This window comes from Cetorhinus maximus, chromosome 17, assembly GCF_964194155.1.
Source record: "Cetorhinus maximus chromosome 17, sCetMax3.hap1.1, whole genome shotgun sequence".
Taxonomy (NCBI): Eukaryota; Metazoa; Chordata; class Chondrichthyes; order Lamniformes; family Cetorhinidae; genus Cetorhinus; species Cetorhinus maximus.
In genome coordinates this window covers 18,237,865-18,382,043 of record NC_135895.1, presented here as the reverse complement: position 1 = coordinate 18,382,043, position 144,179 = coordinate 18,237,865, and the positions used below count along the sequence as shown (strand labels likewise).

At 42.1% G+C, this 144,179-nt stretch overlaps 1 protein-coding gene and 1 long non-coding RNA gene across 2 annotated transcripts; both read right to left on the bottom strand.

Moving 5' to 3' along the window:
* Positions 1-41,295: 41,295 nt before the first annotated feature.
* gfi1ab (growth factor independent 1A transcription repressor b) lies at positions 41,296-52,748 on the bottom strand. Its single transcript, XM_078560788.1, has 6 exons — positions 52,555-52,748; positions 51,543-51,740; positions 50,506-50,873; positions 46,608-46,745; positions 44,453-44,618; positions 41,296-41,604 (listed from the first exon to the last, which is right to left on the bottom strand). The coding sequence occupies exons 1-6, from the start codon at positions 52,667-52,669 to the stop codon at positions 41,426-41,428; spliced, it is 1,164 nt and encodes a 387-aa protein (XP_078416914.1). The 5' UTR covers positions 52,670-52,748; the 3' UTR covers positions 41,296-41,425.
* A 29,063-nt stretch (positions 52,749-81,811) lies between these two features.
* Positions 81,812-131,318, bottom strand: LOC144692211 (uncharacterized). The gene is made up of 2 exons (XR_013579285.1): positions 131,189-131,318; positions 81,812-83,449 (listed from the first exon to the last, which is right to left on the bottom strand). It is a non-coding gene; the product is annotated as an uncharacterized LOC144692211 (long non-coding RNA).
* Positions 131,319-144,179: the final 12,861 nt, after the last annotated feature.

The following is a 144,179-nucleotide window of genomic DNA, read 5'->3' as shown; positions in this document are numbered from 1 at the left end:
AGCAGGACCGGACGATCCTGGTGACAGGCAGGGCCAGAAAATCCTGCCCAATGCCTTTTCTGAAAGGCATTCAAAGGGGTAATTTAAATGGAATGGGGTCATGGCTGTCTCAAAAGCTTTCAATGTGTGAAAGGCTAAAACTCAGGATGTGAAAAAAAACCACCACCTTTTTTTTGGAAGAAGGACTTTAGACTCGTAATTAGTCCCATGATTAAGGCAGCCATGTTTGTTACTTGTTCTTTTAAAAAATAACAGCAGTAGCTGTTCAGGTCAGAAACATCAGAAACACCGTGACAGATACCATCTGAAATACAATCTGAAAAGCCATCGAACCAGCTGCAAGACAACCATGCAGCACAGGTAAAACAACTATACATGTTCCATCTTGAAGTTCACCTGAGAACCATTCTCCTGGCAATTTACCTACAAGAAACCTCACAGCTTACTGAGAACCCTCTGTGTTACAAGACCTCCACTCCAGCGAAATTATTAATTCACCTAAGAAGCTACAGGCCTGCCACAGATATAATTACTACTTGTAATCATTTTGCTTTTTTCATCTATGTCTAATCTTTGTGAGTATGGTAGTGTGTGAGATGTCACACTTAAACCTCTGGGGCAAGTGTGTGCTAATAAATAATCTATAATTTTAAATTCACAAAAGTTTGCTGCTGGAAATTATTTAAGTTAGGACAAACCACTGTAGAAAACACTAACTTCACACACACAAATACTTTAATCATGGTATTAAAGTAAGAAAACACTTAAACTCTGTAACACAATGTAACAACTCCAGAGTTCCACTTCTTTTATTTTTTAATTCTGTTTGAAAGCCTGATTAATGGTGAAGTTTAATAGTCTGTAGCAGTATAAAAAGCACAAATCATATTTTAGTTTCTAATTATTAGACTGCATGAGTTGCAAAGCTGTCTGACAGAAAGCAATGAGAACACCAGTCCAGGCCCATCAAGTTAACTGAATTTAGTTTCAGGTGCCCTTTAATTTTGTTCATTTTGAACTCTGCCATAGTCTCAGAATAATCTCTTCATAAGGACTTAAAGAAACATGAAGTGAGAAAAAGCCAATCAGCCCTAGTCTTCCCACGAGCCACATACAATCTACTCTTATTTGGACTCTTCCCAACCAATGTAATTTCCTGAGGAATGTTCCCCTGTCCCCTGAAAGTAAATTGAGCAATACCCCAAAATACCAATGTAAATCTTACATCACTGACTAGCTGCCCTCCTTGACATGATAATTCCCTCACATCAGTACCTTACAAATTGGTAATTCTTATTAGGACACATTCAACAATTTTTAATTCCAGAGCTCTTTTGTAATTCTCCAAATACAAAAGTTTTGATTACACTTAAGTGTTCTGCTTTCCCAATTTTGGATCCATTTGGTTAAAAGAATTCTGCTTTCTAGATTTTATTTTGCATTTGCTTACCTTTGGCACATTCAATCATTGTTTGCCTTGGTTAAGTTATCTCTAGGGAAGGTAATCATTAAACATCAGATCCATTTAAATATCTATTACTGTAACAGGATCAACTTGCAGCATGATGGCATGGTATATTAACATCTCAATATACCAAATCACAGAGATGTAAAATACATTTTTGCAGTTCCCTGTATGGCAAGTTCACAATCTCCACTGTAATGTCAGAGGACTTGCCAAAAAACAGCCAGACTCTTGCCCTCATGGATCACTATGGCCAGTTTCATCCAAACTCCTTACATGACATTTCAAGAGATCTAGCAGAGTCCTGGATATGCTCTTTCTTAAATAACAGAGGAAAAATGTAAGATTGATTTTTTTTTAAAACTGCTGGAAATCAGAAATAAAACAGAAAGCATTGGAAAGTATGTTGATAAGGGAAGATTGAAGATAGATAGAAGACCTTCACCAGAAACTTTAGCTATCCCTTTGTACAAGTTAATGTGTCTAATTTATGTTATGCTGCCTCCTATGTTTTGGTCAGTCCTACAATGTTATTTTCCGAGTCAAAATTAACAGATTTAGACTTTATTACTTTGAGAGGAATGTCTAGGATTGTTTAAAATACAAAACTGTGCGGTAATTCAAGTAGTTTGGAACATTAAAATCAGAGAAGTTGCAATATCAAAGGAGCTATCTATTCTAATTCATTTGAATACGCATTTGAGTTCCCAGTATGGGAAGTTCACAATCTCCACTGTCAAGCAACAACTACATGGATCATTGTGGCCAGTTTCTTCCAACCGTCCTTACTTGACATTTATGAGGTCTTGCAGATTTCTGCATGTAATACAGGTACAGACACCCTTAATTAAGTAACAGAGGAAGGAAAGTAGGGTTGTTTTAAGCCTCACTTCAGGGACGAGCACAAAAATCTAGGCTAACATTCCAGTGTAGTTATAAGGAAGTGCTGCACTGTCAGAGGTGCCATCTCTTGGCTGAGGACATTGAACCAACGCCTGCCCTTTCAGGTGGATGGACAAGATACCAAGGCACTATTTTAAAGAAGAGCAGGGGAGTTCTCTCCAGTGTCATGGCCAAAATTTATCCTTCAATTAACATCACAAAAACAGATTATCTGGCCATTATCATAATGCTGTTTGTGGGAGCTTGCTGTGTGGAATGACTGCTGCACTTCCTTCTCTACGACAGTGGCTAGACTTCATAAGTACTTCATTGGTTCTAAAGTGCTCTGGAACAAGCTGAGGTCATGAAAGACAGTGTATAAATTTAGTTTTTTCCTTTTTCTCATGCCCTTTTATCTTCTTCCCTATTGGCTATTCAGTTTACATGGAGCAAACAAATTTTGAAATTAAATCAATTCCCTTGCTTAAGCAAGTAGCAATAGTAAGTGGTATTTTATGTTGATAAGAGTTGCGCAAAAGGAGTCTGGCAGACAACATGGAAATAAAGAATACGTAGCTGACTACAACATGGCTCACCTCTAAGCCTGATAGTTGTGGATTCAAGCTCCACTCTAGGATTTGAACAATAAATCTAGGCTGATGCTTTAGTATCATACTCCATTAGAGGTCCTCTCCTTTGGACGAGGTCCTGTTCAGGTGGGTGTTAAAGATCTCATGGGTCTCTACAAGTAAGTTATTTTACTATTCCAACCAACATTAATGTTAGTAGGCCCTTGCTATGTGCAGAAGAACTGATGTATTTGTCAACTAGAAACTGTAATTCACTGTATGTGAAGTATTTTGGGATATCCTGAGTGATATGTTCACAGTCAATATAAATAGAAGTTGTAATTTTCCAAGAAGCATTTGGGAGTAATAACTAACAGTACATTGTAAATTGTAGAATGACACTTAAAAAGTTATGAAGCATAAATGCATATTTTAAAATTCATTTTGGATGGAAAATGGAACAATTTGGTCTCAAGGCAACTTAACAAAATTAATTAGCTAAGGAAATAGGTATGTGGAACAGGCTACTCTATAAAGAGATCCTGTCTGACCTCTCAGGTGGATGTAAAAGATCCCATGGCACTATTTCGAAGAACAGGGGAGCTATCCCAGGCATCCTGACCAATATTTACCCTTTAATCAGCATCACAAAAACAGAGTAACTGATGATTGTGTTGCTGATAGTGAGAGTTTGCTGTGCGCCCATTGGCTGCTGTGTTTCCTATATTACAGCAGAGACGACACTTCAAAGGGCTGCATTGGCTTTAAAGCATTTTGGGATATCTGGTGGTTGTGAAAGACAAGATAGAAATGCAAGTAGTGCAAGTCTTTTTGTTTTAATATATAATTTTTTAAAAGAAAAATAAGTTTGAATTTTGAGGAAAAAGCAAGGATTATATTTTATTTCCTTACACATTTATCCGAAATGCATCTTAAAGAGGATGTGCATGTCTCAGCCGAACCCAAACTAAACAAACCTAACCAGTGAAATACAATTGTTGGATGAATATAAAATGTCATTTGTGTACATCAATCTGAGGTATAGAATCAGTCTGCAAATCAGGAATTCAGCTATGAGCTGAATTACCATTACATGATGTATGTAATAGCCAACATCATTGTCTTCCACAACAACAGAAAATGCTGGAAAAACTCAGCAGGTCTGACAGTTCTTCAGAGCTCTGAAGAAGGGTCATATGGACTCAAAACGTTAACTTTGTTTTTCTCTCTCCACTGGTTAGACCTGCTGAGTTTTTCCTGCATTTTCTGTTTTTGTTTCAGATTTCCAGCATCCACAGTATTTTGCTTTTATCATTGTCTTCCACGTCACCGGCCCTATCCTTTATAAACTATTATTGTCATTATTATTTTGATTGTTGCTCCCATATGCAATTTCTGCATCCTTCGGTTAAACTCAGCAGCTTTAGATATGCGTAATTGTCATCGTGAGAAGTTGAAATTATACTGTAGTACATAGTGGTCCCATGAAAGGACTAGAATCTTGGAAGTGCCAACTGTGTTTCTGGTGTTTCCAATGGGCCATATTTGAATCTTAATTTGTACTACTGGTGGGTTTTGATGTTTTTCTTCAAATATTTGCAGCTTCCTCTCCTTTTATCTTTAGTCGCATTTCCTTTCACCCTTGTTCCAGATGTCATCTGCATTCATCCAAGCCCCCCCCCACCCTCATTTTCATCATGCTCCAGATGTACCTTGCAGTCTCCTCCTTCAGACAGTCCTGCAGTCCACTCAGCCCAATTTCAGAAGTACCCTAGAGTCACCCATTAACCCAAAAAACTAGCATAATTTAAGCAGCAGCTGTAAAAAAAAACATTTTATGGTTCAGAAACCATCCTGAATAAGGGCCTTGCAAAACAAAAACAAGAAATTAGTGAAGTGAATTGAAACAATTGCTTGTCATAACTTAAGTTGCTGGTACATCCAGCATTCAATCATTTAAATCTAACAAAGAATCTAAAGAACTCAAAAGTTTAGTGTGTTGCATTTGGAAAATAGTAAAAGGAATACGAGTATGCAAGTTGCAAGATATAGGATATCACGGTAACAAGGAGTATCTTCCCCAAGTTATGTTATCATTTAACTAGCTACTGAGCAGTAACGGTACACCCCTGATAATAGTAGATGCAAGGTCCACTTAAAAGAGTCACTTGTGGCACTGAACCTGAGGGAATATCTCCTACAGACCTGTGACATTTGTAGCAGCTGTCATAAAGCCTACCTATTGGCAGCCAAGTCCCAGGCATTGTTGTCAGCAATATCCTTGTGACAGAGCCTTAGCCTGACCATTCAAATTTGGCAGCCGTTCTTCAGTGCAAGGTCATCAACTTGGCAAAAACAGCTAGGAGCTACCCTCTGAATGAAGAAGATAACTGGCAAGTAGTCTGACGTTTCGCAGGCACCTGATTGATGAACTGAGGAAAAGAAGTAGCGCACCCCTTCTGGTGGGACTTGAGTTACCTTTGAAGCTGCATGCCTGATGTATTCCAATCATCCGTAAGGAGCGATGGGCAGTCAGCCAGTGAGATTAGGATGTTCTTGTAACCTAGTGATTGTAGTCCTGGGAATCGAATCCATAGCAATTTGATTGATTGAAAGCTTGCTGTTGTCTGCTTTTGGATAAGCTCTTCCAAAGCTGATATAATGTTACATGGAGCAGGATTGTTAAAATGGGACACGCATTATTACTCACTTTATGAAATTAAAATTAATTATGAATGAGCAGTGACATAAATCCAGACTCACGCACACCTCTTGTGTCCCTGTGTATGCCATCTTGATAAGAAAAGAATGGATCTTACATGTTAAGTTAAAATTGCAGGAAATATAAAGCTGAGGTGTGGTGCTTTTAACAATAAAATTTAATGACTATTTAGTGACATTTTGTCATTGCCCTCTACTAGATGGTGTGTCATGCCATAATAATTCTTGTGTGGTTTTAAAGAAGTAGAAGAAACCACTTTTTAAAACTTATTCTTTCCTAAGAATTGACTTAACACATATTACAATGTTAAATGTTTGAAAAGAATCAAGTTTACCTGTTCTTGTTTTTTTTTTGGGCAGGGGTGGCTATAATCTAAAACTCATAAGGAATCCAGTGACATGATTAGGACTAATTATCCAAGTATATACCTTAACATTAGGGAGGGGACAAGGAAACACACAACAGATGGCTATCGAGTGAAATGCGAGTCACAGCCTAGTCAACAACTGGCAAAGGGAGCTTGTTTTGGCTTTCACGTGATGTTAACTTATGTGTGCCCTTCACATAAACACAGCAGTGTTTCAGAATAGCCTAATTTTAGTCACTCCTTTATGTCAAGAATTTAACTGATTGAACTTCAGACTAAAACTAAAACTCAACCTCATAGTTGAAATTAAAGCCGTGTAGAAGAGAGAAGATATGAAGCTTTTATCTTCCAGTTCTTCGTGCTGCAGAGCAAATTGTTCAAGAAACATTCATGGTTATTATAATGGAGCGTTATTCCCTTGCAAGTACAGCTCTGTATGCATTTAGACTGCAACTTTAGCAGCCGCAATAATGTTGCAATATGGATCAACTGATGGGAGTGAGGAGAGTAGCAGTTCCAGACCGCTGGAGGAGGCAATCTCCCACCACCTGCCTCCAGTTTAAAAAACTTCAAGGAGTCCACTAATCATCCTGAATGTATTTTAAAACCTACCTAGAATTGATTTAAATGCTTAGAGAGTGGGGACTCTCTCACCTATACTCTCTAAACATTTCAACTCTAACCACTGGATGAAGAGCGCTGCATAAATGTGTAATGATCTCCACAGCTCTCTCCTGGAGAGACAATGGCAGTTTCAGACAGGCAGTGCAAATAGGGGAACGCCTGCCTGGAAATGATTCTGCAGTCACTGGTCTCAAGACTGTCAATTGCAGCACAAATGCCCCACAATTGCTCTGCAAAGGGTTGGTGTGTGTTTTGATATAAATTGTGAAAAAAAACACTTACATAGCAACCTCAAACCAGGGTTTTATACTCTGCAATGAAATCATATCCTATATATATTGTTTTACATATGGGAAAGCATCTTCCCTTGTCAACTAGTTAGTACCTCTGATTGTTATGCTCCTGGCTGAAAGAGATGGAGGCCAGAAACTTGAAGGCCTCTGATCCCCGCTTATATACAGGGGTCCTTCCACCAGTGAGCTCCACCCTGGTTGAAGGGAGGTCTCACAATTTAAAACTCCAGAAGGCACCTGTAGCCCAACAAATATATCTCCAGTGTCACTTGCCTCAGGACACACTCACAGCACAGTGTGCTTGGTCTGTGGGGGAGGGACTGAACGGCCTAAAATAAAAGAATCCTTTGGCCAACTTTACGTGGATAATCATTCTTTCTTTCAAGGATAGCCCACATTTCGGGCTTGGGCCTCTACCCCAATGCAAAGACCAGACAAAGCATATCCATTCTTGGACTTCCTTCCAGCCCTTCCATCATACACTGCAGATCCCCATTAAGTCCCTAAAAATGGCTTCCTTGGGAAATACAGAGGGTAAGTACACATGATCACATTTAGAGTAGTTTCCATTGTTGCTTACTGACATTTATTGAAAAAGACTGAATAATAATGAATTGCTGACAGCATTGTTCATGGCAAATTGGAGGATACACTAATTTATAAAGCAAGCATCCCTCCTTCTTAAAGAAAAGGTAGAGATGTCATGCAACAAGAAATCTGTCTGTCTCTCTCTTTCTTCCTCATCACCACTAAATAGGATCTCTCTCTCTCTACACCACTTTTCAACAGGATCTTTCCTCTTGCACAGAGAATCTCAATTCCCATCATCTTCCACAATGGTCTATCTATCCCTCTCCATTTTTCACTCCTCATTGTTCACTTAAACATATGAAAAGAACAAGAAGCGGACATGAGACCCATAGAGCATGCCCCATCCATGTAATAAGCACAACCTTGTGCATTGGTTACCCACCCCATAAGAACACTATCCCCTGGGAAAGATATATAAAAGGAGGAACAAGCTAGTGGCCATTTTAGGAACTCCTTCCTGACCCCTTCATGTATCAGTGATCTCTTCAAGAAGTCAACCACTCTACCATAATAAATGCATCCTGAGCTATAATTAAACCCCTTGTTATTCCTATCCATCAAATCATCATTTTCAAAACTTCAATCTTACCCTTTCCAAAATGTTTCTCCTAAATAAGTAACTGTTGGAGCCTATCTTCAGAACTAAGATTTGTTCATCCTTTTCTGTCATCTTTGACACAGTTGCTGCACTCTTGCCTCTTGGTAAGAATGTTTGAGCGTTACTACAGACTTGAGTACATAGTCTAAGGTGACTTCAGTGTAGTACCACATTGTTATCTTTTGAAGGCCCCTGTCCTCTTATTAGGATGGATGCAAAAGATCCCAAAGTTCTTTTAAGAGAAAAGTAGTGAGTTGCCTTAGTGTCCTTACCTGCATTTCTGTCTCAACCAACACCACCAAGAACAGACCCTCTGGCCATTTATTCACTATGTGGGATCTTGCTGTGCATAGATTGGCTGCCCGGTTTTCCCACACAATAGCAATACAAGCACTTCAAAATAACAACTGGTTGTAAAGCACATGCGGACATCCTAAGGGTGTGACAAAGTGCTATTCAACAGCAAGATCTTTTTGTTTTTTACTCAGGTTCAAGCAATACCAAAATTCTAATTGCTTTCCTTATTGCCATATCACAATGCTTGTACACTCTGATCAGCTGTTATCATCAAGTCTTTTTCTTGATCATTCCTGAGTGGTATAAACATTTCTGGAGTTTCCTAACCCCAAAAAGACGATACTGAATTTATCTGAATTAAATTTTATATGCCACTTGTGCGTCCTACATTTTCACCAAACTCAGCCCTTCCCCATCATCCCCAAGCACATTTTTATGACATGTAGGGTGGGAAAAACTGTCCCCCCACCCCACATATGACATATATTTCATGACTTTCATTTCCCTCCCTGACTCCCTACATTCTGATTTCAGGATGTTCAAAGACTGTCAAAAATATAGAACTGCAATGAAAGGAGTAGAGAATTGTTGACTTTATTTCATGGTTTTTTTATTCTTTCATGGAATGTGGATGTCGCTGGCAAAACCAGCATTTGTTGCCCACCCCTAATTGCCCTTGAATTGTGTGTCTTGCAAGGCCATTTCAGAGGGTGGTTAAGAATCAATCACATTGCTGTAGGCCAGACCAGGTAAGGACAGCAGATTTCCTTCCCTAAAGGACATTAATGAACCAGATGAATCTTTCCAGCAATTGATGACAGTTGTCATGGTCCTGAGAGTAGCTTTATATTTCAATTTTTTTATTATTAATTGAATTTAACTTCCACCAACTGCCATGGTAGGATTTGAATCCTTGTCCCCAGGACATTAGCCAGGGCCTCTGGATTACTATCTCCCCCAAAATAATTTATGATTATTTGTAAATGATTTTCCTTCTGATTTGTTTTATATAATCATATTTAGACAGCACCTTCCAAACCCACAGCTGCTACCATCTAGAAGGACAAGGGGAGCAGATGCATGGGAACACCACCATCACCAAGCTCCTCTCCAAGTCGTACACCATCCTGACTTGGAAATATATCGCTGTTCCTTCACTGCCGCTGGGTCAAAATCCTGGAATTCCCTCCCTAACACTGTAGGTGTACCCACACCACAGGGACTGCAGCGATTCAAGAAGGCAGCTCACCATCACCTTCTCAAGGGAAATTAGGGATGGGCAATAAATGCTGGTCCAGTCAGCGAAGCCTACATCCCATGATTGAATTTTTAAAAAATTGTCATGATAGTTGAACCTCAGAGAATGTATTTTCATTGAAACGTGATCACTAGAATATGAAAGGTAGATTTTTTTGGTGGCGGAATGTGATATAAAGAAAAAATTGAAAATGATTAATAAAAAGATTTATACAATATATTTGTTCCAACTTCTCTTTCCACTTCAGAGTCCTTGAATGTGTTGTTACATCCAAAATCTGTGCTCACCTTTTCTGCAGCTCCATGTTTGAATCCCTCCAACATTAGATGTGATTCCACGATAGGACAACATTTGCTAAATAATCCTCAGTGTGCTAAGATTTACACTGACAACCAATTTAAAATTGTCAGTTGGGCTCGCAGTATGGCGCATTTGTGTACACTGGAAGCTACATATATTAATACATAGGGCCCTGTTTTTTGTATACAGAAAGAACTGTACACAGGTGCCTGTTTCAGCTAAACAAAATAAGTGACAGCCATTCACTGGTTCATTCCTCAGGGCAATGCCTTGACCAATCAAAGTCAAGCTGCCTGGCTTAAATTTCAAATGATGTTTGACATTTAACTGTCAGTCACCATCCACCGGTGAATTCTCCATGGCAACACCTCTGCCAATCAAGAGTCTACTTGCCAACCAATCAGCACTCTCTTATCATACAGTATAAATTGTTGTTTCCTTTACATTTGGTATTCTTGTGAATTGTCCTGATGAGTGCAAGAAAATCTCTTTTCAGTAATACTCATGTTTTGTGCTACCAAATGACTTTTGAATGGTCTTCTTTATCCAATAATTATCTTGTGATCTTGTAACCAGCTTGGAGGAGAATCTCTGTTCCAGTGGCTGAGAATGGGCAACAGTTCTCCAGTTGGTCTTTTTAGCTGGGCAAGAGACAGTGACACAGGGAGATTTTTAGGGAGAAAATAAATAGCAAAAACAAATAAAACATTATTTTTTTTAAAAATTATGGATCAAACCTGCCTGTCTGTGCATGAAAATTTGCAACCACTGCAATGATAGGATGTTTCTCAGTGCCCTGTCAAGAGGTCTTGTGGCTCAGTAGGTATCGCAATTGCCTCTGAGCCAGAACCTCCAAGTTTAAGTCCCACTGCAGTACTTGTTAGCCATGGAAGGAGCGTTCATGCTGCAGTTCAAACAGGTTGATAATCAGCCTGTTAATCCTTTCAATACTCTCCCACTGTTCCCCAAAAGGGCAAAAAGCCCTTTGTGTGAAGACATGAAACACCCAGTCTCCCTCCAGAAACAATGGAGGAGTGCACATCTGAGTGCACAATGTCCAATTCAGATCACAAAGGAATCCTATTATTCCCACCTGGGTTACACTGGGCATTAGGTAATACAGGAATAATCCTGATCATAAGAAAATCAGACTGTTCATATAAGGAGTTAATACACCTGTGTCGAAGAGAATTTCCAAGGCAGCTCCTAAACTTGTAATATTGACATTCAATTACCATGCATTTCAGAGAGGCTACAATAACTGTGGAGGTGAAACTTACTCTTGCACTATTTTTTAGTGCATGAATTAACGTTTCACACAATCTTAACAGCACAGAAGGAGGCCATGATGGGCTGAATGGCCTCCTTCCGCATTGTAACAATCCTGTGATTCTGTGAAGTTGACACTGACAAACATAAAGCGGATTCAGCTAGATTCTGGCCCAAATATGAAGGACTAAGAGATCTGGTACTTCACAATGCCATGGTGCATAGTACTCCTGTCTAAATATTAAAGATCTCTCACTGACCTGATTTTTAATGCTTTGTACATTGAATGAAGTTAACCCCCTGCCAAATTTTACATAAGCACATTCCAATAATTGTTATCACCAAAAGTGAATGTTTATACAATTTTTTTCATTTATTTTTGGATTAAGTTACTGAATGAACGATTAAATCAGATGAGATGCAACGAGCTACAAACTAGCTGTTTTTTGAAGCGTTTGTAGAAACATTAATTCAAGCCAGATATTTATTGGCAAATTACAGTAGTTGAATGTACGTTGAGATTAAGCTATTCCTTTCTCAGTCATGTGTTCAATGTCATATAATACTTGTAACTTGCACTCATTGACCTTTTGGCACTAAAAATAAAAACAGGTAAATCATCTCAAACTCACTGTATGCCCCCAGTAAATAGAAATACAAATTCTGTAAAAGATAGTAACATCTTCTCTGATTCCAGCAATCTAATTCAAAGCTCCATTTTTGTGGTTTGCGGCATCAATTGTACAAGTGCCTTGGACTCACTTTTAGCTATCCGTTACTAAACCTTCAGTGAAACTCTTCTCATGTTTTAGTCACGTAAATTATAAACTTTCCTACATTGTTAATTTCAGACTGGCCTAGCACATTGATTTCCGAAATACTGATTCAATTTGGAAATCTGAATGGTGCAGCAGTTTTAAGGGAACTGCATGCACCTTGTTGACTTTGGGAATGCTACTACTGTACTAGACTGCCTCCTTCTCTCTGGATTGCCACCTTGACATGGGGAAGAACCTTGTGCATTCTCCTTTGAACCATGCTGTTGAGAGGTTCTTGCACCTGGTAGGGCCACTCATGGCAGCTAGGTCTGGGGAAGGTGCCCAAAGAGAAGAATTCCATGTGTAGCACACAGCCCATTGGAAAATCTTCACACATCCAACTCAATTCCAGAACAGTGAGATCAAATAAAGTCAAATAATGTCCAGACCATTGAGTTCACGCATCCTCGTCACCAGGCCTAGTTTGACAAAAATGATGCTCAAATGTACGACCTCCTGATACAAAAATGAGCGACCTTCATTGTCTGGCAGAAGAACCCAAGGTCACAAATCAAGAAGGCAGCATTCCAAGAACTGAAGACTGATGCCCAAAGAAAATATCCAGAAGATAAAGGACATGTGGTGGGAAGAGAAAGCCAGAGAGATCCAACAATATGCTGATCATCATGAGACACCAAACATTTTTGAAGTCACCAGGGCCATCTATAGACCAAGGTCAAATGGAGAAAATCCCCTTTGTTCTCTGGATGGTGTTTCTTTTCTTAAGGATGACAACCCCATCTGTTAACACTGGAAAGAACATTTTGAACAACTCTTCAACCATGAATTCACTGTGGCAGCTTATAATCTCCAGGCTATCCCATAGTGCCCCGTGGTAGAATCCATGGGTTATCTACAATTGATGGAAGAACTACGACAGAGTCCAACAGATGAAAAAAAAAACAAAGCCTGTGGCTCCAATGGTATTCCAGCTGAGGCCTTCAAAGCTAACAGACTTTTGCTCACATCAAGACTCCATGCACTCATCCTACTAATTTGGGAGGAAAATTCCCCACCTCACTCCCGACTTCAGGAATGTGACAATTGTAACTATCTTTAAAATGGGAGGTAATCATGCTGTGAAAACTATCGAGGTATTTCCCTCTTGTTCATAGCAGGGAAAGTCCTGACATGCATTCTCCAGAATCACCTACTTCCTGTGGCTGAGGAAAGCCTCCAGAGACAAAGTGTGGCTTTCGACCTCCCAGAGGAACTTCCAACATGGTCGTTGTTGCCAGATAAATCCAAGAAAAATGTCAAGAACAACATCAGGAACTCTTCATTGTATTCATCAACCTGACCAAGGTATTTGACTCAGTAAATTGGGAGGATCTGTGGATTGTACTTCTAAGATTTGGATGCCCAAGAAACCTCATCACAATCCTGCAATTGCTTCATGATGATATGACTGTCTGGGGTGGGAGATCTGAAACAGCTACCTTCAAAATCCAGACCAGAGTCAAGTAAGGCTGTGTGATAGCCCCCTTACTATTTACACAAACAGTGGCTATTCACCTCATTAAAGATCAACTGCCCTCTGGCATCAGAATTACATACCATCTAAATGAAAAACTCTTTAACATTAGTCACTTCCATGCCAAAACTAAATTCCATAGACATACATGATCTACAGTTTGTGGATGACTGCTGTGTTGTTCCCCACAATGCAACAGATTTGCAAACCACTCTCGATCTCTTCAATTCTGCATACAAGAAACTCAGCCTGTCCTTGAATGTTGCCAAAACAAAGCTCATATCAACCCACACCTGGTCAGCCAAATGTTCCACCTCCCATATAAGAGAGACTCTGGAATATGTTGAGCACTTCCCTTACCTCAGCAGCCACCTCCCTCAAAAGGCCCCATTGACGAGGTAATCCAACACCTGATCGGTTGCGCCAGCTCAGCCTTCCACAAACTACAGCAGTGCATGTTTGACAACAAAGACTTCCACAAGTCAACAAAAGCCCATGGTGCACAAGGCAGTTCTTGTCGCCACGTTCCTGTAATGCAGTGAGACCTGGACTGTGCATCAGCGATAGATAAGAGCATTAAAGAAATTCCATTAGGAATGCCTCAGTTGCATCCTCCAGTTCCAATGGGAAGATTGTTGAACAGAAGCTAGTGTTCTTCTTGAAGCCAGCTCCACAAGCATTCAGGCAAAACTCCTGTAAAATCAACTTCAGTGGACTGGGCACTGTATCCAGTTGGCCGAAAATCGTCTCCCCACCAGAACTCTCAAATGGCCAACGTTCCAGGGGAGGACAAAGAAAACATTTCAAAGACTCTGAAACTCTCCTTGAAGTGCGGCAGCACTGACCTTAATAACTGGAGGAAGTTTGCTACCAATTGTTCAGAATGGCGACAACATGTCCATCAAGCTACATCACACTTTGAGTCCCAGCGCCTTAATGATGAGGCAGGGTGGCAGCAGAGAAGGAAATAAAAGGAAGCAAGTCCTGCACTCTGGATCCCACTACCTCACGGGACATCCTGCCTCCTGTGCCCAAAGACCAGTGGGTTGAGAATCGGCCTGGTCAGTCCCATGAAGATACATGGCAGAAATTTGCGACCTTGAGCAGACATTATCCTTGAATTGAAGGACAGTTGGTGATTGTACTAGATTGTCACATAGTTTTGCTTCATTGGATGTAAAACTAGGAACTTATTGTCAAACAGCACACATATAAGAATTATATTCCTCAAAAAATTAGATTACATTTTTAGAAATTAGATCATGTTAAGATCAAAAAAGAGGAGGTGTTAGGTGTCTTGAAGAATATTAAGGTGGATAAGTCCCCAAGGCCGGATGGGATCTACCCCAGGGTACTGAGGGAGGCAAGGGAGGAGATTGCTGGGGCCTTGACAGAAATCTTTGTATCCTCACTGGCTATGGGTGAGGTCCCAAAGGACTGGAGAATGGCCAATGTTGTTCCATTATTTAAGAAGGGTAGCAGGGATAATCCAGGAAATTACAGGCCAGTGAGCCTTACATCAGTGGTAGAGAAATTATTGGAGAAGATTCTTTGTGACAGGATTTACTACCATTTGGAAGCAAATGGGCGTATTAGTGAGAGGCAGCATGGTTTTGTGAAGGGGAGGTCGTGTGTCACTAACTTGATCGAGTTTTTTGAGGAAGTGACAAAGATGATCGACGATGGAAGGGCAGTGGATGTTATATACATGGATTTCAGCAAGGCCTTTGACAAGGTCCCACATGGCAGACTGATACAGAAGGTAAAGTCGCACGGGATCAGAGGTGAGTTGGCAAGATGGATACAGAGATAAAAATAAAAAGCTACTGCAGATGCTGGAAATCCAAAACAAAAACAGAAAACAGATAATTCTGTTTTTGTTTAAGATGGATACAGAATTGGCTTGGTCATAGAAGACAGAGGGTAGCAGTGGAAGGGTGCTTTTCTGAATGGAGAGCTGTGACTAGTGGAGTTCCACAGGGATCAGTGCTGGGACCTTTGCTTTTTGTAGTATACATAAATGATTTGGAGGAAAATGTAACTGGGCTAATTAGTAAGTTTGCAGACGACACTAAGGTTGGAGGAGTTGCAGATAGTGAAGAGGACTGTCAAAGGATACAACGGGATATAGATCGGTTGGAGACTTGGGTGGAGAAATGGCAGATGGAGTTTAATCCGGACAAATGCGAGGTAATGCATTTTGGAAGGTCTAACACAAGCAGGAATTATACAGTAAATGGCAGAACCCTTAAGTGCATTGACGGGCAGAGGGATCTGGGTGTACAGGTCCACAGGTCACGAAAGTGGCAACGCAGGTGGATAAGGTAGTCAGGAAGGCATATGGCATGCTTTCCTTCTTTGGCAGGGGTATTGAGTATAAAAGCTGGGAAGTCATCCTTAGTTAGGCCACACTTGGAATATTGCATGCAATTCTGGTCGCCACATTACCAGAAGGCTATGGAGGCGTTGGAGAGGGTGCAGAGGAGGTTTACCAGGATGCTGCCTGGTCTGGAGGTTATTAGCTATGAAACTCGGATTGTTCTCACTACAGCGACAGAGATTGAGGGGCGACTTGATAGAAGTTTACAAAATTATGAGTGGCATGGACAGAGTAGATAGTCAGAAGCTTTTTCCCAGGGTGGAAGAGTCAATTACTAGGGGACATAGAGTTCAGGTTAGAGGAGAAAACTATAGAGGAGATGTGCGGGGCAAGTTTTTTACGCAGAGGGTAGTGAGTGTCTGGAATTCGCTGCCAGAGGAGGTGGTGGAAGCAGGTACGATAGTGGTGTTTAAGAGGCAGCTTGACAAATACATGAATAGGATGGGAATAGAGGGATACGGACCCCGGAAGTGCAAAATGTTTTAGTTGACGGGCAATATGATCGGCGCAGGCTTGGAGGGCCGAAGGGCCTGTTCCTGTGCTGTACTTTTCTTTGTTCTTTGTTCTTCTTTGTTCTATATTGATCAGTGAAGGTAGGCTTGCGGTAGACCATGGTAGAGAACTGCCGGCAGATTTCTCAACTAATGCGTCAAGGAAAAGGAGTTAATTTGACTGCTCCATTTCAAAGGTTAATTTGAGCGCAGGATGGAGCCCATTAAAACATGAAAGGAAATTATTACATGCTGCTACAGATCTAAATATAGCAAACATATCATCCACATATCCGAAATATGAAAGAGGCAGGAGGTTAGGTGTCATTCCATCAAAGAGACGTTTCTCATGGAACCCAACGAGGATGTTTGCAAGAGCTGGGCCTATAGGGGATCCCATGGTAATGCTATTAGCATGTTACTTAAACAGCCACCTGAGCTTACATTATGGCAGCAGAAAGTGTGTACTCTTTAGGAGCTGGAAATGTGTCGCCTACTAGAATAGTAAAGATAAAATGTATACATCCTGGGTATGTTCCTGAAACAGGCCCAATGCCTTTTGGAGTGAAAATTGAGTGCCTTGAACACACGCTGCCCTTAAAGCTGCCACCAAAAAGTTGCACCTTTGTAAAATACTTAAGTGAATGTAAAGCCGGGAGATATAGCACTGCTTCTCCAGGCTCTACTGCAGTACCGCAGACCTTTGCTGACACTGGGTGACCATCCACCCTCCAAACGCCCATCTCCAAATCATCTAACCTCCCCATCACTGTCCTTTCCGATCACTTTCCCTTCCCTGTAGCTTTCCTTCCACCGTCAGCACTTGCCTGAGGCCTAAATAAATAAATAAACAAGTTTCTTCATTCAGGAGCTGCCTGGAGAGGCTGAGGGGATGTCTGCCGCTCACTGTTCTAGTTTAAATGAGGCCTCAGGCCCAATATTGGGTGCTCCTCAGACCTACCTGTTCAGGCAGAGGGATCTTCCCCTGAACTCACTTTTTAAAGATAAATGATACGGATGAAGTGTTATGCAGTATTTAGAGGGCCCATGTCAGAAAATGCAAGTTTTCCATTTTCTTCCGTTTTTTGGATTTCCCATTTTTGGTCAGTCAGGTTTTCCTTTTACAAATCTGGCATGCTTTGCTATTTCTTTATTTCTTAGGAAGCAGTCAAATATTGTAATATTCAAAACACAATTTTTTCATTCAGGGTTGCACTGTGATTTATTGGGGTTAAAATAGTGGCGCAAGTCCTGCCAGTCATCTCCCACCATGTCTCTGGCAGAACCATCAGCCAAGAAGGATCTCCATGCTTTTCGACATTTTTCTCCCACCCCTTAGAATGCAAATGATGAACAAAGACAGGGCTGGGGCTGGGGATTCATAAGTTGGGAGTTCTTTTCCTAGACGTGGAAAATGGATCTGGCTCGGTAGTGATGGCCAGGTGAGCAGAGATGTACCTGCCTCCACAAGGAAAGGCCCCACTGGTGGGGTCCAAGCAACCTGGATACCTGAAAGTGATTGTTGATTGGCCCCTATGCCAAGGGGCTAGTAGGGCATGGCCAGGGTTGGCAGGAGGCACATAAATTTTGAGCATGCAATTTCAAGTGGCCATTGGAGATTGACCTACAGTGGGACTGTAGGGCACTGTTGGCTGAATCACAGGGTTACTGCAGGGATTATGGCCCAGAAAATGTTAGGGCTGTAGCCTGCAATATTTGTTCACAGTGTTATCAGCAAAAACAGGTTTATAGGAAGTGGTGAGCACCACTTCAGAATAATTCACTATCTCTTTCCCTGAGATAAACAGAAGGCAGACAGCAAAGAGGGAGTGGGGGTAGCAGTGTTATACTTTTTGTTTACTGTATTTATTGCTGAAAGTATTATTCTTCTCTTGTCTTTCTTAACCTGATCTATATTTATAATCTTCATAGTAATATAAAACCACTATAAAAATCGAAAAAAAAACCTAAGTCTAAAGAAAGTTTATAAATATTGAAAGAACAGCAAACAATTAGAAACCAACTGTTCACAGTTCTAGCTTCCAATACTCCCACAGTGATTGCAGGTGCTTTCAATATGGGCACAAACTTATTTCAAATTTCTTGCTTATTCTTCGTTATACTGTTATTTACTGGTATTTGTTACTCACTCCCCATCCATCCTCACTCAGACAGAAAGAAAAAAGAGTTTGCATTTATGTTGTATCCTCACATCCTCATCATACCTCAAAGTACCTCACAACAAAGTAATTATTTTTCAAGTTAACTTACTGTTGCTATGTAGGCAAATACAGCTCATTTTCACAGCGAGGTTCCATGAACACAAATTGAGACAAAAACACAGTTAATCTGTTACAATTGAGAAGGTCAAGGGATGAATTTTGGTCAGGGCACCTGGAAAACTCTCTCATCTTCTAGTGTCATGAGAACTTTTAACATCCACCTCACACTCCTCTATCTTGACCCTATTAGCTTTTCTGTATTTTCCACACTTCAGTTCTCTTGATCACCAGACCCTCCGATTCCCTCTTTGTGTCTCTTTGTCTTTCTGTTTCTCTCTCGCTGTGGTTTCCAACAACAGCCGTGTTCTACAGCACTAAGATAAAATCAAAATACTGCAGATGCTGGAAATCTGAAACAAAAACAGAAAATGCTGGAAAAACTCAGCAGGTCTGACAGCATCTGTGGAGAGAGAAACAGAGTTAATGTTTCGATTCCGTACGACTCTTCTTCAGAGCTGAAGAGAAGTGGAAATATGATGAAATGTGATGAAAACAGTATAAACTGCATCACATTTCCACTTCTCTTCAGCTCTGAAGAAGGGTCATACGGACTCAAAACGTTAACTCTGTTTCTCTCTCCGCAGATGCTGCTAGACCTGCTGAGTTTTTCCAGCATTTTCTGTTTATGTTCTACAGCACATTTGGCAACAAAACATAATGGAAACTGGAACAGAAGATCAATTTTAAGGAGAGGTGGACATGGAGCTGGGAAACAACAACGCATTAAATGCTTAAGAAAGGTTAGAGATTAGGTGATATCTGGAGAAGACAGATGAGTTCAGAGTGAGTCTTCTTCTGTCTCCCCCCTCCAGCACCCAATCATTTGTTTCTCTCTATGTATATCTATCTCCCAACTCCCTAATTCCTTGTGTCTCTCCACATTCAGATTTACTCAGTATATATGACCCAATGTGTTGATTTTCTCTATTTCTTTATCCAGCTGATCTCCTTCTTCTCCTTTTCTCTGTTTTTGGTCTTTTTAAACAGCTTTTTAAAAACAATGCCTATATTTTACAATGAGCCACAGCATGCTGGCTTTCTGAGTTTCAGTGAGGACAGTGATGTTGTGGCAACTTTAGAAGTGAGTATGGTTGTGGGGGTGAGATTTTGGGTGGCCATGCCCCTCCTTTGGTTTTGGCCATTCACTTAATCAGAATGTACTTCATTTTTAGTGGCATTTGTAAAAGTGGAAATTTTGCAAAATTCATTAAATTTTGCACAGCTTGAGGGCTGGAGAGAAAAATTGTTTGCATAGAAGTGAACTGAATTTCGTCTTTATTTGCACCTGCAACACCAATTCTTGAGTGCAAGACTCTCAAATGAATGACCCGTGAGTGATCCAAAAGGAGGCAATCCCTTCTCCCTTTTGGTCCTACTAGCTTCGAATGCAACAATTCCAAGAAGGTTTGCTGCTGTTTACCACAGTTGAAAAATGGGCATGTGCTTCTGTATTGAAATTAGAAGTGGATGTAAGAAATATATGAATATTTTGACATATATCTCCAACTATAAAGTGATTGCTGTTAACTTTATGGCAGTTTCTATCCTGAGGAGGAGCAGTACACAACTAGGAAAGGAATACAAAGCATGAAGGAAGCTTCTCCATTATGTCAGTGTAAGGAACAGATATGTGCAGGCAGAGCTGCCCTCATCCAGTTTCTTATAAGTTTCTCTTTATTCTTTCATGGGATTTGGGTGTTGCTGGCAAGGCCAGCAGTTTTTGTCCATCCCTAATTGCCCTTGAACTAAATGGCTTGCTGCACTATTTCAGAGGGCAGTTAAGAGTCAAGCACATTACTCTGGGTCTGGAGTCAACATGTAGGCCAGACCAGGTAAGGACAACAGATTTCCTTTCCTTAAAGGACTTTTTTTTTTTAAACAGGTATAAAAACACTTTCTACTTTTCAAGCTCTGGCACTTCAACATTAGTATCCAGGGCAAATATCAGATCATCAATAAACAGTAACTATAGGTTGATAAACTGACAGCAAGATCCCTGTTTCAATCAGGCTGGAGCATACAGCACCTTGGCTTCCTCCTCATCCTGCCCAGCACCATCCTCAGATTAAATCAGTAACTCTGAAGACACTTCAGTGAACAGATGATCCCAACTCCAAGCATTCATCCTCCTCTCTGACCTCCTGCTCCACTGATAACACACAACTCAGGAGTTTCAGATCAATATCTCCATCCAAGGATCTGGAAAACAAAGGACATTAGTGAACCACATGGATTGTCAACAGATGGACAATTGACAATGCTTTCATGGCCACCATTACTGAGACTAGATTTTCAATTCCAGATTTATTAATTGAATTTAAATTCTGCCAGCTGCCATGGTGGGATTTGAACCCTTGACCCCAGAACATTAGCCTGGATGTCTGGATTACCAGTCCAGTGACATCACCACTATGCCACTGTCTTCCCAGACAAGTGCCACCTGTCTGCTGCTGTAACTTTGGCAAAAAACCAAAGAAACCTATTGGAGAACAGCAGAAACTTGGTTGTACTAGTCTCCAGGGATGGGGCCTCCCAGTTTCCTGGTTCAGTGTATCTCTGGAGGCTGGTACGCTAAGTAATATGGATGAAAACGGGGACCCCCCCAAAGCCAGGGTCCTAATTAAGGGTCAGCAAATGACATTGTGCAGAACCCCAAAGCCTCCTTTAAATGATCCTGTGGCACAAAAAGCTGAGTGAAGATGTGGCCATCACATCCACAAGCAAAACTGTCAAGGTAGAAGACCATGATCACACTCATCGATGTGCACCTACCCTAATCTGTCTTTGGTGAAGTGCACCCTTCTAACAGCCCTCCACGAGGAACTGTACTAGACCATTAGGGCAGAGTCTGGCAATATTGAGTGGATTTTGAGTCCGAACTTTGTTGAAACTGTTTGGTACCTGGAGCTGGAAAAGAGCTTTACAAGTGCTTCTCTGAGACAGCACTGTATTTGCCTCTCCCTGCCTGTGGGATAATGAGACCCCAATGATTGTTTATTAATGAGGAGGCCAGAGGAGCAGGCATGGGATTCCCTTTGGACATTTTTTTGTTCTTTATTATGGAAAGGAAGGACTTGATGAAGGAAAGAAGGGTAAAAACATATGGCCTTTCTAAGAGTGCACCCTTCAAGATATTTACCCTCTCCTCCCAAAATAATTTACACCTGATTCTGACAACCAGCAGGGCTTTAAAAACTTGTTGAAGTGACGCCTAGCGTATTGTAAACGCAACTTCTGGAAATTCACTGCACTGACGCCACTGCCTCTCAAATGCTAATGACTCTATGGAGACTCTTTGGCAGTTCACAGGAAGGCCCAAAATCTAATCAGGAATTTGAACGCACGCATCGTGGATTGGAAGACCACTGGGAATTGCTCCTGCCCCAATTTTCAGGCCGATACCTTCAGTTGCCCTGGTTTTGCAATCCAAAAAATGCTGAAAATGGTTGAACAATTTTGGCACCATAATTATCAAATTTTGGATTTTAAACAAATAAAACCACTTTCTTAATTAGCTTGTGTTGACTTTCTGTTGAAATATAAAGGAAAATAAACGGGAGTTGTCTGTCAACACAGCTTCCGGCAACATCCATATGATTGAACAATCAATAATAGAAATAACATGGAATCTTACTCTAATCCTGCACAGTGCTAGAGGCCCTTGAGTACACTGCTCCTGGCAGACTGCTTATTCTGTAGCCTGTTTTGGCCCAGATTTCCATTAATATAGCCATGGGCAAAAAAGGCCCTTTATAGAACAAGTACATTAGTTCTGAGTTTATGATAACCTGTTCTTGGTGCTCTTAATCATGGTTCTGTTTGTCTGCAGAGACACCTAAAACCACATGGTGGGGGGAGAGCAGAGACCTGAGTAGTTTTACACAAAACAGTTACTTTTAATGTTAATTTCTCTTTTTACAGTTACCAGTTTGAGTGATAACGAACTTTGCGGTATAACAGAGAACACTGTAAATGTTTCCCAATTAGAATGTAGTAACCATGTTTCAAAACTCATGCTATAAATGAGATCCAGCAATTGTAAAATTCCTGCACTGAACCTCAGCTATACTTTGATCCTGACATTTGAGGAACTGATCAGAACTTCCCTTTTGTTATAACATCTCATCACAAAGATAATGTGTCCTTACCTCTTCATTTCTCCCCACTCCTCTTCTCTTAAATCTGTTGACCTTCCGTAAGCGACAGTTCACCCTCCCCCCTCCACATTAGTTCACTCAAATACCATTGTGTAGACGTGAGTCTTGACAGTGAACATGAGATAGCTGTTTAGCTGTAGACAACATCACATTCACAGTCAGGACGAATCCTGCCCGCCTTACCCAATACCAACACACGTACATTTCCAGCAGGGATTCATGGATAAAGTTGAGGAATGGAAACGCTGGGAAATTTCCCCTTCCCAATCCAAGTCAGTGCAGTTGTCATTTGCTGACTATGGTTAGTTCACTCAACACAGACTGGGAGCAAACTTGAGGTTTATTGCTCATTCCTTTTTAGTTTTTGTGTTGATCAGCGTAAAGGATATTAGTGCAAAGGAATGGATTCCTGTTTGGGGCATCTGATGTCAGCATCAAGCACTCTGGGGCTAGGTATAGAATAGCCAGAGGCAGAGCTAAGCTCTTTCTGTTCTCGCCCAACAATGTGCATCAGCCTCAGTTACTGCACCAACAACAAGAAGTTGCATTAATATAGTGCCTTTAACATAGCAAAAATGCCCCAAAGTGCTTCAAAGGAGAGCTAGGAGACAAAATCAGACATGTGGGATGTTATTTTCCATTTCCCACACCAGCCACCTTATGAGCTATTTGAGTGACACTGCCAATTAATGCTTGAATTAAGGATCTTCCCAATAGGGAAATTGGGAACACAGTAAGACGACCAAACTCATCTCACAATCAACCTGTAAATTGAACCTCCAGCATGGAGCTGTGGGGCAGGGAGACAATATCCAAAATAACAGTTTCAGAGACTAGAGGCTAAAGCACCATTGGAGACTCTTCAATGACAGTCAAAACCATGGAGGGATTTGAAAACATTTACAATGTTTTTGAAATCAACCTGTTGTGGCACAGGGAGTTGATTAAGAACAGGAAAGATGGATGTGTGGTACTTTGAGTTTGAGAGGACTCAAATCACTCAAAATTTGTGCTAAGGAAGGCAATCAAACCTTAAAATAACAATACAAAAGCAAAATAGTGCAGATGTTGGAATTTGAAATAAAAATGCTGGAAATACTGTGCAGACCTGGCAGCATCTATGGAGAGAGAAGCAGAGTTAACATTTCAGGTCTGTGGCTTTACATCAGAACCAGTGAGATACATGTGAAAGTTGATTCCATGCTTGCAGATGCTATCACTGAAGATGATGAATAGGAGGGGTCCATAGATGGAGCCAAAGGGCACACAACAGGTAGATATAGAAGGAGAAACTGTTTGGGAAGATACAGTCAATCTGTTTGGACAGGTAGGAATGGAACCACAAGAGAGTTGTACCATAGAAGTGCACCATGGATGTTCAATGGTATGAAAGGAAGCGGGAAAATAGTGGACCATGGTTACAGCCACTGGTGACTTTGAACAGGTGAGTGGTATCCCTGCTTTGGGTTCTTTGGAAACTAGAGCACCTTGCAGGAATATTAGATCGCCAAGGTGAACCTTCAGCTTTGCGCCTCTCCCCCACCCCCACAAGTAACTTTCAAAAATTAATATTGTTATTGTGTTGTGTTTATAATTACAGATTTATTTTACATGAAAAAGGAGAATATTATGATACTGATTGTACATTCTCATTGTTCCACACTTTTCATGGATGCGTACTGGAAGAAATGCACATTATAATATCTAATGTGGCTCACATTAAGTCACAAATGTTACTAGATAATTTCATGCACAATTTACACAATCAATAGTCATTATGATGGAGTGGACTAGGTGAAATTCTGTTCTTTGATATTACACAGTTTTGGAATAGTCATGTAAATGCACAAATTTGTAAAACTGGTGCATAAACAGAAAGAGGAATATAATATGAAATTTGGGAAAGACTGCGCTGTAAATATGCGGAAATCTGTATGTATGTCAGTATATGTGGATGTATACCAGTAAATCTAGACCTTTCATTTCAACCACTGAAGCCTGTGTGTTTACTGATGTAGTTTGATGGAATAGTTCATTCAGTTTTTTGCTGCTCCCCAAATTTTGCCCCCCCGGGCGACTGCCTAGTTTGCCTAGTACTTGCATCGGCCCTGTCGGAAACTGTATTGAAGGGATTATGAACATGAATGGTGAAAAAAGTGAACCCAAAGTTGTGTGACAGACATAAGACTTGAACCTTCCCAAAACATATGGCTCAGACATGTTACCTTTATCACAACCCATCAAGTTTCTCTTAATAATTAACAATGATTTTCTTGATAAGTAACACACCTTAACAATTAAAATGTTAATACTCAGTGTGTTACAAAAGTGATTTTATGGAAACAAAGACTTGCAAAAATATAATGTCTTCACAACTGCCAGGATGATATAATAATTTTCATACTGTTATTGGAATTTATTGCAAAGTAGAGTAACAGTGGGGTCTGTGTATATGTCTCTGTGTTATGGACTTCATTGAATTAAAGGCAGCTGGTCTGAAGGCTTTGATGTATCAGAAGATAAGCTAAGTTTGCAATGTTTCTGCTAGCCAGGAGAAGTTAAGAAATGGTGTATTTATTTTCCCAAAGATTACTGGTAAAATTGGTATTATGAAAGATTTTTATTATTAGAGAGGGAAAGCCCAAAGACATAGTGAAACAATGAGAATTTTGCATTCAAAGGGGAAAATATGGATAACGGAGAAAAGGCTGTGTGCGAGGGAAGCAATTCTGAGATCTAACAAGTGTGAAAAGCCTCCAGCGTCTGAGCCTCAATCTGCTGTCTACAAAGAACTGAAGTTAAGAAAACTCACCTTGAATTGGATTGTTCAGGGTATTGTGCGTTACTTTGCTTGGATCTTTTAAAATCTATGTGTCTCACTGTTGCCTTAACAAAAGTGGAACTGGGGGCTTAGTTAACTAGGGCATTTAGAAGTTATCGTAGTAGTAATTTGTAGATCTATGTATGCACTTAAAATAATTTCTTCTATTAATAAAGGTTTAATTTAGTTTTGTAAGAAACCTATAAGACTCAGCGGTCTTATTGCTACTGAATTCAAGGCACCATCTCGAAATATATACAAATTGCAAAACAGTTGTGGCAGTTGTTTCAAGTTTCCCTCTGGGACTTGAGCAGCTCAGTATTTACCATCACCTGTGCCATAACTTGACCACTAAACATCTCAAGGGGCTTTACAGCAAATGAAGTACTTTTGAAGCATAGTCACTGTTATAATTTTTTTAATTCTTTCACAGGATGTGGAAATTGCTGGCAAGGCCAGCATTTATTGCCCATCCCTAATTGCCCCTGAGAAGGTGATGATGAGTTGCCTTTATGAACCACTGCAGTTCATGTGGTGTAGGTACACTCACAGTGCTGTAGAGGGAGGGTTCTAGGATTTTGACCCAGCGACAGTGAAGGAGCGGTGATATATTTCCAAATCAGGATGGTATGTGGATTGGAGGGGAACTTCTAGGTGGTGGCGTTACCATGTATTTGCTGCCTTTGTCCTTTTAGGTGGTAGAGGTTGCAGGTTTGGAAGGTGCTGTTGAAGGAGGCTTGGTGAGTTGCTGTAGTGCATCTCGTAGATGGTGGACACTGCTGCTCTGTGCATCGGTGGTGGAGGGAGTTGAGGTTGAAGGTGGTGGATGGGGTGCCAATCAAGCGGGCTGCTCTGTCCTGGATGGTGTTCTTGAGTGTTATTACATCTGCACTCATCTAGGCAAATGGAGAGTATTCCATCACACTCCTGACTTGTGCCTTGTAGATGATGAACAGGCTTTGGGGAGTCAGGAGATGAGTTACTCTCTGCAGAATTCCCAGCCTCTGACCTGCTCTTGGAGCAACAGCATTTATATAGCTGGTCCAATTCAGTTTCTGGTCAATGGTAACCCCCAGGGCGTTGATAGTTGGGGATTCAGTGATGGCAATGCCATTGAATATCAAGGGGTGTAGTTGGATTCTCTCTTGTTGGAGATGGTCATTGTCTGGCACTTGTGTGGTGTGAATGTTACTTGCCAATTATCAGCCTAAGCCTGAATGTTTTTCCAGGTCTTGCTGTTAATAGACACTGACTGCTTCAGTATCTGAGGAGTTGCAAATGGTGTTGAGCATTGTGCAATCATCAGCGAGCATCCCCACTTCTGGCCTTATAATGGAGGGAAGGTCATTGATGAAGCAGCTGAATGTAGTTGGGCCTAGGACACTATCCTGAGGAACTTCTGCAGTGATGTCTTGGGACTGAGATGATTGACCTCCAACAACCACAACCACCTTCCTTTGTGCTAGGTATGACTCCAACCAGCAGAGAGTTTTCCTCCTGATTCCCAGTGACTCCAGTTTTGCTAGGACTCCTTGATGCCACACTCAGTCAAATGCTGCCTTGATGTCAATGACAGTCACTTTCACATCACCTCTGGAGTTCAGCTCATTTGTCCATGTTTGAACCAAGGCTGCAATGAGCTCTGGAGCTGAGTGGTCCTGATGGAGCCCAAACTGTGCGTCAGTGAGCAGGTTATTGCTAAGCAAGGAACTGCACCTAGAGGAGAGTGTGAGTGGAGGACCCTGGGACAGGCAGTCAGCAGCACCTAGAGGAGAGTGTGAGAGGAGGACCCTGGGACAGGCAGTCAGCAGCACCTAGAGGAGAGTGTGAGAGGAGGACCCTGGGACAGGCAGTCAGCAGCACTGAGAGGGGAGAAGAAGAGCTTTAAAAACAGCATGAGCAGCAGTGAGAGTTTGAGAGCAGAGGTGACTGAGGGAGTTCGGTGAGGAGGGAGGAGGTACTCCTTTCCTTTCCTACCTTTCCTCAGAAAGAAGAACGGCAGCCTTGCTAAGTTGGATTTGGTGAGTAAATTAGAAAAGTGTAATATTTTTAAACAAGCTGCTGCACTTGGATTTAACTGAGAAGCACCAGGAGTAAGGGAAATTTAAGGCCAATATAGTAAAGTAAGATAAATAATCCAAAGTAGAATAAAGTTAACATAAAGGAAGTAGAGTTAAGACATGGCAGGGCAGCTCAGTCGAGTGGAATGCGCGTCCTGTAATATGTGCAAAGTCATGGACGCTACCGGTGTCCTAAACAACCACATGTGCAAGAAGTCCTGCCAGCTGTAGAAACTTGAGCTCCGGGTTTCGGAACTCAAGCGGCGGCTGGAGTCACTGTGACACATCCACGAGGCTGAGAGCTACGTGGATAGCCTGTTCAGAGAGGTGGTCACACCACAGCTTAAGGGCCTGGAGACAGAGAGGAAATGGGTGACCACCGGGCTGTCCAAGAGAAGGAGGCAGGTAGTGCAGGAGTCCCCTGGGGTCCCGCTCACAAATCGTTTTCCGTTTTGGAAGCTGGTTATTCAGAGGAGTGCAGTCAGAGCCAAGTTTGTGGCACCAAGAGTGGCTCAGCTGTGCAGGTGGGAGGAAGAAGAAAGAAAAGCAATAGTGATAGAGGGTTCATTGATTAGGGGAGCCGACAGGCATTTCTGTGGCTGTAGACATGACTTCAAGATGGTATGTTGCCTCCCTGGTGCCAGGGTCAAGGATTTGACAGAGCGGCTGCAGGACATTCTTCTGGTGGAGGATGAACAGCCAGAGGCCATGGTCCACATTGGTACCAATGACTTAGGTAAGAAGGGGGATGTGATTCTGCAATCAGAATTTAGAGACCTCAAAAGCAGTAATCTCCAGATTACTCCCAGTGCAACATGCCAGTGAGTACAGAAATAGGAGGATAAGGCAGATGAATGCGTGGCTGGAAAGATGGTGCAGGAGGGAGAGTTTTAGATTCCTGGGACACTGGGACTGGCTCTCGGGGAGCCTGTACAAGCCAGACGGGTTGCACCTGAACAGAGCTGGGACTGAGTTGCTTGTGGGACGTTCTGCTAGTGCTGTTGGGAGGGCTTTAAACTAACTCAATGGGGTATGGGAACCAAGAGAAAATGTTAGAGAGGGATACCAGGGTTCACAAAATACTGGGAGGGACAGATAGCACTAGTATAGAGAATAGTAAGTTAATAGGTGAAGTCAGGGTGAAGGAGAAAGTAACAAAACCTAAATCAGGGTTACTATGCATGTATGTGAATGCACGGAGTATAGTAAATAAGATTCGGGAGTTACAGACGCAGATTGCCATGTGGAAATATGATGTTGTGGCGATAACAGAGACCTGGCTCAAGGAAGGGCAGAACTGGGTATTGAATATTCCCGGGTACAATATGTTCAGAAAAGATAGGAAAGGAGGAGGGGTGGCAGTATTGGTTAAGGAGAGCATTGCAGTGCTGGAGAAAGAGGATGTCCCAGAGGGTTCAAGGACAGAATCAATTTGGCTAGAGCTAAGGCACAAAATAAGTGCAATTACATTGCTCGGTGTAGTCTATAGACTGCCAAATAGTGAGAAGGATGAAGAAGAACAAACCTGCAGGGAAATTACAGAGAAATGCAAGCTTTATAGAATAGTTATAATGGGTCACTTTAATTACCCGAATGCAGACTGCGGCAGTGGTAGTGTAAAGGGTGGAGAGGGGCAAAAGTTTTGTTCAGGAAAATTTTCTACAGCAGTATGTGTCTAATCCTAAAAGAAAAGACACATACTGCTGTAGAAAATTTTCCTGAACAAAACTTTTGCCCCTCTCCACCCTTTACACTACCACTGCCCCAGTCTGCATTCGGGCAATTAAAGTGACCCATTATAACTATCCTATAAAGCTTGCATTTCTCTGTAATTTCCCTGCAGGTTTGTTCTTCTTCATCCTTCTCACTATTTGGCAGTCTATAGACTACACCGAGCAATGTAATTGCACTTATTTTGTGCCTTAGCTCTAGCCAAATTGATTCTGTCCTTGAACCCTCTGGGACATCCTCTTTCTCCAGCACTGCAGGAGGTTGGACCTGGTTTTTAGAAATGAGGTAGGCCAAGTAAATTAAGTGTCAGTGGGGGAACATTTAGGAGATAGTGATCATTGTATTGTACATTTTAGGATGATGATAGAAAAGGAGAATAAGCAATCCAGGGTAAGAATAACTAATTGGATGAGAGCCAACTTTGGTGGGACAAGAACGGAGCTGGGCCAGTTAGACTGGAATGAAAGATTGGCAGAAAAAACTAGCTGAACAATGAGCTCCCTTCAAAAAAGAATTGGTTCGGGCACAGTCAAGGTATATTCCATCGAAAGGGAAAGATTGGGCAAACAAATCCAGAGCTCCCTGGATCAAAAAGGAGATTGAAATTAAGATAAAAAAGAAAATGTGTGCTTATGGCAGATGTCAGCTAGAAAATACAATTGAAAACCAAGAGGAATACTGAAGGTTCAGAGGGGAGGTGAAAAAGCATATTAGAGAAGTGAAGAGGGATTATGAGAAAAGACTGGCAGCCAACATAAAGGGGAATCCCAAAGTCTTCTATGGGCACATAAATATTAAAAGAGTGGTAAAAGGAGGTGTAGGGCCGATTAGGGACCTAAAAGGAAATTTACATATGGACAAAGGGGCCGAGGCTGAGGGATTAAATGAATACTTTACATCCGTCTTTACCAAGGAGGTAGATGCTACCCGGGCCATGGTGACAGACAGGAAACTCTATCATTGGAAGGGTTCAAAATTGATAAGGAGGAAGTGTTGAATAGACTGTTGGTACTTAACAAAAATAAAAATACCTGGAAAAACTCAGCAGGTCTGGCAGCATCTGCGGAGAGGAACACAGTTAACGTTTCGAGTCCGTATGGATCTTCAACAGAACTAAGTAAAAATAGAAAAGAGGTGAAATATAAGCTGGTTTAAGGTTGGGGGGTGGAGAGACAGGTAGAGCTGGATAGAGGGTCAGTGATAGGTGGAGATAGTCAAAAGATGTCTTAGACAAAAAGACAAAGAGGTGTTGAAGGTGGTGATATTATCTAAGGAATGTGCTAATTAAGGGTAGAAGGCAGAACAAGCAAGGTACAGATAGCCCTAGTGGGGGTGGGGTGAAGGGAAGGGAATGAAGTAGGCTAAAAGGTAGAGATAAAACAATGGATGGAAATACATTTAAAAATAATGGAAATAGGTGGGAAAAGAAAAATCTATATAAATTATTGGAAAAAAAGGGGGGATCGGAAAGGGGGTGGGGATGGAGGAGAGAGTTCGTGATCTAAAATTGTTGAACTCAATATTCAGTCCGGAAGGCTGTAAAGTGCCTAGTCGGAAGATGAGGTGCTGTTCCTCCAGTTTGCGTTGAGCTTCACTGGAACAATGCAGCAGGCCAAGGATGGACATGTGAACAGGGTGGTATGTTGAAATGGCAAGCGACAGGGAGGTCTGGGTCATGCTTGCGGACAGACCGAAGGTGTTCCGCAAAGAGGTCACCCAGTCTGCGTTTGGTCCCTCCAATGTAGAGGAAACCGCATTGGAAGCAACGAATGCAGTAGACTAAATTGAGGGAAGTGCAAATGAAATGCTGCTTCACTTGAAAGGAGTGTTTGGGCCTTTGGACAGTAAGGAGAGGGGAAGTAAAGAGGCAGGTGTTGCACCTTCTGCGGTTGCATGGGAAGGTGCCGTGGGAGGGGGTTGAGGTGTAGGGGGTGATGGAGGAGTGGACCAGGGTGTCCCAGAGGGAACGATCCCTACGGAATGCCGCCAGGGGCGTTGAAGGGGAGATGTGTTTGGTGGTGGCATCATGCTGGAGTTGGCGGAAATGGCAGAGGATGATCCTTTGAATGTGGAGGCTGGTGGGGTGATTAGTGAGGACAAGGGGGACCCTATCATGGTTCTGGGAGGGAGAGGAAGGTGTGAGGGCAGATGCGCGGGAGATGGGCCGGACATGGTTGAGGGCCCTGTCAACCACTGTGGGTGGAAAACCTCGGTTAAGGAAGAAGGAACACATGTCAGAGGAACTGTTTTTGAAAGTGGCATCATCAGAACAGATGCGACGGAGGCAAAGGAACTGAGAGAATGGGATGGAGTCCTTACAGGAAGCAAGGTGTGAGGAGCTGAAATCGAAGTAGCTGTGGGAGTCGGTAGGCTTGTAATGAATATTGGTGCACAGTCTATCACCAGAAATCGAGACAGAGAGGTCAAGGAAGGGAAGGGAAGTGTCAGAGATGGACCATGTGAAAATGATGGAGGGGTGGAGATTGGAAGCAAAATTAATAAATTTTTCCAGGTCCAGATGAGAGCATGAAGCAGCACTGAAGCAATCATTGATGTACTGGAGAAAGAGTTGTGGGAGGGGGCCGGGGTAGTACTGGAACAAGGAATGTTCCACATACCCCATAAAGAGACAGGCATAACTGGGGCCCATGGAGGAAGTGAGAGGAGTTTAAGGAGAAATTGTTCAGTGTGAGAATAAGTTCAGCCAGACGGAGGAGAGTAGTGGTGGATGGGGATTGTTCGGGCCTCTGTTCGAGGAAGAAGCGGAGAACCATCAGACCATCCCGGTGGGGGATGGAGGTGTAGAGGGATTGGACGTCCATGGTGAAGAGGAGGCGGTAGGGGCCAGGGAACTGGAAATTGTTGATATGATGTAAGGTGTCAGAGGAATCACGGATGTAGGTGGGAAGGGACTGGACAAGGGGAGAGAGAATGGAGTCAAGATAGCGAGAAATGAGTTCCGTGGGGCAGGAACAGGCTGACACGATCAGTCTGCCGGGACAGTCCTGTTTGTGGATTTTGGGTAGGAGGTAGAAGCAGGCCGTCCGAGGATGGGAGACTATGAGGTTGGAAGCTGTGGAAGGAAGATCTCCAGAGGAGATGAGGTCAGTAACAGTCCTGGAAACAATGGCTTGATGTTCAGTGGTGGGATCATGGTCCAGGGGGAGGTAGGAGGAAGTGTCTGTGAGTTGACGCTCAGCCTCTGCGAGGTAGAGGTCAGTGCGCCAGACAACAACAGCACCACCCTTGTCAGCAGGTTTGATGACAATGTCAGGGTTGGACTTGAGAGAACAGAGTGCAGCAAGTTCAGAGAGAGACAGGTTAGAGTGGGTGAGAGGATCAGAGAAATTGAGACGACTAATGTCACGCCGACAGTTCTCAATGAAAAGATCAAGAGAAGGTAAGAATCCAGAGGGAGGGATCCAGGTGGAGGGAGAATATTGGAGGTGGGTAAAAGGATCCGTTGAACGGGGAGAGGACTCCTGCCCAAAGAAGTGAGCATGGAGATGAAGGCGGCGGAAGAAGAGTTCAGCATCATGCCGAGCCCGAAATTCATTGAGATGAGGGCGCAAGGATATGAAACTAAGTCCTTTGCTGAGCACTGAACGTTCAGCATCGGAGAGGGGAAGGTCAGGGGGTATGGTGAATACACGGCCGGGGCTGGGATTGGGAGACGGGATGGGGACAGAGGGACAGGCAGGGGTGGAGGGTCCTGGATGGGTGTTGGTGTCGATGAGTTGTTGGAGCTTGCGTTCCCTTGCACCTGAAAGAAAGAGACAAAGCTTCTTGTTGAGGCGTCGGATGAGACAAAGAATAAAATGAAACTGAGGGCACGGGCAACTTAGAAATAGGGTGCGGCGGTGCTGCTGGAGGGAGAGGTCGAGTGTGTTTATATGGCGGCGCATGGCACTGAGTTTGGATCTCAGAATGCGAACTTAAAGTTGACAAGGCTGCGGGACCAGACGAGGTACAGCCAAGGATATTGAAGGAGGTGAGAGTAGAAATTGCCAGTGGGCCATAATTTTTCAATCTTCCCTACACTCAGGAGAGGTGCCAGAGGACTGGAGAAGTGCAAACATTACACCCTTGTTCAAAAAAGGTTGTAAGGATAAGCCCAGCAATTACAGGTCAGTCAGTTTAACTTCAGTGGGTGGGCAGGATTCTAGAAACAATTATTCGGGATACAATTAGTAGTCACATGGAAAAATATGGGTTGATAAGGAAGAGCCAGCATGGATTTCTAAAGGGAAATCATGTTTAACTAACTTTCTGGAGTTTTTTGAAGAGATAACAGAAAAGGTCAATGAAGGTAATGCTATTGCTGTGGTGTACATAGACTTTCAAAAGGCATTTGATACAGGGCCACACAACAGACTTGTGAGAAAAGTTATTGCTTATGGAATAAAAGAGACAGTAGCAATGTGGATACAAAATTGGCTGAAACATGGGAAGCAGTAATGGTTAATGGATATTTTTTGGGCTGGGGGAAGGTTTGTAGTGGAGATCCCCAGGGGTCAATTTTGGGGCCCTTGCTTTTCCTGATATATATTAATGATCTAGTTCTTGGTGTGCAGACAATTTCAAAGTTTGCGGATGATACGAAGCTTGGGACTGTTGTAAACTGCAAGGAGCTCAGTGTAGAACTTCAAGAGGACACAGACAAGTTGGTGGAGTGGGCAGATAGGTGGCAGATGAAGTTCAAAGTGGAGAAGTGTGAAGTAATGCATTTTGGTGGGAAGAACATTTACAGACAATATAAAATAAGAGGTGAAATTTTGAAGGGGGTGCAGGAGCAGAAAGACCTGGGTGTATATGTACATAGATCATTGAAGGTGGCAGGACGGGGATGGGGGGGAGCAGTTAATAAAGTATATAGTATCCTGGGCTTTATTAATAGGGGCATAGAGTACAAGAACAAAGAGGTTATGCTGCATTTATATAAGGCACTTGTTAGACCTCAGCTGGAGTATTGTGTACAGTTCTGGGAGTCACAGTATAGGAAGGATGTGAACACATTGGAGAGAGTGCAGAAGAGATTGACAAGAATGGTCCCAGGTATGAGAAACTTCAGTTACGAAGATACTTTGGAGAGGTTGGGACTGTTCTCCTTGGAGAGAAGAAGGCTAAGAGGAGATTTGATAGAGACATTCAAAATCGTGAGGGGGCTGGCTGGACAGTGTAGATAGGGAGAAACTGTTCCCGCTTGCAAAAGGATCGAGGACAAGGGGGCACAGATTTAAAATGTTTTGCAAAAGAAGCAAATGTGACGTGAGAAAAACCTTTTCACACAACGAGTAGCTCGGGTCTGGAATGCACTGCCTGGAAGCATGGTGTAGGCAGATTCAATCAAGGCATTTAAGAGGGCACTAGATGATTATTTGAATAGAAACAATGTGCAGGGCTACAGGGAAAAGGCAGGGCAATGGTACTAGGCAATAATGCTCATTTGGAGAGATGGTGCAGACATGATGCGCCAAATGGCCTCCTTCTGTGCTGTTAAAATTCTGTGAAGTGCCACTTGATAGCACTGTCAACGACACTTTCCATCACTTTGTTGATGATCGAGAATAGACTGATGGGGCAGTAATTTGCCAGGTTGGATTTGTCCTGCTTTTTGTGTACAGGCCATACTTGGCCAATTTTCCACATTGCTGGGTAGATGGCAGTGTGTAGCTGTACTGGAGTAGCTTGACTAAAGGCACAGTTAGTTCTGGAGCCCAAGTCTTCACCACTATTGCTGAAATGTTGTCAGGGCCCATAGCCTTTACAGTATCCAGTGTCTTCAGCAGTTTCTTGATATCACGTGGAGTAAATTGAATTGGCTGAAGACTGGCATCTGTGTTGGTGGGAACCTCAGGAGGAGGCAGAGATGGATCATCCGCTTGGCACTTCTGGTTGAAGATACCCACAAATGCTTCAGCCTTTTGCACTGATATACTGGGCTCCCCCAGTTATGGCCAATATTGAGGATGGGAATATTTGTGGAGTCTCCTCTTCCTGTTAGTTGCTCAGTTGTCCACCAGCATTCACGATTGGATGTGGCAGGACTGCATAGTTTTGACCTGATTCATTGGTTGTGGGATTGCTTAGCTCTGTCTATCGCATGCTGCTTTTGCTGTTTGGCATACAAGTAGTCCTGTGTTGTAGCTTCACTAGGTTGTCGTCTCATTTTAGGTATGCCTGGTGCTGCTCCTGGCATGCCCTCCTGTACTCTTCATTGAACCAGGGTTGATCCCCTGGCTTGATGGTAATGGTAGAGTGGGGGATATGCCAGGCCATGAGGTTACATATTGTGGTTGTATACAACTCTGTGGCTGCTGATTGCCCACAGCAGCTCATGGATGCCCAGTTTTGAATTGCTAAATGTGTTCAAGCTATCCCATCTCGAATGGTGGTAGTGCCACACATGATGGAGAAATATTCTGAATGTGAAGGTGGGATGTCGTCTCCACAAGGACTGTACGGTGGTCACTGCTACCACCACTGTAAAGGACAGGTAGATTGGAGAGAAAGAGGTCAAGTATGTTTTCTGACTTGTTGGTTCCCTCAGCACCTGCTGCAGACCCAGTCTAGCAGCTATGTCCTTTAGGACTTGGCCAGCACTGGTGCCACCAAGCCAATCTTGGTGATGGACATTGAAGTCCCCCATCCAGAGTACATTCTGTGCCCTTGCCACCCTCAGTGCTTCCTCCAAGTCGTGTTCAACATGGAGGAGCACTGACTCATCTGCTGAGGGTGCGTTATGTGGTAATCAGCAGAAGGTTTCCTTGCCCCTGTTTCTCCTAATGCCATGAGACATCATGGGGACTGGATGTTGAAGACACACAGGGCAACTCCCTTCCAAGTGTATGTGCCGCCACCTCTGAAGGACATATCCAGGGATGGTGATGGTGGAGCCTGGGACATTGTCTGTAAGGTATAATTCTGTGAGTATGACTATGCTTGATTAATCTGTGGGACAGCTTTCCCAATTTTGACACAAGCACAAGAGTTAGTAAGGAGAACATTGCAGGGTTGACAGTGCTACGCTTGCCATTGTCATTTCCAGTACCAACTTGGTCAGTAGCAGTGATCCATCTGGTGGCTTGCTAGGCCATTTCAGAGGGCAGTTAAAAGTCAATCACATTGCTGTGGAGTCACATGAAGGACAGATCAGGTAAGGATGACAATTGTCATGAGATTAGTTTTTTAATTCCAGATTTATTAACTGGCATGGTGGGATTTGAACCCATGTCCCCAGAGCAATAGTCCGGCAACGTTACTGCTATGCCACCACCTCCCCCAGGGAATGGAGGAATGTGTAGATTTGTACACAGCAAGTTCCCAGAAATAGCAATGTGATAATGACCAGATAATTTGTCTTTGTGATGTTGATTGAGGGATGAATATTGACCAGGACACCAGTGGGAACTCCCCTGCTCTTCTTCAAAGAAGTGCCACGGGATATTTTACAACTACCTCTGAAGGCAGTCAAGGCCTTTGTTTGACATCGCATGCAAAAGACAGCATCTCCAACAATGCAGCACTGATACTCAAGTCCTGGGATGTTACTTAAACCTGCAATCTTCTAGCTCAAACACAAGAGTGCTACAAACTGAGCCATAGCTAACACACACTTGACAACAGCTGTACAGCAATGATTGTGTTTGAAGTCCACAAGTCTGAAAAGATCACAAAGCCTACACAAGTAATTCGATGGAGAGGCACATTTGCTTTGAGCTAGGAGGTATATTTTAATGTGTAATCTTTTATCATATAATAATTTAATTTAAAATCACTTATAAGATGTACTATTTGTTCTGTTTTCTCTCTAAAATCTAACCATAATCTCACCAAGATTTTTGCTATGGATTAGAAATTTAACTTGTTCTTTTATCAGTTTGTCTCTGTTGTATAGAATTTCATTTTCAGTGTATTAGCTTTGGCCCTAGATAGATTGTAATCCTAATCGGGTGGTTTTCTTTCATAGTACCTGTAGTCACAGACTCAGGATAATCTGATACCACATTCTTATAGAAGCCAATGAAAACTGAAGTAACCCCTGTTATGTTCAGACAGAAAACAAAGACGCAAAACTAACATCTCCAATCTCATGGCCTTTCCAGCTGCTGGTATAGTTTTCAGTTTACAACATTTAATTTTGTCACTCAATTTTAATAAAAATAGGAACTCAAATGAAATGTGCAAACAGATGCTGTAATTTTATAATTCTTTCAAAACCAGGAGAAATGTATTGCATTATCCAACAGGCTGCACTAAATTAAACTGTTTAACTGTTAGATTGTCAAAAAAAAAACCCATTTCATTTCAAAACACAACAGCATATAGAAATTAACATATATCTTATTCTTTGAATTATTTTGTCTACATTACAAAAGTCACTACAAGAACACAAGAATTAGGCCTTTCGGCCCCTCGAGCCTGCTCTGCCATTTGACAAGATCGGTGGCTGATCTGATGGTGGCCTCAGCTCCAATTTCCTGTCGGCCCCCAAAACCCCTTGACTCCTTTGTTGATCAAAAATCTATTTAACTCAGCCCTGAATACATTCAATGACCCAGCCTCCACTGCTCTCTGGGGAAAAGAATTCCACAGGCTAATGACCCTCTGAGAGAAAAAAATGTCTCCTTATCTCAGTATTAAATGAGAAACCCATCATTTTTTAAACTGTGTCCCCTGGTTCTAGACTCCCCACAAGGTGAAACATCCTCCTGGTATTCACCCTATTAAGTCCCCTCATGATCTCATGTGTTTCAATAAGATCGCCTCTCATTCTCCTAAACTCCAGTGTGAATAAACCAAAATCTGTTCAACCTTTCCTCATAAAATAATCTCTTCATCCCAGGGATCAGTCCAGCGAACCTTCTGTGAACTGCTTCTAATGCAATGATATCCTTTCTTAAGGAGACCAAAACTGTACACATTCCCCCAGATGTGGTCTCTCCAAGGCTCTGTACAACTGCAGCAACACTTCCCTACTTTTATATTCCATTCCCCTTGTGATAAAAGACAACATTCCACTTGCCTTCCTCATCACTTGCTGCACCTGCATGCTAACTTTTTGTGATTCATGCACCAGGACACCCAGATCCCTCCGTACCACTGAGTTCTGCAATCTCTCTCCATTCGAATGATATACTGCTTTTCCATTCTCCCTGCCAAAGCGGACAAGTTCACCTTTTCCCACCTGACACTCCATGATAATACACTTCAAAGCAACTCTTTGTATGTGTAGCCCATCGACCTGTTTCTGAGTGAGCCCATAAACTATTCAAATGCAAGCATTTATTTGCAATGAAATATACATCAATATTGAAATGAAAGCGGGCGTGGCCTGCTCGGGTTTAATGTCCCTTCTGCAGTTCTTTGGGTAAACATTTGTTTTGCAGAATAACCGATTTAAAATATTTGGTTTGGGCCAGATGTGGCGCGTGTAGCGCTTGAAAACCTTGCACGGAGGAGGGATTTAAGAGCAGCAAAATCCACATAGGGCGTCGTTGTTTGGTTACCGCAATCTCGTTATTCAACCGCTTGACACATACGTGTCAGGCAGCTTGATTTGATTTGGGAGGCTCCGTTCTGCGGGGCTGTTTAATTAAAAAGGGTTGTTACTTTGGACCTCAAAAGTTGCACAAAGATTTAGCTATCACTGAATGAAATAGCTCGAGGAATAGAAACACTCCTCTCTCGGCTTTACCTTTACATCAGTGTTTTTCTTCGCTTAAGAAATCGATCAAACGAAATTCACTTTGTCTGAATCTTGATATCTGTGCACACTTGATATGTAATTTGATCACCACTGAAGTGTATGAAGACAAACTAAAAGTATCTCTCAAGCGCTTGAAAGGTTCGTCTTTCCATAAGAGAGTCCTGGGTTTCCACTTTTGTGCATTGAGGTTGTGACTCACCAAATGGCTAGCTGGAGGTGTTATTAAAAATTTAAAAATCGCAACAAAGGTGTGCTCAGCATCTCCGCTTACACAGTGTACTCTTACCCCAACATACAAAAGGTGCGACCTCTACCTCATGAATAATGTGATATGTAATATGCATAATAAATTTTTAATAGGGCTCCAGTAACCGCGTTAAGAAATATATTTATAATCTTCGAATTTAGCAAAGCGATCAGCATCCCTATTCTGTCCCATCCCCCCCTGCTCATTGTTTTATTTTGCCTCTTCCGAGAATTTTGAAAAGTGTTCACATTTTTGGAAATTGCACTGTATGTAGCGGTGACCTCATTCATTTGGTTCATTTTCTGGGCGTCGCTTTGACTGTAAAGCAAATTGTTTCTAATTTACCCCCCATCCCGCCAAGAAATAACCCATGCACGAACTCCTGAATATTCCCGAGGTTGCCTCCCCGGCAAATCGTCCGGGGGTTTGATTCGAAAGGTTTGAATGGTTTGAACCAGGTCTGCAAGGCAACGGTTAGAAATTGAAAACCAAAAGTTTTACTAAATTTCTCAATTTATTTCATACTTTGGTCTTGTGAATAAATAACGCAGAATAGATAATAATCTCACACATTAAAGTTTGAACAGAAAAATACAAATATTGAAATATGGTTTAATAGTCTGCCGATTTAATACACGCACTCAGATGTAACCAAATCATTCCAGCCATGAGTTATCTTTAGCATCTTTTCCTTTGTTTCCAGTTCACTTAGTGGGGAAAATGGCAAAAACGGACGCGGATCTTTGGCTATAAATGCATCCAAATACCCGTCCAAACAACTGCTAACTTTTAATATCGCACACGGTCTGCTCTCTGCAGGCAACCTGGTCCCCAACGACAGCACGGTTTCTATTATTCAACGATTTTCGCCTGAAGTAATATTTTAAGTTTTTTTTTAAAGTCATGGTTGTGATCCTCCTGGCTTGTCATTTAACTGCGGACACTAGGCGGAGGGCTCGATTTTAACTCTGTGCGAATGCATGGCTTTTGAATATGTTAAAATCTGGCCTCAAATCTTACCGCCTCTCTGCATCACAAGTTGGAACCCGCCATTGCAATAGTTTCCAACCCCACCCCACCCCCGTCTGCCGCAAGACACAAAAATATATTCTTGAGGGGAGGGAATGAGTGATTGATTTAATAATTTATTAATTCCTTTTGCCCCCTCGAACATCTATTAAGTTGATTCCTATGCTGAGTGCGTTTAACTGTCATCTCTTGGGAAACAAGAGTAAATATTTAGGGGATAACAGTAAATATTGGATCAAACTATTTACAAAAATACATTTCGCCCGTTATGTTCAGTTGCATTGACATTTTCAATGCTCTTCATTCAGACCCTCAGAGACCCGGTGGCTGGGGGGTGATAACGTGAAGTTCTCAGTCTCATGACTGAGATTCAAACTGTGGGAACCTTCCTGGTTTACTGGGTGGAAGTTTGAAAGCGATTTTTACCATCCTCAGCAAACACTTGTCGGAAAACTCGCCCATTTGTGTGGCCAGTTTAAATACACATGCAAATGCAGAAAGTTAACCGAACCGGAGTTTACTCTGCCACGGGTTCAAAGGGATTTCTAATATATAATCAACTTTTCTCTCTCTATTTTTGAAAAGCAAATGCGGGGTTTGAACAATTAAACTTTCTACTTGACAAGTGATTCCAAACGTTTCACCTTTTAACACTGTAAGAAAGTCAGACAGCTTATTTTTAAAGTAAAAGTTGTAAATGGGATTAAGTAAAATTTACCGAGGCAGAATATTGCATTTAACTGCAGTGTTTATAGAAAGGCACATTTCTACACATGTAAAACTCCCCTGGTCCTCAGTTTGCCTCTGATACTGTCTCAGTGGTACATGGAGGCACCCGAGGCCACACATGTGCTATATAGTCACTGGTGGGGCTTTTCACGTGCGGTTCCAGTCGCACAACTGGACATCCCGGTGGGGGTTAAAAAGCTGGGTCCTGCTACCCAGCTGTCGAGGCTATTTGCTTTCCCGCGTAGTGCCTTTCACTCACGGTCTATTTTAAATCGTGCTGTGTCTCACGGTGCCTTCGGAGATCCACTTTCCTCTGGAATCCTTTCCCACACAGGTCACAGCCGAACGGCTTAAAGCCAGTGTGCTTGCGACTGTGTGTGATCAAATTCGAGCTCTGGCTGAAAGCTTTGCCACATACCTGGCACTTGTGAGGCTTTTCACCTGGAAAACAACAGGACAGTAAATCATTACTTAAGAATCGCACCTCTTTATCCAACATACGTGGATAGTAAATTAATCTTTATCCTTTTATTGTATATAGTTAAGCATGATGATACAATTCACATCATTTTCGGAACATGTAGCCACATATATATGTATTTTTATTGACTCTTGGGATGTGGGCGTCGCTGGCTACCATTTATTGCCCATCCCTAATTGCCCTTGTTCAGAGGGCATTTTCAAGAGTCAACCACGGCAATGTCACATGTAGGCCAGACCAGGTAAGGATGGCAGATTCCCTTTCAGTGAACCGGATGGATTTTTACAACAATCAGCAATGGTTTCTATGGTCAACATTAGACTTTTAATTCCAGGTTTTTAGTGAATTCAAATTCCACCATCTACTGAGGCAGGATTTGAACCCGGGTCCCCAGAGCAATACCCTGGGTCTCTGGCATATCAGTCCAGTGACAATACCGCCTGTGCCCCTTATATGTCAACATATATTTAATTAACCGTGAGAAAAAATAAATACCTCCTTTCATGGCGTAAAACCTTTGCGTTGTGAAATCAAAAATAGTTTCGTACGGAATATGCTTACGATTCCCCCTCACACATTGTGCATTTAGGGAACCCCTCCCCGCCCAATGCATCCCGCCTTGTTTGAGTTTTACCGCCTGTTGTTGGCTTTAAGAAAGAAAACCGACTGCACGATCAGGAGCTGAAAATGTGTTCAATTGAATGCCGTGATAATAAATATAAGGGGGGGAGTGAAGTGTCAATTTCAATGCTTAAACGAAAAAAGAGAGGACGTGAACAGCCTAACCTGGAAACCATTAAACACGTTTTCTTCCCCCTCCCCCCTCCAAAAAAAAATCGTTCTGATGCTATCGAATGTTGCAAAGCCTGTGGTCCAATTAAACCCGATGGTGCCAAAGGCAAGGGGCTAATTCCTCTTGTAAAAAGACTGTATTCTAATGAGGTTAAAAAAAAACTCCTGAAACTTTAATAAGATCCCCTGCATAATCTGAAAGTGGTGGTATTCTGATTTAATTAGCACAAAAATAATGTAAATATAGCGCCGGTAATGCGAGATCACTTTCGCTGCAGTTTGTCTGGTCAAACCCATTAGCTTTGAGCTTGTTCTCAGGACTAAGTTTCAGCCAAATTAGGAGATGCAGCTACGCTGGGTAGCTGGTACTTATATAACTCGGCGGCCCTGCGTCTGTTTTGAATGTGGTGCTGATTTTTATTCTCGGGCGGGATGGATGAACAGGCTGACAATTCTTACCCTGGGTTTATTCCAATATTAGTCGCATATTTACCGGAGCAATGAGGTTGCTATATAAACAGTGACCCGCTCTTTACTCTTGGTTGAAGTCCCCATGGTGCAAGTTATTATATTCTGCTTTCTCCTGAATTGTACTCGCACTCCAACATTTTAAACCCTTTCAATATTGATCTGCCGTCTGTAAAAAGTAAATTCGTTACGATTTCGTTGGCACTGCTGTGTTTATTTTCGTTAATGCGAACTGGTAACATTCTTCCTTCACTGAGTTAATTGTGAGACTGTCCTCGCCCGTCACTTTTTCACAGTTTTATTCTTAGTGAAGCGACGTTCAGACTAGAAATAGATCCTTCAACTAACCCAGATTCATCAAATTACACCGATCTAAACCGCCTCCATTTTTCTGAATTAAAAAGGGGAAATTTACAAGTGACAAAATCTTAAACCAAATCAAAACAAACTGCTGGAACTTCGCAGTCAATCCGCAAACAATTGGAAAGGGAGCAGACGGATGTATTAAGATATACAAAGATGTATTAACGATGGATGTATTAAGAGGCATTAAAGATGCTGACAGATATGCTGTGTTTCTCTAATCTTAGTTTCACGTTCTATCCTTTTTTTTTTAAACAGTTTGTGTGGATAACACTAGCCCACATCTAATCGGATGGACTGTGAAACATTAGTGTCGATGCACTAGGTTGAAGGACCCTGACAGACCTCACCGTATTTTCAACAATGTTGCTGTTTAATGTGAAATCAGATCTTCGGCTCGGCCGCCCTGCTTATGTAAAGTCTGCTATTGTCATCTCAGTCTACACACGGCAGGCGATTCGAGCATCTAGTTCACCCCACCACTTTCAAGAGTGATTCACCTGTCATTTTCTCTGGCCGCTAAATCAAGGCCAGGCTAATAATACCAGGTAATCATCTTACAGCGGAGCCGCTCTGTATAAACAGCGGGCGGATCATATTAAGCTACACTGATTGGATTGCCACGATTCAATTATTAAACAGATGCCATTAATGAAATCATTGCCAAACGCCGTTTCTTTCGTCAGTCAATTGTTCACAAAGAGATGTAATATTGTACCGGCATTGAGTTACAGTGCAAACTGTGGAGAATGAAACGCACACAAAACCCAAACGGGAAATTGGGCTTTTGTGAATGCTGGTTGAAAAAAAAAATAAAGGGACAAGACACGCACAGGGCAGTGGAAATCTGTAATAAAAACAGAAAATGCTGGAAATACTCGACAGGATCTTGTGGAGAGTTAACGTTTCGGGTTGTGACCTTTCATCTGAACTGATGTGGGACGTTTCATTTTACATATTATATATATATATGTATGTATGTATATCGTGTTCACCAGAGTGCCAAGTGAGAATTATTCTGAAAAACTTGAACATTAATTGAATGTCTCGCCCTCCCCGGACTGATCAGAAAGTTTACTGGCTCCCTTCCTATTCAGGTTCAGATCACTGATGTTTCTTTTAAAAGTTGCACTGGAAGTAAATGGCCTTTCATCTCCACGAAGCGTTTGCCCGGCTTTTCCTCACCTGTGTGAATGAAGGTGTGCTTTTTCATGTCTGACTTCTGGTGAAATCTCTTCCCGCAGTACTGACAGGGGTAAGGCCTGGTGTCCGAGTGAATCAACAAGTGTGTGGACAACGTGGAAGATCTTTTAAAAGTTTTACCGCAGATCTTGCAGTCAAAGCTCCTTTCCTGATGAAACGGAATGAAATTGCAACGTGAAATTAAAGCATGGTGTTACAGTTTGTCACCCCGAATAATAATTTGGATGGTACAATACACTTTTAAGTGACATGCAGACAAATACAGGGTGAAGACGTAACAAAGTTCTAATTCAGTGAGAATATTTCTAAATTCTAAAAAAAATAAGCACATGAGAAATAAAGGCGGGAGTAGACCATGCGGCCCATCGAGCCTGCTCCACCATTCAATAGAATCATGGCTGAAAGTCTACATCAACTCCGTTTTCTGCCCTATCCCAATATTCCTTTCTTCCCTCGAGTATTCAAAAATCTATCCACCTCAGTCTTGAATATACCCATGGACTGAGCTTCCACAGTACCCTCAGGGGAGCAAATGCCAGATTCACAACCATCTGGGTGAAGACACTGATCCTCATCTCAGTCTTGAATGGCAGGACACTTGTCCTCAGATTGTGTCCCTAATTCTAGACAGTCCAGCCTAGAGGAACAGCCTCTCAGCATCTACCCTATCACCCCTCTCATCGTTATATAGGCTTCAATGAGATCACCTTTAGTTCTTCTAAATTTACACTCTTCTAAACAATATAGGTCCATTCTACTCAATCTCTCCTCAAAGGACAGCCTCTCATCCCAGGAATCAATCTAATGAACCTTAGTTGCAGCCCCCCCTCCCTCACCAAAGCCCTATATAATTGCAGCAAGACTTCCTTACTCATACTCCAATCCCCTTGCAATAAAGGTGATGCCTTCCTAATGTTTTATTCTACTTGCATGTTAACTTTCTGTTACATGTACACAAGGACCCCAAATTCTTTTGAATACCAACATTTAGTAGTCTCTCGCCTTTGAAAAAATATTCTGCTTCTCCATTCTTCCTACCAAAGTGGCTAACTTTGCACTTGCCCACATTATATTCCATCTGCCAGCTTCTTGCCCATTCACTTAGCTAGGCTATATCCCTTTGCAATCTCTTCATGTCTTCCTCACAGCTTACTCTCCCACCGAGCTTTTCATAATCAGAAAACTTGAAAATATTACAGTCATCTCTTCACCTGTTATTGATATGGATTGCAAATAGTTGAGGCCGAAGCACTGATAATTGTGGATCTCCTTCAGTTACACCCTGCCATCCTGAAAAATTACCCATTTATTCTTATACGGTTTTCTGTTTGTTAAATAATCCTCATGTCATTTTAATATATTACCCTAAATCTCATGGGCCCTAATCTTGTGCAACCTTTCATCTGGCATCTTATCGAAAATCCTTCTGAAAATCAAAATATACTACATCCACTGGTTGTCCTTCATCTACCCTGCTAGTTACATGCTCATAAAACTCTTGATAGATTTGTCAAACATGATTTTTCTTTCATAAAGTTGCGTTAATTCTGTCTAATCATGTTGTAATTTTTCAAGTGCTATGTTACCATGTCTTTCATAATAGATTCGAGATTACATTCAAAAATTATCATTTTAAAGTGATTATAAACTTAATTGTTTTAAAGGTGGCATTGAAAAATAACTAGGCAAAAATGCTCAACATTGCCTTTATTTTAAATGGCTTATTGTCTGGTCTACTTATTGAATCAGTATAGAGGAGACAATTCGGTCCATTGTGTGTGTACCAGCTCTTTGAAAGGGCGGCCCAATTAAACACGCTCCCCTGTTCTTTCCCCATAGTCCTGCAAACTCTTCCTTTTCAAGTGTATATTCAATTCCCCATTGAAAATTACTATTTAATCTGCTTCCACCAAGTGTTCATATAACAATGCTTAACATTGCAAATAAATACTGCTGCAATAATATTCATACGTGGGTTCTGTCTAAAATAAATGAAAAGAAGAATTAATTGCTTCGAATGCATGGAACATTGCTCTGCTGGGGGTTGCTTATATATGAGTGTGCTTCACGTTCAGTTGGATGATGCTAAGAGTGGTGTGCTCTAGCAGGCAGTTCCAGTTTTCAGGACTTCCCTTACCTGTGAGTGCACTGCTTTGTGCTGCTCCAGACTGACCGCATGGCCAAATGTTTTGCCACAACTGTCACAGGCGAAGGGGCGGGTGCCACTGTGAGACCGACGGACATGGACTTCCAGACCGTGAGGAGTGGAGAACACCTGTTGCAGAGGCAGGAAAAGGAATTAGTGGCTTCCTTCAAATGATAAAGTAAACACGATGAGCAGACTCAGGCAAGACTGTGAAATGTGAAGGGTGGACCAGAGTCATACTGCTAGCTAAACATCTAAACCATTAATGCAATTGCATGCACATTGACAAAAATTGGAAACTACTACTGGTTGACCAACACTTCACCCCAAAAACACATCAACAAACATTTGTAATCACTTACTGGGGGGAAGGATACAATACCCTCCAGTTAAAAACTGTTAAGATGCATTTAAAACATTGAAGGGTTTCACCCCATGTGTACTTGTGAATTAGGGTTCTGATGTTAAAATATTAATCTTTATGTTGATTTGAATCTTTTTTAATATGTTTAACAAATCAAGCTGCATATAAATGGTCTCGGTTACTTACACACCGCAGCTTATTTTGGGAAGGTTTAAAAAGTTGTTCAGAATTTTATACAAGCGAAATAATGCCGATGCTGGAAATCTGAAATAAAAACAGAAAGTGCTGGTAAAACTCAGCAGGTCAAGCAGCAACTGTGGAGAGAGAAACAGAATTAATGTTTTGAGTTTAATGTGACTCTTCTTTGGAACTGAAGGGAGGTAGAAATGTGATGGGTTTTATGCTGTTGAAAGTGGGAAGGGGGAAGGACAAACAAAATGGAATAGGTTAGAGGGCGGGAGAGATTAAATTACAAAACTGTCATGGAACAAAAGGCAAAGGGAATGGTAACGGTTATAGTAAAGAAACAAAGCATTAGTCCAGAGTGAGTGTTAATGACAGAATAATGAACAGTTCTGTCTGAAAGCAAAAAAAAACAAGATACAGACTGGCAATCAAAATGAAGGGCCGAGTTCATGGCCTGAAATTGTTGAACTCAATGTTGAATCCAGAAGGCTGTAAAGTGCCTAATCAGAAAATGAGGTGCTGTTCCTCCAGCTAGCATTGAGCTTCACTGGAACACTGCAGCAGGCCAAGGAGTGTGAAAGCAAGGTGGTGAATTAAAATGGCAAGCAAACGGAAGGTCCAGGTTGTGCTTGTGGACTGTGTATCACAAAGTGACTTGGAACATTAAGCCTGTTTTTCTCTCTCCACAGATGCTGCCAGACCGACTGAGTTTTTCCAGCACTTTCTGGTTTTCAGCAGAATTTTATCCGTATGAGCTTATAAGTTTGTCAGTTATTTGGGAAAGGCATCAAAGCATGTGAGATTATCTATATGATCTTATAACTGCAATGGTATTATTTTAACATTATTTTATGCAGCACAATACCAGGGGATTTCCAGCAGTTTGGATGAACAGTATTATAACGCCATTGGGAGGACTAGATGCTTGTATGGCACCTTCACCTACAATGGCAGGTACAATTGTTCATGGAGACCCTCCATCAGAATCTGTTCTGAGGAAATTGATTTATCTAAACCATCAAACCTACTCTCTCCACAGTTGCTGCCTGGCCTGCTGAGTGTTTTCAGCAGCTTTTATTTTTATTTCAGAACTTCCAGCATTCTGCAGCTGTTGTTATATACCCTATGTTAGTTAGTATATTTGGGCTCCATTAACATGGTTTACAAAATCAGAATTAAACCGATAAAAAAGGTGGAATTAAAATGGGCAAATAAATTGCCCTGTTGAATACTGCAAGATAAGGAAAATTACGACACAAATCATATTGTGCTCTCCACTAAAATAATTGATGCCTTTGCCGTTGATAGTACCCCCAAGGCTTCTCAACAGACTGGATTTAATGAGACCAGAACATTTAATGCTGAATGAAACTATAAGAAGCAAAGAAAAAGATTAAGGGTTGATTATTTACAGAAATAGTCATTTGGTAGTACAACACTTGAGAGTATTGATGAAAAAAGAGACATTATTGTCAAAGCTTTCTGTCTTGCACTCATCAGGACAATTTGCAAGAATACTAAATGTAAAGGGAACAACAATTTATACTGTACATGAAGAGAGCGCTGACTGGTTGACACATGGATTCTGATGCACCTGTTGCATTCTCCATTGCAACACTTCTACCAGTCAGAGTCCACTTGCTAACCAATCAGTACTCTCTTCTCATTCAGTATAAATTGTTGTTTCCCCTTACATTTGAATCAGTGCAAGACAAAAAGCTTTGAGAAAAAGATCTCTTTTTTCAGCAATTTACAGAGATCTTATCAAAGGATTCTTGTGATGTCATGAAACAGGAAATGAGGTGATAATAACCACATGAACAAAGCTAAAGTGGCTCCAGGTCATCTGATTTCTCCAAGATGAAATTATTGCCTGCAATTCTGTCAGCTCTGAGTCTTAGTTCATGCTCACTTTTACTTTAATTTTCTCTCTTTATTTTTGGCAACTGCCAGTATTGTACTAGTTACAAATGGGGTATAATACTCCATGTATCAGATGTATGATAATGTTCACAAGAAGGCTATGTGAACATACCAACAATTACAGATAGGACAGACCAGTCTGTCCCACACAATTGTGATTACTTTACAATAGAATTACAATACAATTCTCCACCCCCATCCAAAACCATTTGCTCACTACAGGATTATTGAGGGAATAATCTCCAATTAGTTCCAGGAAATAAATCAGTCCTTTCATCCGAATGCACATTAGAATGGACCATATAAAATCACTCTACAATAGATGTAGGACACATGACAAGAATGAAACTAATGCAGTGTTTATCATGTTAGTGCCACTTGTTTCCTAACTTAGGAGCCAATAAAATTTCTGACTGTGAATTTATTTGCAGGAAAATATGAAGCATTTTATGAGTGGCTGCTTGCTGGGGATTTGTTGTGTCACCAAGAGTTGGATTAGTGAGGTGTTGAAGCATCTTTGCTTAGTTTCAGTTAATAATTTTAATTCCAATACTTTTGAGGCTCTTTGTAAGGGAGAGGTTGCTTTGGGCCAACTAAGAGTGCTCAGTGCTTTATGGTGTTAAAACTGTCCATTGCATTTCTTCTCCATTTTTTGCAGTCTCCTCCCCCTCGGTCGATTTTCTCCAATGCCTCACTTCTTTCTTAAAGGAGCCAACTCTTTACTGCTGTAACCAGGCAAGTACAAACATCTGGAGCTGATGTTATCATGTGGCAGTGGGATACTTCCCCCTATCTCACTGCTGGGGGCTATAATCGTCATAATCTGCCTCAAAGTATCTTGTTAGTATTAAGAGTTATGGGTGGGGGTGTGGGGCGGGGGGGTGGTAAAGTGCATCACCACATGATAAGAAACACCTTGTGGTGGTGAATGACAGACTGGGCATACCAAACCAGTCCCTCAAACTGCTGCATTCTGAGCCCAGCATTACTGCTACGGGGAGGGACTGGAGTCAAAGTTATAATCCTTACCTGTGAAGATAGGTTTTTTTTTTGGCTAGGTAAGTGAATGAAGGGCTGTGGAACAAAGGCGGCTAATTGGAGTTGAGGCACAGATCAGTTATGATCTACTGAATGGAGAAAGAGGCTGGAGGGGCCGAATGGAATGCTATCCCCGGGCATTACTGCAAACATCCTGGCTCTCAGTAATACAGGGAAGGCGTAGCTTTAGATCGGACACAGTGAGTGGCCTGCGGAGAAAACAGAGGGATGGAGAAAACCCTTGCAAAAAAAAAAATCCATAGAATGCAACTAGTCATCGGGCAGTGCAGTGTGTCACGGGGATAAGACTACAGATTTAGAGGAGACTCTCCAAGGGGAGGCTGTGGGAATGCAGCGTCACTGGGGGTTGTGCCATACCTTGCTGCATTTGATGCATTTGTAAGAGCCGTTGTTCAGGAGCAACCGGGTGCAAAGAAGCTCCGACTCCGCTTTGATTTCGCTTCTTTTCTCGTGGAAGCTGGAGCCGCGCTCGCTGTACAGACTGGGGGCAGTGCCAAGGTCGCTGTAGAGGCCCGAGGCGGGGACGAGGTCACTGTAAAGGCCAGTGGTGGAGTTTCGTTCACTGTAGAGCCCCACGGCGGAGCTCCGTTCCAAAGCTGGAGAGCGGTAATTCTGCACCAGGTACTTCAGCTCAGAGCCTGTGTAACTATTCCATCCGTATTGCTTGAAGGATAACGCAAATGGATGGCTCTCCTCCATAGACGGGGAGAGAGATTTCTCAGAGACTAAACGAAAAAAATAAGAAATGAAATAATTCCCTGTGATATTACAGTATAATAATTACATGCTTAATTAAACATGCTTACATGCAGAATAAAGTATGTTTTAATTACAACGTGTAAGAATTGGAAGCATACAATATTCTTCTGAATTTTAGAGGTACTGAACTGGTCAGAAGTCTATGGACATCATAACATGGAGTTTTGAAATAGGTGTTAACTGTTAATTCGACAATAAAAGTCTCGCTCGGAGTAAGGCAGTTATCAGGTCATTAACTAGCAGTACAGCGTTAGGAAATATTCGCCCTGGTAGCTATTGTGATACATGATACGCAGTTCTCAAGACGCTCTTTTTAACGAAATTCCGAATCTGATTAAAATATTTACCATTTGTTGGAAAGTTACAAAACCCATCCAAATTTAGGACGTGTTTTTTCCTCCCCCTTCTTTCTCTCTTTTTCCCCCTTATTAATTGCAATTTGATAAGGTTTGTCTAATTGTATAAATGTGCCTTACTGGAGGAAATTTGGGCAGTGATTTCTTATCAGCCTCTTTCCTACTTGGCTTCATCTGCCGCCGAACTATATCCTATCATTCTATATAACACACTGATCTGTTCAGCCGGAGTTGGAGTCGACAGTCGGAGATCGGCGGCACTGTGTGTATATATGTTACCTGGTGACGCAGACGGAGAAGGGGGTCTCCAGAAGTTCTCATACTCGGGGGCTCGGCCACAGACACTGCCCTCACAGCTCGCCGGAGACTCTGGCACGTCAGCCGCTTCCACCAGCTGAGGTTTCGGCGAAAATTTGCCCTTGGAGTCCGCACAAGGGGCATCTGGGCAATAGCCAGCATCTTCTGATATCCTGCTCTCTGTAATCACATTTGAGGGAAGGGGGAAGGGTGGGGAGGCCAATTGAACTTATTAAACCGGCGGCACAATTGTAGAGAGAAAACAGTTTGCTGTCATCAGATTTTAATAAGTCAGCACTAAACGCAGTCTCTGTTACTAGCAGAAGGTAGGTGGACAAAGGTGTACATCAACCAGCGGTGCAACCATCGTGCCCTCGATAATAAATTAGGTTGATTGCGCAACTTTCATATTTCAAAGACTTTTCACATGTATAAATAATGATGCAATTAAAAATGAAATATTAAAAGGTTTGTATTTCTACAGAGCTTTACGTGTCATTCAGGAATATTTCAAAGCCACCACTTAAAACTGCGGGCGCCCTGTTGTTCGGTTAAAAATAACCATTATAAGGCGTCCCCTAAATTATTCACACCTTCCTTTAGCCAGAACTGTTCACAAAAACGTCCGCGATGAAAAAGCACTGATAAACTGAACGGTTTTTGGCAAGCAGGCAAAGGCGACAGGGAAGCGCAGAATCTCTAAAATATATTTAAAGCTACATTGAGTTCACCAATAATCCGAGGCGGAGACTAGAGAATTGTAAAAAAACTCGAATATTTCAGATTTTTACCCAAATTGAGAGAATTGATTGGCGAATTAAAAACAAATTAGGCGTTATTCTAAAGTTTTTAGTCGCCTTTCGTTTACACGTTACTGAGAAAATGTGTAAAAGAAAATCTATAGTCACAGCACAAGGACCGATAACATCCCTCGCTTGCAGTAACACCAGTTAAAAGCTGTTTGAATTAAGCATTTCTGTTTTACTCGGCTTACCTGAGCAGATATCTGCCAGGATGTGCTCCAGCTTGTTGTTGTAGACATCCTCAATGTGTCGATGCTGGTGGTAGCTGTGCGCTTTCTTGCTCTTCACCAGGAATGAGCGGGGCATCTCGCAGCCTCAGACAAGGGAGGGGGGCAGATCCGCTCTGCGGCTTGGAGAAAATCAGTTTCGGCAGCGATTGAATCTCTTTTTTTTGAGAGAGAGAGAGAGAGAGAGAGAGGAGTCTTCGATTTGAGCTCTGTCTGATTGCACATCATTGGTTAGATATAGGCTTGGGTTGACTGCACTCGGCGCATGCGCAGGCGGGCTGGCCGTATACCAGGTGTTGTTGGGCCAGGTGGTAACACAAAGCTCGCCATACAAATCCCTGCAAGCTGATTGGGCGGGGCACTGCCTACCGCACTCAAATTAACCTTAGGTCTCTTTTTCTCCCACTGGGAAATCAAACCGACAGCGCCCGGGATAAGTGACACTATTTATTCCACTCTGTTACACAATACTCCATCAACAGAATGGTTCTCTCTGGACCTGAAATGGAGCTCGGCTTCGCAAAGACTAGTCACTGCCACAATAAACATTGCAACTGCATTCTTTACCATTTAACAAAGCTGTAGCAAAATGGCAAACACAAATCCTTGGAGGACTTAACCTGTGTGTTAAAACCAAATTTAGCAAAATGGCAAACACAAGTCCTTGGAGGACTTAACCTGTGTGTTAAAACCAAATTTATTTACATTGCCTGTTCCCTTCTGAGACCATAGCCTGGAGTATATGATGTTAAATATCGCTAAGTAATTCGACAGCGGATTATAGTTCGACGCGGCTGCCTCATCGTGGTCACTGAGGGTCAAAATATAAATGACTTGATGTTAACTATTGATGTAGAATTTGGTTTTTTGCCTAATCTTGATTCAAATTTCAGTGACGCTTAAGCAATGTTTTATTTGCTCTTCCGGCTAAAAAATGAAGGGGAAAAAAAAAACAGTTTTCTGCATGTTGTTAACTTTTGGAAGTTCTGCTTATGGTGTTCAGGTAACCTGGGCTCTACCCGTAACCTGTGCATGTGGGGCGCGGGGTGGAATTTGTGTACAGAATAGGAGATAAGACAAAAAGACCGAGAATCCAGTTCCCAAAGCCTAGGTGCATCCAGTGACATGTTGTTGAGCGAGGTGGACATTATCGCCTTTTCCTCGGCCCATTTGTAGCTTCACATTAGAAAGCAGGGGTGGTTCATTTATTCCCCGTATGACTCATCTTTACATTCGATGTGATTGGGAGTAGTGTCTAACTTTCGGAATCATTTTGTGTTTTACTTTGTCCCGCTAACCTTTGGAACGAATAAGAAGAAAATACTAAAGACTTGCATTTATATGGCGCCTGTCACGACGGCCAAACGTCTCCAAGTGCTTTACAGTCAATGATGTATCTTTGAAGTGTAGTCACAGTTGTTAATGTAGGAAGGGGGCAGCCAAATTAGGCACAGCACAGCAAGATCCCACAAATAGCAATGAGATGATGACTATATAATCTGTTTTGTGATGTTGATTAAGGGACAAATATTGACCAGGACACCAGGGATAACTGCAAAAAAAACTGCGGATGCTGGAAATCCAAAACAAAAACAAAAATACCTGAAAAAACTCAGCAGGTCTGGCAGCATCTGCGGAGAGGAGCACAGTTAACGTTTCGAGTCCGAATGACTCTTCAACAGAACTAAGTAAAAATAGAAGAGAGGTGAAATATAAACTGGTTTGGGGGGGGTGGGGGGGTGGGGAAACAAGAAGAGCTGGATAGAGGGCCAGTGATAGGTAGAGATAACCAAAAGATGTCACAGACAAAAGGTCAAAGAGGTGTTAATGGTGGTGATATTAGCTAAAGGAATATCTTGCTCTTCAGTGGGTGAGGATCGATGTGTGTACACATTTCATTAATGTTATAATGTACATTATAATAAATGAGAAGCATGTTATATGTGAAAATAGTGTTGGTATAATCAACCCAAAAGAGGCAACACGTTGCGCTTGTATAATAAATGAGCGCTCCACCGGCCCGCTTAGCTAATTCGCATTAAAGGCTTTGGTTTTATTTGGGGCCCCCTCCGTGTATCTTGTGCCGAGATTCTCACGGAGCGAACGCTTTGTGTTTGTTTTTCTCAATTCGCTTCCGTAACTTATTTTGCAACATGAAAAAGGAATGGTTGGTGGGAAAGACCCTTCTGCTTAACCACAGTGCAGGCTGTGCAAGCTCGTAAAAGCTTGTTGCGGATATAAGACGGGAATGAAAAGTAGATTAAACGAGTGAACTCCTGCAATCAGATGCTGGGAAATGGAGATTTCTCTACACCTGCATTTGGAACAGGACAGGCAGCCTTTAGCGGCAGTCAAATACCCCAGCGAGAAACGAGAGAGAGAGAGAGAGAGAGAAAAAACAACATTCAAAGCACATTTGATAAAGATGTTGACATAGTTGTTATACTTCAGGTAGGGCTACGTCCAAGCCAGAAGGAGGATGTCACAATTGTGTTAAGGCCCCTGCCTCCTCAGCAATTTTAACTTCGCTTGGATGGTTAAAAGAGCCCAGCTGAGTGCATTCCCTCTCACTGCACAGGGCATCCTTAGACCACTGCAGCCAGCTGGGGCCAGAGATCACCGCTGGCATGGACCAAACGCAGGCCCGTCACCTCGTTTTCTAGCAACGGATTTATTTCTAAGTCAGTTTACGCTTTGATGCAGTTTAAGCATTAAAATAAAACTTTGGATCGAGCCCAATTATAATTCCGAACAGTTATTAGCATTGACATGTAGCCTGTTGGGAAGGTTTGCGAGCGGGAAACAATACTAGTCATGCTAGTAGGTTTCGGGTTCCTTAGTGAGTTATCCAGTTTCTCACGATGAACCCACAACCCAAGTTGCGCTTGCACTTTGCAGTGAGCGATGCTTCCTGAGCGAGCCTTCACTTGGCCAAACGTCCAGCATCCGCAGTTTTTTTTTGTTTTTATCTCTGTGATTTGCCTTCAGTCTGTTATGTTTCAGCTGATAAAACAAACTCAACCCCTCTTCACCCAACCCCAGACTAGCCAAGGTCACAGTGTTGGTCACAAGGGTTGTTTTAAAAACACGGCCGATAAACGTGGGAGAAGAAACGCGTGAGTCCATCTGTGGCTGTGTTAATCGATAAAAGGTGCGGGACACACGCCTGTAACCCAGGCTCCAGAATTCAACACACCCTCAACTGCATATACATGACAGATAAAAAGCAAACGGGGCGGCAGATAGATGCAGCTCGGTAATACTGGTCTGGGGTTTATATAAAATAGGGAAATGGTATTTTAATTCACCGAATGATGGTGTAAATCTTTAGAGATTATTATATGTCCTGAATTCGAGCAAATAAGTTAAGACATTATCCCTTGACTTGTTTGTCACTGAGTTACACTGCCCAATGTTTCATACTTTATAATCATACATGTCAGGGTATAAAACATATCACAGGAAGTAGAAGTTGAGCAACGCGGAGCTGCAGCATGTCGGATCTGCAATGTGACAATTTTGCACATACAATACTAGACACCATAAACAGACTGCAACCATGTAGTCCCACCGGTTAATACAACTCTGACCCCCCACCCGCCCCCTCAAACTCTCTCGCCCCAAGATAGAGGCGCCGCAGTGCTCAGCCTGAATTTTGGAAAGGTTGTTGCAGATAGGCCGGAACTGAGCTGGACTTGTAGCAAAGTTACATTGATCTAGGGAGAGCTACCGACCAAGGCTAGTGCAAGTCTAAGGCCATCCTCATGCAAACCCCCCCCACAACCCCCCTCTCCCGCTTCATGCAAAGTGCATGAGTCTGTAGGCCGAGCTAAAGATTCACATTCACCTAAAGTTTAGCGGAGTTTTGATGAAAGGGACTAAAAACGGGATTTTAGCAACGGGGTTGCACGGTTTCGACCATTTGAGAATATCATTTATTTTTAAACTTCTTACCAGCTCTCCCGAGCAGCGGGTGGGTTCCCCCCGGGGCGAGAAACAGAGAGGCAGGTCTTACAGGAGCGAGCGCCTCAGAGGCTGAAACTGGGCGAAGTGCGGAGTGTGGCGTTAGTATTGACGGCGGAGATGCACTCGCTCCTCTTCCTCTGTATCATCACAGACCCCTGCAATCCGAATGGTTTCGCACAGGGTTAAAGCCAAGCAAAGTGGGAACTGCTCAGCTTTGTGTAACTCCCAACAGTTTTGCTCTGCAAAAAAAAAACCACAAAGGGCACTTCCTGTGTTTTAGAAATGTAATCTGAGTGAATAAAGCAGCGAATACTCCAGATTGAGGCACGTTCAATCATTTCACTCAGGACTATCCACTCTGGGAGCTCGGCACCCGATTCCCAAGTTGAAAATCCTGCTTTAAATGTGTGTCGGCTCTTTTCTCTGCCCCATGGAACTCTCTCTGGGGCTTTTCACAGGACACACTTAATGACCCGAGTTATTCTTGGATGCCGAAAACTTCCGCACTGAGAAAATCAAGAGATTCATGACACAGATTTATTCAAAACAGAAAACCATTTCCAGCCATTGAAGACATGCTTCATTCCTAACTTGTCCACAGGGCGGTGGGGAGCGGGGCTGGGGGTACAGTTGTTGTCTAACTCCTGAGGCGTCAGACCTGGTGTGTGTGTGGGTGTGTGGGTGGGTGTGTGTGGCGCGGGGGTGGATGTTGGTAGTTCGGCACAGGGTTGGTTCAGGCTTGGAAGGTTTACCCTTTGTAATTGTTTTCACTTTCTTTGTCGCCGTTACTCTTTTAGCTTTTACACAATTGGTATGCACTGAGAAGCCAGGTGATGTCGAAGCGGTGAACTGGTCTCGAACGTGCGACACAAACCCAGCCACGTTCCGCCAGAAGCAGCCAAAGGTGATGGCTCATGCAGAACATGCTTATCATTCCATGTATGGCGAGACTCACTCATTCTGCACAGCCACTTCTGCAATGGGACCAGGACGCTTCAGCCGGGCCAAGGCTCGGTTTTGCTGATAAGGAAGAGCAAACTAAAAATGAGTATTATTATTAGTATCGCCCTTTGACAAGGTCGTGTTCAAAGGCAGGCGAAACTAATATGTGCAACGCAGTCCTGCTAAGTTCCCCCTTGGAAGATCAAAAAAGACAGACTTACATCAAACCTTAGATCCAAGGAGTTAAGTTTGCGCTGCAGGCGTCGGTCTATTTATCACTGGATGTTCATTGGGAAAAATAAAGGTTTATCCCTGTCGGCTTGAGGGGGAGCTCGCACATGGGAAAACATGTTCCTCAGAGAGTGAAAATCAGTTCTATATTGTGCCCAACAACCCACCCCGCCCCCAAACCACCACCAGATTACAGTTAACTATTTTACGTACTTTTGTTTTTACTGTTTGTCTGCAAGGTGACACTTCAAGGAGGAATTTATAATTATAGTTTTGTGCATGTTTAATGAGAAGTTCTGATTTCTACTGGACACACATGTGAAGTGACAACACAGCGTCTGGGGGAAATTTCAATCTTTCGGTCTGTTAGCTCCATACATTTATCCACATTTTCTCTCTGCACAGACGCTGTCAGACCTGCTGAGTTTTTTTTCCAGCGGTTTCTGTGTTTGTTTCAGATTTCCAGCATCCGCAGTATTTTGCTTTTACATTTACTCACCTCGGTTTCAGCCCGGGAGCTGCAGTTTGTTCGGTTAGAGTTGTCAGTGCAAACGGAGTTTACAATCTAATGGACATTTTGTAATTAAAACATGAAACTCTTTTCCTATAATAAAACACACGTTGTCAGTATCCGAATGGCCGCCTGTCGCGGATAATACTCCTGAACAATCACCCACTCAGTGCATAAATTAAGCCGATCAGTTGACCGGGGGACACAGGAGAATGGCCACTTTATTAACTGCGTTGTTTTGTGCCCTTCGTTTGCTTTGCTGGTGGCACGAGTACAATTTCACCCAAATCTGTGCGCGCAGGCTGTGCCCCAGAATATCTCAGCCTTTCATTTTGCACAAATTATGCAAAAGAAAAAGACCAAAGCTTTCGCTGTGATAAACAAAATACCCGATCGAGAGTCAATCGAGAAAAGCATTAAGGGCGCCGGATAGAATGGGAGCATTTAATGTGTGTCTGTATGTGTGTACACACGCTCTCCAATACAAATAACATTTACCTAATTAACGCCAAAATGTTTGTCTGTGAATTTGAGAATAACAAGCGTTTAGTTCAATTGGTAAAAGGCGCCTCCGAAAAAAGGCGTGATAGCAATTTTCATCACTGAATGCGAGTGAGATTGAATAGCGTTTAACACATCACAAGTATCTGTTGAACGTGAGTTACAACAGGTAATTTGCATTTATATAGCGCTTTTAATGGAGTAGAAAACTCTAAGGCACCTTTGAAAAGTATAATCAAACGGAGGTCTGAGGAGGAAATATTAGACTCGGTGACCAAAAGTTTGGTGAGGGGACGACATGTTAGGGAGTGCCCTGAGAGAGAGAGAGAGAGAGCGATGGAGAAGTTTAGGGAAATTATTCCAGAGATTTAGTTTGAATTGGAGGAACACAGGCTTCCTGGAGAAGTGTAGGGGTGGAGGAGGTTTCGGATATGGAGAACGATAAGGACCTCCGTTTGGTTATACTTTTCAAAGGTGCCTTAGAGTTTTCTACTCCATTAAAAGCGCTATATAAATGCAAGTTACTGTTGTAACTCACGTTCAATAGATAATTGTGATGTGTTAAACGCTAATCAATACCACACGTATTACAGGATTTGAAAGGCAATGGAGGGATTTGAAGAACAGGGTGAGAATTTTAAAATCGAAGCGTTTACCAGGGACCGATGCAAGTCGTCAGATGGGCAAATGGTACTTGGTCTGAGTTTGGACATTGATAGCAGAGTTTTGAATATTTGATTAGAGATTATGTGACCTGAAGTTTTGCAGAGTGAAAATGGTACTTATCACCCCCTTTAGTTATTACCTGCTTTGTAAATATAATCAGTAACGATGAATGCCTTCAATCTTTTATGGTGCTGCTCCTGATCGAAGCTTTGATTTTTTTCACTAGTAGGACAGAGTAGACGACAAAACAGCTTTGATATCAAGTTCATATTAATGCAACATGGTCTTCAGTATTCACTGAATAGCTATGGGCCCATATAAAAGGAACTGTAAGAATGGACCTGAAGCCTATCACCTGATGGTCAAAAAACAAACTCACAGGGACAATCTTCTGGCAGTTGATTAACTGTTCGTATTGCAAACGAACGCTAAGTATATTGTATGAGATGACTGCATCAGAAAAACAATCCATTTTTGTTACACCAGGTGCAATCCTGGAGTCAGCTCTCTGCATGCTTTTCTTGTTACAATCTGTTAAAATAATCATCAGATGCAAATATAATTTTGTATAGTCAAGCATGTTTATATGAAGATGGTCCAGTTGCACTGTCACACTGCAAGATGTACATTGATGTTAACTCTACCTAAATCACAAAGTAGAGACCGGAGAGGCAATGCAATCCATTCATCATTTTTAAACGCTTACAGCCCCAACAACTTCAACTTGCATTTATATAGCACCTTTAATGTAATAAAATGTCCAAGGTGTTTCACAGGAGCGTTAGCAAATAACTTCAGCACTGAGACACATAAGGCAATTTTAGTGTAGATGTCCAAAAGCTTTGTCAAAGATGCAGGTTTTAAGGAGTGTCTTAAAGGAGGAAAGTGAGGTAGAGAGGGTGAGAGGTTTAGGGAGGGAATTGCAGACCCCTCAGACTTGGCATAACTGTCAATGGTGGAATGATTAAAATTGGGGTTTGCTCAAGAGTCCAGACTTGGGGGAGGATATTTATCTCAGAAGTTTGTAGGACTGAAGGGCATTTCAGAGAAAGGGAGGGGGCAAATCCATGGAGGGATTTGAAAACAACAATGAGAATTTCAAAATCAAGCCGTTACTTAACTGGCAGCCAATGTAGGTCAGCAAGCACAAGGTCGATGGGTGAATGGGACCTGGTTTGAGTTATGACACAGTTTTTGATGAGCTCAAGTTTACAGAGGGTGAAATATGGGAGGCTGGCTAGGAGAACAGTCAAGTCTGGAGGTAACAAGGATATGGATGTGGGTTTCAGACCCAGATGAGCTCAGGCAGGGATGGAGACAGGAGATATTACTCTGGTGAAATTGGACAGTCTTGGCGCTCCAGTAACATAGCATCCAATTGGCTCCGAGGTTCTCTTAATTCTAGAGTTTTTGCCTCCAGTAACCTGCCTGGAACTCCATTCCCATATTAATAGCTCTTTGTACGAAGAACAGTTCCCAGCCAAAAGTCCTGAATTGTCTTTTATCAATTTATACTTTTGTCCCTTGTCCTGCAGTCTGGATTTAGCTTAAAATAATGCTCCTGATTAATATTTTGGACTGAATGTAATATCAACTGCCATTTAACAAGCCTCCTCTCATTTGATCCCATGTAAGGCTTGGATACGTTTAGAATTCAGAACTCAGTTTTCAGACTGTAGGCAATTAGCAGCCTCATTGTCCTTTTCAATGCTGCTTTCAGCATTTAGATCTTTCCTTTATGTCTCAGGTCAAGACAAAATGAAGAAAAAACGATTTTAAAAAATTCTCTTTATCCACAGGACCAAATTATATCCATTTTTCCACACGTGGCAAAATCATATTTAGGTTTCTTCACAGTTGATGGCGCTATGAATGAAGAGTAGAAGCAGAAACTATGCATTACTTGGCGGCATTATAGAGTATCTCTCACCAGTGTAATATGATTTGCTTTGTGACTTATCTCCGATGCACCAGCATCTTCAGATTTCCAAGTAAGGGGAGCTGGTGTCTGATCATGGTTCTTCATGCAACATGAGTGTGTGGGGCAGCTATGATGTATCAGATGGTATATTCTTGCCCATAATTTTTTTAATGTTCACGTCCCGGAATTGTACTGAGAAAACTCAACCTCAGGTTTGGTGATTGGCAGACAAAGAAAACTACCTACAATGGTGATGCAATAGTAATAAGTAAGAATTTGAGGTTGAGGCAATTTACGTGAAAATATCTAACAATTAAATAGTTAGATTTACAAAAGCTATTGTTGAAATTAAAACAAGTAGTTGAGAATCAGATTATACAGTTGACTAAGATTATCCAGTTAACAATGACTAATTACATGAAATAACCTACAAATGGAGGTGAGAAGCTAGCAGTAACAGTACAACACCCAATGTTGTCATTATACTACCTGCATCTATGGCGTCCACAAGATAAAATGTAATGTACAGTCACGATTCATGAAAATGTGATGTATTTACCTTGTAAAGTAAGGCATATTGTAAATAATATCTTGTGAAATGCTTTACACAAAGCTCAGGTTTAGTTATGAATTAAAGCCCGACAAGAACTGATTGGAAAGACAACTCGAAGCACTGTAGGAAGTATATTGGTGAATTTTCTTCGAGTGTGGAGCTAACATGTTGCAAAAGCCAAAATTCAATAACAATTTGTACAGGAGGGAAAATTCTCCTGCCATCTGCTTTTAATGAAACCAAAGCAGGACAGTAGAGCTTCAAAAAGAGATTGAAAATTCTACATTGTTTTCATTTCAAGAATGGGTTGATATTGCATTCATATCACAAAAAGGTAAGCCTTTTGACGGAAGACAATCAAAACAAATGTAATCTGAAGCATTTTTCCTCTGTATTTCTTTCCACAGAGTTTTGTAGAAGTGTGACTCATTTGGTCCCGACTACAACTATGTGATACAGGGGAGTTCAGGCAGTTTGCAACAGTTGCAATGGTTGCATCATTGAGTGGTATTTTTTCACCATTTCTGGTGATGCAACGGTTCAGCCACATAGGAAACCTAAGAGCTGAAATTCCAACCTGCATAAAGAATGTCCTTAAATAATAACAATGAAATAAATATTTAACACTTAACAATGGCATTAACGTTATCTAAAGAATATTGAAAGCTCCTAAGAACGCTCGTGGTAACACTTTCACCTCTTAGTGTGAAAGTCATGGCTTTAAACCAGAGACTAATGCACATAATCAAGACTGAAACTTCAGCATTTGATTTTAAAATTCTCATTCTGCTTTTCAAATCCCTCCATGGTCTTGTCCCTTCCTGTCTCTGTAACCTCCTATGAAAATCCTTGTGCTCCTGCAATTCTGGCCTCTGGAGCATCCCTGATTTTAATTGCTACACCATGGGTGGCCTTCAGCTGCCAAGGCCCTAAAATCTGAAATTCCCTCCCTAAACCTCTCTACCTCATCCTGCTCCTTTAAGATGCTCCTTCAAAGCTACTACTTTGACCAAGCTTTTGGTCGCCTGTCCAAATATTTCCTTATGTGGCTTGGTGTCAACTTTTGTTTGATAATGCTCTTGTAAAGCACTTTGAGATATTTTACTATGTTAATAGCACTATATACATGCAAGTTATTTTTGTAGTTGTGGGGGAGTGCTGCACTGTTGGAGGGGCCGTCCATCAGATGAGATGTTAAACTGGAGGCCCCAGATGTCCTTTCATATAGATGTAAGAGATCCCATGGGAATATTTGAAGAAGAGCAGAAGAGTTCTCCTGGCATTCTGGCTAATATTGATCCCTCAACCAACAACACCACTGAAACAGATATCCATGTCAATTGTCTGATTGCTGTTTGGGGCACCTTGATGTGTGTGATTTGGCTGCTGCATTTCCCTATATTACAAATAATGACCACTTTCAAGAAAAGAGGGTGCAGAGGAGATTTACCAGAAATATAACAAATATAAGGGATATTAGTTATGTGGACAGACTAGAGAAAGAGGATTGTTCTTAAAGCAGAGCAGGTTAAGGGGAGATTTAATAGAGGTATCCAAAATTGTGAGGGATTTGAAACAGTATATAAGGAGAAAATGTTTCCACTGACCAGAGAGTCCGTAACCAGAGAATACAGATTTAAGATAATTGACAAAAGCATCAGGAGGAAGATTAGGAGATTTTTTTAAAAATTCAGTCAGTTGTTAGGGTTTGGAATGCACTAACTGAAATGGTAGTGGAAGCAGATTCAATTTAATTTTCAAAAGGGAATTGAATATCTACTAGAAAAAGAAAGATTTGTAGGGTTAGGGGGAAAACGTTAGAAAGGAAGACTAAACTAGATACCTCTTTCAGAGCTGGCACAGGGGCAACAGACCAAATGGCCTCCTTAAGTACTGTATGATTAAATGAAAATAAAGTACCTAATTGGCTTTAATGACTTTGGGATATGCTAAGGTTGTGGAAGATGGTATGTAAGTGCAAGTTCATTCTTTCTTTCCTTTGTAAAGATTTGACTGGAAAATTTGCTATTCTTTTCATCAAATCCTTAGTTTCTAGTTACATTCATGTATTATCGTCCAATTCTAGTGCATTTGTAAGCATGACTAAAACAAAAGGATAGGAATGGTCAAAATTAATGATCAGCTGTAACCTTGTTAGACCACCAACCATTGTTAGTTAATTTCTCTACGTAACAATTTTCACCGCACTTAATTTATGTGCGGAACTTTGAGACAGTTATGAGAGGTGTATTGAAACACTACATACTATAAACGCAGGTTATTTATTTTTCTTGATTTTCTTTGGCTTGTCCAAAACAAAAATAGAAAAGTTTTGACTGTTTTAATAAATCAATGCCCTCAATGGCTTTACCTCAGTCTTCCATCTCATTTACTCAATATTCATTTGAAGCCCTTTGCTGCTCACTTCAAATCCCTTCATCTGTTTCAAATTCATACCTTTTCTCTCTGCCTAAATATGTCTGCCAATGCTTATGCTCAGTCCCATTGTTGCAGTAACATAGTTCATCTTCTATAGTGCCAGTGAAGGGAATGGACTAATTTTACTCAGATACCAATGATTCATATTTCCACAGTATTACTTGCCTCATTGCAACGGTGAAACTGGAAAAGAGTGGTGAAGAAAAATAAGTAAATGGAGAAAATTATTTTTATATTTAGAAAGTGCAACAAATCTTAACATAAATTAGAATGGGGTGTCTTGAAAACAAGGCAGAGAGGGTAATTTCAGAGACACTAGGGTGAATCATAGGTCAAATACCATAAGAAGTAATACACAGGGCCCTGTTCTTTGCAGACGGAAAGAACATGTATTCATGCTGCGCCTGTTTTAGATAAACAAAATAAATGACAGCCATTCCCTCACTCATTCTTCAGGGCAATGCCTTGACCAATTATGGTCAAGCTGCCTGGTTTAAATTTCAAACAATGCTTGGAAGTTAATTGTGGTGCATTCTCCATGGCAATGCCTCAACTAATCAGAGTCCACTTACCAACCAATCAGCACTCTCTTCTCATACAGTATTAATTGTTGTTTACCCCTTATATTGGTATTCTTGCAAAGTGTCCTGATGAGTGCAAGATGAAAAGCTTCGACATGTCACTTTTTCAGCAATACATAAGAAATAGGAAGAGGAGTGGGCTTTATGGTCCCTCAAACCTACTCTGCCATTTAATAAAATTTTGGCTGATCTCAACTCAACTTTTCCACCTGAACCACATATCCTTTGATTCCCTTAAATTTCCAAAGAGAATTTCAAAGGTTCACAATCCTTTGACTGAAGGAATTTCTCCTCATCTCAGTCCTAAATGGCTGATCCTGAGACTGACCCCTAGTACTTGAGAAAGTAGCCAGTGGTGGAGTGGGCTACTGAATGTCATTTAAAATCAATGGTTTTCAAAATTGATACATTGTCCGCTGCTCCTTAATAAAATTATGCACTAAAAAAGGTAACATACATGACAGGTCACTCAAAATGTTACCTTTTCACTGCTTTTTATTTTCTTTCCTTCTGTTGCATTTGCCAAAGGGAGTAGGAGAAATCGATGTTGGAGATACAGTAATCAGATTATCTGGGAAGAGTTGCAATTTTTAATTGACAATACAGCTTTTAATTGTGTTTCATTTGTTCACTCATGGGATATGGGAATCCCTGGCAAGATGATCATTTACTGACCATTCCTAATTGTCTGTGAGGATATGGTAGTGAGCCGCCTTCTTGAACCACTGCTGTCTGTGTGGTGTAGATGCACCCAAAGTGCTGTTAGGTAGGAAGTTCCAGGATTTTTACCCAGCGACGATGAAGGAACAACGATATAAGACCATAAGACCATAAGACATAGGAGCAGAAATTAGGCCATTCAGCCCACTGAGTCTGCTCCGCCATTCAATCATGGCTGATAAGTTTCTCAACCCCATTCTCCCGCCTTCTCCCCGTAACCTTTGATTCCCCCTACCAATCAAGGACCTATCTATCTCGGTCTTAAATACACTCAATGAACTGGCCTCCACAGCCTTCTGTGGCAATGAATTCCATAGATTCACCACTCTCTGGCTAAAGATGTTTGTCCTCATCTCTGTACTAAAAGGTCTTCCCTTTACTCTGAGGCTGTGCCCTCAGGTCCTAGTCTCTCCTACTAATGGAAACATCTTCCCTACGTTCACTCTATCCAGGCCTTTCAGTATTCCGTAAGTTTCAATCAGATCCCCCCTCATCCTTCTAAACTCCATCGAGTATAGAACCAGAATCCTCAAACATTCCTCATATGTTAAGCCTTTCATTCCTGGGATCGTTCTCGTGAACCTCCTCTGGATCCTCTCCAGGGCCAGCACATCCTTCCTGAGATATGGGGCCCAAAATTGCTCACAATACTCTAAATGTGGTCTGACCAGAGCCTTATAAAGCCTCAGCAGCACATCCCTGCTTTTATATTCTAGTCCTCTTGAAATAAATGCCAACATTGCATTTGCCTTCCTAACCACCAACTCAACCTGCAAGTTAACCTTAAGAGAATCCTGGACTAGGACTCCCAAGTCCCTTTGCACTCCAGATTTCTGAATTCTCTCCTCATTTAGAAAATAGTCTATGCCTCTATTCTTCCTACCAAAGTGCATGACCTCACACTTCCCCACATTGCATTCCATCTGCCATTTCTTTGCCCATTCTCCTAACCTGTCCAAATCCTTCTGCAGCCTCCCCGCCTCCTCAATACTACCTGTCTCTCCACCTATCTTTGTATCATCTGCAAACTTAGCCAGGATGCCCTCAGTTCCTTCATCTAGATCATTAATGTATAAAATGAAAAGTTGTGGTCCCAACACTGACCCCTGTGGAACTCCACTAGTCACCGGCCGCCATCCTGAGAAGGACCCCCTTATCCCCACTCTCTGCCTCCTGCCAGACAGCCAATCTTCTGTCCATGCTAGTACCTTGCCTCTAACACCATGGGCTCTTATCTTACTGAGCAGCCTCCTGTGCGGCACCTTGTCAAAGGCCTTCTGGAAGTCCAAGTAGATAACATCCATTGGCTCTCCTTTGTCTAACCTACTCGTTACCTCCTCAAAGAATTCTAACAGATTTGTCAGGCACGACCTCCCCTTGATGAAACCATGCTGACTTTGCCCGGTATTCTGAAATCTCATCCTTAATAATGGACTCTAAAATCTTACCAATGACCGAGGTCAGGCTAATCGGCCTGTAATTTCCTGTCTTTTGCCTCACCCCCTTCTTAAACAGGGGGGTTACATTAGCAATTTTCCAGTCCTCTGGGACCCTCCCTGACTCCAGTGATTCCTGAAAGATCACCACTAACGCCTCCACTATCTCTTCAGCTATCTCCTTCAGAACTCTGGGGTGTAATCCATCTGGTCCAGGTGATTTATCCATCTTCAGACCTTTCAGTTTTCCTAGCACCTTCTCCTTGGTAATGGCCACCATACTCACCTCTGCCCCCTTACTCTCTTGAACTTTGGGGATGTCACTCGTGTCTTCCACTGTGAAGACTGACGCAAAGTACCTATTCAGTTCCTCCGCCATTTCTTTGTTCCCCACTACTACTTCTCCATTCTCCAATGGCCCAATGTCCACTTTTTCCTCTCTCTTACCCTTTATATATCTAAAAAAAACTCTTGCAATCTTCTTTTATATTACTGGCTAGTTTACCCTCATATTTAATCTTCTCCCTCATTATTTCTTTTTTAGTTGTCCTCTGTTGGTCTTTGTAGGCTTCCCAATCCCCTAGTTTCCCACTGCTCTTCGCCGCATTGTATGCTTTCTCTTTAGCTGTTATGCTGTCCCTGACTTCCCTTGTCAGCCATGTTGCCTCGTCCTCCCTTTAGTATGCTTCTTCCTCCTAGGGATGAATTTTTGCTGAGTCTCCCAAATTACTCCCAGAAACTCCTGCCATTGCTGTTCCACACTTTATACTTCCAACACAGGATGATATGTGACTTGGAGGGGAACTTGGAGGTGGTGGTCATAATACCATATTTTTAATGTAACTAGGGGGACAGATGACAATAATAAAGGGAAAACCTTGCAGAGTGATTCAGATGAAGACCTCCAGCACAGATACCACTAAGGCCCAAAATGGAGGGGAAATCCCAAGATATTCTATAAGTATATCAATGGGAAGAGGATAACCAGGGAAAGAGTAGGGCACAGAAGGGACCAAGGGGGGCAATCTATGGGTGGGGCCAGAGTGTTGAATGAATACTTCACACCCGTCTTTACCCAAGAGAATAAGGATGAATATATTGACCTCGGGGAGAGAGACTGCGAGGTTCTTAAGCAAATTGATATAAGGAGTGACAAGGTATTGGATGTGTTGGCAGACTTAAAAGTGGACAAATCTCCAGGTCCAGATGATTTGTGTCCCAGACTGCTGAGGGAGGCAAGGGAGGAGATCGCAGGGGCTCTGACCCAAATTTTTAATTCCTCTCTGGCCATGGGGGAGGAGCCAGAGGACTGGAGAACAACTAATGTGGTTCCGCTATTTAAGAAGGGTTGTAGAGATAAGCCAGGGAACTACAGGCCAGTGAGTCTCACGTCAGTGGTAGGGAAACTATTGGAGAAAATTCTGAAGGAGAGAATCTATCTCCACTTGGAGAGGCAAGGTTTGATCTGGGATAGTCAGCATGGTTTTGTCAGAGGGTGGTTATGCCTAACAAATTTGATTAAATTTTTTGCTGAGGTGACCAGGTGTGTAGATGAGGATAGTGCAGTTGATGTAATTTATATGGATTTCATCAAAGGTCCCACATGGGAGACTTATAAAGGCAGCAAATGCACATGGGATACAGGGTAATTTGATAAGGTGGATTCAAAATTGGCTTAGTTGTAGGAGACAGAGGGGGATGACAGAAGGATGCTTTAGTGACTGGAGGCCAGTGTCCAGTGGTGCCACAGGGATTGTGCTGGGTCCCCTATTATTCGTCATTTATATAAACGACTTGGATGACTATGTGGGGGGTAGGATTAGTAAGTTTGCGGATGACACAAAGATTGGCCGGGTAGTTAACAGTGAGGTTGAGTGTCTTGGGCTACAGGAAGATATAGACGGGATGGTCAAATGGGCAGATAAGTGGCAGATGGAATTTAACCCTGAAAAGTGTGAGGTGATACACTTCGGAAGGAGTAATTTGACAAGGAAGTATTCAATGAACGGCATGACACTAGGAAGTTCTGAGGAACAAAGGGACCTTGGCGTGTGTGTCCATAGATCTCTGAAGGCGGAGGGTCATGTTAGTGGAGTGGTGAAAAAGGCATATGGGGCACTTGCCTTTATCAATCGAGGCATAGATTACAAAAGTAGGGAGATCATGTTGGAGTTGTACAGAACCTTGGTGAGGCCACAGCTGGAGTACTGTGTGCAGTTCTGGTCACCACATTATAGGAAGGATGTGATTGCACTGGAGGGGGTGCAGAGGAGATTCACCAGGATGTTGCCTGGGATGAAACATTTAAGTTATGAAGAGAGGTTGGATAGACTTGGGTTGTTTTTGTTGGAGCAGAGAAGATTGAGGGGCGACCTGATCGAGGTGTACAAGATTATGAGGGGCATGGACAGGGTGGATAGGGAGCAGCTGTTCCCCTTAGTTGAAGGGTCAGACACAAGGGGGTATAAGTTCAAGGTGAGGGGCAGGAGGTTTAGGGGGGATGTGAGAAAAACCTTTTTTACCCAGAGGGCAGTGACGGTCTGGAATGCGCTGCCTGGGAGGGTGGTGGAGGCGGGTTGCCTCACATCCTTTAAAAAGTACCTGGATGAGCACTTGGCACGTCATAACATTCAAGGCAATGGGCCAAGTTCTGGGAAATGGGATTAAGCAGGTAGGTCAGGTGTTTCTCACGTGTCGGTGCAGACTCGATGGGCCGAAGGGCCTCTTCTGCACTGTGTGATTCTGTGATTCTGTGATAATATAGAAACAGAAAGTGCTGGAAAAATTCAGCATGTCTGGCAGCATCTGTGGAGAGAGAAAAGCATTTCGAGTCCAGTATGACTCTTCTTTGGAACCTTAATAGTTTAATAATAACCTTTGGCTCACCTTTGTCCTTTAGGGGATGAGATCCGCCATTCTTACCCGGTCTGGCCTACATGTGACTCCAGGCCCACAGCAATGTGGTTGGCTCTTCCTCAGGCCCCGTCCCTCACCTCTTTCTCTGGTACATAGATGATTGTGTTTTCTGCACTCACCCCAATCTGGAGGTGCCGCCACTCATGGACCCCCGAGAGCACTGCGGCCAACTAATTCAGCCCCCCTGGTGTGGGATTGACCCTGCAGCTTTGCCAAGCTGTTGACACAGTGGGGGGTCCACGCAATGCTGGGAAAGTTGCAGCACTTGTGGAAAATAGCCCTTGAACGGGGCCTTAATTGGCTTTACTGCCTACCCACCTCTGTGGAGCAGGCTGCCGATTCCCTCTCTCTACTTCTGGAACCTACCTTTTTGTCCCAGGGCTCAGCTCACACCCTCACCAAGTGTTCCCAGGTCACCCGCAGGATCCCACTTTTACTCGTTCTTTTGCACGTTTCAACCACAACTGCTTGTTTTCTCCATTACCTTGTGAGACATGATAAGATTTATTTATGTACTGTGGCATTCAGTTATTTACCTATCTACAGTGAATAAAGAAAACAAGATTTATAAAACACTTCCCAGGAATCAATAAAAAATAAACATTTACTTTGTTGCCTCTTAGGACATCTTTCACAAACTACTCTCCAATCCCTTTCAGTGATGTAGAATTGAATGATATGGAATCATATGATGTGGAATCGAATCATACAGAATCATATGTTGTACAATCGAATGATATAGAATTGAATGATATAGAATCATATGATGCAGAATCGAGACAGTGTAAAATAAAGGGAGAAACTCTAAAGGAGGTGCAGGAATAGAGGGACCTCAGTGTATATGTATATTAGTCATTGAAGATGGCAGGGCATATTGAGAGAGCAGTTAATAAAGCATATAGTATCTTCGCCTTTATTAATAGGGGCACTGAGTACAAGAGTAAGGAGGCCATGTTGAAGTTGTATAAGACACTAGTTTGGCCTCATCTGGAGTACTGTGTTTAGTTCTGGGCACCGTACTTGAGGAAGGATGTGAAGGCATTGGAGAGAGTACAGAGGAGATTCACAAGAATGATTCCAGGGGTGAAGAACTGTAGCTATAAGGATAGATTGGAGATATCGGGACTGTTTTCCTGCAGAAAAGGTGGCTGAGAGGAGACTTGATAGAGGTATTCGAGATCCTGAGGGCTGTGGACAGGGTAAATAGTGAGAAACTGTTCCCACTCAAGAGAGCATCAAGAATTAGAGGGCACAGATTCAAAATAATTGGCAAAAGGAGTAATAGTGATGTGAGGAAAACATTTTACACCCAGAGGGTGGTTGGAGTCTGGAATGAATTCCCTGGAAGGGTGGAGGAGGCAGGTTCGATCGAGGTAGTCAAAAAGGAATTGGATTGCTATCCGAAAAGAAAGAATGTGCAAGGTTACGGGGATAAGGCAGGGGGAGTGGGACTAAGTAGAATGCTCTTTCAGAGAGCCAGGGCAGACTCGATGGGCCAAGTGGCCTCCTTCCGCATTGTAAAGATTCCGAAATTCTGTGAACCCTTTTCCTGTCTTCACATGGTCCATCTCTGACTCTTTCCTTCCCTTCCTAGACTTCCCTATCTCCATCTGTGGGGATAGACTCTCAATCCACTACAAACCCATTCGCACCCCCACCCCACTCCCCCCACTTACTTTGACTACGTGTCTTAACATCCTGCTTATTGTGAGGGCTCTATTCACTCAGTTTTTCAATCTGTTCTGAAAATACCATGTTGCTCCTTTCCAGACTAGTGCTTCTGATATATCATCCTTGTACCTCACCCAAAGATTCTCTTCTGGCATTTTTCATAGTCTCTGTCACATTTCCTGCACTTCTACGTACGAACGAGGAGCAGGAGTAGGCCATTCAGCCTCTCGAGCCTGCTCCGCCATTTAATAAGGTCATGGCTGATCTGATAGTAACCTGAAATCTGCATCTCACCTACTGCCAATAACCTATCACCTCCTTGCTTACCAAGAATCTATCCACCTCTGCCTTAAAAATATTCAAAGTCTCTGCTTCCACCACCTTTTGAGGAAGAGAGTTCCAGAGAAGAATCAGCCCGTGTAGTTTATTGTAAAAGTCTATTCAAGCTGTGGAATTTCCGACTTTGCCATTTGGGAGATTGCTGCACGTGAACCCATCATCACATTTTAGAGTTATCAAACGAAGAAATCCATACGGGTACAGTTTCTGTTAATCCAATATAACATGCATATTCTTGCCCAGAAAATTTAGGCCCAGGTCAATACCCTATTCCAAGCCTTCATCATCAAGCACATTATCCTGGAGCCACTGAAAGAGACCCCATTTATCTCACCTCCCAAAGAAAGTGATTCATTGGTTCATCTTCAGGAAACTGACAAGTTTGAGCCCTAGTTAGGCAGACAGCAGGTACCCAGAGCTTCTCACCAGTAGCATGACACTATAAAATGTGGGATGAAATCTTCCTGACCATAGAATAGACGCTGAACCACTGCTCAATGGATTATGGTCTATGAATTAGAAATATGAAATTTTCACATCAGTTGCTGGCCTCTGTATTCAATGTGGGTATTGAACCTTGGATATGTGATCAGGCGTACTGATAACAGTACACAAAGATTATTATAGCTATTGAGTGGACAAAGGAGTGAGCAACCTGAATGAGGTGATGAGGGGATTTGCCTGTAAACTGCAATTGCTGAAATTAGGTATATTCTCACTGGCAAAGGGAAGGTTGAGATTATTATTTTTGGGATTCTGAAGGGACTAGATAATGTAAATTATGACAAGCTATTTCAACTTGTACAGAATAAGAGGAGGAGAGGACAGGGCCTGCACTTACAAGGGGCTAAATTCAAAACTAAATATTAATGGCCCAGAATTTGCTGGAGTGGGTTATCACACGGTGTACCCTGTAATCAGTGGTCCCTCCAAGCAGCACGGGTGTGCAATAATGCAGCAATCTGTAACGTACCATGCAGGGGACAAACAGACTGCATACAAGCAAAGTTCTCTTTAAGAGCACTTGGCCACACAGCAGTCTTACAGGAACCGAGCAGCGCAACAAACAGACTGCACACAGCAACAAGAAATTAGACATTGTCTGGGAGCTGCAGTTTCTTCCTTATCCTTCAGCTGAGAATATTTTGTGCTACTAATTGTTGGAACTGTAAACTGATAATGGCAGAGTGAGGACAATGGGGCATCTGCACCCAGCAGTCTATCTACTTAACTGATGAAATTTAAGAGATGCAGAAAGAAACAGAAGGAAATAGGATAAACTGTGAGTCATACTGGATACAGAAAGAGAAACAAAGCAGAAGAAAAGAAAAATTGGTTTAGAGTGAGAAAAAGATGAGACAAAAAGGGAAAATAAAAATGTAAAATTTTTAAATTTTAAAAATCTCCACAGTTTCAATTGTTCCCTTTCTGGGTCTCCAAGGTTGAGTGGTATTGATAGAACGTAAGTCTTGCATCAAAAGGGTTCTAATGCCATGAAATACCAGACCTAACTTTCTGCATGGAGTAATTTGTTCTAACTGCATAAATGCAGCAATTTCTTAAAGCTCCAGCAATTTACGGTATCTCTCCCTCCGCACAAAGGACTGTGTTTTTATTTTACTCACAGAAATGCATGGGAATTTAACTCTGCATTATTTTCACAACAAATTCTGCACCTTTATTTCAGTGAGCAAGTGAAACAGTCATCAACTCTTATGGCTGGCATGTTGATACAACTTGCCTATCGTATGTGGTGGAAAGTAAAACCTAAAATGGTAGGTAACCAAAAATTTAAAAAAAAAAGGAAGCTCACTTAAAACTGCCTGCCCTAATTGTTAGCAATAACTTCCAGAATCTTACCATTAGGGTAAATATATTTTAACAAGGTATGAACAGCTGATTAAAATGGCTTGAGGACCCACCTTTGTGTGAAGTCAGCACAGCCTTTTAAATGAGTAAATGTTGCCTACGTGCTCACTGAACTGGCCAAAATAGTTGTCATGCTTAATATGTTATAAGTAGCACCTTGTAATTAAGTCCTATGATATGTTAATCACTGTTTACAGGCAAGTCTATGATAATGGTGATGGAAACAGCATCATTTGCCAGATATAGATTGTTGTCCATGCCAAGTGAACAGTGGTGTACATGATGGCAACTGTAAATTATGGAACAGGCTCCCTGGGGAAATGGTGGAAGCAGAAAGTATTGATTCATGCAAATTAAAGTTAAATTTCTTTCAGAAAATAATATTTCTGGATAGAGTATATGAGTAACTTGAGACATGTCACATAGTTTAAGTGTAGTACGTTTAAGAGGAGCAGGTGACTTTGGACCAAGGGCTCGCAAAGGTTTCACCACTGATGGTTTTCCTCACCATATGTCCTGATAGAGATTGATTGTCATGATTAGTCAACAATGCTACTATTGTTGTGACTATGAGGAGGGTAGAAGGCAAAATAGATCAACCTTGATCTTATTATCTTGCATTTTCTAGCTATGCTGCTACATTCCTTTTTCCCCTACTCAGCAATGGTCAAACTTTGGCTCAGCAAAGACTTAATATTTTCTTTTCATTATTTCATGGGACGTGAGCTTCACTGGCAACAGTGGTATTATAAATGGACTAGTAATCCAGAGACCCATGGCAATGCTCTGCGGCCCTAGGTTCGAATCCCACCACATCAGATGGTGAAATTTGAATTCAATAAAAAATCTGGAATTAAAAGTTTAATGATGACCATGAAACCATTGTTGATTGTCGTAAAAACCTATCTGGCTTGCTAATGCCCTTTAGGGAAAGAAACCTGCTGTCCTTCCCTGGTCTGACCTACAAGAGACTCTAGACCCCCAGCAATATGGGTGACTCTGAAATGGCCTAGCAAGCCACTCAGTTCTCAAGGGCAATTGAGGATGGGCAATAAATGCTGGCCTAGCCAGTGATGTTCACATCCCATGAATGGCTAATTAAAAACAAGTCACCCTTGAACAGGTGTTGGTGAACTGACTTCTTGAACTGCTGCGGTCCATATGGTGTGGTTATATACACGGTGCTGTTAGCAAGGGATTTCCAGGTTTTGACTCAGTGGCAGTAAAGGAACAGCAATAGGATGGTGTGTGGCTTGGAGGGGAACTTGCAGGTGGTGGTGTTCCCATATGCCTGCTGCCCTTCTCCTTTTAGGTGGTAGAGGTCATGGGGTTGGAATGTTCTGTCGTAGAAGCCTTGGCGAGTTGATGGCATCTTGTAGATGGCACCTACTGCAGCCACAATGCAGGGAGTGAATGTTTAAGGTGGTGAATGGGACGCTGATCAAACACGTTGCTTTGTCCTGGTTGGTGTTGTGCTTCTTGTGTGATCCTCCATGGATTGCACAGGCATGATTAAATTTTGGTTGTTCCAATCTTACTTAGTTGCATACACCAATTAGCTTTATTGATCCATCTGCTCTTCCTCTAATCTGGACGACTTAATGCATTAAGTATATTTTCCATTTTCACACATCTTTTACCCTGATGTGGTGCGTCTCTGACTTAACTCCTTTCTTCACTTCATTGTCCCTATCTATGGATGTGGTATTTCCAAACCTCTCTATAATAATCCCACAGGCTCCTCCAACTGTGAGAACAAAGTATCTTCTTAATTTCTTTCTTGTAGCATTCCATCCCTAGCTCTGTTTTTTTATTTCTGACAATGTTGTTTGTAAGTTTCAGAAATGTCCCTTTATTCTCTGCCATGGTTCACCCTAATATAGTCAATGAATGTCTCTACTGCATTCATTTCATTTTTCTACATCAGTGCGTTCAATGCCTTTGTACTCAACATTTACTGGATTATCTTCCACCATTTCTGCTATCTATAAGCTCACCACCAAATACATCTTTCTCTTTCCTCCTGTCTGCACCTTTTAGAAGTAATGATCCCTCGACATTGACCTTATTCAGTCTTGTATCAACCTATGTTCCAGCTACTCTTCCCTGATATGTTCCCATGCAATAGTAGCCAGGCTTCTGTTTTTCTCACAGCATTGACTGTGGTCTTAAACATTATTGTGCAAAGCAATGCTTTACTCATACTTCCTTCAATCTTGTATAATATTCCAACTACTCAACTCTGCCCACAGGGATGATTCTGGCCCGCTCGTGACTTGCCATTTCATCTCTGCCTTGGACTTGTCGATCTTGGTTTCCTACAACAATCCAACCAAGCTCACTGCGAATTTCAGGAGCAATATCTTATCTGTTTCCTGTGCAGCCTCTAGCTTTAGGAACTTCAAACTTTTGCTATCTCTCCCAATTTCCTGCCAGTTTTCCCCATGCTCATTTAAATTTGAGCTTTATGGTTTTACTCAACTCTTTTATTTAAATTTGTTTTCATAGTCTGACTGTCTATATCACCACTCTAGCTTGGTTTAAAAAAAATACATTTACAGGTTATTGAATCCATTCACTGCTGCCTTGTACTATTTAACATATTTGTTTTTCAACATTTACTTGCTGTTCTGTTCTTGCTTGCCATCCTTTTTAGTTCAGAACAGGTGTATATGCATGAGAAAACTATTAGCATTGCTGAAAACAGAGAAATTTATATATCTTTCATGTTCTCAGGATATCCCAAAGTGATTCAGAGCCAGTTAATTGCTTTTGTTGTCAGTTGTTTTGTAAGTAAACACTATAGCCATTCCCATAGTCACAATGACTTAAACAGCCAATGTTTTAAATTCTTACAGCAAAGTATTTTCTTTCTATACCTTTAACATCTTATCACAGGGAGACAGGGGAGAACAGGAATGACTATTCCACTGTGGCAAAGAGCATTCAGTAACTTTCTTGAAAGATTATTCTGTTTGGCTACCACAGGGTATGGTATGGATGCAGCTAAGGAGAAACTAAATAAGCATATGAGGGAGAGGGAATAGAGGACTATGCTGATATAATTAGATTAAGAGAGATAGGAGAAGACTTGTGGAGTATAAGCACCAGCATGGAGCGGTTGAACTGAATGGACCACTTCTATGCCATATACTTAACGTAATTCCATTTGGTTTGGTTTGTGCTTTTTACCCAAGAAAATTCCAGTTGCTCAGTGTTTTTATATTTGAAATTATATTTAATCCAAGCTTTGTAGCATGATTCATTTGCCCTCGAGTCAGAACATTGAGTTCAAGTCCCACCTCAAGTTTTTGCACATTACAGTCAGACCATTAAGTAACAGTACCAAGGAAGTCCTGCATTGACGAACACTTTTTGGTTGGAATTCGAAGCTTGAGGCCCCATCAGATTGCTTAGGTGGATGTAAAAGATCATAGGGTGCTATTGGTATCTGAGCCACCATTTCTCCCTCATCCAACACCACCACAAACAGGTTATCTGCTAATTTTGTTATAGGCTATATAGCAGGCTTGGCCAGGAAACAGTAACCAACACCTTTGCCCACTGTCCATATTTCAGTATTAACTGTGAACACAAGAAGTATTATTGTACTAAAGACACATTGAAGCAGTTGTGCAAGACTTTTAATATCTGCCAACAAATACCTTATGGTACCAAATGCCCTAAGTCAAAGGATGCTCAGTTTGATAAAGTTGGGAATATTACACCATGTACATGGTAACCTTTAAAGGACACAGGCATACAAAGCCTAATCTAGAAGCTGCTACTGTTAACTAAACCAAAATGAGTTCACATAGGTATCAGTTAAGAAATTGTAGAGATCATGGCTCCGATATTGTGTGCTTTTGAAGCTTGTCCTATCTTTATACCTGCCTTTGAACTGCGACACACAAAATTCAAGGTGATAGCTGAAGTGTGACAAATATGGCAAACAGGAAATTTGCACCAGATGTACAGTTTTTAATACTTATCGCATCTAGAGCACAGGAGGCCATTCTGCCCATTATGTCTGTGTCAGCTCTTTAAAAGAGCTATCCAACAACAGCTGTTTCTCCGATCTTTCCCTTGGCCTGAAAATACATTCTTTTTCAAATATATTCCTTTGGTTTTATCTTTATTTTTTAAGTCCCATAAACGCTAATGTAAGTGGTAACATGTACCAAGTTGGAGATGGGCACTGGGTATTTAGCGGCACTGGGAAGGCGAGGAGGTTCATGGGTTAGGATCACTGGAGGGTTCTTGGCCATTGGCAGCATTAGGGGATGGGTAACTCTTGAGTTTAGCACAAGTGGGGTGAGGGTCCTGACTTCATCAGTATTGAGGATGTGATTGATTTTCCTCCGAAACATCTTTGCTGAAAGGGCTCCCAGAATTTCCTCCCCTTTTCCATTTTACCCACACAACTACAATCAGAGAATTGTTTTGACCTAAAGGAATGAGTGCCCATAATTGTGAAATATACTGGAAAAGATTTCAGAATTTAAATCAAGATTTTTCGTGGGGGGAAAAAACCCTTAAATAAAGTTACAGCATTAGGAAAGATATTGATCCAAGTGGAATAAAATATTAACTAAAATATTCTATTATCATTTAAGTGATAATTGAATTCTTACACATTAAAGCACAAGTGGCAGTAAAACATCTTCATGTGTCTTGCTAGTTAAATCTGACAAGACTTTTACCTTAAAATTAATAGCGTATGTTAATGTGAACGTTTACCAGAAAAATTCATTCTGTAGCATGCTTTCATATCATTTGAAACAACCCAAAAAAAATCTTAGAAATCCTTTCACACCACATTGGGATACACTCTCTTCCACTTCATCTAAGAATTCTACTGTTGTGCTCAGTGGGTACATCCAGATTTTAACACCTTCCTTTAGCTGATGGTGTAAGCTATAGGAGAAAAATATCAATCCAAGTTAATATTTCTGAGCAAAGCTGAAGCCTTCAAGTGAAAATAGAGATACAAAAATGAAGTGTGTGTGTTGTGTGAAATATGTAACTTTTTGTTTGAACTGGCAGCCAACACCCAAGTCACCTCCAGCAGAATTCTGGATATACCCCACCCCACTGACAAGATCGATTCACCAGTGTGACATTCAATTGAATAGGAGTGGCTCTTGGAGTCCTTTACGCTGACTCTACTCCATGAACTCGCATCGCACCAGGTCAAACAAGGTTGAGGAAACTTCCAGCGGATCACCACTATTGCTCTCCCTCAACTGATGAATCTTGGTGTCATCTTCATTTAGTACACTTGACATGTGCCAAGCACAGTTTTCATTAGGACATCAAATTATTGATCCATTTTCTACAGGAAGCAAGTTTGTGCACCTGACGAATTTAACTACCAGCACCTGAATCTGATGGATGAATTTACCAACAGCCAAAAGACAATTTCTTTCTCTACATTGAAATATGAATTTGTGACACCCTTATGCTTTTAGTCTTAGATTTGTTATATTAGGGCCTATGAGCGTTGACTGGACAGCTACTGGTGGTGGGCTCACAGAGGGTGGGAAGCTTATATAATCGGAAAGGCTTTGCGTTCTTTGCTTGGATTATAAAGAAACCTCTGTAAATGGGCGTGTGAATTAATAAACAGGACAGCTATTGTTTAACTCATTCACTGACATTTTTTTTGATACAAGCTTAACCAGACCTGGTAGAGGCGTGACTTTTTTGTGTGTGTGTTTATAAAGGAAAAAGTGAATGGAGTTCATTGAGTCCATGTCCTCTCTATAACTCTCTTGTGTTTTTGTTTCTTTCTTAGAGCAAGATTGTCTATTTTGCTGAATTGTGTACTGAGTGGAACCCATTTTATTTTATCCTCACAAATATCACAGGTCACAAAGTAATAGTTCAATTGCATGCTTACAGGTGGAAAAAGTGTTATCTGCACAACGCAACCTTCAGAAACAACTAATAATATAAAAGCACAAAATACTATTCCAAAGAATGTGAGGTTTTGCATCATTTTTGAACAGGTGTGCAATTCCTCATGTTGCACAAGAGATCAGTTTCAATCTTGCAGATGCTGACAAGAGAGAACCAAATGATTCTGCAAAGGTTGATTCTGGAATGTACATTAAAGACCAAGATTGATAGATTTTTGGATACAAAGGGAATCAAGGAATATAGGGATGGTGTAGAATGGAGGAGTTGTAGAAGATCAGCCATTATTGAACAGTGGACAGACTTGCAAGGCCTACTCCTGCCTCTATTTCTTATACATTGTTTGTAGTTTTATATAGGAACATAATTATTAAGTCGACTAAATGCAGTACTCCTAAATGAGTTTTAAAAAAAACTGGATTCTAACAGAAATGTTGGACAGTGGATAAACTAGATGGCTCACTCAGGATGATAAGTTGCTGACAGTCTTTGGCAGAGGTAAGCATGCTTGCATGCCTTTCATGTCCAAAACAACAGCAGCAATTACATCATATCCTCCACTCAAGTTGCTTCCCATCTACTGCCATGCTCTTTGCAGACACTACCAAACCCACTTTTAACGCTGGTACACGATGGGATAAGAGATGCAGATGCCTGGGCTTTTACCGCTGTGTTTACTTTTTCTTCATCTTCAAGACAATGATGGTTCATCTATTGACCAGTCATAGAAAAATGGGTAATTGGGGAAAGGGGGTTTATTAAGTGTGGTCTTTGCTCTGGGGACTCAATTGAAGCCCCAATACACCTGGCATTAAATACCAAAATCCCATTATTTTGAATATATACCCAAGTACTCAAATAAATTTGCTGCCATTTTATTTTGCTAAATAAGCAAAAACTTCATCGGGAAAGATGGCTCTTTAGGAAGGCTAATAGTTTGTAAACATAATATAACATAGGTCCAAAAGCAAAACACTGAGGATGCTGGAACTCTAAACCAAAAACAGAAAATGCTGTAAATACTCAGCAGGTCTGGTAGCATCTGTGGAGAGAGAGAGAAACAGAGTTAATGTTTCGGGTTGTGACCCTTCATCAGAACACTGTTTATATTATACAACATAGGTGTAACATTAGGATAGATGTCTAATATTGGGAGATGAAAAATAACAGAAAAGTAATTTATTTTTGCAAAGGATTTTAAACCTTCACACTAAGGAATGACTGACCGTGTATAAATTTCTAATGAAATCCCCAGACAATGTTCGACCAGGCACACAGTTGAAACTTGCAAGTTATCTTACATAACAACATGTGGTTACATCTCAACACTGAGGCTGCCAGTTGTTTCCTTGAAATAAGCTCATTTTCTTAAACTACTCTAGTGAATGTAAACTACAATGAGTGTGAAAATTAAAACAGATGCAGTGAGTTAAGGCAGAAATCTAAGGATTTAGTTGTTCAGCATTCTGACATTTACACCCCTTCTGGATCCATCTTTTGTTTCTTTACTTCTCCCATTACTACTCTCTTTGGTTCTAGACCCCCAACTCTTTTGTCATTTAATTCCTCCTGTGTTCCACTCTATCATAGACCTTCCCTTTTGTTATTTTTCCACCCTCCCTCATTTGCTCTACATTAACTTTTCCCAGTTCTGATATATATCCTGAAATGTTAACTCTCTCTCTCTCCATAGATGCTGCCAGATCTGCTGAGTAGTTCCAGCATCCACACTATAAGGATATTGTTCTTTTGATTGTAAAGCAATATGTTTGAAGATTAGTCAGAAAGATTAGGAAGGCACACATAACTGACAAAGACAAATTCACAAATTGCAGCAATTTGTCTGAAGTAATTTGAAATTAATCTGTGCTATCTAAGTGCCATTTTGCAGTGAAGTATTGCAACAATTTATTTGCAGTCATAAGGACATGCTTATCTTAAAATATGGAACTTTGTATAAAATTCTCATTTCCTTCTTGGTTTTAAGATTCTCGGTTACTTCAGCAGTGAGAAACCCATGTTAAATAATGAGAAACAATATTATCCCTTTAAAATCATGAAAAGTTTATTTATTGTGATCATCATGTAATTTGAAGTTAAAAGAGAAACACTGATAGTGTTATATACAAGCATTCTCATTAGTGAAGTGAAAAAGCTAGTGTTAACAACTGCCAAGCAGAGCTAACTTACATTTACCAAGGATATTTTCGGAGGACCTTTCTTTACCTCTGCATAACAGAGTTTCTTGATAGTGTTTTTGTATTTTCTTGAGCGGTATGAACTAGGGTAACCAGTACATGACTATGTTGAAATCCCCAATTTTTTTTAAGTGGCCGGTTGATACAATGATAGAAATGCAACACAATGCATTCCCAGTTAACATTAAAAGGTATTTATATTAAAGCTTAACTACATTTCTCTGTCATAACAAAGTAACACAAAATTAGATATTGCTGTAACATATATCACAGGTACATCACTATTTGTTATCAAACACCTCAAATGAAAACACAAATAAAAGGGTAAAATCATGTAAAGGCCTATAAACAGCAATCTTAGCATTTGATTTTTTAAATCTTATCAAAGTATTTTTCTTGACGATACAGATTTTTGTGCTGGGATCCTAAGCAAACCTGTGAGCTGCTTTTTTATAAAAACATGTTCCAATTGCACATATTCTTTGTACTGTGATGCCCAATTAAGACCGTCAACTGACAAATTACTGACCAAAATGTGCCTTGAAGGCACCAACTCATTTAATTAATCCTCTGTTATGACCATTATGGTACATTTATGTCATAAACAAGTAAAATTTGTTCTCATTAGCATAAAATACAATTAATATTGCACAAGATGATGCATCTTTTTCATAAAGCAACCAATGTCCCATGGGCTCACAATTCCATTGACTGAAGTATCAAGCAAAGGAAAACAAAATCTCCCATTCTAAATAAATTAGAAAGTGTGCATTTCAAGTTTTAAAAAAGGAGATACTGCATATAATACTGTCAACATCTTATCTCCTGTCCATTTCACACGCTCTCTCCCATACTTGCATGTGGCAACAACAATTATATTGAAAAGGTTTGGCAAAGGTTAAGGCAGACAAAAGAACGGGTAAAATGACCACCCCCCCACCCCCCCCATCAAAACAAATGCATTACAAAATTCAGTACATCATCTCCACCATTTCAATGGCAGATATCCATGTAATTCCTCACTTCAGTCCCTTTATGTTAATCAGCAGGCCAGACTGAAAGCTGCATTCAAGTCTGAATGATCAGAGCCTACCTGGTCTTTGATATGAACCAGAAAGCCTCATGTTGTTCACAGTGGTGGTCACACGGTGGTGGAGAAAGATTCTGCCTGTTTCTGACTCACTGTGCAGACATTCTGGTTACTAATCTGGCTATAGTGACCAGGATGTATTGTTTCATCCTCATTATCACTGTCTGTACTGTCCTCACTGTCCTTATCATTAGTTTCCATTTGTGCATTTCTGCTGAGGTGGTGAAAATGGTGAGAAACCCCCCGGAGATCACGAACCCTCATGGAATCTGTAATTAGATCTTCATCAGAGGAGTGGAATGAATCATCGTCTGCTATATGGTTCACAATATGGATCCTATCAAAAGTGTGTGGGCCTGAGAAGCCCCTCTGTCCTTTTAGGCACATGACCTGTTGAAAGAGGAGATGATTATTGTTATCATGCCACAGTCTTGAATATTTACCACTGGTAATATTTTCTTAAACATCTGGAACAGATCTACAATTTATCCTATTTAAAAATGTTTCTGTCCGCAGTCAATTTCCTCAGACACGTTTTCCTATATATACCAACATCCAATGTTCTGGATACCGTCCAATTAATGCAGCTATTCTGCAATTGTTTCAGTTAAATAAACCATATCTTTAATTCAACTAACTGGCCACATTGGCTTAAACAGACCCTCAACATGCAGTTCCCTTCCCTTTGGGATAAGTATATGTGTACATAATATAGCTGATGAATAGGCCTTGCTTTTACCATTAGAGTTACATCACCCTATTTAAAAGAAAGAAAAAGCCATAAGTATAGGATTGCCCACATTAACAGAGATGAAAAAATCACTGAATCAAGTAAATCTCATTAAAAGAGTGCTACAAATATACTGATTTCATCTCAGGACCAGCCTCTTCATTAGAACTGATTTGATGAAGGGTCAACATCGTAATCATTAATCTGTCTCATCTCTTTTCACATGATCACAGACAAGGTATATATTATTACCATTTACCTCCCAACTTACCAACCCAGATTTTGAAGGTTTTTTTCGCTCAACTGGATTCTATACTTGCTTCTGAGACTGTTACTTTTTCATAATTAACAAATCAAATTGTGCAATTAAAGAATATTGAATTGTCCAATTAAGACAATAAAAATGATTGCTGGGTAGAGGGAATAAAAATATAAAACTGTACAGGAGGAAATTTCAAAATGAATTCACACAAAATTTCACAACTTATTGTTAGGTGTTTAAAAGTGATCTAATCTTTACTAAATATGGGTATCCTAATTCTACAGGAAAAATATTAGAAGGGGAAGCAAGAGCAGGAAATCCCAATCTCCAGGCATGACTGATTGGGATTTATTAAAAAATACATGTACTGTATATCTATTAGTCTAACTCATTAGCACAAGGAATGCAAGGAAGCTCATAACTCTCCCAGAAAGCCAAAGAAATAAAAACATGGAAGTGATGTTAGTTTTTTTTAGCATATACAATTTTTTAGCCTATACAAAGTATACATGTTACAGTATTAGGTTACTGAAGTACCCAATTATTCAAAAAAAAAGTTTATGCCGTAAGAAGACAAGTATACAATACAACCATTTTGAATCTGCATAAAGAAATTAAAATAGGTGTGATGAGAATGACTATATTGTTGTAAGTGGAAGTTTCACTCATACAAATAAATGTGATATGAACTGCACCAGTTAGGATGGACTGGGGACATACACAGCCAATTACTTACCTGAAGGAGACTGCCCCAGTCCGTTATGCATGTGGTGGAAGGAAGGAGTAAAAAGACAGTAATTTAGAAGAGGTAACACTACCCACACCACAGCATTAAAGATTTAATATGGGTAAATTTGAAGCTCCTGACAAGAGCAAATACTAATAAATGGGGTGCGTGAATGTACAGCTATATTCCAGGTTTTTATCAAGTTTCTCCCCTCCCTGCTTGATGGCGTTGAATTTTTGCTGGTGAATGATTCAATAGGCATTGGCGGGGTGGGATGGATGATGCTTTTGTAGCTTGATTAATTGGCTTTTATTCATATCTTTCCATTAGCAGGCTATTTGACTTTAAGATTACATCACAAGTGGGCACTGCCCTAGCTTTACACATGCATATCCAGGAGGAGTCATTGGATAGTAATCGGGAATGTATCAGCCTATGGATAATGGACCCAGGAAATGTCCACTTCTGTCCAAATTTCCTCTCCCTAACCCAGAGGCATTGAGGCCAATATATCAGAACAGATCAGCGATCAAGCCCTGGATCTTCCTATGGGGCTCAGTCATACACAGGGTAAAGTCAGAGCCATCATAGGAGGCCCTTTACATCTCCCCACTCCGATGTAGCATCATAAACAATATTAAACCTATACCGTAAAAATAATTTAGATTGGTAGCTTTTGTTACTCCAATTTTCTCCCTTTAGCCCTCTTTTTCAGAAAATGGTGCTATATGCTAGAATATCCTCTTATGGTCAGCAGTGAACTCGACTCAGTGCCCATCCCCCACACGAGCTTATACAAAGTGTCGCCATGTTATTAATTCATTAAGACCATCACAGCTGAATCTGGTGGTGCTCTCACGCAAGGTCCATAGAAGTACACTTCCAACAGAAATCACTGAGTTAACATTGCCAAATTATTCTCTCCGGCTAAGGAAATATTACCCAGCACTATTTGCAGAGGAAAATAGATCTGTCGAAGTATAGTAGCAGCATGGCATCCTAATGTATATTCATTTTTTGTGTACACAATGGGATATTACATTGAAATGTTTTCCAAATTTGCACCTACCAGAACCTGTTTAGTCATTCCCACACCTGCCACAGGACAGCACTATCCACTATGTGTGTAGTGAGGAACAGTTCAGAAAAAACACTATCTTAAACATACGAGAGATGTCTCATATTTTACAGTTACTAGTACCAAACTGATACGTCACAAAGGCTGACCTGCACTATACTGATCCAAGTTATATTTCAGGCTCTGGCATCAATCGCTGGCTAAGGAAAATGGAGCATTTTTGCTTTTACATTTGTGCAGAATTGATGCTTAATGTTAGCAGGGAACCAACACTTCTGTTTATAATGAAGTTTAAATAGTTCCTGGTTGCCCAAATTCCTCAGACCATAAACTTTGACTTCTGCTAGCTGCAATTATTTTATCATAGTTTTGACATTGAAGTGGTGTGATACTACATTACTGATGTCATAGAGTCATATAGCACAAGAGGAGGCCATTCAGCCCATCAAATCTATGTCAGCTCACTGTAGAGGAATCCAATCAATCCATTCCCCACTCTATCTCTGTAATCCTGTAAGTTTATTTCCATTAAATGACCATCCAATTTCCTTTTAAAATAATTCATTGTTTCTGTTTCCACCACCCTCATGGGCAGTGATGTGATCTTATATCTTTTCTCTGAGTGCACCCAAATAGTAGTTTATAGTTACATAAGGCGGGCATGAAGGAAGGGACCCATTCTTTCCTGGACTTTCTCCAGTTTTATGCACTACCACAATTTACTTAGCCTGATGATCAGATGGCTATATGTGATTAAATCATGCTTGCTTTAAAGGGCATTCAGATTGCATCACAACAAGAAAATGGACCACCTTACTCCCAAAAGTGAGATCTGTGCTCTTGTGAATAGTGTGGGTTCCTTGCCTTAGTAGCAGACCCAGTATGCATGGACTTTGGTCTAAGGGAGTAGTTAGTCTGCCATCACTTCAACAGTTCCCCAGTATTGGGAAGGTTGAAGGATAGTTACAACCAAAATCCAAGAGTGCACCTCTGTCATCACAGTTCCACCAGCACTCATTGGCTCAGGATAAAATATGAATTTTATTTGTGTTCTCAATTTCATCTACCATAGTTCTGTCTGCTGGCAAATACTGCCTAGGTCATTCTGTAATTCCATACACTTTGTCCAGACTCTATGATTCCTGCTCCAAATTAGTATCATCTACCACCAAATATTTTGATCCAAATCTTTTAGGTAGATCAGCCATGATTCCTGAGGCACTCCACTCAGTATATCTTCCAGTCTGATACAATTTCCTAATTAGCACTTGCAGTTTTTCCTATTTCAGTTAATTCCTAGTGAACCTTCAACTTTTATCTAGATACCCATTAACTTAAGCTTGTGCAGTAGCCTTTCATGTGAACCTTTCATGTGAAACTTTATTGGTTATGGAAACTTAGGTACATGGACTTGAAATGTTAATTTTGTTTCTCTCTTCACAGATGCTGCCTGACATGCTGAGTTTATCCAGCATTTTCTGTTTTTATCTCATAAAAAGGTCTATGCTACACAAGTGTTGGTTTACTTCATCTCAGTTGTTGTTGAGATATCAAGCTGCTCGACACTCTTTACTGTTTATTCTCATCTTCATCACTGGAAGCTTTTTCATATATATATTATATACACACACATATAAATATACGCACGTATATCTATCCATATACAAAATATACACACATATACACAGGCACACACCCAGCCTTATCAATAGGTTAAGTCTAGACTTCACAGTATTCTTTTCTAAAAATTTGATCTTTGATATAAATTTTCAGTGTTGCTTACTCCTCTTCCATGTTGCTGATTTACTCTCTCTATGAGGACATCAGTGCCGATCCACAACACTGTCAAATACTCAATACTTTTGTCCGGTTTCATTCCTTATTGAATTTTCTGTAGTGGTTTGATACATCTGAGTGGCTTGCTAGGCCACTTCAGAGGGCATTTAAGAGTCAACCATATTGCTGTTGGTCTGGAGTCACATGTAGGCCTTTTCTCTTTATCCAATCCTGTACATCCCTTGACATCCAGGGTTCCCTGGATTTGTTGTTCCCACCCTTTGTCTTTACTGGAATATGTTGGCCCTGTGCTCTCCCTATTTCCTTCTTGGAATGAGTCCCACTGCTCTGACACAGATTTACCTAAAAGTAGCTGCTCCCAGTCCACTCTGGCCAAATCATATCTGATCTTATTAAATTCAGCCTTCCCCCAATTTAGAACTCTGATTTCTGGCCCATCCTTGTCCTTTTTCCATAACAATCTTGAATCTAACGGAGTTATGATCACTATCTGCAAAATGTTCCCCCACCACTACCTCTACCACTTGCCTGGCTCCATTTCCTAAAATTAAGTCCAGGACTGCCCCCTTTCTTGTAGGACCTTCTACGTACTGGCTTAAAAAGCTCTCCTGGATGCATTTTAAGAATACTGCTCCCTCTAAACCTATCACACTATGACTAACCCAGTTAATGTTGGGGAAGTTGAAATCCCCCACTATTACTACCCTATTATTTTTACACTTCTCTGAAATTTGCCTACATATCTGCTCTTCTATTTCTCTCTGACTATTTGGGGGCCTATAGTACACTCCCAGCAATGTGATTGCTTCTTTTGTGTTTTTCAGTTCTACCCACATGGCTTCATTTGAGGAGCCTTCTAAGATGTCATCCCTCTTTACTGTTGTAATTGATTCCTTGATCAATATTGTGATACCCCTTCCTCTTTTACCTCCTTCCCTGTCCCACCTGAAGACCCTATATCCAGGAATATTGAGCTGCCAATCCTGCCCCTCTCTCAGCCATGTCTCTGTGACAGCAATGACATCATACTTCCATGTGTTAATTTATGCCCTCAGCTCATCTGCCTTATTCGTCAGACTCCTTGCATTAAAATAAATACCATCCAACCTTGCCAAACCCCCTTGTGCCTTAACTGGCCTATAATTTTTATGCCTTCCAGACTCACTTGCTCTTTCTTCTAATTTTGGCTGTGCATCTCCCCCTGCTGAACATCCTCTCAGAATCCTACCCCCCTGCCAAATTAGTTTAAACCTTCCCCAACAGCACTAGCAAACCTCCCCGCAAGGATGTTGGTCCATTTCAGTTCAGGTGCAACCAGTCTGCCTTGTACAGGTCCTACCGCTCCCAGAAATGGTCCCAATGTCCCAGAAATCTAAAGCCCTCCCTCTTGCACCATCATTCCAGCCACGCATTCATCTGGACTAAACTCCTATTTTTATACTCACTAGCGCGTGGCACCAGAAGTAATCCAGAGATTACTACCTTTGAGGTCCTGTTTTTTAATCTGCTTCCTAGCTCCCTAAATTCTGCTTGCAGGACCTCATCCCTCTTCCTACCTATGTCATTGGTGCCAATATGTTCCACGATCTCTGTCTATTTGCCCTCTCCCCTTTAGAATGCCCTGCAGCCACTCAGTGACATCCTTGACCCTGGCACCAGGGAGGCAACATGCCATCCTGGAGTCAAGTCTATGGCTGCAGAAACGCCTGTCTGTTCCCCATACTATTGAGTCTCCTACCACTATTGCTCTTACCCTCTTTTTCCTAGAGCCCACCCCCGGCCCCCTCCCTGTGCAGCTGAGCTGCTCACAGTGCCATGACTCCCCAGAGGAACTGTCACTCTCACCGTTATCCAACACAGAAAAACAGTTCTTGAGCGAGATGCACCCTGGGGATTTCCTGACTACCGGCCTGACACCTTTCTTCTTACGGATAGTCATCCATTCCCTCTCTGTCTTCAATTCCGTCAGCTGTGGGGTGACCACATCTAAAAACGTGCTATCCACGAAACTCTCAGCCTCATGGGTGCATCTCAGTGCCTCCAGCTGCTGCTCAAGCTCCGAAACTCGGAACTCAAGTAGCTGCAGCTGGTGGCACTTCTTGCACACGTGGTCAGTCAGAGTGCAAGGAGCGTCTAGGACTTCCCACATGTTGCAGGCAGTACATAACACGGGACTGAGCTGCCCTGCCATGCCTCTAGTTAAAAAAAATCCCTTACTTTAAGTTAAATAAAGTAAAAGAAAAGTTAAATTATTTATGTACTTTAAATAAAAACAAGAACTCTTACCTTTCCTTAGTTTAATCTATTTTAAACTGGAGAAAAACACTTACCCACTACTCACCAATCAGCTCTCACCTTTGTGCTGATGTCACTTTTTGAAGCATCCCCGCACTCGCGCTGGTTCTGATCTCTCCACCACTCTCTCATGCTGTCTAGTGATGTCACTCTTGTTATTTTCAACAAGAACTGTCTACAGGACACTCTTCCCAGACTGCTTCACCTCGATGCTGACTGCAGGACAGTCTTCCCAGACTGACCTTCCTTCCCGCATAAGGTCAGAAGTGCGAATGTTTGCTGATGATTGCGCAATGTTCAGTACCATATGCGGCTCCTCAGATACTGAAGCAGTCCAAATGAAGCAAGACCTGGACAATATCCAGGCTTGGGCTGACAAATGGCAAGTAACATTCGTACCTCCCAAGTGCCAGGCAATGGCCATCTCCAACAAGGGAGAGTATAACTAACTCCTCTAGGCATCACCATCACTAAATTCCCCGTGATCAACATGCTTGGGCGGGGATGGGTTGCGGGTGGTGGTGCCAGAGAGCAGAAACTTAACTAGACCAGTCATATAAATACAGTGGATACAAAAGCAGGTCAGAGGCTGGGAATTTTGTAGTAATTAAGCTCCTGTCTCCCCAAAGCCTGTCCACCATCTACAAGGCATGAGTCAGGAGTGTGATGGAATACTCTCCACTTGCCTCTACAAGTGCAGCTCCAATAACACTCATGAAGCTTGACACCATCCAGGATAAAGCAGCCTACTTGATTGGCGCCCCATCTGCCATCTTAAACATTCACTCCCTCCACCAATGGTGCATTGTGACAGCAGGATTTACTACCTACAAGATGCACTGCAGCAACTTGCCGAGGTTCTTTTGACAGCACCTTCCAAACCCATGACCTCCAGCACCTAGAAGGACAAGGGCAGCAGAGACATGGGAACATCACCAAGCTACATGCCATCATGACTTGGAACTATAGCGTCACTCCTTCACTGTGGCTGTGCCAAAATTCTGGCACCCTCTAACAGCACTGCACGGACTGCAATGGTTCAAGACAGATACTCACTACTACCTTCTCAAGGGCAGTTATGGGTGGGCAACATATGGTGGCCTTGCGAATGATGCTTACACCCCACAGATGAAAAAATTGTTCTTGTGCATATGCTGTTGTCCTTCTACTTGGCAGAAGTCTCAGATTTGGAACATCCTAACAAAGCAGCCAAGGTGAGTTCTGCAGGCCATCTTGCAGATGGTACTCAGTAGTGCCAATATGGACATTGAGTGATGCCTATCCCATCTTCACAACTTCCCTTGTCCAGAACTCATCCTGTGTTCTAGGAATCTACATTCACCTTACAAGACTATCTTTGCAGCTATGCATTGAGATATCTAATCTTTTACTGCATGTCTTGTCCAGTGCTCAACATCCCTGAAAAATTCTGAGATTACATTTCTGAGGTCTTTTACTTCAACTAGATCATAACTCCCTTAATTTTCTCTGCAACACTTCCATCCTACCCTTTCCTATATATCTGATGCCTCTGTGAACCACAATTTCTGACTTTTAAAAAAAATTTGTTTTCACCTAATTTGTTAGTTCCCTTACCCTGTCCCATTCAGAACTCTTGGTCGCTGTTGCAAATCAAGCCTTATGTGTTCATTATTATGGGAATCCTCCCAACAACTAACTCTGAACTGTTCTTATAGAATGTTTCCTTCAGAGTGGTAACTTTTTTGTACTGGAGTTGCATCCCTAAATTTTTAATATTGTCCTCATCATAGATATCAGCAGTTGCATTTGTCCAGACCCACTCTGGCTTCTGCTGTTTCCCAGGCAGATAATTTTTTAAAAATTAATTTATGGGATGCGGGCTTCGCTGGCTAGGCCAGCATTTATTGCTCATCCCTAATTGCCCTTGAGAAGATGGCGGTGAGCTGCCTCTTGAACCACTGCAGTCCATTTGGTGTAGGAACACCCACAGTGCTGTTAGGGAGTTCCAGGATTTTGACCCAGCGACAGTGAAGGAATGGCATTATATGGTGAGTGACTTGGAGGGGAACTTCCAGGTGGTGGTATTCCCATCTATCTGCTGCCCTTGTCCTTCTACATGGTATTAGTCATGGATTTGGAAGGTGTTGTCTGAGGAGCCTTGGTGAATTCCTGCAGCGCATCTTGTAGATGGTACACACTGCTGCTACTGTGCGTCGGTGGTGGAGCGAGTGAATGTTTATGGATGTGGTGCTAATCAAGCGGGCTGCTTTGTCCTGGGCGGTGTCAAGCTTCTTCAGTGTTGTGGGTGCTGCACTCATCCAGGCAAGTGGGGAATATTCCATCACACTCCTGACTTGTGCCTTGTAGATGGTGGTCAGGCTTTGGGGAGTCAGGAGGCGAGTTACTCGTCACATGATTCCTAGCCTCTGACCTGCTCTTGTAGCCACAGTATTTATATGGCTAGTCCAGTTCAGTTCCTGGTCAACGGTAAACCCCAGGATTTGGACAGGTTAGGAGAATGGGCAAAGTAGTGGCAGATGGAATACAACGTGGGGAAGTGTGAGGTCATGCACTTTGGTAGGAAGAATAGAGGCATAGACTATTTTCCAAATGGGGAGAGAATTCAGAAATCTGGAGTGCAAAGGGACTTGGGAGTCCTAGTCCAGGATTCTCTTAAGGTTAACTTGCAGGTTGAGTCAGTAGTTAGGAAGGCAAATGCAATGTTGGCATTTATTTCAAGAGGACTAGAATATAAAAGCAGGGATGTGCTGCTGAGGCTTTATAAGGCTCTGGTCAGACCACATTTAGAATATTGTGAGCAATTTTGGGCCCCATATCTCAGGAAGGATGTGCTGGCCCTGGAGAGGGTCCAGAGGAGGTTCACGAGAATGATCCCAGGAATGAAAGGTTTAACATATGAGGAATACTTGAGGACTCTGGGTCTATACTTGATGGAGTTTAGAAGGATGAGGGGGGATCTGATTGAAACTTACAGAATACTGAAAGGCCTGGATAGAGTGGACGTGGGGAAGATGTTTCCATTAGTAGGAGAGACTAGGACCCGAGGGCACAGCCTGAGAGTAAAGGGAAGACCTTTTAGAACAGAGATGAGGAGAAATTTCTTTAGCCAGAGAGTGGTGAATCTATGGAATTCATTGCCACAGAAGGCTGTGGAGGCCAGGTCATTGAGTGTATTTAAGACCGAGATAGATAGGTTCTTGATTGGTAAGGGGATCAAAGGTTACGGGGAGAAGGCGGGAGAATGGGGTTGAGAAACTTATCAGCCATGATTGAATGGCGGAGCAGACTTGATGGGCCGAATGGTCTAATTTCTGCTCCTATGGTCTTATGGATGTTGATAGTGGGGAATTCAGTGATGGTAATGCCTTTGAATGTCAAGGGGCGATGGCTAGATTCTGTCTTGTTGGAGATGGTCATTGCCTGGCACTTGTGTGGCACGAACGTTACTTGCCAATTGTCAGCCTAAGCTTGGATATTGTCCAGATCTTGCTGCATTTGGACATGGACTGCTTCAGTATCTGGTGCTAATTATTGCGCAATCATCAGCAAACATCCCCACTTCTGACCTTATGATGGAATTAAGGTCATTGATGAAGCAGCTGAAGCCGGTTGGGCCGAGGACACTACCCTGAGATACCCCTGCAGTGATGTCCTGGAGCTGAGATGACTGACCTCTAACAACCACAACCGTCTTCCTTTGTGCTAGGTATGGCTCCAACCAGCGGAGAGTTTTCTGCCTGATTCCCATTGACTCCAGTTTTGCTAGGGCTCCTTGATGCCACACTCAGTTAAATGCGGCCTTGATATCAAGGGCAGTCACTTTCACTTCACCTTAGGAGTTCAGCTCTTTTGTCCATGTTTGAACCAAGGCTGTAATGTGGTCAGGAGCTGAATGGCCCTGGCAGAATTCAAACTGTGCGTCAGTGAGCAGATTATTGTTAAGCAAGTGCCGCTTCATAGCACTGCTGATGACCCCTTCCATTAATTTGCTGATGATCGAGAGTAGACTGATGGGGCAGGAATTGGCCGGGCTGGATTTGTTCTGCTTTTTATGTACAGGACATACCTGGGTAATTTTCAACCTAGCTGGGTAGATGCCAGTGTTGTAGCTGTACTGGCACAGCTTGGCTAGGGGTGTGGCAAGTTCTGGAGCACAAGTCTTCGGTACTATTGCCAGAATATTGTCAGGGCCCAGAAACTTTGCACTATCCAGTGCTTTCAACTGTTTCTTGATATCACGTGGAGTGAATTGAATTGGCTGAAGCTGGAATCTGTGATGCTGGGGGACCTCTGGAGGAGGCCAAGATGGATCATCCACTTGGCACTTCTGGCTGATGATTATAGCAAATGCTTCAACCTTATCTTTTGCACTGATGTGCTGGGCTCCCCCATCATTAAGGATGGGGATATTTGTGAAGCTTCCTCCTCCAGTGAGTTGTTTAATTGTCCACCATCATTCACAACTGGATGTAGCAGGGCCGCAGAGCTTAGACCTGATCCGCTGTTTGTGGGATCGCTTTGGCTCCGTCTGTCACTTGTTGCTTATGCTGTTTGACATGCAAGTAGTCCTGTGTTATAGCTTCACCAGGCTGATACCTCATTTTTAGGTATGCCTGGTGCTGCTCCAATGCACTCTTCATTGAACCACTTCCTTCACCTGTACTTCATTATCTGTGGGAGACCACCTCTGGGATGTTTCCTTCAGAAAAATTGTGTTATGTTGCAGAGCACAGCCGCTGCACCTCGAGCTTGATATTCCTCAGTTCAAGCATCACAACCCTCCGATGAACACTTCTTTTGCATGCTTTGTTCCTTGTTACAACAGTACTTCATTGGCTGTAAAGCACTTTGGAATGTTCTGAGGTTGTTAAAGATGCTATATAAATGCAAGTTTTTCATCCACATCACCTACGTGTTGCACACATATTGTGGTCCATTTTAACCTAAACATCAGGTTTTGCACCCCATCTGAGTTTACTCTCCACTGTAGGCATGAAGAGTAACATTAGGTGTGTTGTAAAATAGGGGTTCCACCCAGTGCTGTGGGCTTTACCCAGTGAGTTAGATTAAAATTGACCTCATAAGTTGAGATCCAAATATCACTGTTTCTGTTCTTCCAATTGTTGCCACTAACTATCAATTTCCTCACGAATTTTTATCTTTTATCCGTCCTGATGATATAACATTTTTTTATATTTGTTCATGGGATGTGGGTGTTGCTGGCTAGGCATTTATTGCCCATGTTCAGAGGGCATTTAAGAGTCAACCACATTGCCAGACCAGGTAAGGACAGCAGATTTCCTTCCCTAAAGGACATTAGTGAACCAGATGGGTTTTTCTGACAATCTGCAATGGTTTTGTGGCCATCATCAGACCTGTAATTCCAGATTTTTACTGGATTCAAATTTTACCACCTGTCGTGGTGGGATTCAAACCCAGGTCCCCAGGCTGTTACCCTGGCTGCCTGGAATACTAGTCCAGTGACAATACCGCTATGCCACTAACTACCCTAATTCAGACTCACTCTACAAGAACAAAACTCCCCCTTTTACCTTCTCTTGGCTTAAATTTCCTCTGCCACTTTTACTGCTACTAAAATCTCTTTGTGCTTGCATAACCAGTTTTTCATAGAATGGTTACAGTACAGGAGGCCATTCAACCCATTCTGTCCCTACCAGCTCTGTGCAAAAGCAACACACTTAGTCCTACTCCCCCGTAGCCCTGGAAATTCTTTCTGCAAGTTTTTGTTTTTATCAAGAGTTACTTTCAGTCATGCTCTTGATGGTCTCCCACTCTTGCACACTGTAAATATATTGCCATTTATTACCTTAAGAACAATATTTGAAAAAAGCATTTGAATATATAATTACCTCAAAGTTATCTTTATTGTACTATCACTCTCAATTAGGTGGGTGGAGGAGTGTGGATTGAAAGAACAATCTAGTTGTGGATAAAAACAAAACAAAAACAGAAATACCTGGAAAAACTCAGCAGGTCTGGCAGCATCGGCGGAGAAGAACAAAGTTGATGTTTTGAGTCCTCATGACCCTTCAACAGAACTAAGTAAAAATAGGAGAGGGGTGAAATATAAGCTGGTTTGAGGTGGGGTGGGGTGGGGGGAGGTTGTAGGGACAAGCAAGCAGTGATAGGAGCAGATAACCAAAAGATGTCACAGACAAAAGGATCAAAGAGGTGTTGAAGGTGGTGATATTATCTAAAAGAATGTGCTAATTAAGAATCGATAGCAGGACATGCAAGGTACAGATAGCTCTAGTGGGGGTGGGGTGAAATAAGACTAAAAGGGCATAAAAGGTATAGATTTAAAAATAATGGAAATAGGTGGGAAAAGAAAAATCTATATAAATTATTGGAAAAAACAAAAGGGAGGGGGAAGAAACGGAAAGGGGGTGGGGATGGAGGAGGGAGTTCAAGATCTAAAGTTGTTGGACTCAATATTCAGTCTGGAAGGCTGTAAAGTGCCTAGTCGGAAGATGAGGTGCTGTTCCTCCAGTTTGTGTTGAACTTCACTGGAACAATGCAGCAAGCCAAGGACAGACATGTGGGCAAGAGAGCAGGGTGGAGTGTTAAAATGGCAAGCGACAGGGAGGTCTGGGTCATGCTTGTGGACAGACCGAAGGTGTTCTGCAAAGCGGTCGCCCAGTCTGCGTTTGGTCTCTCCAATGTAGAGGAAACCGCATTGGGAGCAACGAATGCAGTAGACTAAGTTGGGGGAAATGCAGGTGAAATGCTGCTTCACTTGAAAGGAGTGTTTGGGCCCTTGGACGGTGAGGAGAGAGGAAGTGAAGGAGCAGGTGTTGCATATTTTGCGTATGCATGGGGAGGTGCCGTAGGTGGGGGTTGAGGAGTAGGGGGTGATGGAGGAGTGGACCAGGGTGTCACGGAGGGAACGATCCCTACGGAATGCCGCCAGGAGGGGTGAAGGGAAGATGTGTTTGGTGGTGGCATCATGCTGGAGTTGGTGGAAATGGCGGAGGATGATCCTTTGAATGTGGAGGCTGGTGGGGTGATAAGTGAGGACAAGGGGGACCCTATCATGTTTCTGGGAGGGAGGAGAAGGCGTGAGGGCGGATGCGTGGGAGATGGGCCAGACACGGTTGAGGGCCCTGTCAACTACCGTGGGTGGAAAACCTCAGTTAAGGAAGAAGGAGGACATGTCAGAGGAACTGTTTTTGAAGGTAGCGTCATCAGAACAGATGCGACAGAGGCGAAGGAACTGAGAGAATGGGATGGAGTCCTTACAGGAAGCGGGGTGTGAGGAGCTGTAGACGAGGTAGCTGTGGGAGTCGGTAGGCTTGTAATGGATATTGGTGGACAGTCTATCACCAGAAATTGAGACAGAGAGGTCAAGGAAGGGAAGGGAAGTGTCAGAGATGGACCATGTAAAAATGATGGAGGGGTGGAGATTGGAAGCAAAATTAATAAATTTTTCCAGGTCCCGACGAGAGCATGAAGCAGCGCCGAAGTAATCATCAATGTACTGGAGAAAGAGTTGTGGGAGGGGGCGGAGTAGGACTGGAACAAGGAATGTTCCACATACCCCATAAAGAGACAGGCATAGCTGGGGCCCATGCGGGTACCCATAGCCACACCTTTTATTTGGAGGAAGTGAGAGGAGTTAAAGGAGAAATTGTTCAGTGTGAGAACAAGTTCAGCCAGACGGAGGAGAGTAGTGGTGGATGGGGATTGTTTGGGCCTCTGTTCGAGGAAGAAGCTGAGAGCCCTTAGACCATTCTGGTGGGGGATGGAGGTATAGAGGGATTGGACGTCCATGGTGAAGAGGAGGCGGTTGGGGCCAGGGAACTGGAAATTGTTGATGTGACGTAAGGTGTCAGAGGAATCACGGAGGTAGGTGGGAAGGGACTGGACAAGGGGAGAGAGAATGGAGTCAAGATAACGAGAAATGAGTTCCGTGGGGCAGGAACAGGCTGACACGATCGGTCTGCCGGGACAGTCCTGTTTGTGGATTTTGGGTAGGAGGTAGAAGCAGGCCGTCCGAGGTTGGGCGACTATCAGGTTGGAAGCTGTGGGAGGAAGATCTCCAGAGGAGATGAGGTCAGTGACAGTCCTGGAAACAATGGCTTGATGTTCAGTGGTGGGGTCATGGTCCAGGGAGAGGTAGGAGGAAGTGTCTGCGAGTTGACGCTCAGCCTCCGCGAGGTAGAGGTCAGTGCGCCAGACAACAACAGCACCACCCTTGTCAGCGGGTTTGATGACAATGTTAGGGTTGGACCTGAGAGAACGGAGTGCAGTAAGTTCAGAGAGAGACAGGTTAGAATGGGTGAGAGGAGCAGAGAAATTGAGACGACTAATGTCACGCCGACAATTCTCAATGAAAAGATCAAGAGAAGGTAAGAATCCAGAGGGAGGGGTCCAGGTGGAGGGAGAATATTGGAGGTGGGTAAAAGGATCCGTTGAACGGGGAGAGGACTCCTGCCCAAAGAAGTGAGCACGGAGACGAAGGCGGCGGAAGAAGAGTTCAGCATCGTGCCAAGCCCGAAATTCATTGAGATGAGGGCGTAAGGGTATGAAACTAAGTCCTTTGCTGAGCACTGAATGGATTTTTGTGCTTTTGCTGAAGAGATAGGCCCTTAAGGCCCTTAACACCTAATTTGAACAGCAGAGTGAGAAAGAAATTTCTAGACTGCTGCGCGAATCAGGTTAGAATGAAACACTTTAATCTAGATCAAAACACTGCAATTTAGAGAAGATTTGCCTGATCTGCACCAACTATAAAATGTTATTACTATATGCAGTAGGATTTATAAAGAATTAATGGGAGAATTTCAATCTGGTAAACAAGGGTGTCCAAACTGTTACCACTGCAGCATACAGACCCTTCCTCCAAAACCCTGGTTAATCCCTTGAAGCCTAAACAACTTTGTCCAATTTATGCTTGTATTTCATTACGTTGGTTTGTTTGGTTTGAATAAAGTGGTTTAGGAATATGCATATAACCTGATCTTCACTGAAGAGGCTGTGGGTAGCTGGTGCAATGAGCAAGGATTGGTCAACAACATTTAATACAGGATTTGAGCACATGAAGCAATCTGTACTTGAGGAGAAAGCCAATCTTGAAAGGAGACAACTCTAAATACTACCTCAGTGTTGGCCAAAATAGGTGGGAAAGATCTTGTCAGGGTAAATCTGCATGTATACACTTCTTAAACATTTTGAGAGTTTTGCAAAACAGGAAGTGGGAAGAGAAGTGCGATAGGACGCAACTAAGTGCTTCATACATTGAGCCCTAAGTCAAGGCCTTTGTTGTTCTTTCATCAGCTTCGCTAATTTTTGAAATTACTTTATCTTCTGTTGTCCCTGATATCAATTGCTGAATACAAACTGTTAAGTTGCTCCTAGTAAGAAAATACAGCATGTTAGCAGCAGGAAAAGTTTTCCTGTGGTGTCTTCAGATTTTGAAGTCTATGTATAATGCTGAAATACACTTGGCAAAAGACCAATTTAGCTTGCAGAAAAGCAGAATTGATCATATTTTGGAAAGAAAAAACTTGTGTGCAATGATTGAAAATAAATGCAGCTCCAGAGACAAACCACTCAGTATTATGGGTGCAGCAGAAACTCCTGAGTGATGCCTATCAATGAAAAATAACTGCATATCCCGCATATGCGTTAAGTTACAGAAAAGGCCATGTGAATAGATAGATAGGATGATGCCCAAAAGTATACGGACATTTGAGTCTCTCCCACAGCTCTTCCTTGCTAAGGCTACAGCCCAAGCAAACTAGAGGGAAGAAAGGGAGACACTTAAGATTTTGTCAATCGAGATATTTCTTATTCTTAACATCAATTTTGTGTAAAAAAATATTATAATTCTTTAACCAGATACTAGACACTTTATAAGTGGCTGGAAGACCTAGCTTCTTTGTACTTGGTTAGGATATAATTTATATACTTTATAATAGAGAAAATATAGTTTGAAGCATATGACAAGAATGTCATAAACGTGAGGGTTTTAAAAGGATGTTGAATGACATCTAAGCTGAAATCAATCTATCAGGTTTGAACATATTTCCAACCCTTTTTAAAAGTTCTTTATTTTTCTTCGTGTGGGAGTATTCACATTTGAATTCTCATCTTGCAAGACTCCTGCCATTGTGGTGCTGTATTCTGTTGTATTGTAACAGAAACAATTATTTTTATTAAAAGAGGTCTAGATTGGAACTGAACAGCATCAACTGACAGGAAGTGTTGAAAAACTGAAAAATGCGTTCTGGATTTTAATGCTCTGTTTAAATGATAGCAATGCGAAGTACACCTTTCAATGGATGTTGGCCATTGCTGATCAGTGAACCATAAACAGAACTTTAGCATTAGATATTAATCCTCAGACAGTGAACAGGAAATGTGAGACCCTTTTGCTGAACCGAGTTATCATCTGCATCAAAAATATCAATACTCTAGTATAAGCCGCAAAAATTGAAGAAAAAAATCTGCTCAAGTGTAAACGTGCTAAAGATTAGCACTAGCAAAGAACCTGAAACCAGAAGGTTTCCAGTGAATCAGAACAGGAAACCAGAATAAAGCTAACTCTGGTAGGTCATGACTTCTCGATTACTGTAAAATAGAAAATCATGATTTGAATCCACTGGCTATCTGTGCTGAGTCTGGCATCACATAAAAGGTTAAGTGATTTAAGCTTGAGCTGAAGAAGCTTTCAGAAACCTAACCACATGTTTTTTTACATTAACCTGTGCATGACCTTGATTTGCAGTTTGGAATTTGAACTGGAATAAGTTGAAAAAAAGTGTTCTAACTTCCCCTACTAATTTGGATTACTCAAAATATAATCAATGACTCTTCTAGCCATTGACTGACAACAAAACTAGAGCAAATAAATTATCATAAAGGCCTGCATCAGTATATCAGAAATACAAAACATGTTTTCCTATATTTGGAGAACACACAAGTATGCAGGAAAGTGTATTGTGTACGAGATTTTACAATGTAAAATTCAGTTAACATTATTAAAAAAGTTTAACACTCTGATATAAGTTTTTGGTATTAAGTCTATTTTAAAACTACTAACATGTCTAGATTTTATTTGGTTCAGTGTTAAATATTAGGCAAGAGTAGGGGACTTATTTTTATTCATATAGTTATAGAAACCTAGCTTCCATATATATCATATTTTCCAGACCTAGATTAAGTCCCAGATAAATGATCAAAACTGTGAAAAAAAATTCTAAATCCCATTCAGAATATTTTTAAATAAAAGATTTTCATTGCTAAGTTTGGAGGTGACACAAACCTTGGAAACAAAGTAAACATAGTAACAGACTTCAGGATGACATACACAAACTACTAAAATGGAGTGGACACATGGCAGAGAATGAAGAGATAAAATATGGCAGCAAGAGTGAGAGGCAATATGAACTAAATGGAACAATTTTAAAGGGATGTAGGAACAGAGTTCTGGAGATGTATGTACATAAATTTTGAAAGCGGCAGGGCAAGTTGAGAAGGTTGTTAATAAAGCACATGGAATTCTTGGCTTTATTAAAAGGAAGAGAGTATAAAAGCAAGGATGTTATGCTAAACTTTTATAAAATACAGATTAGGACTCAAATACACTTGTTTGACTCTGTTCCCACTCATCCAAACACAGCCACCACGCCTCTAGTATTGACTTCCCTTCCCTCCTCTGCAATATCCCTGTGGGGTCCTCGAAAGATCCATCCTTGGGACTCCTGCTCTTCCTTATCTACATCCTGCCTTAAGTGGCACAAGGCCAATTTTCACACGCGCGCACACACACACACTGCCTCTTCCCAACTCCCTCAGCTGCCCCTGTGCCATCAGGCTGCTTGTCTTGATGTCAAATATTGGAGAAATCACAACTTCCTCCAGCTCAAGATCAATGAAATGTAAGCCACAGTCTTCGGCTCTGCCACAAAATCTGCTCCTTTGCCACTATTTCCTGCCACTGACTACCTGTAATCTTGGCATCCTGTTTGAGCCTAAAATAAGTATTATGGCCCACATCCTATCCAACACCAGGTTCCATCTCTATAATAATGCTAGCCTTTTCCACATACTTCAATGCTGCTGCCATTGAAACCCTTATTGTCACCCCACATCTGACCACGCCTATACCATCCTTGCTGATCACCCCTGCTCTACCCTACATAATCTAATTTTAAAGAAAATTCTGCTGCCTGTATCACCACTCCCCTTGCTGATCCACATTCAAGGCTGAGTTGGACAGGTTTTTGATCTACAAAGGAGTCAAGGATTATGGGGAACAGGCTGGAAAGCGGAGTTAACACCATAACCAGATCAGCCATGATCTTACTGAATGGCTCAAGGGCCAAATGGCCTCCTCCTGCTCCTATTTCTTATGATCTTATCAATGTACAATGACACTTGGTCCCCTTAAGCATTGTACAAAAATGCTTGTCATCCTCTATAAATTCATACAATATCATGCCCTATCTCTGCAATCTCTTCCAACCTTATGTCCCTCCCAAACGCTCAGTTCATGACTCTGGCTCGTTGGGTATCCCCTCCTTGCCTTCACCCCACAACTAGCAGCACAGCTTTCAGACACCTTAGCTTTACTCTTTGATACTCCCTTACCTAAATCTATCCATCTTAAAAAAAAATCTTGGGCCACTTTTCTTTATCCAAAGCTTGGTCACCCCTCCTACTCTGTCCCTTTCAGCTTGACGTGTCTTCCATATACTTATTTGTGAAGCATCTTGGAACATTTCCCACATTAGAAATGCACTATATAATTGCAAGTTATTGTTGTTATTGCTCTAAAAAGGCATGTAAATAAACAACTGAATTGGTGGGAATAACAATCAAATTTAATTACTTTTTTTTCTTAATTCACAAAAGTCAACATAAGTATCAAATTTAGAGGAAAATTCCTGTTGACCAACTTTTGCAACATCAAGTTGTGCCCCACAGAACAGCCAGCATCACAGCATGGTATCAGCTTCTGCACATTTATAGAAACATAGGAAAATAGAAGGAGTAGGTTATTTGGCTCTTCGAGCCTGTCCCGCCATTCAATATGATCATGGCTGATCCTCTATCTCAATGTCATACTCCCACTCTCTCTCCATACCCCTTGATGCCTTTAGAGTTAAGAAATCTATTTCCTTCTTAAATATATTCAGTGACTTGGCTTCCAAAGCCCTCTGTGGTAGAAAATTCCACAGGTTCACTACCCTCCAAGTGAAAAAGTTTCTCCTCATCTGAATCCTAAATGGCCTACCCCGTATCCCGAGATTGTGACCCCTTGATCTAGGCCCCTCCAGCCAGAGGAAACATCATCCCTGCATCCAGTCTGTCCAGCCCCGTCAGAATTTTATATGTTTCAATGAGATCCCCTCTCATTCTTCTAAACTCTAGTGAATACAGGCCTAGTCGGCCCAATCTCTCCTCATACGACAATCCTATCATCCCAGGAATCAGTCCGGTGAACCTTCGCTGCACTCCCGCTATGGCAAAAATATCCTCTCTTAGATATGGAGACCAAAACTGCACACAAGACTACAGTTGCAGAAAGACATCCTTGCCCCTGTACTCAAGTCCTCTCGCAATAAAGGCCAACATACCATTTGCGTTCTTAACTGCTTGCTGCACCTGCATGCTTGCTTTCAGTGACTGGTGTGCAAGGGTTGGGTGTGAACATTGGACAATAAGAGCAGAGGTTTTACAGAAATGTGACAGATGTGACACTTCCAACCAATTTGGCTTGCTGATCTCATCCATGAGACTAGCAGTGATGTTTGTACAGCATGACAGTCCTGAAGCAGTTGCCAGAGGAAAACTGTTTGCAACAACAGTTAATAGTTTAGTAGCCGGATCCAAGCCAGTCCCTTGTTCCAAGTAAAAGCCTCCACCACCCAATGGATGTGGCTCCCCTATGTTTGGAGCTCATCTGGATGCAGGAATCCCTTCTATGACGAAATGCTGCAATCAGCATGACCATTGTTATGATACTTGCAGTAATACGAGACAGGACTGTGCTGAAGTGTTTCGGTATTGCCTGTCTGCAATCTGCACAAATGTATAGAAAACATTAGGAATGGATTTGACTGTACAGGGTAAGTGCAGCTTGTGATCATGATCCAGAATTGCTTTTCAATGCCATTATACATTTGGGCTGCAAACCCTATCTGGACAGCCAGCGGGCCTCATGCAAGTGTGCATATGAGGAAAACTTGACACCCAGGTCCCTTTGTAAGAGCATTTCCCAATCTGTCACCATTTAAATAATACTCTGCCATTCTATTTTTCCTACCAAAGTGGATAACTTCACACTTATCCACGTTATATACTGCATCTGCGATGTATTTGCCTGCTCACTCAACTTGTCTAAATCGCCTTGAAACCTCTCAACATGCTCCTCACCACTCACATTCCCACCTAGTTTTGTGTCGTCAGCAAACTTGGAAATATAGCATTTGGTTCTCGCATCCAAATCATTGATATATATATATTGTGAATAGCTGGGGCCCAAGCACCAATCCCTGTGGTACCCCACTAGTCACTGCCTGCCATTCGAAAAAGATCCATTTATTCCTACTCTCGGTTGCCTGTCTGCTAACCAATTCTCAACCCATGTCAATATATTACCCCCAATTCCATGTGCTTTAATTTTGCCCACGAACCACTTATGTGGGACTTTATCAAAAGCTTTCTGAGAATCCAAATACACCACATCCACTGGTTCTTCCTTTCTATTCTTCTTATCTATTCTGTTCGTTACATCCTCAAAATACTCCAGTAGGTTTGTCAAACATGACTTCCCTTTCATAAATTCACGTTGACTTTGTCTAATCCTATTGATATTTTCTAAGTGTTCTGTTATCAAATCCTTTATAATAGACTAGCATTTTCCCTACCACTGATGTTAGGCCAACCGGTCTGTAATTCTGCTTTTTCCCTCTCTCCTTTTTTAAATAGTGATGTTACATTTGCTACCCTCCAATCTGCCAGGACAGTTCCAGAATTTACAGAATTTTGGAGGATGACAATCAATGTGTCCACTATTTTCATGGCCACCTTCTTTAGTACCCTGGAATGTAGATTAGCAGGCCTTGGGGAATTATCAGCTTTCAGTCCCATTCATTTCGCCAGCACTGTTTTTTCAGTAATTCTAATTTCCTTCAATTCCTCCTTCTCACTAGACCTTTGATTCCCTAGCATTTCTGGGAAGTTATTTGTGTCTCCCTCCGTGAAGACAAGACTAAAGTAGTTGTTTAATTGCTCTGCCATATCCTTGTTCTCTATTATAAATTCTCCTATTTCAGACTGCAAGCGGCCTACATTTGTCTTCACTAATCCTTTTCTTCTTACATACTTATAGAAGCTTTTACAGTCCTATTTTATGCTCCTTGCACGTTTACTCTCATACTCCATTTTTCCCCTTTTAATCAATCTCTTGGTCCTCCTTTGTTGAATTCTAAACTGCTCCCAATCCCCAGGCTTGCTACTTTTTCTAGTAACTTTATATGGCTCCTCTTTGGATCCAATACTATCCTTACTTTCAATGGGAACTTTACAAAAGATGGCATGTTATTTTGAATAACACGAATAGCTGACATTAAAAAAAATCCACTGTTTAAAATTTATATTTATTCTAAATGTTGGAGTGGGTTTAATCAATTGCTGTATACAATCTGAAAAAATAAGCATGAATGCAGGGCAATGAACATTCACCCAGTTGGAAAAACTTCATTTAAAACTGTTGAATAAGGAACAGATTCGGAAATATTCATTTTGCAATCTATAGATTATCTCATATTTGTGTGTAAAGTTTGGAATACAACACAATGTGACAAAACCAACGTTTCTGACTTCCAGCCTATAAAAACTATGTCATGCTTTTGCATGGCTCTATTTCTACACACTACACAGTAGGCAAAGACATTAATGTTGGGCAAGGTTTAGTTTATGTGCATACAATGCACCAAATTTATAAACTGTGTCAGTAATCTTGATTTTTCTTACTAGGCCTTGGAACCACGTCCATTGTTGCACTGAAATGCATAGGAAACTTCTGCTGTGCTTGTTCTGTGCTGTGCACACTAGAAAAGGTAATGAGGGCTCTTGTATTAAGCTTACAAACCACATGACCCCTGTGAATGCTATCTTATCGCATCACAGGTTCCTTAGGCTGACCACAACCACTTAAATCAGACTAAACCAGCGAGGTGACTCGGGATTTTTGACACGTACCAACAATCAGCTAGAACATTTGGTCACCAATCAGCTCATAAACCTCTGCTGCACCGAGTGCAAATCTGATCACCACTCCTCCAGACAACTGCACTTATAAGATAGGGTAGCATGAAACACAAAATGAAGATTTACTGTTACATTCTTTTAGGTCAAAATAAGTGTTTGTTTTTTTCCCCCTGAAGGCTAAACAGGGAATGGGATTAATTCAGTTAAAAGTCATCTAAGTTATGGCTCAGAACTAGTATGCACCAAAAATGTAACTGTCAGCTCGTTATTTACATTAATTATCCAGAACAGGCATTAATATTAAATTAATAACCACAATCCTGCAATGAGACTATCCTTTTCACTTTGTGCATCTATTGCTGAAATACCCAATTTGTTGAGCCAAGGTACACCTAGAATGGGACCCATCAAATCTATTACTGAAGTGGTTGTAGTGTAGCTATTTGCAGTCTGACGGTTTGGTCACTGAATTGTTGAGCTTTCCATTTCATTATAAAATCCACACTACTATTAAAATGGTCAACTATTAATGTCAAGGGTGTAATTTTATTTATTTATCAAATTTTGGATTTGAGGCTACTGTCAATTTTTTCTCACTGCTATAACAGGATGGGCTACACTGTACCAATCAACATATAATACCACAATCAAATTACTTCTTACATACACTAGAACCAAACCTTAATCTTTGGTGTAAAAAGGGAAGAATCTGGACACCAACATGATATGAACAGCAGTTTCTGTTCTATCATTCACTAAGAACTGTTGCTCAGTGATGTTATTTACAAGCAAGGGAAATTTATTTAGTCCAAAAATCAAATCCTTTATGAAAACAGAAGTGGTAGCTTCATATGGAATTAGAGATAATGTTGTAATACTTCCACTACTGTATTGATAGCTTGCAACTTGCCTGACCATTGATCCTCAGATCTAGCTTGACCATTTAACTGCTATGGTTCACTGTCCAAACTGCCCACAACCTACACTCCTTTTTGTTTTTAATAGTGAATCATCTTGAATCCCTTCCCCTTGCTTATCCACTCATCTCCAATACCAGTGCGAGAAACTCATCACCAAGAGGGAGATTATTTTGCAGCCACCTCCACCGTCTCTTCTTTCCTTTTTCTTCCTGCCCCTACAGTCTCTCACTCAGTGTAGACTTGGTGACCAGTCCTCCGTAGTTTTTTCTCTATCCTCCTTAAGCTTAATTTGTCCTTGAGACCCATTTCTGCTTCCTTGATCGTCTTTACACTCAACTCCTCCTTTTACTCAATTCCTTACCATCCAATCAGCTTCCTGATCCTCATGCTTTGCTGACATTATGAACAGTTCTCTGTTCTGTCACCATCCCAGTTTCTTTCAAATGTATAATCACCCTCACTGACCTTTGTATCTCACTACCACACCATCTCCAACATTCCTTTTCTCTCAAGGATCCTTGAATGTGTAATTGCCTCTTTGTGCTGATATCTCCTGTTTAGCTTCTACTCTTTTCATAGTATCCTAACAGCTCTAACCAAAGTTATTAAACACCACTCTTTGTAATTGTGACCAAGGTGCGTATCCCATCTCAATCGCTCTACAGCATTCAAAATTGCTGATTGATCCTTCTCCAAAGGCCCTGTTATGTAGTTCCGTCGGACAACCATCACACTGTTCCATACTTACATACATGAATGCAGCCCGTGTGTCTGCAGCAATGGCTTCTCTTACTACTACCAACCATCACTTCCAGAGTTCCCCAAGGATCTATTCTTGATCTCTCCTTTACATGTTGTTCCTTGGTGTCATTATCAACAGAAATGAGATTCACAGAGGATATCCAACTCTACTTCTCTACCACCTCTCTCAACTTGTCAACTGCCTCTGCGTTGTCAGACTACTTGTTTGACACCCACTCCTGGATCAGGCATAACTTCCTCCAGCTAAACATCAAGATCATAATTTTTGGCTCACATGACAAAAGCTGCCCCTCTGCTAGATTCTGTCTCCCACACCAGTCAATGTTGCTGGCTGACACAGTTCATAAACTTAGTGTCTGATTACCTTCAGAACTCATATCTTCTCAATCACTAAGCCTGCTTACCTACACTTCTGCAACATTCCACCTTTGCCCCGGAAACCTTTACATATGCTTTTGCTATCTATAGATTTTCTTTGGCAGCCTCCTTTTCTCTGCAAATTCTAACTTGGCTAAAGCTCTGCTGCAAGTAGGCTGTCCCAGTTCTACTCACCTATCTCTCCTGTCCCAACTGCCCTATATTTGTGTCTCGGCCCTTTAAATTTCTTCACCAGCTCTATGTTACCCCATCTCAGATTTTCATTCCATTCCTAACTTTTCTCTTCCAGGCCCTTAGCCGCATGTTCCTTTGGTATTCACTTCAAACACATCTTCACCTCTCAATCCTCCTTTACATCTCCTCAAAACCTATTCCTTCAAACAAACTTTTGGTCACCTCTCCTTTCTGGATCAGTACCTATTTTCTCTAAGCTTAGCTGTGAAGTACTTTGGGATTTTTTTCTAATATTAAAGATGCTATATAAATAGAAATTTTTTCTGCATTTGTGCAATATTAACAGGCAAATATCTTAATATGATATGATAATCTCTTAACCCATGAGTAGAAAAGCCAAGAGTTGTGTAGGTGGTCACCATTAGTGAAATATATGGTTATTTTCTTATCTCTTACATATTCAATAATGCCATAAAGATAAAAACCTTTGATTAAAAATATTGCTAAAATAGTCCTGCTCTGGTATTTGAAATACTGAAGGTAAGGAACTAGATGAAGGGCCAATGCCCACAGAACAGAATATTACCATAATTGAAAAAGTGGCAAGGTAAGTCAAGCAGGAATGATTAGGTGATTGGATTTTAAAACCCAGAAGTTGTAGGAGGAAGAGAATATCGAGGGATGTAAGGAGTTTCAAGTTTTGAGATCTGAAATTGATTTATGAATAAGAGATAGTGTCATAAATCTGGATTTAGACACTGCAGTATAATCAATAGCATGACTGTGGGCTGTATGACTTATTTGGCGCTGGAAGTGAAGCAGTTGAGGGTCCAATGAACGCAGCAGTATTGATAGAGAGAGAGAGATATGGAAGCTGGCAAAAGATAAAAAGAGGTTGAATGCTATTTGCAAGGGAAGGATTATTAATCAATGACAAATGTGGCTTGTCTAAGACTACATGTGTTAGATGTGGGAATAGTATTTATGTTTTCTCTCCCCTCTTAACTGCATTGTTTTCTGAGCATGCTACAACTCCAAGGGTATTCAGCATCTTCTAGTGCTATGCCCAAGCATCCATTATTCATAACTGAGCCAGGAGTAGCTCAACCGTGTCCGGCCCATCTCCCGCTCATCCGCCCTCACACCTTCCTCTCCCTCCCAGAACCATGATAGGGTCCCCCCTTGTCCTCACTTATCACCCCACCAGCCTCCGCATTCAAAGGATCATCCTCCGCCATTTCTGCGAACTCCAGCATGATGCCACCACCAAACACATCTTCCCTTCATCCCCCCGGTGGCATTCCACAGGGATCGTTCCCTCCGGGACACCCTGGTCCACTCCTCCATCACCCCGTACACCTCAACCCCCTCCCACGGCACCTTCCCTTGCAACCGCAGAAGGTGCAACACCTGCCCCTTTACTTCCCCTCTCCTCACCATCCAAGGGCCCAAACACTCCTTTCAAGTGAAGCAGCATTTCACTTACACTTCCCTCAATTTAGTCTACTGCATTCGTTGCTCCCAATGCGATTTCCTCTACATTGGAGAGACCAAACGCAGACTGGGTGACCGCTTTGCAGAACACCTTCGGTCTGTCAGCAAGCATGACCCAGACCTCTCTGTCGCTTGCCATTTCAACACTCCACACTGCTCTCATGCCCACACGTCCGTCCTTGGCCTGCTGCATTGTTCCAGTGAAGCTCAACACAAACTGGAGGAACAGCACCTCATCTTCCGACTCGGCACTTTACAGCCTTCCAGACTGAATATTGAGTTCAACAATTTTAGATCACGAACTCTCTCCTCCATCCCCACCCCCTTTCCGATCCCCCTTTTTTCCAATAATTTATATAGATTTTTCTTTTCCCACCTATTTCCATTATTTTTAAATGTATTTCCATCCATTGTTTTTTATCTCTACCTTTTAGCCTATTTCGATCCCTTTCCTTCACCCCACCCCCACTAGGGCTCTCTGTACCTTGCTTGTCCTGCTTTCTACCCTTAATTAGCACATTCCTTAGATAATATCACCACCTTCAACACCTCTTTGTCCTTTTGTCTATGACATCTTTTGGCTATCTCCACCTATCACTGGCCCTCTATCCAGCTCTACCCCCACTTAAACCAGCTTATATTTCACCTCTTTTCTATTTTTACTTAGTTCTGTTGAAGAGTCATACGGACTCGAAACATTAACTGTGTTCCTCTCCGCAGATGCTGCCAGACCTGCTGAGTTTTTCCAGGTATTTTTATTTTTGTTTTGGATTTCCAGCATCTGCAGTTTTTTGCTTTTATCTGTGAGCATTAGCAGGCTATTTGTGTGTGGTAGGATTCACATCTGTCATCACATAACATGCACACAGTTCCGTTTTCAGTAAGGTTGGTTTGAAATTAATTACAAGTAAAAATATTGGCTGATTTTTCACTCACAAAGGGCCAATTGAAGGCAATATTGAGCCCCAGAAAGTTCAATCTTTCCTGAAAGTTGCATCCACTGAGTGTTGATAAAATCTTCAAAATTATGATGCCTGGGAAACACTGACTCCCCCAAGTGCAGAAAAGAGGAAAAATAGATTTAAAAATTGTTGCAGCAGGTCCTATCACCACTATGCCATGCGAGGATGTCCTGTGGGGCCCTACTGGGGTCTGAGATTGCAGACATCTGATGTTGGGGCTTCCATGGATCCGCGGGTCCAAAAATTTGCTATTCCTTACTAACTCGCAACAAGTCCCATTCACCCTTTTGCTCGCTGACTAACATTGGCTCCCAATCCAGCAATGCCTCAATTTTAAAACTCTCATCCTTGTTTTCATGTCCATCCATGGCTTCACCCTTCCTTTATCAGTAATTTCCTCTATCCCTACACAGCCCTTAGAGATCTCTGTACTCCCCCAGCTCTGGCCTGTTGTGCACTCATGACTTTCTGTGCTGCACCAGTGGCAGCAATGCCTTCAGCTGCTGAGGGACTTTGTTAAAGGCACTATCTAAATGGAAGATGTTACTGTGATGGCGGGCTTCCTGGGGAAGATCAAGGATCTTCCATCCCAGATCCTTTATCCCTCCCACAACTCTTTACTTTTCCTGGATGATATTTGGATCTCTGGGATTTCTGTCTGCTATTCCAACTCCCATTTCCTTCCCTGCTTTCAGGTTTTAGACCTAGACTAGGGAGAGGGGTAGGCATGTACTTAGCCCTGTTACGACCAGAATGGGAGGAGTGAGCGGATTATCTAGCTCCACTACTCCACTGATTGTGCTGTTAGTTTAAAAGTTTAATTCACTCACCAAAATAGCCGATTATTTATCTTTGCTACTGTTAGACCCAGAATGAAAGAGACTTTAACCAGGCTTCTTTCAATAAACTCAGAATGATTGATTTATTATAAAACAAAATATTTTTTAAACAAGTTGCAATAACTAGTGAACACACAATTGTATTCTGGAAGTATAACTATCTATCCCTTTTAAAAGATACCCCAGCACACAGGCACACACACACAAACAAACAAAGAACAAACAGATAGGGTCTCTCTGCCAAGATGGGCTTTAGAGGATGCAGGGTCTAAACACTGTCGATCTGGAGCGCCCTCGTGTGAAGATGGGCTGTTGGTCCCATGTCAGGAAGATATAATAATTTCCATAATGTTATTGGAATTTATTGTAAAGAAAAGTAATAGTGGGATATGTCTATATGTGTCTATGTGTGTGTGTGTGTGTGTGTGTGTGTGAGAGAGACATAATTGAATTAGAGGCAGCTAGCCTGGGTGCTTTGATGTAAGAAGGGAAGTTAGATTTGAAATGTTAATTAGGTAAACTTGGGGAAGTTTAGAAACATAGGTGTCAAGGGAATATTTGCATTTTTAAATAAACTAGACTAGTTTGTCTTCAAAGGAGGGGTGAAATGTGTCACCTAGCCAGGTGAAGTTTAGAAACAGTGTGTTTATTTTTCCCAAAGATTACTGGTAAAACTTAGTGCCATGAGAGGGTTTTATTATCAGGGTGATAAAGTCCAAAGACATAGTGAAACAATAGGTATTCCAAGAGGAAGATATGTTTAAAGGGGAGAAGACGGTTTGTAAGGGAAGGCACTTTGAGTTCTTATGAATGTGAAAAGCCTTCCGCATCTATGCCTCAAGCTGCTGTCTTCAAAGGACTGATGTTAAGAAAACTCACTTTGAATTTGATTTGTTCAGGGTATCATGTATCTTTGCCTGGATCTTTTAAAATCTGTGTGTTTTACTGTTGTCTTAACGAAAGTGTAACTGAGAGTTAGATTGATTAGGGGAATTTAGAAGCTCACAGAATCATAGAATTTTAACAGTACAGGAGGCCATTTGGCCCATTGTGTCTGCACTGGCTCTCCAAATGAGAGCCTAGTGCCATTGCCCTGCCTTTTCCCTATGCCCCTGCGCATTGTTTCTATTCAAATAATCATCTAATGCTTTCTTGAATGCCTCAATTGAACCTTCCTCCACCACGCTTCCAGGCAGTGCATTCCAGACCCGAGCCACTCGTTGTGTGAAAAAGTTTTTTCTCACGTCACATTTGCTTCTTTTGCAAATCACTTTAAATCTGTACCCTCTTATTCTTGATCATTTTACGATCGGGAACAGCTTCTCCCTATCTACTCTGTCCAGCCCCCTCATGATTTTGAACATCTCTATCAAATCTCCAGTTAGCTGCCTTCTCTCCAAGGAGAACAGTCTCAAACTTCCCAATCTATCCTTGTAACTGAAGTTTCTCATCCCTGGAACCATTCTTGTAAACCTCTTCTGCACTCTCTCCAATGTGTTCACATCCTTCCTATAATGTGGCGCCCAGAACTGCACACAATTCTCCAACTGAGGTCTAACAAGTGTCTAATATAAATTGAGCATAACCTCCTTGCTCTTGTACTCTATGTCCCTATTAATAAAGCCCAGGATACTATATGTTTTATTAACTGCCCTCTCCACCTGCCTTCAATGATCTATGCACATATACAGTGCTCCTGCACTCCTTTCAAAATTTCATCCCTTATTTTATATTGTCTGTTCATGTTCTTACTACCAAAATGCATCGCCTCACACTTCTCCACATCGAACTTATTCTGCCGCCTATCTGCCCAGTTATCATAGTTATCAAGTTATCATAGTAGTAATTTGTAGATCTATGTATATATTTAAAAATAATTTCTCTAATAAATGTTTAATCTAGTTTTATAAAACCTACAAGGCCTGGTGATCTTATTACTACTGAATTCAAGACACGCATCTCAAAATTTATACAAGCTGCAAAACAAGTTGTGGCAGTTGTTTCAAGTTTCCCTTTGGGATTTAAACAATTCAACATTTACCATCGGCTGTGTCATAACATCCTGGTAGATGTCTGGGGGGGTTTCCACCAACAGAGCTCTGGTGTGGAGGAGAATATAGAGCTGGACCAATTCCTGTCTCAGCTTTGCAGGTCTAAAATGAAGACAAGTTACACTTAGAAACCTCCTCTCTGGCTACAGGTTTACCCACACAGAATCTCAGCCGAGAGAGAGAGAGAGAATGAGTCAGTTAGGGCAGCCTTCTTGCTCAGCTTATTCCTCAAAAGACTGAATTCACAAAACAATAGATTCAAGACTTAGTTTGTCTCTACCATGTGATTTCCAATAAATCACTTGCCTGCGTCTTTACCAGTTTTTCTCTCATCAATTAAAATGATTGCAGTTCAAAACAAATAAACAGCTCTTCCTCAAGTACCATGCTGGTCAGGTGATTTTTTGTATAAGGCATACTTGTTGATGGTTCCAAGGTGAACTTATGACCCTTTTTAAAAAAAAACTCCAGGTCAGCATCCAAATGTCCAGATCATACAATGTCTTTCCATATTTTAAAAGAAAAATCCAGATCCTGAAGATATGGTTTTGCAACAGCCCATACAAATGACCCTGGGCAGCAAAATAGGAAGCTTCATCACAGGTGCAGTTCATCTCAGGTACACTGCTTCTCAGGTGCCTGCCTGAGGAAAATCAATAGGTAAACCACATGGACAGTTCTTGGACATCTTCTGGGATTGATTACAGAACAGGGCTGGCAGATAGTTCGATACATGGACTACTGAATGTAGATTTGGAGACTTGGAGATAGCAAACATTAAAAGTTATGAGAGTGTGATCTTTTCAAATTAATTTTATTCATTGTCAGAATGTAGGATTTGTCTACTTGCTGAGAAGGTGATGGCCACTTTCTTGTTTGATATAACTACTTCATTATTTATTATTTGCTAAGCTAATTCATTGGGCAGTTTAAAGAATCATGCAGGTTGGTGTGAGCATGCAGTCATGTTTAGGTTGATACAGGTAAGGAAGGCAGGTTTCCTTCTGGTTAGTGAACCAGTTGGATTTTTAATGATGATATAACAGCTTCATGGCCACTTTTACTGATATCAAGTTTTATCTCCAGATTTTTTGAAACTGAATTCAAATTCTCAAACTGCCGTGGTGCGATTTTTTTCAATATTTCCTCATGGGGTTTGGGCGTTGCTGGCTAGGCCAGCATTTATTGCCTATCCCTAATTGCCCTTGAGAAGGTGGTGGTGAGCTGCCTTCTTGAACCGCTGCAGTCGATGTGGTGTAGGTACACCCGCAGTGCTGTTAGGGAGTTCCAGGATTTTGACCCAGCAGCAGTGAAGGAACAGCGATATAGTTCCAAGTCAGAATGGTGTATGACTTGGAGGGGAACTTGCAGCTGATGGTGTTCCCATGCACCTACTGCCTTTGTCCTTCTAGGTGGTAGAACTCACGGGTTTGAATTCATGCTCTCTGGATTACTAGCCCAGTACCACCACTGCACCAGTATGAAAGGAGTAAACGGTCAGGGAGTCTGCAAGGTAGTAACGAGAGACTTCTCCCAATTCTTTATTTGGCAGGTTTATCTGCTAAATAGAGGAGGCACCTAGAGGAGGAAAACCCCAGGTGCAATCTCTGGTTTATGTTAACTGACCTCAACATAAGATGGCAATGGGGTCAATGCAATTGGATTCAGAGTTTCTGTGTTGGCTGTGCTATGTTCTGTGTCATGCTCCAATGACTCCTTGCTGCAAGGCTGCAGTGTTGCCAGTAGGTGAGGATAGAATTGGATCCACATAAAACTCCACTTGGCGACTGAAGAGCCTGACACTCACTTTCAAGGCTCAATTTGGGCTAAGTAAGCAGTCTCAAGAAGAGTTGGGGGTGGGGGTAGAAAGAGAGAGAAGAAAAATAGGATTGAGTCTTCTAAACACTTCAGGAGCTCCTCTTTACTTTAAAATCAGCTCTCTTTTAAGTATTGAGGTTTACCTCTCTATCAAGCATTGTAAAAATGCCATCCCCATTCTGAGATTAGCTTGCTTCCAGTTTTGTGGAACAAGGTGTCCACATCACAGATGTACACAAAGCGTAGATGTTCATAGTAGCTGTCACCATGGTTCATATTTGGCATCACTTGAAAAGGACATAACATTTTTGGTCTAATCATTCAAATACTGAAATGGACTCTTCACACTGCTTTTTAGGTGGGGGGTGGAGGGGGGTGGGGCGGTGGGGTTCTATTTCGGGGGCAGAGGTGCTAGGAGGTGGGTGCTTTTGTTAGTATAGAGCCCACGTATTTATTTTCTACTGACAGTCCTGTGGAAAGCTCACCAGCAATACTAGATGCTGGTAAACTCCGTGTGCATTTGAACATATGTTTGGGGAACTCTGTCCCTACCCTATTTACAGTGGTGCATGCTCTATGATGTGCATTTGGTGCCGGTACTTTCCTGATATACACTGTATTAGGCTTAAACTAAGAGTAAGAAATTGATTGCAAAATATAGCACACAAAAGACATATAAGAAAAAGGACTTTACAACAGTACTTGATGTTTTTTTAAGTTACAAATTACTACTTCTGCACTGAACTATAGTGGAATAACATCAATTTTTTGCTGTCTAATTTTTCTTCCTACCCATCTTCTCACATTAAAAATAAAACTCGATTCTTCAAAAAAAAAGGGCAATAAAGGCAGGGTTTACAATACCTATGAGTGGTTTATTATTGTCCATTCAACTTTATAAGTTACTGCCACAAAACCTAAAAAGCGAAGGTCAAATACATTTTAATTTAAGGTAATCCCCCATTTACATACCAAGAAGTGATAAGTTTATTGAAACTTGACTTTGCAATCAGCCAGCAAAATAACTTTCTGGCATTCACCTTCTCCAGGTGGTTTGCAGTTGTGTCTCAAGTTATTACTTCATATTAAGCCTTCCCATTTGCATAGGGGAGGTGCTTCCAGCATTGCATGTCAATAAATAGCCTTGGGAGGGTGTTGTGACTTTGTACACCTCCCAACAAGAAAGAAATGTTTAAAAATCACATTGAACCAGATTTAGATAAGCTTCTAGAATATAAAATGCGGGAATGATACAAACAAAAGATGCTATTTGCCAGATGTATTTTCCTTAAACAATTTTTCTGAAGTACCAGACAGTAGAAATTAAGAAATTACTCAAACATGAATCCCAACCTTAAAAATGCAGTGATAAAGATGATACTTAAAACTTTATTCAGTACAGAAACTAGGGAATTTAGCAACATGCATATTGCCTTGGTGTTTTTCTACATCATGTTTTAATAGTATCAATGTGTTTACAATTTAAAATAAAGACTAAACTGGATTGTTATGGTTCTATGATGTTGAAACAATCAGATTGATTGGATGTATTCTGAAAAGAATGCAAAAATACATTGGTGCAAGTAAACTGGAGTCTTTCAGGTGCTTCTGTAAAAATGGAATTTAAATATGAAGTGTGTTTGTAGATTACAGGCTGTTTAAAATAAGACTACTTATAGACTTGGATAATTTGAGTTGGGTTCTGATAAACCTTCAATGTTTTACAATGACAAACATGAAAGTCAGCCACTCCTATGAGGACAAGCTTTTGGAGCTCTATGCTTTTTGAAAAAAATATGCAACTTTATGTTAAGGCACATTATCAAGAGGAGACCTTTGTTCCCTATTGGGTGTTGTAAGACAGGCAGTCTTTCATCTGAAAGATCAGTCAACTAGTTTGTGTGTGTAACCATTGCAGTACATGTTTGAAGTGTATAGAGTAATAATTATCCTGATTGTTGGATTTTAAATCATGAGAAGTATGTACCTGGTACCCTGTAACTTTTCCTAAATCAATGCCAGTGTCTGAAGGTAGTTTGTGGTCTGCCACGAAACTCGCTTAACATACTATATTGATTGGCCCATAGACAGTGGCTTCACCAACCATCTTTTGAACAGCCTCTTTCCATAGTCTAGGTAGCACACGAGTCTTACAACAGTGTATTCTAGGTGACATAATGGCTTTGGGATTCTTGCACTGGAATTTAGATGCCCCTTCGTACTGTCCCATCGTAGAGGACAGGCAACTATAAAAGGGAAGCATTTAAAAGTCAAATGATGGTACGTTTAAAAAATAGAAGCACTTAGATTTTGCAATAAAGTTTGATATTATGTATTGTACAGCAATGTAATGTTCAATCATATCTTTTTAAATGGAGTACCAACCTAATCTAACAAAAAATAATGCTGTTTCTTTCAATAATCTATTAATGAGAAAAGCTAAAATAGCTGTCGATTTAAGTCTCTTTTCGTTTCCCTCATTAGGAGTTGACTGTTAGGCGGTTGTGGTCAACATTTCACATAGAGCACATCCCTATCTTCAGGAAGATGAATGTGCAACTTTGCTTCTCTTAGTTTTCCACGAATATTTGGAGAAGTAAAATCACAGATTGTCTTGCTGATAGCAAAAGGGCCATACCAGGGTCATTCTGTGTTAGCTATCCTAACAACAACGCATCAGTGTTTCAATTTCTTGATGAGCATCAAATGTTGCCTATAACAATAGTGCACAATCAAGCTTCATTTCTATATTAAGTTACAGTTTAAAAGGTATTAGCACTGCAAATATCTTCTATAACAATTTTGACTTTTATGAATGTTACAAAAAGGATTCCTTAAATTTCCACACATTGTACTGACTGCTGTGCATTAAATTTTTCACATATCTTACTGTGACGAAATAAACAACTTCAACTGGAGTCACTGACTGCTGGATATTTGAGACTGACTGAAATGTTTGATGTCTACCATCAATATGGCCTCTATTACAGTGAGTTCCTTTTACCGACATTGTCAATTTATTACTCAAAAAGGGTCAAGAGGCAAAGTTTGGCAAAAAATGCCAATTAAAACTTACATTGCGGTGCAGATGAATCAAGTTTGCTTGCGTAGTGGCCATTACTGTAAATTTGTGTAGGCTGCAGATTGTTAATAGATTACAAATTTTTGGCCTGCTGATTAAACTCAAAGATACTAAAATGATGACTTCCATATGCATAGATTAAGTAGGGTCAGGGAAGATAAAAACTACACATATAAACTTCAGATGTGTTTTTTAAATTACACAATCTCAATGATATTCCTCCGTCACAGAATTATATAGAAATTACAACATGAAAGGGGCCATTCAACCCAACCAACCCGTGTTACAAGCAATGGTGCTAATTCCATTTGCCTGTCCTGTTTTCCTCTCTCCTTCAATCATCCACCCAACCTATCCTTAAACATTGACATAGTCTCTGCTTCAGTCACTAACTCTGGTAATGCATTCCGCAGGTTCACAAATTGTGGTTTTTTAAAAAATTGTTCCTGCTGTCTTAAACCTCTTCTGTTAATCCTAAATCTATGTTCCCTCATTCTAGATCCTTCATTTCCTGCAAACAGTCTGTTTCCAGCTATTCTGTTATTCCATCAGAATTTTAAACACCTCCATTAAATCACCCTACATAAAAAGACACAGAAGTTAGAACACGAAGACAGACTAACTCAGATAGTTTGAGTCAGTGATTATCTTCCATATAATCTAACAGTTCAAATCGCATTTACCAACCGGGTCCCCATATGCCTTTCATCTCCTTTCTCTTCATCAACCTATTAAAACTAATCTTGAACGTTGCCATTGTTTTTGCTGTAACCACTAATCCCGGAAGTGAATTTCACTGCTTAACAACACTGAAGAGCTTTTTCCTGCCCTTGGTTCTAAATCACTGACATTTAATCTTGTAGCTATGGGCCCTTGTTCTTGATCTCTCAACTGCTGGAAAAATATATACTTGCATCCATCATTTCCTGTTCTTTCAAAATATTATTATATCATCTGTAATCTGTGTAGTTCTAACAAAAAAAAACTATTCTGGCAGGCATTGTCCTAGTTAATTCGAGAAGTACCCTCATGAAAACCTCATGCAGAACCCAACATTGCACAGCATGCTAATTGAGGTCTTAAGCTATACACAGACTGCAGCTTTTTAAACCATTGCCTCAGTTTCCTTTGTTCTTCTAAATATTTAAACATACAAACATACGAAGTAGGAGCAGGAGTAGGCCACTCGTCCCCTTGAGCCTGCTCTGCCATTCAATAAGATCATGGCTGATGTGATTGTAACCTCAACTCCACATTCCTGCCTACCCCCGATAACCTTTCAACCCCTTGCTTATTAAGATTCTATCTACTTCTGCCTTAAAAATATTCAAAGAATCTGCTTCCACCACATTTTGAGGGAGAGAGTTTCAAAGACTCATGACCCTCAGAGAAAAAAATTCTCCTCATCTGTCTTAAATAGGTTACCCCTTATTTTTAAACTGTGACCCCTAGTTCTAGATTCTCCTACACGAGAAAACATCCTCTCCACATCTACCCTATCAAGACCCCTCAGGATCTTGTGTGTTTCAATCAAGTCACCTTTTCTAAACTTCAGCAGATACAAGCCTAGCATGTCTAACCTTTACTCATAAGACAATCGGTCTATTCCAAGTATTAGTCCAGTAAACCTTCTCTGAACTGCTTCCAATGCATTTATATCTTTCCTTAAATAAGGAGACCAATACTGGACACAGTACTCCAGATGTGGTCTTACTAATGCCTTGTATAACTGAAGCATAACCTCCCTACTTTTGTATTCAATTCCCCTCACAATAAATGATAACATTCTATTAGCTTTCCTAATTACTTGCTGTACCTGCATACTTACCCTTTGAGATTCATGCACTAGGACACCCAGATCCCTCTGCATCTCAGAGCTCTGCAATCTCCCTTCATTTAGATGCTATGCTTCTTTTTTATTCTTTCTGCCAAAATGGGCAATTTCACATTTTTCCACATTATACTCCATTTGCTAGATCTTTGCCCACTTGCTTAACCTATCTATATCCCTTTGTAACCTCCTTATGTCCTCTTCACAACTTTCTTCCCTAGCTTTGTGCCACACGCAAATTTAGCAACCATATCTTTGGTCCCTTCATCCAAGTCAGTTATATAAATTGTAAAATGTTGAGGCTCCAGCACTGATCCCTGTGGCACACCACTCGTTACATCCTGCCAACCCGAAAATTACCCATTTATGCTTACTCTGTTTCATGTTAGCTAGCTGATCTTCTATCCAGGCCAATCTGTTATCCCCTACACCATAAGCTTTTATTTCCCGCAATAGCCTTTGATGTGGCACCTTATCAAATGCCTACTGAAAATCTAAGTACAGTACTGGCTCCCCTTTATTCACAGCACGTTACTTCTTCAAAGAACTCCAATAAATTGGTTAAACATGATTTCCCTTTCACAAAACCATGTTGACTCTGCCTGATTACCTTGAACTTTTCTAAGTGCTCTGTTATAATGTCTTTAATAATAGTTTCTAACATTTTCCCTATGGCAGATGTTAAGCTAATTAGCCTGTCATTTCCTTCTTTCTGCATCCCTCCCTTTTTGAATAAAGGAATTACATTAGATATTTTCCAATCTAATGGAACCTTCTCTGAATTTAGGGTATTTTGGAAAATTAAAACCAAAGCGTCAGCTATCTCACTAGCCCCTTCCTTTAAGACCCTAGGAGGCAGTCCATCAGGACCCGGGAACTTGTCAGCCTGCGTCTCCAACAATTTCCTCAGTACCACTTCCCTGGTGATTACAATTTTCTTAAGTTCCCCCCTCCCTTCCATTTCCTTATATACAGCTATTTCTGAGATGTTACTTGTAACCTCTATAGTGAAGACCGATGCAAAATACCTGTGCAATTCATCTGCCATCTCCTTATTTTTCGTTATTAATTCCCCAGATTCACTTTCTATAGGAACAATGCTCACTTTGTTAACTTGTTTCTTTTTAAAATATCAATAGAAACTCTCACCATCTGTTTTTATATTCTAGCTAGCTCTCTTCCGTACTCTAATTTTTCCCTTCTTATTAATTATCTAGTTATTTCTTGTTGTTTTGTATACTCTGTCCAATCTTCTGACCTGCCACCCATCCTTGCACAATTATATGCTTTTTAAGTTTGTTGCTATCTTTAACTTTTTTAGTTAACCACAGATGGTGGGTCCTCCCTTGGAATTTTCTTTCTCGTTGGAATGTATCTATACTTATTCTGAAATATCCCCTTAAATGTCTGCCACTGCATCTCTTTTGACCTATCCCTTAACTTAACTGGCCAGTTCACTTTAGCTAGCTCTGCTTTCATGCCCTTATAATTGCCCTTATTCAAGTTTAAACTACTAGTCTTAGACCCACTCTTCTCTCCCTCAAACTGAATGTAAAATTTAATCAATTATGATTGCTGCTGCCAAGGGGTGCCTTCATTATGAAGTCATTAATTAATCCTATTTCATTGCACAACACCAGGTCTGGTAAAGGCTGCTCTCTGGTTGGCTCCAGGACATGCTGTTCTATCATTTCCCACCTCTATCTTCATCCTTAATAAAATGTTCTAATGTTTACCCTGCCACAGATGTTAAGTCAACTAGCCTTTAATCACCTGAATTAGCTGTCTCCCTTTTTAAAAATTGATACTACTTTCATCGCTGTTCAATCCTTTTGAAAATATCCACATTCAACAAAGCTGTGAAATATAATTTCTAAGACCTCTGCAACTTTCCTGCTTCAAAGTCTTCAGGGCCCTAGTATCTAACCCAACAGGCCACAACACTTTGTCTCCCCTTAGCTTAACTAACTCATCTGAAATGTTCACTTTATCCTTCTTAACACTGTTCCTTTATGTCTCGAACACTTCAGGATTAATCTCCTCTCCGGTATACTTTTCTTTAGGAAAGAGTAATGTGATGTAGTTATTAAACACCTTTTAAGTCATCCTCTACAAATTGACAATCCTCTCCTCTCAAGGGTCCCACCTCACTTTTAACAAACCTTTTATTGATATTGCTCTGTTCTGATGTTTTGATAACATTGGTTGAAGGATGAATGCTGGCAAGGACATGTGGCGAGCTCCCTGTTCTTCTTTGAATAGTGCCTTGGGATCTTTTACAGCTACCTGAGCAAGCAGCTGGGATTATAATTTCAACATCTCATCCAAAACAACACCTCCAACACTATAGAACTTCATCAGTATTGAAATGTTAGCCTATATTTTATGGTCAAGCAATGGTGGTTGAATCCAAGCCCTTTTGACTCAAAACCAATAAGCAGTACCACTGAGCAAAGGCTGATATCTAGCACGTTGCCAAATCTCAAATGTCCCAAAGCATTTCACATACAAATTACCCTGAAGTAGTTATTGCTGTTGTTAACAAATGCACATTAATTGAGTACAAGCTGTTACAAATAGGAATGAGATAAATGATCAATTAGTGTATTTTTGGTGGTGTTAGTTGAAAGAAGAATTTTGTTGATGACACTGGAAAATCTCCTCTTCCTTACTTATGTAATGTCATGGGTTCTTTACACCCCACCTGGGATCCTGCAAAAGGCACATGGAGACGCGGTTTAACATCGTATCTGGAGGACAGTGCCTACCAGGACAGTATTCGCTAAGTACTGCGCTGTCAGATGAGGACTGTGAGCAGATGGGGAGAAGAGTGCTGTAAGATTGGTGGCTGTCAGCAGAAGTGGTGGGGAGTAGGAGGGAGCCAAGCACATAGCCGTAATATTGGATTCAAAGGGAACTATGAGTTCCTTACACTTGATTTAAAAGGAACTTTGTGGAAAGATCCATAGCCAAAACGTGAACTGATTTGTGTTCTTGTGACAGATTCTGCCTAACCTGTTGTGTGTCTCCATGTATTTTGTTTTCGCAACAGACTTTTAATTTCACAGGGTTGCCAAAATTAAATGTAATGTACAAACAAAATACATGGAGACACATGAATGATTGTAAGTCTTCTGATCCATTCCCAGTCATTAATGGAGTTAAACAGGGATCCGTGCTAGCGCCAACCCTCTCCAGCACGTTTTTCTCTGCCATGCTCTTTGATGCCTTCCATGATGATGATCCTGGCATCAAAATCAGATATCTCATGCACAGAAGCTGCTCAATCTGAGACAACTCCAGTCAAAAACCAAGGTCTCCAAGGGCTAACTTTACGATTTCCTGCTTGCTGATGACTGTGCACTGGCTGCCAGTTCAGAGCTGGACATACAATGTAGCATGGGCTTGTTCTCCAATGCATGCGACAACTTTGGCCTCATGATCAGCATGAAGAAGACTAAAGTAACGTACCAGCCTGATGCAGGAAAGGCCTATCTCGAGTTCAGGGTTTCAGTCCATGACCAGAACTTCAGCAGTGGATAAGTTCACTCATCTTGGCTACACACTCTCTTGAACTGCCTAAATTGACAACGGGACACATGCCAAAGCAAGTGTAGCTTTTGACACACTTTAAATATCTGTCTGTTGGAGCAATAATCCTCTCTTCTCTTTACACACAAGACTTGGGCTGTATACCAGTGTCATGCCAAGAAGCTGAACCACTTTCACTTGAGCTGGCTTTGGTAGCTTCTGAAGATCAGATAGCAGGACAAAATGCCAGACAGAGTTGTTCACCCGAGCTGCCATGCTAAGCATCCACATCATATTGAGACAGTTACAACTGAGTTGGGCTGGTCATGTAGCCAGAATGCCTGAAACTCACCTACCAAAGCGAATCTTCCATGGAGAACTAGAGTCTGAGATGCGCTCTCATGGCAGTCAAAGGAAGCTCTACAAGGACATTCTGAAGGCTTCACTTAGGAGTTTTGATATTGACTTTGAGTCCTGTGAGAAGCTCATCCAGGAACAATGCACCTGGTACAACCAAATAAAAAACGATGCTGCCTCCTTCCAAAACAAGCGCATATCAGAGGAAGAGAGAAAACGCAAGGAGAGGTAATCCCAAGCCAGCAACTCATCCGAAACTCAATCAGCCGTGGGCTGTCCTATTTGTAGCAGACCCTTCCAGGCACAGATTGGCCTTAGCCGTAACCTATGCGTCCATCAGAACCCTACCAAACACCCCAAATGATGAACATGGTCATCTTCGCCTTGATGGGCAAACCAGAAGATCTTAATATTAGAAGAGATTTGGAACAGAGGAACACAAAATGGCAGCTAAAAAGTCTTGAAAACATGTTATCCATGACACTTATTAGGTTATGGGATAGGAACCACTAAGCAAAAAATTAGTACAGTAATTGCCTTCCATCAATAATTAATTAGCTTGGGTTACAGTAGATTTGCCAGTTGGTCTCAACCCATGAATTGAAGAGGAAGAACTGGCTAGGTTTTAATGCTTCTGATTACTATCTTGATTCCTGTTAGAAATATATGCATTTGGAGGACAGAATGAGGCTCATATGTGATGCTTGTCATCGCTGAATAAATTGCCACAGCCCACACGTGTATGACTGCCACTTAAGTGATGCTATGTATCTGTGGAATCATTCATAGTAATGAGCAAATTTCAATTTGGAAGGGGAGGAAAGAAATTGGTAGAGCAAAAAAGTACGTCAGTTACTATGGGAGTATGTAAGACAAACATCTGAAATAGTGACGTTCCAAATACATTCAGACTTCAGAGTTTAATTCTAGGATATTCAGACATTAAATATCCTGAGGTAACGCCACTACTTCCTACCATCTTGAACATTTAAAAACTTTTCAATTACAAAGTAGAGCAAGCTGGTAATTTTGTCCTGTTCAAAAAACATTGGCAAAGATGTTTTGTACATTTATAACTCATTCATATCATCTTTCTGTAAACATTAAAGCAAGAAGTATTTCACAGCTAGCTGAAAATAAATACCGGTAAATGAGACCTGCTGTTGCTTCAACAAGTTGCACCACAAGTAATGATACTTTCGGACACAGTTTTCTAACTATGATTCCACATATTTTGAGCCCTTGATTTTGGTTATGCTTTCAGAGGCAAGTATCACACGACAGTGTTATCTCAGAATAAACAGAGAAACCGTACTATCCGCGGCTGCATAAACTGCCCCCACCTGTTCCCCACCCCCCCACCACCCCCAGCCCCGAGCAGCTCACAGGTAAAGACACAGTCAGTTAGATAGCAGTATGTTTCAGTGTGCAGGTGGCATAGTGGTATTGTCACTGGACTGGTAATCCAGAGACGCGGGGCAATGCCCTGGGTTCGAATCCCTCCACGGCAGGTGGTGGAATTTGAATTCGATAAAAATCTGGAACTAAAAGTCCAATGATGACCATGGAACCATTGTCGATTGTTGTAATAACCCGACTGGTGCCAACATTGGGAGAGCTGTCTCACAGACTAGTCAAGCAACAGCCTTGTCATCCTTACTAAGGAATCATACCTTACCGAGTCTTCAACATCGACTCCAGACCCCATGAAGTCTCATGGCATCAGGTCAAACAAGGGCAAGGAAGCCTCCTGCTGATTACTACGTACTGCCCTCCCTCAGCTGATGAATTAGTACCCCTCCATGTTGGACATCACTTGCAGGAAGCATGGAGGATGGCAAGGGTGCAGAATGTACTCTGGGTGGAGGACGTCAATGTTCATCACCAAGAATGACTCAGTAGCACCAGTACTGACTGAGCTGGCCGAGTTCAAAATGACATAGCTGCTAGGCTGGGTCTGCGGCAGTTGGTGAGGGAACCAACAAGAAGGGAGAACAAACTTGACCTCATCCTCACCAACCTGCCTGCCGCAGATGCATCTATCCATGACAGTATCGGTAGGAGTGACCACCGCACAGTTGGTGTGGAGATGAAGTCCCACCTTCACATTGAGGATACCCTCCATTGTGTTGTGTGGCACTACCACCGTGGTAAACGGGATGGATTTCGAACAGATCTAGTAACACAAGACTGGGCATCCATCAGGTGTTGTGGGTCATCAGCAGCAGCAGAATTGTACACAAATGCAATCTATAACCTCATGGCCCAGCATATCCCTCACTCTATCATTACCATCAAGCCAGGGGATCAACCCTGGTTCAATGAAGAGTGCAGGAGGGCATGCCAGGAGCAACACCAGGCATGCCTAAAAATGAGGTGTCAACCTGGTGAAACTATAAACACAGGACTACTTGCGTGCCAAACAGCATAAGCATAAGCAAATGATAGACAGGGCTTAGCGATCCAACAACCAACGGATCAGGTCTGAGCTCTGTAATCCTGCCATATCCAGTCATGAAAGGTGGTGGACAATTAAACAACTCACTGGAAGAGGAAACTCCACAAATATCCCCATCCTCAATGATGGAGGAGCCCAGCACATCAGTGCAAAAGATAAGGCTGAAGCATTTGCTACAATCTTCAGCCAGAAGTGCTGAGTGGATGATCCATCTTGGCCTCCACCAGAGGTCCCCAGCATCAGAGATGCCAGTCTTCAGCCAATTCGATTCACTCCACGTGATATCAAGTAACGGTTGAGGGTACTGGATACTGCAAAGGCTATGGGCCCTGACAATTTCTGGCAATAGTACTGAAGACTTGTGCTCCAGAACTTGCCGCGCCCCTAGACAAGCTGTTCCAGTACACCTACAATACTGGCATCTACCCGGGCTATGTGGAAAATTGCCCAGGTATGTTCTGTACACAAAAAGCAGGACAAATCCAATCTGGCCAATTACCACCCCATCAGTCTATTCTCGATCATCAGTAAAGTAATGGAAGGGATCGTCAACAGTGCTATCAAGCGGCACTTGCTTAGCAATAACCTGCTCACTAACGTCCAGTTTGAGATCCGCCAGGGCCACTCAGCTCCTGACCTCATTACAGCCTTGATCCCAACATGGACAAAAGAGTTGAACTCCAGAGGTGAGTGACTGCCCTTGACATCAAGGCAGCATTTGACCGAGTGTGGCATCAAGGAGCCCTAGCAAAACTGGAATCAATGGGAATCAGGGGGAAAACTCTGCTGGTTGGAGTCATTCCTAGCACAAAGGAAGATGGTTGCGGTTGTTGGAGGTCAGTCATCTCAGCTCCAGGACATCACTGTAGGAGTTCCTCAGGGTAATGTCCTCGGCCTAACCATCTTAAGCTGCTTCATCAATGACCTTCCTTCCATCATAAGGTCAGAAGTGGTGATGTTCACTGATGATTGCGCAATGTTCAGCACCATTCGTTACTCCTCAGATACTGAAGCAGTCCATGTCCAAATGCAGCAAGACCTGGACAACATCCAGGCTTGGGCTGACAAGTGGCAAGTAACATTCGCCACACAAGTGCCAGGCAATGACCATCTCCAACAAGAGAGAATCCAACCATCGCCCCTTGATGTTCAATGGCATTACTATCACCGAATCCCCCACTATCAACATCCTGGGTGGTACCATTGACCAGAAACTGAACTGAACTAGCCATATAAATACTGTGGCTACAAGAGCAGGTCAAAGGCTAGGAATCGTGTGTCGAGTAACTCACCTCTTGACTCCCCAAAGCCTGTTACCATCTACAAGGCACAAGTCAGGAGTGTGGTGGGATACTCCCCACTTGCCTGGATGAATGCTGCACCCACAACACTCAAGAAACTTGACACCGTCCAGGACAAAGCAGCCCGCTTGAGTGGCACCACATCCACAAACATTCACTCCCTCCACCACCGGTGGACAGTAGCAGGAATTCACCAAGGCTGCTTCGACAGCACCTTCCAAATCCACAACCACTACCACCTAGACAGGCAAGGGCAGCAGATAGATGGAAACACTACCACCTGGAAGTTCCCCTCTGAGTCACTCACCATCCTGTCTTGGAAATATATCACCGTTCCTTCATTGTCGCTGGGTCAAAATCCTGGAACTTCCTTCCTAATAGCACTGTGGGTGTACCTACACCACATGGACTGCAGAGGTTCAAGGCGGCAGCTCACCGCTACCTTCTCAAGGGCAACTAGGGATAGGCAATAAATGCTGGCCCAGCCAGCGAAGCCCACATCCCATGGATGAATAAGAAAAACCACAAATGGAAAATTATAACACTAGTAGCAATTTATCACCAAACTACAAAAATATGGATTCCCGGGGCAGCTCAGTGAGTTGATGCAGTAAGGAGCTAAGTCATACAAACCATGATTAGTGCTGAATTAGTTGGCTGAACTAGAGTGATGCTGTACCGTGGGGAAGACGCAGGGCAAGAAAAAGAAAAAAAAAAATTCCCACCCGTTATTGCCATCTAGTGACCCCCACTAGAAGTAAGCATGTGGATACTGAGTGAGGGGAGAACTGGGTTCAATTGCGAAGCCCCCTCCACAACTGATCAGCCTGTCAACCTACTTCTCTTGGCTGACATACAACAATGACCACTTGGGGTGAATTATCAGAGGGCGACTATTTCCTATGGGACCATACCTGATTAAGGGAATCAATATCTTCATGAGAGGAAAGGGAGAAAATGCAGTAAAAGAAATGGCACAGGCAATACACTGCTAACACGTCTCCTCACTTTAAATAGGAAGCCTTTGAGGAAAAAGAGTGCTAAAGCGCTAGTTTCACTTTTAATTATAATTTGACTGCAAAATTTACATAATATGGATCCCATATACTGTTAAAAAGGCATACGAGATCCTTGGTTTACAAATAGAGACAGAGTATAAAAGCAAGAGAGTTATGCTAAACCTTTAAATATCACTGGTTAGGGTCTCAGCTGGAGAATTGTGCTCAATTCTGAGCATCACGCTTTAGAAGGATGTCAAGGTCTTGATGAGGGTACCAAGGCCAGAGAAACTGGGACTGCTCTCCTTAAAGAAGAGAAAGTTAAAGGAAGGTTAACAAAGACACTCAAATTCATGGAGGGTTTTGATACAGTAAATAAAGAGGGACTGTTTCTAGAGGGCAGAGATTTAAGGTAATTGGCAAAAGAGTCAGAGGTGAGATGAGGTAACTTTCACAAAGGGAATTGGATAAATATTTGAAGGGAAGAAAATTGCAAGGCTTTGAAGAAAGAGCAGGGCAGTGGGACTAATTGGATAACTCTTTAAAAGTGCTGGCACAGGCATGATGGGCAAATGGCCACCTTATGTGCTGTAAAATTTCATGATGCTCATTCAAAATGATAAAAGAAAAAACGTAATAGACATTCAATAATCTAAAGTTATCAATATCAACACTTCAATGTGTTTATGCATCAAAGTGCACCATGCAATCTTGGGACTGAAATCTGTGCCTATGATCTTGCCCAGCCTGCTTGCCCTAATCTTGGCTGCACAACATGGGTGGAGATAATAGGCTGCTAAGTGCTTCCCATGGAAAGAATGGTTAAAAATAGAAGGTGAGTGACCCATGCAATTCTGATGTAACTCCCAATGATCAGTTTCAGAATTACACCAGCAGAGATCTGGAAGAAAGCTATTTGCCCACACACTCATCAGACTGCAGTTGTGCCTAGCAAAACCCAAATCAGATAAATCACATTTAATTGAAAAAAAAGCCTGTTGGGTCAATGATCTAACTCACCAAATAATTAAACCACAGAGTTTGGAAAGGTCCCAGGTGTGGTGCTCAGTTAGTCCCTCTCAGCCAGGGCAGTAATAGTCAAGATTCTACAACTGGCTATATAATCATTCAGGAGGGAACATGGTTGGCCCTTATGATCAGTATTCAGCTGCCCCTGCTGGAAGTGCACATATTAACACTGGTTGAGGAGGGGACTGGTTTCAGCTGTGATACCAACCTTCTTTGCATGGTTGAATAATCTGCTGATGCTTACAGTCAAGGCTCATGTATGAAAAACACCTTGTGTGATGATGGAGGTTGCCTAATGCCCATTGGAACCATATCCCAGCAAAAAGTAAGTTCCTTCAGGAGAGCATGGAAGGGGCAACGATTTGTTAAGAAAGTTTACAACAAAATAAAAATTCATCTAGATCTCAATCAAAACAACATATCTGGTTTACCACTGAAATAATCTATACTTCAATTTAATATCTATTCCCTGGCCGCTGCAAAATTGCAGAGATCATTTCTGGCCATGAGGTTTATGTGTAAATTCTCTTTTAATGTAAACATATCAAATCCGATTCATTTTCATTTTACCAATATTCAATGATGCCTCACAATCCTGCTCTGCTGACTAAAAGTTGCCTCAATTATAGGAAATCACACTAGTTCAGTAAAGTTTACGCCACAGTAATTATGGGCATAGGAATTGGCACTGAACAAAAAATCTCCAAAGTGACTGCCAACTTTAACTGATACTGCAGGTATGACAATGAAAATCACAGAGGAACGATAAATAAACAAAATACATCTATAAGAATAAGTCAACACTGCAGGGAACAAATGAGGAAAAGGGAGATAAGATAAGGAATGTTGCTATCTCATGAAGTTATATGCTAATAAGTTTGCTGCAGAAAGCTGCACAAGTAGATTTACATCAGAGCCAGCTGCACTTTTCAGAAGGCAAGATTTGTATAAGAAAAAATGTGTTAAAGATAATGGAAAAGATTAACAGAAACTTAGATTTTATCACTTACCTCATTTTTCAGCTCCTCTATCTGATCCTTTAGTTCTCGAATATATTGGGTGGAGTCTGAGTTGTTAAGTTGGCCTTTAACTTTACCCTCTTCTTTCTGAAATGGAGGAGAAAAACACTAACTACAACATTTGCCTCAGTCTCTGCTAAATCAAAAAGAAGATTAAATAAAAACAAGTGAGATAATTTTTCACTTGAAAGCGCACATTTTTCATTAAAAATTGTTTAATTTGGAAACAAGCAACATTATATTTATTACACTCATTCACAACACAAAAGCTAAAAAGGGAACAAGTTGAAAATTGTTCTGCTGTACCATGACAAGAAAACTGTTCAAATTGAAACATCCTATTACTTATATAGCAACGGGGAGAGCTAGATAGTATTCATTTCCCTTCAGTGAAGCATATACGATGACTGTGTGTGTAACTCATGTAACAGTGCTGACAAGATCATAATTAATGATCACTGGAGTCACACATGCATCAGTCACCCCCAGTGGACCCGAGTTCTGTTTCACACTGCAGAAAACAGAGACACTCTTTATAAGAGCAGAATTATTGCCAATTTAAAAAAAAATTCTATTCTAGCCAACATTTTATAATTAACAGCACTGTTAACTCTCCCTAACAGCACCGTGGGTGTACCTACACCACATGGGCTGAAGTGGTTCAAGAAGGCAGCTCACCACCAACTTCGCAAGGCAATTAGGGATGGACAATAAATGTTGTCCTAGCCATCAACACCCACATCCCACATCCCTGTGAAAGAACAAAAAAATTAACACAGGGTGCAGTAACAAGAGAATGCGTTCTTTCAATTCTGTAACAAGTGGGACTGAAATGCTGCACTACTCCAGTGGCAGTGGTATCTACTATTGCGATGTATGGAAAATAAGATTATTTAATATAAAAATATTCTAATTTAAGACTACTATTTTGGTCATGAGGACTCGAAACGTCAACTCTTTTCTTCTCCGCCGATGCTGCCAGACCTGCTGAGTTTTTCCAGGTAATTCTGTTTTTGTTTTGTTACTATTTTTGAGTTTGTACCCAAAGACAGACCTGTGCTGTGACTTCCAGCACGGGTAGGGCAAGAAGGCAGGACCCCAATTCGCTCCAGCCAGAAAGGGGATCAAACCCTGTGCTGCTGGCATGAATCTGATCCACACCAGCCAACTAAGCCAACTAGCCCCATAAGGAACTCTACCCACTGCGCCACAAGACCTCCTTCAATTTAAGACTATAGTTGATTAGCATTATACAAATGATTATGCTTAATCAGTGAAATGTACAAGCATATACTGATTAAACTTTTCCTGTATATTGCATTGTGACTTTATTCTTTTTCCTTTGCCTTTTTCCGTGTATATGCAAATAGAAAACACCAAATATGGAAACAACTTGTGCACTTGCGTGTGCCGCTAATCATTTGTGCATAGGTTTTGGAAAATTTAATATAGAATAAAATGTTGCTTTTTATGTTCATACTACTTTATCTACTGCTTTCTTGGGTTTACTCTTTGCCTAGGTCGCTGTTTACTCTTCCTTCCCTTCTATTTAATCTTTGTCAATTTTTTCACTTTGGCTCTGTTACTAGTTTTCTGTCCATTCTTTATACTTGTTATATTCCTTACACAGAATTCTTGCAACTGAGACTTAAAAGACCTAGCGAATTCACACTGCCACAAGATGGCTTCTCAGAGCATTGCCAGCCATTTTGAAGTTGCTTTGGATATTGTGAATCCAACAAATTCCTCATTTGTATCCATGCTTTCCAGTTGGAATTCAGTGGAAAACAGGAACCTTCATGAAACTGGGAGCACTGAAATGCACATGCAAAATATTTTATCAATATGGGTACACCACCAGCATAAAAGTACAAAATTCCAAACTCAGCTGTTAAATCAGGGTACAATGCTTAACACTTCCAGTTCATGAAGTAGTCTTAGGAGGACTGATCCGCAGAAAAGCAGCAAAATAAAACAAAATTTCTGAACAAAATATCCTGTTGTGTAGCTGTTACCCCTCCTGAAATATGTCAATGGACTTATCCATCTTACAAAATCATTTACTTGTGACTATGTTTCTTAAGTTGCGACAGTCTTTGGAGGTAGCTCTGCATGACAGTTCGGAGTAAAAGCCACCAAATCTTGCAGGATGATGTTGTGCCCAGGTCATTATTACATGCTACTTGGTGGCAATGACAAGTGGTCATTGAAGGGGGTCTAGAGGTCGAATTACCAATCTGACCTTTATGTGGAAGAGGCATAGATCCACGAGTTAAAACATCTGATTAAACTGAACATAGGATTTAAACAAAGGATACAAAATTTTCCTTGGATGATAAAATCATCATGGGAAAAACATTTTAAAAAGATACATCAAGTCTCCAGGAGCTAAAAAAAATCCTCGGTATTAACACTATATCAACATTCACAAATTCAAATGAGTTTCATTTTCTTTTTAACGGAACATTCTACTATATTAAACTCTGATTCTAAATGCACTGCTTTGATCTCAGACAAACATTGTCAAACTGGGATTGACCATTATTGTCTAACTTTATATAATAAATATAATGGATCTGATTATGTTGGAGGCAGCACGAGGCTTCTGGGAATTAGTGTTGCGTTGAGGTTTTCCTCAGCTAACTGATAACAGAAAGCAGTTACCAAGCTTCCTAGTTGGGAACATTTGGCTTACAGGTGCCGGTTAAACTGTAAAGAGATGTCAGAATCTAGAAGTAATGACTTCCCTGTTTCTAGACATTTCAGGTTTCTCTTGATAGGATTTTGCTTTCCCTTTAACTCTATTGAAGTGCTTATTTTCTCTCCCCGCCCCAGATATTAAATCAGATGTTGGATATTAAATACATCTTACTCAGTTCAGCATTAAGTACTGCATTCAATGCTGTGAACACGGCACCAAGGAATACATAATGACCCACTATAGGCATACATATCCTGAAATTTCTGGGATCAAAGGCAGGGAGACTGGCAGGAAGGTGGGGAGCAGGGTGCAGTGGTGGCCGTTTCTCAACTTGGAGCAGAATCTAGGTCTGGCAATGTTCTGCTCCTTTTAAGCTCCATTGGTAATTATAGTAATTTTGGGTCAAACCCATAATGCAGCTTAAGTAAATAAATACATCACTTACATCCAAAGCAACACTGGATGCCAGAGACATGGGTGAGTTTATATGTGCACTGTGTCCAGCCAGTGGAGGAATGAAGTGTAACTCTTAATGATTTCTCCATCATTTGGGCCCCTTGCCACGGCTCTTTTCACCACACAACAGCAGCTTCCACCGGGAAGAATCCCGAGTGGAATTCTAGCCTAAGGTACAACAACTTGCATTTATATAGCATAGAGTTAGATTTTTAAGGAGCATCTTAAAGGAAGAAAGCAAGATAGAGACACAGAGAAGTTTAGGAAGGGAATTCCAGAGTTTAGAGCCCAGATAGCTGATAGCACAGCTGCCAACAATGGAATTATTAAAATTAGAGAGGCTTAGGCCCTCAACTCCCTTGATGTAATCCTCCCCATAGTGCGTTACCAGCTTCAGTTGTACCATTTGGAGGCCTGATTCTTACCAACAAGAAAAAAAGGGACAGCGGTGGGGGAGGTGTGTCAGAAAGCCTCACTAGGCAGTCAGCTTCCTGATTGTGAGTGTCTTGAGAATAATTCGTTCATCCAGGGATAAATGACTGCCATGGGGAAATTCAGGAAAGTGGCAACAGAACATGGCTTCAACTTTATTTTAAAAAAGGCAAGAATACAACAACTTGGTTCTTTCAACCCCTACCATAGCAATATGGTGAAACTCCAATTAGGGTGGACGGCATTGTAACACACGACAAGAACCTTAAAAAAAGTCCAATTAGGCAGCACGACACTACTACTAATAACAACCTGTAGCTGTACAGGGCCAATAACAGGGAAATTGTCAAGGTGCTTCATATGAGCATAATCAAGTATTGAGCCACTGAAGCTTTGGAGATGGGGTCTGATCATGGTGGTGGTTGGTATGATAGGGGAGGGAGAGAGACAGGATAGCTTAAGGGACAAGGGGGGGTGCATTCCATTCCTCCTGGCCCACAAGCAGCACCTGAAAAGCAATTCCCCTGCTGGATATGGCCCTTCTCACCACCTTCAGCTGCTGGATTTCCAATCCAGGAAAACCTAGCCCACAGCACTTAAATTTTACTAGCATTTTAAATTTGAACCGTTTGATGGCTGCCCAAACCCCAAATATCTCCATTACAACCAGAAGTGGGCACCTTCAAGGCGAGTTGAGGTCAGGTTTTCGAATTGTCAAATTTTAGCCTCTAGCCTCAGCCCATTCTAGGGTGTTAATATTATCCCCCACATTTCTCCTCACAGCAGATAGGCAGGTTAGCAAGAGAAATTTCCCCCAGGATACCTTTTCGGATCCAAATCAGCATGGCACTAGTAAAGGCCTAAAGCAGGTTCCTTTGGGAAATCATGAGGGGCTGGTGAAAAAAAGACTTTCATGCTCTAAAAATGGTTAGCAAATTACATCATATAATGGTCATAGCTCACCTTCATGAATCATGCGGCCTGTTAGTTTACCTTCTACAATCCCTTGCTAACCTATGTATACACATTTTTAAAACTCATTCATGGGGTGTGGGCGTCACTGGCTATTTCCCATCCTTAATTACCTTCGAGGTGGTGGTGGTGAGCTGCCTTCTTGAATCGCTGCAGTCCATGTGGTGTAGGTACACCCACAGTGCTGTTAGGGAGGGAGTTCCAGGACGTTGACCCAGCGACAGTGAAGGAATGGCAATATATTTACAAGACAGGATGGGGAGTGGCTTGGAGGGGAACTTCCAGGTGATGGTGTTACCATGTGTCTGCTGCCCATGTCCTTCTAGATGGTAGTGGTCATGGGTTTGGAAGGTGCTGTCTTAGGAGCCTTGGTGAGTTCCTGCAGTGCATCTTGTAGATGAAACACACTGCTGCTACTGTGCGTCAGTGGTAGAGGGAGTGAATATTTATGGATGGGTGCCAATCAAGCGGTCTGTTTTGTTGATGGCATCAAGCTTCTTGAGTGGTGTTGGAGCTGCACTCATTCAGGCTGTTAGGAAATAGAGATAGTTTTACTAAGTTATATTGGTATTCCTAGGTGTTAGGAATGAGTTTTAGCTTTAAAGTTTAAGTTTGATTTGTATTTCTGTATCTGTGTGTTAGGAAAGGTGAAATAGAGTTTTAGTTTCACTTTAAAAAGGTGTTTGCATTTCTAATGAGAGTTTAGGACTTAAGAAGTTAAGTAAACTCTGTGGCTAGGATTTCCCGGTCGCCGACGCGTAAAATGATGCGGGATGACGTCAGGCGGAACTCCTGACATCACCCCTCCTCATTTCAATTTTCAGGTGGGCGGGGGCTCAGCAGAATCAGCTGAGGCCAATTGAGGCCATTGACAAAGTAATTATAGTACTTAATGGACCTGCCCGTCCAACCTTAAGGTTGGTGGGCAGGCTGGGAGCCCTGGCGGGCATTGGAAAAAGCATGAAACCTCATCCATGGGTGGGATGAGGTTTCATGTAGGTTTTTAAATTTTTAATAAAAGTGTTAATGAAAGTATGGACATGTCCCAACTCATGTGACATGACATGAGGGGACATGTTAGGGGAATTTTTTTTTCTATTGTTAACAGTTTTAAATTTGGAGCCGATCTCCCTGAGGCAGCACTTAGCCTCAGGGAGATGAGTGCGCTCCTCCGTGCGCATGTGCGAAAGAGCGCACTTTCGGCTGAGGGATTCCCCCCCCACCGCCCGCACAGGGAGCGCATAGCTGGGCGGGCCTTAATTGACCGCTCCTAAATTTCCCCCCCAATGGGGGGAAAATTCCGCCCTGTGTTTCTCTCCAAAGATGCTACCGGACCTGCTGACTTTTTTCCGGCATTTTCTGATTTTATTGAACATAACTTCCTTGCTTTTGTATTTTGTGTCACTATTGATACAGCACAGCATCCTGCATGCCTCATTAACTGCTTTCTCATCCTCCCCTGCACCGTCAGTGATCTGTCCACATTTTCCCCCAAGTCTCTTTGCTTCTGCATCCCCTTTAGATTGTACCCTTTACTTTTTTACATTGTCTCTCCACGTTCTTCTTACCAAAATAAGGGCTGAATTTTCCCAGAATTGCACTAAGTGCGGTAGCGGGCAGGTAAAATGGAGTCCTACCCACCGATGAAAATGGTGGGTTTTCACGCCGTATCTTCCCGAGCTTGCCTTAGATATACACTCACTCGAAACACGACGCTTCCATGGAGGGCAGGATCTCATTCGCCCGCTCACCATCATTCCGCTGTTGCATCATGCCAGCCGCCATATTTAAAAGGCAGCCGCCAGCAAAACGCTCATTATCACCAGCTCACCACCGCTGCCTGGGAGACATGGCCAGCAAAGGCAAACAGACTGCAGTCCCCCACTTCAACGACGGGTCCCTCGAGTGACTGCTGCATGTCGTGGAGGCCTGTCAGGATGTGCTCTACCCCCGGCCTGGCCGCAGGATGAGTAGCAATGTCACCAATCTGGCTTGGGAGGCGGTGGCAGAGGTGGTCAGCGCCAACGCCCTTCAGAAGAGGACAGCCACCCAGTGCAGCAAGAGGATGATCTCCTCCGTTCGACCAGGGCAAGTCACTCTTTTCATCACTCCCAACTCACTCACAAACCCATCACATACCCATGGGGCCCTCACTCACTGCCAGTGCAAGAGACATCACCATTCGCGCTCTCACACTCACCTTCATTATCCTCATCCCGTCCATGGGACCACTCACCACCCACACAGGCCAGGCATACTTATCATACGGCCCGGCAGGTGTCCTGATACACACTCCCCATCTCTATCCATGCAGCACAAACTGGCTCACAACAGGAGGGAAAGGTCACAGACAGGTGGAGGAATGCTGGAATTCTGACAGAATTTGAAAACAGAGCCATCCAGCTGGCCAGTGACGATCTGGACCGGTCCTGTGCTGAAAGTGTGGTTGGCGCTGCTCTACCAAGTGAGGATCCAGCAGTACAACATCCATCAGACAACCATACCGTGAGTGATGTGGCCTCTTTCACAGGCCACTGCCATGCACTAATTATCTCCCCTTGCTTTCGTAAGCACATCTGGGAAGCAGCTGACAGAGTCCACAACCCAGAGCCTCCAAGCAAGCTCCAAGGAAACCTCTGAAGAGGAATCTCTGAAGTCCTGTCACAGCGCTCACCTACACCCTCCACCAGCGCAAAGACACACACCTCCCTAGCTTTAGAGTAGCCTTGAGATCACAATCTGGTGAGCACATCGCACTTTCTGATCCACAGCGAGGCGACCATGTTCCAGACTTTGATCAAGACCTGGTAAAAGATGGGCAACACCTGCAAGGAGCCACGAAGGCCCCTCAGGTCTACAAACAGGAGCTGCACGTCATAATTCAGGCCATGCATCTGGCGGAAGAAATACGTCGCCAGGGCACACCATCTTGGAGGGGGCTCAACGTAAATATCGCTGCAGGGCCTGAAGGCGGAGAGTCGCCACCTGGGTGCATAGGCACACCAGCGCCTGACCGCCCTCCGCAAGCGGGAGACTCAGAACCTCCGCAGCGACCCAGTGCAGTCTTTTGTCCCAGAAGAAGTCGACGAGCATTTCTCTGGATTTTTGTGACAAAGTCCGGGGGAGAGGTCAAAGTGACCAGCCGGTACCACAGCATGACAGCAGTCAGCTGGTTTATGACCAGAACTCGACCCCAGTAAGACAGCACTTGGAGCAGTCCCGTCCAGCGCTGCAGGCGAGCGGTGACTTTGGTCTCCAGCTCCTGCCAGTTTGCCGGCCAGGATTCCTTGGGGCAGAGATGGAACTCCAGGCAGAGGAGGCTGGTCCCGCTCCAGGTGAAAGGCCTGAGCTCCTCGGGTAGGGGATCCATCTGCCACAGACTGACCAGGAGTCCAGAACATTTACCCCAGTTGATCCTGGCAGAGGACGCAGCAGAGTAGACCTCCTGGCACTCACACATCCTCCGTAGGTCAGCTGTGTCACGTGAACACGAGGAGCACGTCATCGGCATAAGCCGAAAGGACCACCCCGATACCTGACCCATGTAGAACCAATCCCAACAACCTCCTTCGCAAGAGGCACAGGAAAGGCTCCACGTAAATAGAATACAATTGGCCAGACAGGGGGCAGCCCTGACACACTCCCCTCCTAAAGCAAAGGGGCGCCATCAGGAACCCGTTAACCTTAACTAGACACTCTGCGGCAGCGTACAGAAGCTGGATCCGGGCGACGAAATGCATCCCAAACCCGAATGCTCGCAGAGTCCCGAATAAATATTCATGATCCACCCTGTTGAACGCCTTCTCCTGGTCAAGAGACAGGAAGGCGCTCGACAGACTAGCCCTCTGGGAAAAGTGGATAATGTCCCGGACCAGATGAGTATTGTCGTAGATAGTATGGCCCTGGACGGTATAGGACAGGTCAGGGTGGATCATGTGGCTCAGCACGGTGCAAGGCAACAAGACATTGCCCTGGCAAAGATCTTGTAATCCGTGCTGAGGTGGGAGACTGGGTGCCAGTTTTTAAGTAGGCGGAGATCCCCCTTCTTAGGCAGCAGGGCAATGACTGCCCTGTGCCACGAAAGGGGCATCTACCCAGTTGAAATACTCTTCTCCAGGACTCCCGCATAGCCGCTCCCCAGGACGTCCCAGAAGAACTACCCCAGAGTACTGAGGGAGGCAAGGGAGGAGATTGCTGGGGCCTTGACAGAAATCTTTGTATCCTCACTGGCTAAGGGTGAGGTCCCAGAGGACTGGAGAATGGCCAATGTTGTTCCATTGTTTAAGAAGGGTAGCAGGGATAATCCAGGAAATTACAGGCCGGAGAGCCTTACGTCAGTGGTAGGGAAATTATTGGAGAAGATTCTTCGTGACAGGATTTACTACCATTTGGAAGCAAATGGGTGTATTAGTGAGAGGCAGCATGGTCTTGTGAAGGGGAGGTCGTGTCTCACTAACTTGATCGAGTTTTTCGAGGAAGTGACAAAGATGATCGACGATGGAAGGGCAGTGGATGTTATATACATGGATTTCAGTAATGCCTTTGACAAGGTCCCTCATGGCAGACTGGTACAGAAGGTAAAGTCACACGGGATCAGAGGTGAGCTGGCAAGATGGATACATAATTGGCTTGGTCATAGAAGACAGAGGGTAGCAGTGGAAGGGTGCTTTTCTGAATGGAGAGCTGTGACTAGTGGAGTCCGCAGGGATCAGTGCTGGGACCTTTGCTGTTTGTAGTATACATGAATGATTTGGAGGAAAATGTAACTGGGCTAATTAGTAAGTTTGCAGACGACACTAAGGTTGGAGGAGTTGCAGATAGTGAAGAGGATTGTCAAAGGATACAACAGGATATAGATCGGTTGGAGACTTGGGCGGAGAAATGGCAGATGGAGTTCAATCCGGACAAATGTGAGGTAATGCATTTTGGAAGGTTTAATACAGGCAGGAATTATACAGTAAATGGCAGAACCCTTAAGTGCATTAACGGGCAGAGGGATCTGGGTGTACAGGTCCACAGGTCACTGAAAGTGGCAACACAGGTGGATAGGGTAGTCAGGAAGGCATATGGCATGCTTGCCTTCATTGGCAGGGGTATTGAGTATAAAAGCTGGGAAGTCATGCTGCAGCTGTATAGAACCTTGGTTAGGCCACACTTGGAATATTGCGTGCAATTCTGGTCGCCACATTACCAGAAGGATATGGAGGCGTTGGAGAGGGTGCAGAGGAGGTTTACCAGGATGCTGCCTGGTCTGGAGGTTATTAGATATGAGGAGAGGTTGGAGAAACTCGGATTGTTCTCACTAAAGCAATGGAGATTGAGGGGCGACTTGATAGAAGTTTACAAAATTATGAGTGGCATGGACAGAGTAGATAGTCAGAAGCTTTTTCCCAGGGTGGAAGAGTCAATTACTAGGAGACAAAGATTTAAGGTGAGAGGAGAAAACTATAGAGGAGAAGTGCGGGGCAAGTTTCTCACGCAGAGGGTAGTGAGTGTCTGGAATTCGCTGCCAGAGGAGGTGGTGGAAGGTGGTACGATAGTGGTGTTTAAGAGGCAGCTTGACAAATACATGAATAGGATGGGAATAGAGGGATACGGACCCCGGAAGTGCAAAATGTTTTAGTTGACGGGCAATATGATCGGCACAGGCTTGGAGAGCCGAAGGGCCTGTTCCTGTGCTGTACTTTTCTTTGTTCTTTGTTCTAAACAAACAAGAGAAGAAGAATTGGGCTGTTACCGAGCAACAAGGGTCCAGGGATGCAGGTCCCTCCTACGGACACACACAGAAACAGCAATTTCAAGTTCAGTTTGAAACCAAGACCCCAGAGAGACTTACACTGGGAGAGGGAGCTGCAGATTTCCCAAAAGAACCAGAGGTCCCAAAGGAGTGAGACAGAAACCAGGGAAAGACCCAACCAAGTCAAAGCAAGGGCAGGAACCTGGAAAAGGTCCTGTTAATGAAGAGTGAGGGGGAGAGAGAAAGGCTCCAAGCTTCAGATTTAAAGAGACAAAATCTGCAGAAAGCAGATTTAAAGCGGGAACAGCTGGCAAGAGGCAAGGTGGTCCAAAGAGACAGCTGAAGGTCTGTAACTCTTTGTTATGGGCACGTGAAGCAGTGGTATTGTTGACGGCTGAGTCGGTGAGAGAGAGTGCGTAGAAGACAGCTTGAATGTATGTGGTGACCCAGGAAACAGGAACATTGGAAAGAGCATTCGGAATACTGGAGGTGAACCCATGCAGAAGGCACCTGAGAAAGCATCGGTTTGGGGGAAGATTCCAAGGCATGGTCTTGGAGAGTGGAGATTAGGAACCCTCCTCTGAAAGTCAGAGTACAGTGAGACTGGTTGGCTCACGGTGTGACAAGCGTCTGGGGGGAGTTGAGGAGAGGTCCACTGCAACAGGTTGAGGTGGCATCTGTTACTTGGTTTCAGAGTGTGGTGTGTCTGACCACATGGTGCCTATTGGTACATGGACAGTGTACTTATATGGACATTAAGATAACTTTTGTAGCTTGTGTTATCCTTACAAATCTGTATATATCTGTAAAGGTATAGTTTAACTTATCTTGTTGAATAAATGTTTTATTCTTTTGTTAAAAGTTCATCAGCTGATTCCTGTGACTCCATTCAGTAGCTACTCTCCACGTATCTAAACAAACAAATAAAAGTTAGGATCTATCAAACTGGGTTCCACCCTGGGATCAGGCTTGTCCAGGGGTAATCTCGGCTGGGGATTGTAACACAGGCAAGTGGAGAGTATTCCATCACGTTCCTGATTTGTGCCTTGTAGATTGTGGAGAGGATTGAGAATCAGGAGGTGAGTTACGTGCTGCAGGATTCCTAGCCTCTGACCTGCTCTTGTAGCCACAGTGTTTATATGGCCAGTCCAGTTCAGTTTCTGGTCAGTGGTAACCCCCAGGACGTTGGTCGAGAGCAATTCAGTAGTGGTAATGCCACTGAATGTCATGGGACGATGGTTAGATTCTCTCTTGTTGGAGGTGGTCATTGCCTGACACTTGTGCGGCACGAATGTTACTTGCCACTTGTCAGCCCAAGCCTGGATATTGTCCAGGTTGAGCTGCATTTGGACATGGACTGCTTTAGTATCTGGGGAGTTGTGAATGGTGCTGAGCGTTGTGCAATCATCTGCAAACATCCCCACTTCTGACCTTATGATGGAAGGTCATTGATGAAGCAGCTGGAGATGGTTGGGCCTAGGACATTATCCTGAGGAACTCCTGTAGTGATGTCCTGGAACTGAGATGATTGACCTCCAACAACTACAACCATCTTCCTATGTGCCAGGTATGACTCCAACCAGTGGAGAGTTTTCCCCCAATTCCCATTGAATCTTGTTTTACTAGGGCTCCTTGATGCCATACTCAGTCAAATGCCACCTTGATGTCAAGGGCAGTCACTCTCACCTCACCTTTGGAGTTCAGCTCTTTTGTCCATGTTTGTGCCAAGGATGTAAAGAGGTGAGGAGCTGAGTGGCCCTGGCGGAACCCAAAGTAGGTGCCAGTGAGCAAGTATTGCTAAGCAAGTGTGCTTGATCACTATTGATAACCCCTTCCATCACCTTACTGATGATTGAGGGTAGACTGATTGGACGGTAATTGGCCAGGTTAGATTTGTCCTACTTTTTGTGTACAGGATGTACCTGGGCAATTTTCTACATTGCCAGGTAGATGCCAGTGTTGTAGCTGTACTGGAACAGCTTGGCTAGGGGCACTGGAAGTTCTAGAGCATAAATCTTCGGTACTATCGCTGGAATATTGTCCAGGGCCCATAGCCTTTGCAGTATTCAATGCCTTCAGCCATTTCTTGATATCACATGAGTTGAATCAAATTGGCTGAAGGCTGGTATCTGTGATGCTGGGGGCCTCCAGAGGAGGCTGAGATGGATCATCTACTTGGCACTTCTGGCTGAAGGTTGTTGTAAATGCTGCCTTAGTGATGTGCTGGGCTCCCCCATCATTGGGGAGGGGGATATTTTTGGAGCCTCCTCCTCCAGTGAGTTATTTAATTGTCCACCACCATTCACGACTGGATGTGGCACGACTGCAGAGCTTAGATCTGATCCATTGGTTGTGGAATCGCTTAGCTCTGTCTATCACTTGCTGCTTATGCTGTTTGGCATGCAAGTAGTCCTGTGTTGTAGCTTCACCAGGTTGACACCTCATTTTTAGGTATGCCTAGTGCTGCTCCTGGCATGCCCTCCTGCACTCTTCATTGAACCAGGGTTGATCCCTGGCTTGGTGGTAATGGTAGAGTGGGGGATATGCAGGGCCATTAGGTTACAATTGTGGTTGAGTACAATTCTGCTGCTGATGGCCCACGCTTCATGGTTGCCCAGTCTTGAGTTGCTAGATCTGTTTGAAATCTATCCCAATTAGCACGGTGGTATTGCCACACAACATGG

Coding starts and splice junctions, on each gene's coding strand:
- gfi1ab (XM_078560788.1), bottom strand. CDS start 52,669: ATGCCCCGCTCATTCCTGGTGAAGAGCAAGAAAGCGCACAGCTACCAC. Junction 51,741..52,554: donor CCTGGCAGATATCTGCTCAG/GTAAGCCGAGTA, acceptor ATGTGATTACAG/AGAGCAGGATATCAGAAGAT. Junction 50,874..51,542: donor TTCTCCGTCTGCGTCACCAG/GTAACATATATA, acceptor TTTTTCGTTTAG/TCTCTGAGAAATCTCTCTCC.